Source organism: Pecten maximus, chromosome 3 (assembly GCF_902652985.1).
Source record: "Pecten maximus chromosome 3, xPecMax1.1, whole genome shotgun sequence".
Lineage (NCBI taxonomy): Eukaryota > Metazoa > Mollusca > Bivalvia > Pectinida > Pectinidae > Pecten > Pecten maximus.
The window spans coordinates 21,538,994-21,683,172 of NC_047017.1; the positions used below are offsets into that span (position 1 = coordinate 21,538,994).

The following is a 144,179-nucleotide window of genomic DNA, read 5'->3' on the forward strand; positions in this document are numbered from 1 at the left end:
ATTAATGATTTATTGTTTTTTTTGGCTGGATGCATGTTTGATGTTAATATATTTCAGTAATTTCCACAAAAGCATTAAATCATCGCTTTACAAACTTGTTAAACTAAACTAACGAACTTGTTAAAGGGCTAGGATCTATTGAGAGTTAGTACATCACATGACGAAATACTGACTAATTAACACCTTGATACAATTTGTACATTATCACGATATTTTTTTTAATACATCACACTTACATTTTTTAGGTTGCTATCATCACCGGCGTGTCAGCGTCACACATTTTCGTCGTCTGCATACAGCTCAACAGTAACAATGACGTCACAATAAGTGCCCACACGCTTCATAGTACCCATGTGTGCAGCCAAAGTCAGTATTTTGTGACGTGCTAGTGTCCGCTCTTTTTTACACAGTACATGTATCAGATTTGGCACGAGCCTGAACGAGAATCTATTGTGGCGTTAATGTTACTGGTTTGACATTATTTAGTTTAGTTTAGTTTAGTTTAGTTGGGGTTTCCTATACCAGATCTCATGATCCTCTACATCCGGAATCGAAAATGATTCCATAAAAATACAAATACATACTTTCATGTTTAACATAGTACAGTATATTAGCTCTGTAATTATAAATCATTTTCTGGTCAATCCAATGTTTATCCAGTCTGATTTCAATGTATTAACAGATTGTGTTGTTACCACATGTTCTGGAAGACTCTCCCATAATCTTACTTCTCGTAGAGAAAAGAAATGTGTCCTGATTTGAATATTTGTATGTTGTGCATGCACACTTTTTGAATGACCTCTGGTACCATGTCTTTCAGAATGATCCTGACACCCTTCCGCATTTTAAAAGAAATCTGAGGCCTTTCTGTCGTTCACATTGTATACATATATGACATCTCCTCTTGCGCGTCTACAGCTTAATGTAAGTAATTTTAGTCTTTTCAGCCGTCCCGAATAGGAAAGATCCCTGCACTCTGGTATCTGTTTAGTTGCCATCTTTTGAATCGCTTCCAACTTATCAATATGTTTAACCTATGTGGATACCAAACCGAATTCGCGTGCTCTAAATGAACTCTAACAAGAGTTTTATATAAATCCGGAAAAGCACGTTCATTCACCTATTGAAAGTTTCGTCGTATTACAGCGAACATGGAATGTGCCTTTTTAATCTGTGCGCTTATTGGGTCTTTCAGAAAGTCTGTAATTACTCCAAGATCTTTCTCATGCCACACATCTTCTCATTCTACATTATTTAAGTGATATGTTCGTTCTCCTAGCGTACGACCTGTGTGCATGAAATTTACACTTCCCCGGATGTAACCTCGATAATCATGTGTCATCCCACTCAGAGAGTCTTTTGACATCCGCTTGGAGAGTTCTTGCAGCTTCAAACTCACTCTGTACAATTTAGTAACATCAGCAAACTTGTGAGAGTATTGTTATACAGACAATACAAACAAGATGGGTCCAAAGAAGGCTTGAGGTACAATGAGCCTGAAGTTGGATCCGAGTTCCAAGTTCCGTTTCAGTTAAACGGAACTAGGAACTAAACGGAACTCGGAACTCCGAACTCGCAACCAACTTCAGGCTCCCTGAGGTACACCTAACATTTCTGCTGACCAATATGAATGCTCTCTTTTCAGACATACCATTTGTTCTCTGTTAGAAAACTTACCGTCCAGTTTAAAACCTCTTCACTGAACCCGTATGCCGATATTTTTCTATAGTCTTTTATGCGGAACGGTATCAAGGATTTCGAAAGTCCAAGTACACTGTATATACAATCAATTACTAGGCCTTCACCAAGAGCGTTGATCCATTCGTCCGGAACCTTAAGAAGCTGCAGAGTAGTTGACTTAACTGGTCCATTCCATATTGCCTTGGTAAAAACCGGTTATTTTGCTTGGTGTAGTTTAATATGTGTCACTGTAAGATTGTTTCTATGACCTTACAAGCTAGCTAAGGATGTCAAGCTAACAAGTCTACAGTTCACATTTATTTCCTCTCTTGTATAATATTATGGCGCTAAGTTAAGTCCTTTTCCAATCATTGGGCATTGCCCCGCATTTCAGAGAAATATTTTATATTAATGTTAGTAGTGTTGATATGGAGTCTGAAGTATTTCTATGGAAATGTGGATGTAACTCGTCAGTTTAACTATCAATGTTAAGTATGATGTACAGAACAAATAGTGCCTTCTTCTGAGTGCACTATGGTCTGTTGGCATTGTTTTAAGATGAAATAGCAGCCTTGTCTTCGGCTCGGATACTATGTAATTCCTCTACACCACCATCGGATCATGGCGCCCTCAGAAAGTAATAATGTATAATCATGATATATATTGAAGCCTATTATCTATTGATTTATTGGGACTTATGATCTATTGAGAGTTATGATCTATTGAGAGTTATGATCAATTGAGAGTTATGATCAATTGAGAGTTATGATCAATTGAGAGTTATGATATATTGAGAGTTATGATCTATTGGGAGTTATGATCTATTGAGAGTTATGATCAATTGGGAGTTATGATCAATTGGGAGTTATGATCAATTGAGAGTAATAATCTATTGGGAGTTATGATCTATTGGGAGTGATGATCTATTGAGAGTTATGATCTTTTGAGCGGTATAATCTATTGAGAGTTTTTGATCTTTTAGAGCTATGAAATAAATTGAGAATATTTAATCTTTTGAGAGCAATGATCATTTGAGAGTTCTTATATATTGAGATTTTTCATCATTTGAGAGTTATTATCTTTTGAGAGTTATGATCTTTTAAGAGTTATAAGCTATCGAGAGTTGTGAATTCAATCTACATATTTTATATTTTGGTTTAGACCTTTCGAGTCTTTGATCCATACATACCTACGAGGTCGTAAAACTGATGTAAAATAACACACAAGATGTGCCCTGGAGTATGTCAGTTACCGGCGACTACTTACAGAAATCGGGTCCTCAGGAATACTCCTATATTGATCGATATTTTGATCGGTTATCGATCTCATTTACATGATTACGTCTGCAGGGGTACTTAGTTTAGATCTGACAGTGCCGTCAGTAACGTTACACTGTACCACCCGAGGGAAGGGTATATATAGCAACATTAAATTAAAAATACTAAAGTATCTATGTTTGACTTTTTACTACTACTGTCTTAATGTTCCTTACACTCAATGCCGATACTTAATTAACATTTGTGGTGCTGGTTGTACGTCTAATGTTTAATTCATATTTGTTTTTAACATGAGCTGGTCTGAGTGATGCATTAAAACTTGTTAATAATTGTAAAATTGAAGACAACATTTCAATATTTTTTCTTTCATGATGATTAAAATAATGAATTTGTGTGGAACTATATTTTGTGTACTTGTGTACTTGAATACCTTTCCCGCCAAATTGGAACTATCTGTTACGCTGTTACATCGATCATTCAGCTGTTTCGTCACTACGTATAACGAACGTGGAATACTGTTTCTTATGATTTTTTTTTCAAAGATTACGTTGAAAAATAGTTTTGAAATGTAAATATAAGAAATAATTGTTATTTTTTGTTGTTCACTGGTGTATGAACGGCATTTTTTGACAGATATTTCAACATGACGCGCTGACGCGCGTCATTTAAAATATCTGTCAAAAAATTGAGAGTTATGATATATTGAGAATTATAATCTAATGAGGGTTATGATCTAATGAGAGTTACGATCTATTGATAGTTATGACCTATTGAGAGTTATGACCTATTGAGAGTTATGACCTATTGAGGTCTTTGATATATTGAGGGCTACGATATATTGAGGGTTATGATCTATTGAGAGTTATGGCATATAGAGGATTATGATCTATTGAGGATTATGATCTATTGCGGGTTGTGATCTATTGAGAATTATGATCTATTGAGGGCTATGACCTATTGAGAGTTATGACCTATAGAAGATTATGATCTATCAAGGGCTATGACCTAATTAGGGCTATGATCTATTGAGGGTTATGATCTAATATTTATATTTCCACTCAATTCAGACTCAATGAACCTACCACAGTTAACTCGAGTCATTTTTCAATGAACTATATCAAGTCCGGCGTAGGAATACATTTGTCGAGCTTGGACTATATTTTTTTAATTCCTTTTCAAAAGTGATCATATTTATTTGAAATAAATTCCTTTAAAACTAATATTTGTTTTAATTCGCTATTAAGTTTGTTCACGAAAAAAATCCTGAAAGTATTAACCATATGTAGACGAAGAGTGATGACGTACATTTCGGTAAGTTCTGTGGTAGACTTGCAAAAGTCCCTATTTGTCAAAGACAAAATATTGTACAAAAAATCAAAAAAATATAAATATAAGGATTGAATAAAGTTATGTTGAGGTGTATGGGAGTATAAAATACCCCCATATACCTCAACATAACATTATTCAATCCTTAATTGATGGTTATGATCTATTGAGGATTATGATCTATTGAGGATTATAATATATTGGGACTTCTGATCTATTGAGGGTTATGACCTAATTAGAACTATGATCTAATGAGAGTTATGAATTAATGAGGGCTATGATCTATTGAGAGTTATGATCTAATGAGAGATCTATTGAGGATTATAATATATTGGGACTTATGACCTAATGAGAGTTATGATCTAATGAGAGCTATGACTTAATGAGAGTTATGATCTAATGAGAGCTATGACCTAATGAGAGTTATGATCTATCGAGAGTTATTATCTTTTGAGAGTTGTGATCTTTTGAGAGTTATAAACTATCGAGAGTTGTGAATACAATCTACATATTTTATATTTTGCTTTGACCTTTCGAGTCTTTGATCCATACATACCTATGAGGTCGTAAAACTGATGTAAAATAACACACAAGATGTGCCCTGGAGTATGTCAGTTACCGGCGACTACTTACAGAAATCGGGTCCTCAAGAATACTCCTATATTGATCGATATTTTGATCGGTTATCGATCTCATTTACATGATTACGTCTGCAGGGGTACTTAGCTTAGATCTGACAGTGCCGTCAGTAACGTCACACAGAACCACCCGAGGGAGGGGTATATATGTCAACATTAAATTAAAAATACTAAAGTATCTATGTTTGACTTTTTACTACCACTGTGTTAATGTTCCTTACACTCAAGGCCGATACTTAATTAACATTTGTGATGTCGCTGCATGTCTGCTGGTGAATTAACATTTGTTTTTAACCTGAGCTGGCCTGAGAGATGGTAAATCAACGTTAACTTTAGGCTTAATCTAAATTTTAAAATGCCAGATAAGCACGAGAAGTTATAATAAAAATGTTAATTCATTAATATAAAAGTCATTAAAGGAGGCCGTTGTAGTAGATGTTGTGTACGTTGGCTGAGCGATGTTGTTTTGGTAGTAACTATCAGATGGTATAACTCGTGTGATTTGTCATTATTCATCACCAGTAAACGATTACTGTTGTATACCTATGTTTCTTCGTCAAACTCCAATTACCAACGAGGTGTAATCAATGTCCTAGTGTTTATATCACAGGGACCTGAGAATCTGTCACAGTCTCCTTCCCTGGTGTTTATATCACAGGGACCTGAGAATCTGTCACAGTCTCCTTCCCTGGTGTTTATATCACAGGGACCTGAGAATCTGTCACAGTCTCCTTCCCTGGTGTTTATATCACAGGGACCTGAGAATCTGTCACAGTCTCCTTCCCTAGTGTTTATATCACAGGGACCTGAGAATCTGTCACAGTCTCCTTCCCTAGTGTGTATATCACAGGGACCTGAGAATCTGTTACAGTCTACACGTATTTGGACCTTCTCAAGTGTGTATATCACAGGGACCTGAGAATTAGTTACAGTCTACACGTATTTGGACCTTCCCTAGTGTGTATATCACAGGGACCTGAGAATTAGTTACAGTCTACACGTATTTGGACCTCCCCTGGTGTATATCTCACAGGGACCTGAGAATCTGTTACAGTCTACACGTATTTGGACCTTTCCAAGTGTGTATATCACAGGGATCTGAGAATCTGTTACAGTCTACACGTATTTGGACTCCCCTAGTGTGTATCACAGGGACCTGAGAATCTGTTACAGTCTACACGTATTTGGACCTCCCCTAGTGTATATCTCACAGGGACCTGATAATTAGTTAGTCTACACGTATTTGGACTCCCCTAGTGTGTATCACAGGGACCTGAGAATCTGTTACAGTCTACACGTATTTGGACCTCCCCTAGTGTATATCTCACAGGGACCTGATAATTAGTTAGTCTACACGTATTTGGACCCTCCCTAGTGTGTATCACAGGGACCTGAGAATCTGTTACAGTCTACACGTATTTGGACCTTCCCCTAGTGTATATCTCACAGGGACCTGATAATTAGTTAGTCTACACGTATTTGGACCCTTCCCTAGTGTGTATATCACAGGGACATGAGAATCTGTTACAGTCTACAGGTATTTGGACCTTCCCTAGTGTAGATCACAGGGACATGAGAATCTGTTACAGTCTACACGTATTTGGACCTTCCCAAGTGTGTATATCACAGGGACATGAGAATCTGTTACAGTCTACACGTATTTGGACCTTCCCTAGTGTAGATCACAGGGACATGATAATCTGTTACAGTCTACAGGTATTTGGACCTTCCCAAGTGTGTATATCACAGGGACATGATAATCTGTTACAGTCTACTCGTATTTGGACCTTCCCTAGTGTATATCACAGGGACCTGGGCATTTGCTAGTCTACACGTATTTGGACCTTCCCAAGTGTGTATATCACAGGGACCTGGGCATTTGTTACAGTCTACACATATTTGGACCTACCCTAGTGTGTATATCACAGGGACATGAGAATCTGTTACAGTCTACACGTATTTGGACCTTCCCTAGTGTATATCACAGGGACCTGGGCATTTGTTACAGTCTACACGAATTTGGACCTTCCCTAGTGTGTATATCACAGGGACATGAGAATCTGTTACAGTCTACACGTATTTGGACCTTCCCTGGTGAATATCACAGGGACCTCAGAATTAGTTACAATCTACACGTATTCGGACCTTCCCTAGTGTGTATCACATTTTGAGACGATTTGGGGGGCTTGATTAAAATTCGGTAAGAAAGACAAGGAACAGTTTCTTATCATTTCTTTTCATAATTTTGGTTTGTTTTATGTCATTTTTGTATTAAATCGTTTCAGTTCACCATTTTCTGTCCTAAGGGAATTTTTGTGTTGATAGTCTGTTAAATAGTAATAATGATAATTTAGATTTTTGTTAGGGCGTCTATATGGGGTACTAACAGTTTCAAATCTCCGGAGCACGCATCTAAATATTCGGAACGTGCTCTCACCAATTCGCGGCAATGCCCCAAGTAAAGAGGGCGCTGTACACCAGAGCAGCCGAAGCGCGAACCAGCAAAGAGCGATTTCAACTTTTCAACTTTAAGCGAAAATAAAAGTTTGGATTGGGTTGGGGGTGGTGGTGGTGTTATAGTCAGTTTTAAAGTTCTGATACTTGGGATCGCTAATATCTTTCCTTACTCCTTCCCATTATAGATCTGGGATTAGTTAATATCTTTTCTTTCTCCTGTTATAGATTTGGTGCTAAAACAAGAACCAAAGCCATCCATTGTGATAAATTAATCCATGTCTATAGACCAAGGCTGATTCAGTTTACACAATGACCAACGACAAGGAAGATGTCTTAATATAATATTAACTGTTTTTGACTAATTTATCACTATTTAAATCTAAAGAAAACACTAATGCACTCTTTAAACAGGTATACATGTAGTTGTACAAGACATGACATATGATGGGAGCTCCCTAACGTCCATGTATCTATGTTACACGAGAATTCTGTGTATACGTTATAAATCAGATCGAGTTCCGCGGTAAACCAACACTACATGAAGGTCCAATGTCTTACCTTCCAATATAAAAATACGTCGCTTTAACGCCGTGATTGTCTATTTCACATATTGCCTCTATCTATGTAAATCACAGATATTGTCATTTTGGCCGGCACCCGGTCCGTCAAACGTCCAATTACCGTCAGGCGCGGGGCAGTGAACAGACACCCTCACAGCAATATCTATCAATCCGGGGATTCCTTTTACCGAATGCACGGGCTCCCAGGTAGGACTGCATCATTGAAATGCAAACACATCGTAATCTAATATTATGGAAATAAATTACAGACCATTAAAGACACAGAGAAGGCTATTGTGAAGTGTCTTTAAAACCCGATCACCATCGACAGAGGATAGTCCGTTCAAATTACAAGCAGTTACGGACGTGAATCTCAGTTTTCATCGAGCATGCGTAGAATACGTTACATGTAAGTAAATTGTATACTCATGTTTTTTTTAACAATTGAAAGTAATTCAATCTTCGTATTTCACATTTGATAAATGTCCTAGTTTAGGGTCGTGTCTGTGGTACATGCAAAGTACATTTTGATTCTCGGGTAGATCGACTTTAATTCCAAAGAATCGGGGGTAGTCTTCACTGTCATACAGCAAGCATGATGTAGAAAGTAACCTTCTGCTTTTGGACAATATAGCATCTTCCATGGGATAAATAGAGGTGACACAATGAGTGGTCGTTGTATAAATGGTATTTCTGTCACTCGGGTTGGTCATTTTCCAAAAGATACAAATTTCTAAAGTTACAAAAAACACGAGTAAAGCAATAAATTGATAAATTTTTTTAATATTTTTGAAAATATGACAAAATCAACTACTAACTACTTCTTGTGCGTTATCATTATCAGGACCTCGTGAAGCGGCCTTCAAACGTTAGCCAATCAAAACGCATTGAATCACGTGGTTAAAAAAATAGTCCCGGTCTAAGGTCACCGTGTAAACCAATCGAAAGACATTAAGAGTTTATTTCACATGTAGTATAAACTGAATGTTATTTAAGAGTTGTAATGATTATTTCATGCCTTCGGAGTTGTAGTAGAAAAGCTATGCTTTAATGGACAATGCGTCATCTAGTATAAACAAAAAGACGTCATCTTTGCGATAGTGTTTAGTCTTTAGTGCAGTGAAACAAAGGGGTCGCCTCCAATGCGGAGTTACATCATCTTTACGGAATCAGGTATGTGGCAATATGTCGTAAACTGCAAGACGGATATGTATAATCTAAAACGGAACAATATGTCCCATTAATGGACCAACAGGACGTCTGATTGGCGGAAATAATCATAAATTGGCCAATAGGAATTCTGCATTCTCGGCTATTGCCTTCGTCTACCAGCCAATTGTGCCAAGAAATCGTTTGTGTCCTAGGCTCGGTTATAGCCGGAACAAGGACGTTAAGTCACACAAATCAATCAATCAATCAATCAATCAATCAAATCCATCCATCAATTAGAGTAACTGTCTTAGTGCATGAGGCAATGAGTCTTCTTCACTGTTTAAGTGTCGTTAATGCGCTGGTCACGAGACCACTTTAAGATATCAACTTTATTTCGATATCCCGTCATACGTTGCCACTTGTATTGCCGAATTAAATAAAAAAAAACTCCTATCGGTAATAGGACATCCGTTAAAACGTAACACGACCCCGGAAGTAAGTGGCTATTTTTTACCACTGTCCGGAACATCCGGTTCAAATTTCTTCGTAAGTTTATTGGCGTAATAATTATGCATTACAAAGGTCCAGTCAAGACGAGGTCAAATGATTGCATATTCTAGAACATCAGTTCAGTGATATTGGATGTGATATAATACAGAAGACTTCACACACATACATGTACTGTAAAGATAATTTTCGTGTGGGTTTAATTTTTCGTTTATTCCGTGGGTACACTTGATCCACGAATTAAAATGTCCACGAATTACGAATTTTCATACGCCATGTCAGTATGTGAAAAGAGAATGAAATGAATTGGAATTTTTAATTTCTATCCAAATTACAAATTCTTCTCCCCGCGAAATAGTTTTGGAGAAAACCATGGAATTATAACCCCACGAAAATATATGATTTTACAGTAAAAGGTTACACAATTCGGTAATGTTTTCTTTACTTAACAATTGTAATAGTTTTTACATGGATGGATTGAGACGGTAATAGGGTGTAAAAATGAAATTATATTCTTAACACTTAAAGTGAAATAAAACTAATCTTCTACTTCCGTAGAGTATGTATGACGTATGCGATTAGAGACCGATTGTTTTCTATACATCCATGTTTTTATCGTGAAATAAAGAGGACAATCGAATTTTAAATATTGTCTTTTTAACTGAATTTACACAGAAATGTAAAACGTAAGGCGAATTATATAAGGCTGATATTTTATCACGACCCATGACTTCAACGTGGTGTATATGTTTGTTGATATAAACTTGTGGTGCCCGATAAATTATCATCCTTGGAAATCCAACGACTTTTTAAACATCGCAGGGCAGATCTGTATTCATCTCCGCATGTTCATTACATTTAATCATTTGGTATCGATATTAACAACGGGAGGGGAAATCTAATTTCAGTGGAAAATTGTTTTCTTATTTTCCAACTCACTTGTGATTTCTTACTGATGAATTGTAGCAGTATGGTGTATGAGAATGTGCGGTGAAGTCCGGGTTTATTGTGAGAACCGCCACAGGTATGCGGGACAACAGTCTGTGATAATGGCCGTGTTGTAAACAGAGAAAACACACCTAGTTAGTGGTAATTGTTACCTATTGTGTGTAGGCGACAGGTATGGAGTGTATCATCCTGGCTGATTTGTGTGCCAGGTATCGCACTGTTTACTTATCTCGCCTCCAGGAGGCGCTATAGATCATCCCCGCGGGACTGCATTCATGTGGTTACCAACCATCACATATGTACGCTTTTTATATCGAAATATACATAATATTTTCTTTTAAACATTTCGGAAGTAGTTGCCATTTCATTGAACCTATACATCAAACGACATTCGGTCACTGTCTTACAGTAGATATTACTAGTGTTTTAAGGGAGAGTAGGGTGAATCCTCGTCAGAACAAGAGACGTCTGGAAATGTATCCTCTCTAATCAGCCATACTAGATTATGAATAGGTGCTGTCACTTCAGTTCGGAGGGATACATTCACGTCTCTAACCAGCCGTGTTCCTCATTCGTCTACTTTCACTTTCACTCTTTGACATGTTTACACGTAACTGAAGACTGGGTTACTAACACGTTTGTATTACATAACAAGAGAGTAGTACACTACTTGGAAATATCGGTTTATAACCAGGGTTAATCCTGAGAGGTTAACATTCATTTACTATCAGGACACAAGGTAACGCTCACTTGTGTTTACACTCATAAAAGGTAAAACTAAATCAAACTTATGAACAAACGACTGATTTACACACAAACCCGTGTATAATAAGACCACGTGCCCCAGAAGTGTCTCCTGCGTCATCGACGACCTCCGTTATGTAAATCACAGGTCAAATTCATGTAATGTCACGTTCCAAAAAGAGAATCGGGGCGTTTCTCTACTTGTTAACTGCTTGCGCATACGCCGAATGAGTCAAAATGAACGAAGAATTGGTAGTTTGTAGGCTGTGTGGTGTGAAAAGCTAGTATTTGGGTTGTATTTAGTAGACACATTCAGCTTTTGTTTCGCAGTTTTAGTCGTGAGTTACATCGAGAAATAGATAAAAGGTATTCCCTGTTATACCGCACTTAAATGTTTTATATGTTTAAACATTCACTTTTGCCAGTAAATAACTGATAGAGTCAATAGTTACTATAAGCTGTCTTTAAGAGAGATATTCCAATCGACAAATTACAAAATTTCTGGTTTTCTGTAAATAAAATTATTATCAGCATCAAAATGTTTCCGTTTGGTAAGTTTGGACAAGCGAAATTAGTGAGAAATCGAAATTACTAGATGTTCATGTAACGTAGTGAGAATGGCCATCTAGATTTTAATTAGATTGCATTGTAATAACCCATGCAGTATGATATAAAACATATTAAACTGAATTGACAAAAGTTTTTTTTATTTGTTGTTGTTGTTGTTGTTGTTGCTGCTGCTGCTGTTGTTGTTGTTGTTGTTGTTATACACCATCTGATTTTAAATTACATTTTTTTTTCAACCGCATTTTTTTTCTCGTATATATAGCGTCCCTTTTTTTATCTGTAACTTGTGTTAATTTTATGACAGAACACCTCTGTAATGACGATATACCCGGAAGCTTAGTCAGCTTACAGATCATCGTCCGCCACTATCAGATTAGTTTATTCCAAAACATCTTCTTCTTCTTCTGAAGTAACGTCCACATTCCATGATGTCACTGTTTACACGACACGTGTTTTTATTCACATGATTTTATTATTAAACGTTAAATATTTTGGTGATTTAACTAGAAATGTGACACAAAGCTAACTATGCTTTATTCTTCCCCAGCGGGCTGCAATATATCACTACGTAGGTCTGTGCTCATTCATAAAAGTCTTCTCACGCTGTTGTGTCAGCTGTGTAGTACCATTACAATCAATATAAATCAAAACCTGAAGAAGTATTGGCGTCCAATTTTATTGCTTACAGCGTTACACTTCACATAGAAAAATAAAGAATCATTTATTCTCTCACAGCGATAAATAAACAACCGGAGCGGCTATTTGAAATACGAGTTTATATTTTTGTGAGATAAGTAGCACGGTGATTTTATGTTATTGAAGGTAATGTGCTTGCTAACAACTTTTTGAGAAAAAAATCTATAATTGTCGGCATTGAATGTCTTACACTACACAAAGAGCAATAATTATCACAACTGGAAATACATTTGATACATCATGTATATAATTTAAAAAAGAGGACAAATACAAAAGGGAGTTATATATACAGACGTGTGTTACATAAATCTAAGTCTACCTGATACTCTGTCGGGCCTCCATTCATGACGTCCATCTCAACAAGATGACAATGTAATAACTGGGTTTGTCGGGATACAATGTCTGTTTTATTAAAGGAAACGTTTTCACATACAGAAATGTTTTTAACTTTTGTTTGTTGTTTTCTTGCTTCCTTGCATGTTTGCTTCCTTGCTTGTTCCTTGCTTGCTTACTTGCTTGCTTGCTTTCTTGCATATGTGTCGCTCTCCTTGTACTTGTAGTAGCTGGTGACTACCACACTGAACAACGTACGAAATGCCCGTCGCATGTTATCCGATAGAAAGGTCACTGCCCCGAAGTTTTTTTTAATTGCTCCGTTGAATTGTAATTCTAAATTATCTCACAATAGTTTGAAACTTAAGAATCCGACATATCCCTGAAGACCAAAATCATGAAGCGCAATTTTGTTTATAATTCTAATATTCTATAGACAGAGAGTCAGTCTAGGTATCGGAGACAAGTGGGGTAAAGTCTCTCGCACAGAGACCATGAAGATAACCATATATTCTCTGATAAACACACAAAGTGCCACCCGCACAGATCGTACACGATTGATTTTAATGCAGAGTGAAAATGCCAGAATTTTGCCTTTTTCCATGTATGTAAAAACATTGCGGATGTTTCTGGCTAAGCGATAAGTTCGAGGCCCGGTCAGGACACGAGTCAAAAAGTTGTCTTCCTTCGTCATTTGTTTTGTTAAGCTATAAATCCCTAATATCACTTATCTACATGTCTCAAAAGCCCCAATATCACTTACATGCATGTATATAACGTTAAAGCCCAATACCACTTACATGTATATATATCTCCATATCACTTACATACATGTATATAAAACCATAATATCATTTATGTATTCATTTATATAAAGCGTCTTCATCTTTCATTTTTGAAGCAATTCTTATTGACACCTCAATAATCACGATATTATTTTAAAATAAATCTTTATCGCTAAACGCCATCTCCTGTGGTGTAAATATACTCGTCAGGCTCTTTTATCACATTTTATTTTTAGGAAGTATTTTAATACCCGAATGAAACATTTCTCTTTTTAAAAACCATATCTTTAGTCTAAGCTGTCAGATTAATCTTTCCAGGTAATTGACCTGTCGCAATGAAATGTGATCCACTATTGACAGAAAAGGGATTTAGGTCACCTATGAAATATGATTATTTATTGACAGGGGTAATGATATCGATCTGCCGATACCCCGTGTGAGATATTAATGTCACATAATTGGAAATCAAATATGATCGTATGTCATCTCTAATAATACTCATATGTCATTCTTCTCGACCAATCACAGCAAGGTACTGTGAACGTGTCGCTGTGACCTTGGTTGATCCGAGATTCGCGCCCAAACTGCCCGGGTAAGTATCCAGTAAACTGGCCGTATTCCTAAACATAGGACCGCAATGTCCCTATAACCGGAAACCTCATACACCGGTGTCCCAGTATCCGGATTTCCCCATTAGACAATGTCCTCACACCCGAAATGTCTCATAAGTCCTCTAACTTAAGGCAATCCTTTTTAACAAACTGGAGAAATGAAATATTTTTCCTCGAAATGAATCAATTATATAATCTATAAGACTAAATCTTGGTAAGAGAAGAATTTTACTAGAATTCCCTCCTAAATTAGCCAAATACCACGTGAGTATAGAATTTAAACTGATGTAAGTTTAGAGAAATAGGTGACCAATTTCATTATTCATCTAACTATGATTAACAACTTGTACTTGATAGCAGACGGAACTATATGTCTAGATATCATTATGAAAGACCAAGTAATTTTAATTCCATGCATTATGCAATTACGTAACTCATAGTGAACTGATTTCATTGGTTGAATTTATGATTGATAGACAGTTTAAATTCACAGTACTGATGTCCATCGTGTTCTTACCATGAATCATTGTGAACCTTTTGTTAGTATCATTTTATTTGCATTCATAGATAAACAGTTATCAACAAATTATACCCAGAATGCCTCGTATAACCGTGTCTCCACACTCGGAAGGCCTCGCATACAACATCTACACATTGGGCCATATTATATTGTATGTCGAAGTATCGTCATGTTGTACGATAATATTGTCATGTTTTATTATATCATTATACTTTTCTTTATTTTTACACTATATAAAAAGTAGACAATAGAAATGCTATTTGAACCGCATCCTCCAAAAATGGTATTAACCAGGTTAATAGTCAAAAGTGCTATTTACCCGGAATGAGCACATTTATATTTTCGCGTTTATTTATTTATTTTTATTTATTTGTTCATTCTGATTTAACAATGCATTTGTCATATCACGACTGGTTCGCACGTTGTTAGTATAATGTGACAGGGTGGGGTGTCCTGCTGGGTGTCTTCGGCAGTATGCTTCAGTGAGGTAGCACTATAAATCGGCAAAATAGCAAACCTATCACAAGGAGACTTAACACGAACATATACACTCACCACACACATTCATGTCGCACGCACGAGAGAACGTATATTTCGGCAGTGAAAATATAAATATTATTAGCTTGATTAATGTCTATATTTCACAGGCAAAAATGCAATTAGATGTTTTGTCACAGTATCTTAATACAATAATTCGTGAAACAATATTGTCATACAAAATCCTGACACTTTGATTATATGTATTACCTACACCATTTACTACCGGCTGAAGGGTTGATATTCTTTGGAAAATAAATTAAAGACAACTTTCTACCTGCCGACTGTAATCAATTTACGAATGGCGGATATTTTACTAATAGATAGTTTGGAAACGGATTTTAAAGATTGATCAAACGAGTCCGTCTTTAATGAGTATGGTAATGGACAGCGATAACTACTGGCCATTGTTGTTGTGTAGTTGGCCGGCTATTGTGACCCACCTTGTGGTGACCACGCTACTCTCTAATGTAATGAATATTAGACGATAACCCATCTTTAAATGACAAACTAATTTCTTAGGAGATGGATCATCTCAACCCAAACAAAACCCCGCTATAGTGTTGACGCCGGCCTTTTAGAGATTAAATCCTCAACTGAAATATCGACTGTCGATAACGCCAATATTTGTCAATCATTTCCCAAATGTAGACGAAGCCCTGCCCGTAATGAAGGAGAAGATAAACGAGAGATTAGCGAGGTGTATCTTGTCAGTGTCCCTTTGATTACCGATGTGTGGGCCCCCGTAGGACTCCAGTAGGCCGTCCCATCAACACGAGACCGATTTGTTCGGTCTGTTAACACCTGAACCTGTCACTAAATTAGAAGAAAAAACCTACATAAGTTAGTTTACAACTCATTTAAATTCAGTGTACAAAATTATAAAAAGCCAAACTCATCAAGTCAAACAGGCATGTTGATTTGTTTAGCCAAAAGGATACCAATTTACATATAAATGACTAAATCGAGGCCGAAAGTTACACTTTTACTCATCAATTCATCATCTCATTTTCATAAAAATAGTTTCATTTTAATAATTAATTTATGGATTTTTATGTGTGTGGCATTTTTATTTGCGAAAAGTTAATTTATTATGCAATAGTAATTCATATTTAAAATGTTTTGGAAAATGTCTTTATTTAGTTCCTTTTGCCGGCAGTCGCGGTTTTAAAGAATGTCGTTAGCAGAGAGGCGTGGTTCGGTGATAAAACTCATAACGACGATATCAAATCGTCTTTTGATTGGTTTATAATTGCAATTGCACAAGTAAAATGAAAGAAAAAGCAAAGATCGTGAATATACTAGCCCAGCAATACACGAGCTAAGTAAATTCCGATAGTAGAAATAGATGTAGTGACTGGGTCCGTCGCCTACATGATTCCGCTTATTATCAAGTCATATCGGTGATATTATCAGTACAGCAGTGCATGGTAGTACTATATCAATATCATTTGTTATACAAATCAAGCATGGTAGGAATAACATTGGGCTACGATAATTAGGCGTTATCGGAATAAACCTTATAAATATTGAACACTACAATCAAGAAAATTACGGGACGCTTTGGGGAACTATATTAACGTTGGACGGTACATTGAATATTACAGTATATATATATTTATCAACGTTAGGTGGTATATTGAATTATAGTATATACATCAATATTAGACGGTAGGGTGAATTCCAGTATATTTTAGCATTGAACTTTTACCAAATGGTAGTATACAGTCGATATGAATACAATTTGGGAGACAGATAAACGGACGATATGAGATATTTATCTGTCACCCAAATTGTATTCATATCGACTGTATACTACCATTTAGTAACAGGTCAATGATTGTTCATGTATTTGCATTCATAAAGATTTTTTTTAACTTTAGACGCCTTTAAATTTGCCGCTTATCATATCAAATACCGGAACAGCCGATTTCCAGAAGGAATGATATAGTCCTTTATGTCGTTATCAATAAGCAAACACATAGAATGGTTTTTGCACAAATGCCTTTATTTCATATTTAAATATGTTGGTAGATATCGTCAAATTGTTTACAATCGCATAATTTCTGATTGTTTAAAATCAAAGTCGTTTTTCTGCGCAATGATATACGGTTATCATTTAGAAGTGATGCGGCATTAGAACGGGTATCACTGGATACATGCGGATTACTCGGGAACACTTATATTTTTATCGACGTTATTTTCTGAAGAATATCAGCTCTTTATTTCTAAATGAAAGTCGTCTTGACAGAAGGTGAAAACGATTCCAAGGATATTTCTAACAGGTCACATCAGTGTCGATAACTTAGCAGACGACGTTCAACTCCTTAGGGGCTCAATTTTGTAAGGTAGGCCTTTGACATCAGTGAACATACACAACCGGATACGGATTTTTTACATGATTTTTTATATAAATACTGGTTTTTTAATGTTGTCGTGTCTTGCAATCCTGAAAATTCGGAAACGAGCCCCTCTGAGTGTGACAATTTGATAATTTTGTATTAATCGAGAATGCCGCTTATAGTAATTTTGTGTTGACTACATTTTCTTAATTATCAAATATTACTCTCATAACTTGTGAAGTTGTATTTTTGTGGTAATTTTTATGGTGAACTACAGAATATACTGAACTGTATACAAAATGTCGGACGTCTGGCAGACTGAACTGTATACAGAATGTCTGACGTCTGGTAGACTGAACTGTATACAGAATGTCTGACGCTCTGGTAGACTGAACTGTATACAGAATGTCTGACGTCTGGTAGACTGAACTGTATACAGAATGTCGGACGTCTGGTAGATTGAACTGTATACAGAATGTCTGACGCTCTGGTAGACTGAACTGTATACAGAATGTCGGACAGTCTGGTAGACTGAACTGTATACAGAATGTCGGACGTCTGGTAGACTGAACTGTATACAGAATGTCGGACGCTCTGGTAGACTGAACTGTATACAGAATGTCGGACGTCTGGTAGACTGAACTGTATACAGAATGTCGGACGCTCTGGTAGACTGAACTGTATACAGAATGTCGGACGCTCTGGTAGACTGAACTGTATACAGAATGTCGGACGCTCTGGTAGACTTGAACTGTATACAGAATGTCTGACGTCTGGTAGACTGAACTGTATACAGAATGTCGGACGTCTGGTAGACTGAACTGTATACAGAATGTCGGACGTCTGGTAGACTGAACTGTATACAGAATGTCGGACGCTCTGATAGACTGAACTGTATACAGAATGTCTGACGTCTGGTAGACTGAACTGCATACAGAATGTCGGACGCTCTGGTAGACTGAACTGTATACAGAATGTCGGACGCTCTGGTAGACCGAACTGTATACAGAATGTCGGACGCTCTGGTAGACTGAACTGTATACAGAATGTCTGACGTCTGGTAGACTGAACTGAATGTCGGACGTCTGGTAGACTGAACTGTATACAGAATGTCGGACGCTCTGGTAGACTGAACTGAATGTCGGACGTCTGGTAGACTGAACTGTATACAGAATGTCTGACGTCTGGTAGACTGAACTGAATGTCGGACGTCTGGTAGACTGAACTGTATACAGAATGTCTGACGTCTGGTAGACTGAACTGAATGTCGGACGTCTGGTAGACTGAACTGTATACAGAATGTCTGACGTCTGGTAGACTGAACTGAATGTCGGACGTCTGGTAGACTGAACTGTATACAGAATGTCGGACGCTCTGGTAGGCTGAACTGTATACAGAATGTCGGACGTCTGGAGGACTGAACTGTATACAGAATGTCTGACGTCTGGTAGACTGAACTGTATACAAAATGTCGGACGTCTGGTAGACTGAATTGTATACAGAATGACTGACGTCTGGTAGACTGAACTGTATACAGAATGTCGGACGTCTGGTAGACTGAACTGTATACAGAATGTCTGACGCTCGGATAGACTGAACTGTATACAGAAGGTCGGACGTCTGGTAGACTGAACTGTATACAGAATGTCGGACGTCTGGTAGACTGAACTGTATACAGAAGGTCGGACGTCTGGTAGACTGAACTGCATACAGAATGTCGGACGTCTGGTAGACTGAACTGTATACAGAATGTCGGACGTCTGGTAGACTGAACTGTATACAGAATGTCTGACGCTCGGATAGACTGAACTGTATACAGATTGTCTGACGTCTGGTAGACTGAACTGTATACGGAAGGTCGGACGTCTGGTAGACTGAACTGCATACAGAATGTCTTATGTCTGGTAGACTGAACTGTATACAGAATGTCGGACGTCTGGTAGACTGAACTGTATACAGAAGGTCGGACGTCTGGTAGACTGAACTGCATACAGAATGTCGGACGCTCTGGTAGACTGAACTGTATACAGAATGTCGGACGCTCTGGTAGACCGAACTGTATACAGAATGTCTGACGTCTGGTAGACTGAACTGAATGTCGGACGTCTGGTAGACTGAACTGTATACAGAATGTCGGACGCTCTGGTAGACTGAACTGTATACAGAATGTCGGGCGCTCTGGTAGACTGAACTGTATACAGAATGTCGGACGTCTGGTAGACTGAACTGTATACAGAATGTCTGACGCTCTGGTAGACTGAACTGTATACAGAATGTCGGACATCTGGTAGACTGAACTGTATACAGAATGTCGGACGTCTGGTAGACTGAACTGTATACAGAATGTCTGACGCTCTGGTAGACTGAACTGTATACAGAATGTCTGACGTCTGGTAGACTGAACTGTATACAGAATGTCGGACGTCTGGTAGACTGAACTGTATACAGAATGTCGGACGTCTGGTAGATTGAACTGTATACAGAATGTCGGACGTCTGGTAGACTGAACTGTATACAGAAGGTCGGACGTCTGGTAGACTGAACTGTATACAGAATGTCGGACGTCTGGTAGACTGAACTGTATACAGAATGTCGGACGTCTGATAGACTGAACTGTATACAGAATGTCTGACGTCTGGTAGACTGAACTGCATACAGAATGTCGGACGCTCTGGTAGACTGAACTGTATACAGAATGTCGGACGCTCTGGTAGACCGAACTGTATACAGAATGTCGGACGCTCTGGTAGACTGAACTGTATACAGAATGTCTGACGTCTGGTAGACTGAACTGAATGTCGGACGTTCTGGTAGACTGAACTGTATACAGAATGTCGGACGCTCTGGTAGACTGAACTGTATACAGAATGTCGGACGTCTGGAGGACTGAACTGTATACAGAATGTCTGACGTCTGGTAGACTGAACTGTATACAGAATGTCGGACGTCTGGTAGACTGAACTGTATACAGAATGACTGACGTCTGGTAGACTGAACTGTATACAGAATGTCGGACGTCTGGTAGACTGAACTGTATACAGAATGTCGGACGTCTGGTAGACTGAACTGTATACAGAATGTCTGACGCTCGGATAGACTGAACTGTATACAGAATGTCGGACGTCTGGTAGACTGAACTGTATACAGAATGTCGGACGTCTGGTAGACTGAACTGTATACAGAAGGTCGGACGTCTGGTAGACTGAACTGCATACAGAATGTCGGACGTCTGGTAGACTGAACTGTATACAGAATGTCGAACGTCTGGTAGACTGAACTGTATACAGAATGTCTGACGCTCGGATAGACTGAACTGTATACAGAATGTCTGACGTCTGGTAGACTGAACTGAATGTCGGACGTCTGGTAGACTGAACTGTATACAGAATGTCGGACGTCTGGTAGACTGAACTGTACACAGAATGTCGGACGCTCTGATAGACTGAACTGTATACAGAATGTCGGACGCTCTGGTAGACTGAACTGTATACAGAATGTCGGATGTCTGGTAGACTGAACTGTATACAGAATGTCGGACATCTGGTAGACTGAACTGTATACAGAATGTCGGATGTCTGGTAGACTGAACTGTATACAGAATGTCGGACGTCTGGTAGACTGAACTGTATACAGAATGTCTTATGTCTGGTAGACTGAACTGTATACAGAATGTCGGACGTCTGGTAGACTGAACTGTATACAGAAGGTCGGACGTCTGGTAGACTGAACTGCATACAGAATGTCGGACGCTCTGGTAGACTGAACTGTATACAGAGAATCGGACGCTCTGGTAGACCGAACTGTATACAGAATGTCTGACGTCTGGTAGACTGAACTGAATGTCGGACGTCTGGTAGACTGAACTGTATACAGAATGTCGGACGCTCTGGTAGACTGAACTGTATACAGAATGTCGGGCGCTCTGGTAGACTGAACTGTATACAGAATGTCGGACGTCTGGTAGACTGAACTGTATACAGAATGTCGGACGTCTGGTAGACAGAACGGTATACAGAAGGTCGGACGTCTGGTAGACTGAACTGCATACAGAATGTCGGACGCTCTGGTAGACTGAACTGTATACAGAATGTCGGACGTCTGGTAGACTGAACTGTATACAGAATGTCGGACGTCTGGTAGACAGAACGGTATACAGAATGTCGGACGCTCTGGTAGACCGAACTGTATACAGAATGTCGGACGCTCTGGTAGACTGAACTGTATACAGAATGTCGGACGTCTGGTAGACTTAACTGTATACAGAATGTCTGACGCTCGGATAGACTGAACTGTATACAGAAGGTCGGACGTCTGGTAGACTGAACTGTATACAGAATGTCGGACGTCTGGTAGACTGAACTGTATACAGAAGGTCGGACGTCTGGTAGACTGAACTGCATACAGAATGTCGGACGTCTGGTAGACTGAACTGTATACAGAATGTCGGACGTCTGGTAGACTGAACTGTATACAGAATGTCTGACGCTCGGATAGACTGAACTGTATACAGATTGTCTGACGTCTGGTAGACTGAACTGTATACGGAAGGTCGGACGTCTGGTAGACTGAACTGCATACAGAATGTCTTATGTCTGGTAGACTGAACTGTATACAGAATGTCGGACGTCTGGTAGACTGAACTGTATACAGAAGGTCTGACGTCTGGTAGACTGAACTGCATACAGAATGTCGGACGCTCTGGTAGACTGAACTGTATACAGAATGTCGGACGCTCTGGTAGACCGAACTGTATACAGAATGTCTGACGTCTGGTAGACTGAACTGAATGTCGGACGTCTGGTAGACTGAACTGTATACAGAATGTCGGACGCTCTGGTAGACTGAACTGTATACAGAATGTCGGGCGCTCTGGTAGACTGAACTGTATACAGAATGTCGGACGTCTGGTAGACTGAACTGTATACAGAATGTCTGACGCTCTGGTAGACTGAACTGTATACAGAATGTCGGACATCTGGTAGACTGAACTGTATACAGAATGTCTGACGCTCTGGTAGACTGAACTGTATACAGAATGTCTGACGTCTGGTAGACTGAACTGTATACAGAATGTCGGACGTCTGGTAGACTGAACTGTATACAGAATGTCGGACGTCTGGTAGATTGAACTGTATACAGAATGTCGGACGTCTGGTAGACTGAACTGTATACAGAAGGTCGGACGTCTGGTAGACTGAACTGTATACAGAATGTCGGACGTCTGGTAGACTGAACTGTATACAGAATGTCGGACGCTCTGATAGACTGAACTGTATACAGAATGTCTGACGTCTGGTAGACTGAACTGCATACAGAATGTCGGACGCTCTGGTAGACTGAACTGTATACAGAATGTCGGACGCTCTGGTAGACCGAACTGTATACAGAATGTCGGACGCTCTGGTAGACTGAACTGTATACAGAATGTCTGACGTCTGGTAGACTGAACTGAATGTCGGACGTCTGGTAGACTGAACTGTATACAGAATGTCGGACGCTCTGGTAGGCTGAACTGTATACAGAATGTCGGACGTCTGGAGGACTGAACTGTATACAGAATGTCTGACGTCTGGTAGACTGAACTGTATACAGAATGTCGGACGTCTGGTAGACTGAACTGTATACAGAATGACTGACGTCTGGTAGACTGAACTGTATACAGAATGTCGGACGTCTGGTAGACTGAACTGTATACAGAATGTCGGACGTCTGGTAGACTTAACTGTATACAGAATGTCTGACGCTCGGATAGACTGAACTGTATACAGAAGGTCGGACGTCTGGTAGACTGAACTGTATACAGAATGTCGGACGTCTGGTAGACTGAACTGTATACAGAAGGTCGGACGTCTGGTAGACTGAACTGCATACAGAATGTCGGACGTCTGGTAGACTGAACTGTATACAGAATGTCGAACGTCTGGTAGACTGAACTGTATACAGAATGTCTGACGCTCGGATAGACTGAACTGTATACAGAATGTCTGACGTCTGGTAGACTGAACTGTATACGGAAGGTCGGACGTCTGGTAGACTGAACTGCATACAGAATGTCGGACGTCTGGTAGACTGAACTGTACACAGAATGTCGGACGCTCTGATAGACTGAACTGTATACAGAATGTCGGACTCTCTGGTAGACTGAACTGTATACAGAATGTCGGATGTCTGGTAGACTGAACTGTATACAGAATGTCGGACATCTGGTAGACTGAACTGTATACAGAATGTCGGATGTCTGGTAGACTGAACTGTATACAGAATGTCGGACGTCTGGTAGACTGAACTGTATACAGAATGTCTTATGTCTGGTAGACTGAACTGTATACAGAATGTCGGACGTCTGGTAGACTGAACTGTATACAGAAGGTCGGACGTCTGGTAGACTGAACTGCATACAGAATGTCGGACGCTCTGGTAGACTGAACTGTATACAGAATGTCGGACGCTCTGGTAGACCGAACTGTATACAGAATGTCTGACGTCTGGTAGACTGAACTGAATGTCGGACGTCTGGTAGACTGAACTGTATACAGAATGTCGGACGCTCTGGTAGACTGAACTGTATACAGAATGTCGGGCGCTCTGGTAGACTGAACTGTATACAGAATGTCGGACGTCTGGTAGACTGAACTGTATACAGAATGTCGGACGTCTGGTAGACAGAACGGTATACAGAAGGTTTGGACGTCTGGTAGACTGAACTGCATACAGAATGTCGGACGCTCTGGTAGACTGAACTGTATACAGAATGTCGGACGTCTGGTAGACTGAACTGTATACAGAATGTCGGACGTCTGGTAGACAGAACGGTATACAGAATGTCGGACGCTCTGGTAGACCGAACTGTATACAGAATGTCGGACGCTCTGGTAGACTGAACTGTATACAGAATGTCTGACGTCTGGTAGACTGAACTGAATGTCGGACGCTCTGGTAGACTGAACTGTATACAGAATGTCGGACGTCTGGTAGACTGAACTGTATACAGAATGTCGGACGTCTGGTAGACTGAACTGTATACAGAATGTCGGACGTCTGGTAGACTGAACTGTACACAGAATGTCGGACGCTCTGATAGACTGAACTGTATACAGAATGTCGGACGCTCTGGTAGACTGAGCTGTATACAGAATGTCGGACGTCTGGTAGACTGAACTGTATACAGAATGTCGGACATCTGGTAGACTGAACTGTATACAGAATGTCGGACATCTGGTAGACTGAACTGTATACAGAATGTCGGACGTCTGGTAGACTGAACTGTATACAGAATGTCTTATGTCTGGTAGACTGAACTGTATACAGAATGTCGGACGCTCTGGTAGACTGAACTGTATACATAATGTCTGACGCTCTGGTAGACTGAACTGTATACAGAATGTCTGACTCTCTGGTAGACTGAACTGTATACAGAATATTGGACGCCTGGTAGACTGAACTGTATACAGAATGTCTGACGTCTGGTAGACTGAACTGTATTCAGAATGTCTGACTCTCTGGTAGACTGAACTGTATACAGAATATTGGATGCTGTTCTAAGCGATGCATTGAGGCTATATATATTTCACACGATAGACACATATCTATAAAGAATCATCTTTCCTGTGTCTATGTTGATGGTGCAATTCTTTTCACTCACACGTCCCATAATTTGCCGATATACAAAAGATTCGATCTGCATCTTTGGGTGAAAGTCGACACTTTTTTTGAGAATACAAAGTTATTCATTGAGCATTCGACACGTGCTGTGACTATTTTCATGTGCCCGTGTAATCTGTGTATTTATCCTGATCATCCTCACCAGCGGTGCATGAGACGTCTGTCATATTTCATTTTTGCTTTTGTTCCTATTGTTAAACATTCTGAACGAGACACACGATTACCGTAGGAAAGGATCAAGATACAACTTCAAAGTTCTAACCTTGATCTAAGATTGCAACAAAAGCCCAAAAATATGTCTCCGGATTCCTTTGATAAATGCAATCCCTAGCGTTTTTCCTATGTAAAGTGTGTTCAATTTCGTGGCAACAATATGTTGAAGAAACATTATTCCTAAGATGAATTCGTTTATTAAATAATTGAGATCAAAGATCATCACATTTAAACATGGCGGAATGTTGTCAAACAAAAGAAAGAGAGATTAGTATATCTAAGGCATTGACACGCTTGTACTGAATTTGTACTGTCCTACTAGTGACAAACATCTTGATGAAGTTCGTGGATCGGGAGAATACAAGCCGGGTGTGACGAGCTGACTTCATCTGTCCGACGTGACGCTCTACACTACTGACATTTTTGGGACGAGTTGACTTGACCTAACCGACCCACGGAGCTATATTACACCGTCGTGAACGATCGGGTAGCGATATACAGATACACTGTACTAGATTGTAGGAGAGATTATCTGTATAAGGATTAATTTAAATTTATATTTGTTACACTTGTCTTATCAGATCATCGGGAAGACTCCGATAGGACACCAATACAGCGTTATCAACATTAAAATCTCAAATATTATTCAATTCGCCAGTTTTGATTACCAAATATGACAAAGCGACGTTAATCCAAATGACATTTGCATGTGGAATATGTAAATTTTTACATTTCTCTGGGTCGTTTAAAACTCTTTGAGGTTTTCTTTAATAAATAACAACTCATAAACTTGCAAAACTTATCAATATTAAAGTTTTTCGGTGTTTGTAGTTACTGTACATTATATTATCATAGGCATGATCTTACTCTTCGAAGCGAGCAGGTTTAAATGATCGTCAATGTATGTAAAGATGTACCGAAAAGCCTAAGACGCTGAATTACAGACAATCTGGGTATATATCTGTGATCGGTCTACGGTTGATATGACGAGATATTATTTGGTGTAAAAAAATCTGTGAGAGTCGAGTTTCTATACATAGAAGCATGGAAATTCCTGATGGTTTGTTACCTCATCAAAAACATTCAGTTTAAACTACACGGACATGTCATCCGTCTCCAATATCACAAGGGCTATGTCGCAATATAACACACTAATGAATTATATGGTTAGCAATACGGAAATATCAACATAATTAATTCAATTAATTTTATAAAATTCCTCAAATGGCAAGTTCATAGGTCGCGATTTTCCAGAATATTTTTAGTCGTTGCATTTCCTCATCTAATGCTTTCTCTCTGTTCTAAATGATTCATCAACCACATGAGTCGCGACATTCTGTAGTAATGACACACGTATCCAGGCTAATGATGTGATTTAAATTACCATAGATTCAAGGTTTTTGGTATCACACCAATGTGTGTAACGAGAGGTCGCATATATATAATAACAATGATACATGGCGTACAGTTATACAATTTTACAATATTTTGTGCAATACATATTTTTGATAATTACTAAGAACATAAAACAATGGAGAGCACGGCTTGACACAAAGGTTAATTTAGAATCAATTTACTTTGATTTTCTAAAAAAAAATCTTCAAATCATGTTTATACTTTACATTAAATATATTGAACAACCGTTGCATTTTAACTCGACGCAGATAAGTAAAGTACTAAGTAGTATTTTGGAATATATTTCTTTCTCAAACATATTACCGATTCATATTCACATTTCAATATGTAATGAAATTCATCGCCAATATCCGATTTACACAAATTACAAATTTTCTCGTGACGAGAAATTCCTCCATGTAGCTATGTTTCTGATTCTATTAGTAGATTAATATTATACAAAGTTTTTTTATCTGCTTCTTTAAGCTCTAATAAATACTTTTCTATGCCAAATTTTGTCTTAAACAATATGTTTGTCCTCTTGAAGAATTATCAAAATTACGAAACCGTTTCTGCATAAATTGATCCTTCGATCTACTTTTGATCAGTCTCTTTAGTTCATCTTTTGAAAAAGAACATGTTGATTGATAAATCAAGACATTGATCAAGCCAGTTTGAGAAGAAATATCTTTAACGTATGACAGCCATGTAGATGACAAGGATTCAGTTTCCTATAAAGAATACATTAATCTATAAATAGTACTTGATAGTTTATTTGAGGTTATCAAGGTATGCTACAACGTAAATAATCTACATTTGATTTCAACGTCAAGAGGGTATCTTCCCTCTACACTATAAACCATAAAAATAGTTGAATTTTACTTAATTTAAGTATGCTTTTACAAAATTGCAAATTATTTTTGATATAATATTTGCATTTTCAAATTACCCATATTTCAGATGAAACACAATAAAACTGGCATGACAAGTGTTCCCAATATTTTCAATTGGTGATCAGCTAGATGTGATATTTTCCGAAGTTTCTTATAAATAGCAAAAACTGATTTATGTGCTTGCTCGGCAACTTTTTTCTTGCTTTGAAAAAAGCTATCATTTATGTTAAAGAATATACTTAGATTGGTATACACTTCAGGTATATCTAATTATGTATGACACATTTTCGTTTCGAAAAGATAGTAATTATTGTTTATATTTAGTGATAGTTTCCATGTATTACAATATTGTTCAAATTCTTTTGTTAATCGTTGTAAACCATCTGGTTTTTTTCTGATAACAACACTGTGACATCAGCGTATACAATGATAGAAAAAATAGATACATCCCGATATTGTCGATAATAGCATGTGTAAAGTTTTGAGACAGATATTTTTTTTCAACAAGATATGATTCTAAAGTGAAAACAGAAAAGGCGAAAAATGTTTATACTGATCTGACAATTGAATTAATCTGACTGTTCACATCCATTTTTAAAACATCCATTTTTAAAACATGGTTTTGTGTCTTCATATAACATAAAAATAACTTGTTTTCAGTGATATTGCTATTCAGTAGCTTTTCCGAGAGATCAACTCTCCCCGCTGTATCGAATACCTTCTAAAATCGATGAAAGCGCAATCATTTTTTTTCCTTTTGAAAAATACACGGAAATTAAAGAATACACTACATAGGTATTATCTATTGTGGAATACACTTTCCGGAACCCAGCTTGAGTACAGCTTATCAGGTTAAATTTATCCAAAATATTGTTCAGTCGATTATTTATGACTGAGGTAAACACCTTTCCGAGACAAGATACTAAGGTGATCGCTCTATAATTATCCGGATCTTTGGGATCACCTTTATTTTTATACACTTGTTTTATAATACCGGTTTTCGAAACATTTGGTATATTTGCTGTATTTGATATAAGATTCACCCCTTTTTGATAAATTGGTATGAAAATATCCATAGTACTCGTAAGGTATTCATTTAAAATTTGATTTACACGAAAAGCTTTGTTATTTTTTCAAGTTACTTGTAGTCAATATATGTATAAACTTAATTTCATCTGTTGTTATTTCCCCATTCCAAGATGTAACTACAGGTAGCATGTACAGGTAACACAAATCGAGACAAACACCTGTTTTACCTGTGACGCCTGATTAATGAACACCTAGGATGATATACATGTAAATTATAAACCTACCTGGACGAATTTCTATGATTATATTATACGAACGAAGAAGCGTCATATCACTGCCTATTCCATACAACTCGGTTAAACGGAATTTGAAATTACCAAAATATTTAACCTATATTCATAACTGTAAAGCATTTTATAACACATGCCAAGTCGTCCCAGTTTTATACACTGTTTTCTAGACTGTCTCGGGTAAATATCACACAAATACTTTATCGTCCCAGGTAGATGTGTATAGCCGTTTTACTTGCATATACCAGGTTTTCCATCTACATGCAACAAAGGTTAAATGATCCCCTTGCAAAACGAATTGACCAAGGAACAAATACCATGTCGTCCCAGGACCCAATACCATGTCGTCCCAGGACCCAATATCAGGTCGCCCCAGGTACATCTATCGAGTTGTCATGCCGTGCACGTGCGTAAGAATTCTACCTGCTGTCCTCGTTGCATGATTGGTAAGAGGCGACTAAATCTGAGATCGTCACCAAATATGAACTTTGATATGAGCGTTCGCCAATGTGAAGAATAATGCTCGTGACTCACTGACTCATGACCGTGTCATACCCAAGTAATCAAAACGACACTTGTTGATCAACACAGAAAATCAAGGGGACAATAAAGTTTGACTGGTCCAACCCTGATGTCAGTATAATGGAACAGGAGAGATGTCATTCCAAATGTGCCAGTGACATAGCATTTCAGTGAAATGACGCTTCTTAGAAGTCATTGAATTGGTTGGGTGGCACAGTGGTAACACACTTGCCTTTAACCTAGGCGACCGGGGTTCGATTCCCTGATCGGACGTGAAAATGTATTGATGTCACCTACCCGACCACGTGGGTTTTCCCCGGGTACTCCGCTTTACTCCCACAGTAAGACCCGTCACGCGCTTCCATCCGGGCCAACAAGAGTAATTAATGTAAGATAATATAACTTGTTTCGCAATTATTGTAAAATAAAAAAAGTTTAAATTTACATTGAGTTGGCTCTATTAAATAGGCACCGCCCTTTAATTATGTAATTTTCATGATTTTTGAAAGGATGTAAAACAAAACAAAACCAAACTAAACCATATCGAGTTGCAAAAGTATAATTAAACTTGATGGTTGAAACGTCTATATGGTAATTTTGTGGGAGGTACACGAACGTGCAGTATAGGTAGGTCTTCTGTGTAGGAGTATGGACAAGGCTAAATAACACCGAGGGAGACCCCGAAAACTTAATACTTTACATTTTTTTTATTTGTTCTATCATTTGAACACTTCCATGTATATTAGAGTAAATTTGATCTTATTTTTTATCAAACGAAGAATGGAGCGTGATATTGCAGATTTCAGATTTGACCTCGGTATGTACATTATTACGTCATAGGTTGAAACCAGGTACGTTTATCTAAATATCATGTATACGTACCAGGTGGAAACACGAGACTTGGAGAAATATTAAATCGTCAAATAATTAATTCGAGATTCGGGTAATGGGATAATAAACTTCCTTCATTTTAGATAAATACGAAACACGTGCCGGCAATACAATAAATAACGACCTCTGTCCAAACGAATAATTGAGAAAACAAGATACATACACGTATATTCTGGATGTCTGGCTAGGCGATTTGATGCCGTGTGAGTTCGAGGTCTGCTCAGGGCACGACTAAAAACCAAAAAGTCTTCCTTCGTCGTATGTGTTTCTATTTTATGTATATATTATCAAATACATTACATCATACACATTAACATGCATGCATATATTTTTTGAACAAAATGCTCACAATGTGAAGATTTTACTAATTTTACAACAATTAGGAAATACAGTTCTACCACTGCTGATAATTACTCTTGTTGGCCGAGATGGGAGCTTGCGGGGATCTTACTATGGAAGGAAACTGGAGTTCCCGGAGAAAACGTACGTGAAGAGGCAGGTGACCCCGTACCTTTTTCACGTCCTATCGGGGAATCGAACTCAAGTCGCCTAGGTGAAGGGCAAATGTGTTACCACTGCGCCACCTGACCACCCCGTACCTTCTTCACGTCCGATCGGGGAATCGAACTCAAGTCGCCTAGGTGAAGGGCAAATGTGTTACCACTGTGCAACCTGACCGCCTCACACATAAGTTAACAGTTAAACTTGAAGGCAAATACTCAACGCGAGATATCGGGATGTACCACAGGGACCTGAGAATTGGGGATAGTCTGTGTGTAGTTGGACCCTTCCTAGTATGTACCACAGGGACCTGAGAATTGGTTACAGTCTATGTGTATTTGGACCCTCCTTAGTGTGTACCACAGGGCCCTGAGAATTGGTTACAGTCTGTGTGTATTTGGACCCTCCCTAGTGTGTATCACAGGGACCTGAGAATTGGTGACAGTGTATGTGTATTTGGACCCTCCCTAGTGTGTACCACAGGGACATGATATTTGGTTACAGTCTATGTGTATTTGGACCTTCCCTAGTGTGTACCACAGGGACATGAGAATTGGTTACAGTCTGTGTGTATTAGGACCCTCCATAGAGTGAACCACATGGATATAGCCTATGTGTATTTGGACCCTCCCTAGAGTGAACCATAGGGACCTGAGAATTGGGGACAGTCTGTGTGTATTTGGACCCTCCCTAGTATGTACCACAGGGATATGAGAATTGGTTACAGCCTATGTGTATTTGGACCCTCCCTAGTGTGTATCACAGGGACCTGAGAATTGGTTACATTCTATGTGTATTTGGACCTTTCCCTAGTGTCTACCACAGGGACTTGAGAATTGGTTACATTCTATGTGTATTTGGACCTTCCCTAGTGTGTATCACAGAGACCTGAAAATTGGTTACAGTCTATGTGTATTTGGACCTTCCCTAGTGTCTACCACAGGGACTTGAGAATTGGTTACAGTATACATGTATTTGGACCTTCCCTAGTGTGTACCACAGTGACTTGAGAATTGGTTACAGTCTATGTGTATTTGGACCCTCCTCAGTGTATACAAAACCCCATTGTTCATTATAAGGCTTATAATAAATACCAGGGTATCATTTTTTTCCTAATTTTAATCTTAGACCCCCAGAACGCCTGAAAATGTGCTATACACACTAGGGAATGTCATAATATATGTAGGCTGTATCAATTTGTCATAATATATGTAGGCTGTATCAATTTGTCAAAATATATGTACACTGTATCAATTTATCTGGTCCCTGTGGTACTTACGCAGTAACCGACTTCCTTTTGTGGTACGAAATAGGAAGTTGTTCAGTTTATCCAGCCGAAAACATCAGGATTTGATAGAGTACATAGAGGTGACATGGACCTTAACGAAATAGTAAAATAAAACCGTATTCAGGAAGACGTCATCATCAAGTAGATTAATTTAGAACCGTTCAACCATTAAAATGATGAACTGAAATAAAACCCTTCGGAGAAAAGGCTATACCTGGTAGTGTCTGGGGCGTAAAACTATCGAGCAAAATTCTGATACAGTAAATATGCGCCCGCATATATAAAATGGATCAATGTTTCCCATATAACCACCCTTCAATGTGTCCACAGTCTTCATGTGTACGTCACAGCTATTAAATAGGTCCAAAGTATTTGTCTGTATCTCACCATCATTCAATCGGTCAAACGTCTTCGTCTGAACCTCAAAACCCTTCAATAGGTCCACAGTCTTCGTCTCAACCTCACAACCCTTCAATAGGTCCACTGTCTTTGTCTGAACATCACAACCCTTCAATAGGTCCATTGTCTTCGTCTGAACCTCACAACCCTTCAATAGGTCCACTGCCTTTGTCTGAACCTCACAACCCTTCAAAAGGCCCACAGTCTTCGTCTGAACCTCACAACCCTTCAATAGGTCCACAGTCTTCGTCTGAACCTAACAACCCTTCAATAGGTCCACTGTCTTCGTCTCAACCTCACAACCCTTTAATAGGTCGGTCCACAGTCTTCCTCTCAACCTCATAACCCTTCAATAGGTCCACAGTCTCTGTCTGAACCTCACAGCTCTTCAATAGGTCCACTGTCTTCGTCTGAACCTCACAACCCTTCAATAGGTCCACTGTCTTTGTCTGAACATCACAACCCTTCAATAGGTCCACTGTCTTCGTCTGAACCTCACAACCCTTCAATAGGTCCACTGCCTTTGTCTGAACCTCACAACCCTTCAAAAGGCCCACAGTCTTCGTCTGAACCTCACAACCCTTCAATAGGTCCACAGTCTTCGTCTGAACCTAACAACCCTTCAATAGGTCCACTGTCTTTGTCTGAACCTCACAACCCTTCAATAGGTCCAGTCTTCGTCTGAACCTCACAACCCTTCAATAGGTCGGTCCACAGTCTTCCTCTCAACCTCACAACCCTTCAATAGGTCCACTGTCTTTGTCTGAACCTCACAACCCTTCAATAGGTCCACTGTCTTCGTCTGAACCTCACAACCCTTCAATAGGTCGGTCCACAGTCTTCCTCTCAACCTCACAACCCTTCAATAGGTCCACAGTCTCTGTCTGAACCTCACAACCCTTCAATAGGTCCACTGTCTTCGTCTGAACCTCACAACCCTTCAATAGGTCAACTGTCTTTGTCTGAACCTCACAACCCTTCAATAGGTCCAGTCTTCGTTTGAACCTCACAACCTTCAATAGGTCCACAGTTTTTGTCTGAACCTCACAACCCTTCAATAGGTCCACTGTCTTCGTCTGAACCTCACAACCCTTCAATAGGTCCACTGTCTTTGTCTGAACCTCACAACCCTTCAATAGGTCCACAGTATTTGTCTGGACCTCACAACCCTTCAATAGGTCCAAAGTCTTCGTCTCAACCTCACAACCCTTCAATAGGTCCACTGTCTTTGTCTGAACCTCACAACCCTTCAATAGGTCCACTGTCTTTGTCTGAACCTCACAACCCTTCAATAGGTCGATTGTCTTTGTCTGAACTTCACAACCCTTCAATAGGTCGATTGTCTTTGTCTGAACCTCACAACCCTTCAATAGGTCCACAGTCTATTCGTTCAATCACCTTAACCCTACACAGTCTGCGTCTAAACATAACCACTCTTCGAAAAGTTTTTAATCGCCTTCTGGAGACCACCACAAGTTCATCAATTGAAAGTTCTGTATGATATTCATAACTGTCAGAATATCACGGTCAACCAAAGAAGTTTTTCTAAATAATGCAACGAAATTGCTTTGGAATTTGCAAAATAAAAATCTGGAAAGACCACAGATAAATAAAAATGCTGGATAGGTAATAGAAAAAATTAATTTCGTTTCTGGAAAAGAAAGTTGACTCGTAGTAAGTTTGTGGTATATCTGGAATGTTATCTTTAACTTATCGATGACCTCTTTTTAATGAGTGTTGATGATACGAGCATATTGTAAACCAAATATATCTTACTGAATAGCATGTCAACCACAACAATCAAACTCTCTACTAAAGTATCAAATTATTTAAAAACAAAATTACTGCCATGAATAATTCAGTTTTTATCTTCGTCTACACCTGACATGAATGTTAATGACTAAAATCTCGGTCTTTAGGGCAGTAGATCTATAATATAATGGTGACTACATACACTGTATAAAGTATAGAATCGTACATTGTATAATTATATACTCTGTAGTGTATACACGTGTAATTATATACTCTGTAGTGTATACACGTGTAATCACATACTCTGTAGTGTATACACGTGTAATCATATACTCTGCAGTGTATACACGTGTAATCACATACTCTGTAGTGTAGACACGTGTAATCATATACTCTGTAGTGTAGACACGTGTAATCATATACTCTGTAGTGTAGACACGTGTAATCACATACTCTGTAGTGTATACACGTGTAATTACATACTCTGTAGTGTATACACGTGTAATCATATACTCTGTAGTGTATACACGTGTAATCATATACTCTGTAGTGTATACACGTGTAATCATATACTCTGTAGTGTATACACGTGTAATCATATACTCTGTAGTGTATACACGTGTAATTATATACTCTGTAGTGTATACACGTGTAATCACATACTCTGTAGTGTATACACGTGTAATCACATACTCTGTAGTGTATACACGTGTAATCATATACTCTACAGTGTATACATGTGTAATCATATACTCTGTAGTGTAGACACGTGTAATCATATACTCTGTAGTGTAGACACGTGTAATCATATACTCTGTAGTGTAGACACGTGTAATCACATACTCTGTAGTGTATACACGTGTAATCATATACTCTACAGTGTATACACGTGTAATCATATACTCTGTAGTGTATGCACGTGTTATATTATACTCTGTAGTGTAGCCACGTGTAATTATATACTCTGTAGTGTATACACGTGTAATAACATACTCTGTAGTGTATACACGTGTAATAACATACTCTGTAGTGTATACACGTGTAATCACATACTCTGTAGTGTATACACGTGTAATCACATACTCTGTAGTGTATACACGGGTAATCATATACTCTGTACTGTATACACGTGTAATCATATACTCCGTAGTATATACACGTGTTATAATATACTCTGTAGTGTATACACGTGTAACCACATACTCTGTACTGTAAACACATGTAACCATATACTCCGTAGTGTATACACGTGTTATAATATACTCTGTAGTGTATACACGTGTAATCATATACTCTGTAATGTATACACGTGTAATCATATACTCTGTAGTGTATACACGTGTAATCATATACTCTGTAGTGTATACACGTGTAATCACATACTCTGTAGTGTATACACGTGTTATCAATACTCCGTAGTGTATACACGTGTAATCATATTTTTGACAAAAAAGAGCATAGTGGCGAATACAACAAAACAAAAACTAAATCACAAGTAGACATTTCAAATGCTTCATTACCGTTGATACATTTTACGTTTTCACGAAATAGATTTCTCTTTCTTAATTCTATTGAAATCAGAGGACATCGATTCCTAACATCGTGGTCAATCCTAGGTAACAGAATACTGTCACAGATATACCTATTATGCAAATAAGATGTCCGATATTGTAAGACTGACCAGTGGATGAACCTGATTAACTTATTGGCTATCCTTGACCAGGACACGCCCCCTTCCCTGCCATACGGGTTCAGCAGGGTCTGGTACCTGTAAATCAGGGTAGTTGACATTTAAAGTGTCCCAAAATCAAATGCTTTGTATCAAAACACCTAGTTACAGAAGACGTTTACAAGGTGAAACTTGATAACATTCATTAAAACGATGAAAATGTCAGCGTGTTAAACATGTGGTATTGAATTGATGTGACGTTCTACATCCCCTAATCAGCTGGTACGTCTTACTGGTGTGATTCAATAAAGTATCCGGTCAAATTAGATCTACGTCTACAACAGAACGAAGACTCTTAAAGGTCAAAACTTTCATCGAAAGGCAACAAACATGAGAACTCTGGGTTCAAATGTTCCAAAGATCAAATGACGAGTCGTGCGTATTGACATCAAACCAAAACACATTTTCTGTTTGTTCTTTACGCAAGGTGGACACAGTTGTTTGACAGTGCACTATCATACAGCTGGAATGTCAGGAGTGGTGTTGCATCTACATCAATAAACATTCTCAATCACAGACACTCTTGCAAGTATGTAATACACTCCTTATCTTAAAAACATGTAACGGAATCAGATCATAGATGGCGTTATCAATACCTCCGTCATTACAGACGAAAGCCAAGAGTTGATAAAAATCAGAGATGACACGATATGGCCACATAATAGAACTGTGTATCTCCTAGATAAAAAAAAAAGAACATGAAAAAGTCCCATCTAATGATAAACACTTTCTTCAGGTTGTAATTGAAATTCGATAGGATATTTTTTACACTACAGCTATAGAAAGTCGTATACTCCGGGTGGCCGTGTAAGTAATGTCTTATGTCACAAACAGGGTGTTTGGTGTGTTAAATATCCACGCGTCGTTTGGTTTGAAAATATGACCAAATGATATGACCCAATGAAATGTGAAGACAAACAGAAATATGAAAGAAATATGTCTGATGGGAAACTGATGTCGTTTATTTGCATTGCCATGTGATATTTTATCCTCCAGTTCAAACGACAATCGTGTTACCTGTTCTGTCGGCAAAACTTACACAATTTAGTGTTAAATACTTTTAAACGCTTTGAATATGTTTTATTTTGTTCAGCGTTGAAACTGAATTGCTTCGTATAGGATTCCATTTAGATGTATCCAGTTCTCAGTCGGAGTGAACTTTGTAGTAAAAATCGTCCCAACAAAGTTAGACATGTAGGTATATGATATCAATTAAACAACTTTAAGAAGACCATTCACTTTGAAATGACATCGATATGTTTGCCATTCCTCATACTTCCCCACAGAACAGATTATGGCGTTTTTTACTTTTTCTATAAAGGATGTTCATCGTTTTCTTTGTCCCTCAGATTGATGACCTTGACCTTCAAAGTTCTCGTCAAGTAATCTTTGATAGTATAGCATTCTGGCTCCTGACTCCAAGAGCACATGCCATTTAGGTCTTTACTGTAATGAATCTCAGCCACACTTTTCAGTTCCAGGGACGAAGCACCTTGTCCTTCTCACAATCTAGTTAAAACCGCGACCTGCTTTACGAAACATTTAATAAGATTGGCGTTCTCTTAAAACTCATAATCTCCCACGCGTTCCCTTTATCAAGTCATCTTGTTCTCTGTGCCTCAAGGATGCATATTGATAGAATGTTGTCAAAATCATGATATTGCTGGGTCAAAGTTTATGTCCATTTGTCCATCCGTGTCATTGTAATTGGTCATAGAGTTACCAGATCAACAGTCAAAAGGATAGAAGATTGGTTGTAAAGTGATGGAAATCATCAAACCTCCATAAACCTATTATTGGTGTCCAGTATTATGTAAAACCCTGACCTGTACCAACATCTACTTAACGGCCACAATCATTCACGACATATACCATTTCTTCTCAGCTATCACAGCTCAAAAGTTTCACTATGAGTCACTATTCGAATAACTTCCAGTGTAGTGGTGTTAACTTAAATGTTTATTTTGGTACCATCTTTTCGTCTGGAATTACTTCCGATGTAATGTGCTGATCTCGTACATTGACTGTGCTTTGAAAATATATGAGCGCAGCCTAACGGAGAGGAATGGTACTAAGGCAGGTAATCCAATCTACTTTCGACGGGACTTCCGGTGTGTGTTACGAGTTGCGAGTTACAAAGTGCAAAGTTGCGAGTTGCAAAGTTGCGAGTTGCAAAGTGCGAGTTGCGAGTTGCAAAATGCGAGTTGCGAGACGCAAAATGCGAGTTTCGAGTTACAAAATGCGAGTTGCTAGTTACAAAATGCGAGTTGCGAGTTGCAAAATGCGAGTTTCGAGTTACAAAATGCGAGTTGCGAGTTGCAAAATGCGAGTTTCGAGTTACAAAATGCGAGTTACGAGTTACAAAATGCGTCGTCCATAGTACGCTGACAACGGGTGAACCAATCGTCCCAGTACTAAGATGGAGTACCAACTAGCATATTTAAATACTCTGGTATGTCCCGGTCAGGGGACATGCAGAACTCAAAGCCTTCCTCGCAGGGGCGAACGCTCAACTAAAGGTCAAAAGTGAGGCAATGCCAAGGGGAAAATTAGGAAGAAGAAAGTTGTTACATTAAGAAGAAAAAAGATAAGATCCCAAATTGTGTCGCCTCTTACACTCCTGCGATGGCCTATCTGCAGGGTAGGAAGAAACGATGCAATAGATGGTCTCTGATCATGCGTACATTCCCGGCATTTGAACTTAATGCTCAACGGGTCACACCGCTAAAGGTCACCAACGCTTAAAATGACATTCGTCTTAAAAGTATCACACAATATAGTACGTATTGCCAATAAGTACAATTTTTCTCTCCTCTATGTATTTAGGCAGGACGTCAACTAATGGAACTTTTCCTACCTTATGGCTGTGACATAGAAACTTCAACCCTCAAAGTAATATCTTTAAGGTCTGATGTTGAAAAACAAGAGCTGAAATATCTCTTTCAAAACGTCTACACCCACAAGCTAGCTTATTATCTCCGATGTGTAGATGAATGCCATGCGGATACCAGCCCTCCGGCACAGGGACATGGAAATTTGTGGTGATATGTGTGCTTTTGGACCTTTCCTTTTTAGGGGACTTTATTACGCTTTGGTAAAAAAAAAATAACACCCTTCTCTGTTGTCTTGACTTTAGGTAACAACAGAAAATACTCTTATACAAAGTGTACATTAAAAGATAGGTCAAAATTCTCAAATCTCTGAGCCTCACGGTTAATCCAGTATATCGGGACTCTCGGGCCGATAAAGATACGATATAAAAATACCTGTGTTACATTAACAACTTGTTTTTTAGCATATCATGTTAACTCTCCTAAAATGGGGCCGTGGTGGCCGGTAGGTTAAGGTGTACCGACACTTTAACACTAGCCCTCCACCACTGGGTTGCGAGTTCGAAACCTACGTGGGGCAGTTGCCAGGTACTGACCGTTGGCCGGTGGTTTTTCTCCGGGTACTCCGTCTTTCCTCCACCTCCAAAACCTGGCACGTCCTAAATGACCCTGGCTGTTAATATGACGTTAAACAAAAACAAACCAAACCAAACTATCCTGAATGGATCCTAGACGTCAAATACCCCTTTAATACAAGGTTATCGTAGAGGAAGCTGACTAGGGTCTGGGGAGGGATTAGTCCATGTGTCAGAGGGCGCTGCTAATCTACCAATATCGTGCTGGGAATACTTCTTTTGTTCTTTTATTTTGTCCTACTTCAACACAAAAACTGACAGAAAATTATCGCACTGTTGAAACTTTAAATACATGACATCACTAATGAGGTTTTAATAGGCACCCGTCGACACGAAACGCGCCTCGGGGCCACTGTTCAGGCAGAATCTTAAAAAGTACACACGACTTGTATCCAATTTTTAAGACTTTCGTGTAAAATTAAAATAATATTAATGGTAAGACAGATCTTTATTACATAACAAGATGTATGACCCCAAAAAAGTCATACACTGCTCTAAAAATCAGTTTAACAGGGGTAAATGGAGTTTGATATACTGACCCCTTGGATAGTGAAGATAGAAGAAACTGTGATATTATAGCTATTCGTGCAAGTCGGTGGTAAACGGGCACGGGTACATTTATGTGTATCGAGATGAGCGGGTGGTAGACGTCCCAGAGAAAGTCACAGGAAAGAAGACGGATGTATCGGATCAAGTTATGGTGTTTCTCAAATTCTCAAGGCAGAGAAGAGGCTTCATATTGGTCAGTTACACCTTATAAAACTAGACAATGGAATGTTTCCTGGGCAGAAAGGCTATTTCTAGCTCTGAATGATCAGTTTGTCGATTGTTTAATTAGTATATTTATTTATTTATTTGCTGATACAAGGCATTTTTCTTGTTGATGATTGCCTTTTCTTTAGAAATGTATCAAAGCTTTTTTTAAAAAACTATAACTCAAACAAATATTAAGTGTGTAGAAAGGGAGGCAATCCAAATATGACGCCGGACAAAAACTCCAAAAAAACAACAACAAATAAACCTCACACCGAAGGGGAACAACTCTTACTAAATTCACATTTAATGGTGTTACGCAAGAATGTGTCTTGACCCTGCTGGTAGACTGTAAGCCAGCGAGGTTTACCGTTATCCTGCATGCCACGTTTAATTCCTTATGAATAGTGGCCTTTTCCATACATCCATATTTCATGCTGTTTTCCCTTCTTTATGATTTTATTATATTACTAAACTATGACTCAAGATGTTATCATGTACAAATTCTGAATGAGTTCTTGTTGGTAATAGTATCTAGCAGCACACACAATACTCTAATATGTGTCAAAACACTTCTATTATAACACACTACATAATATTATACTGCACCAAAGATACAATCTCTACATCTCGGCAAATTCCGTAAAGTCTCGGATTCCTGACGGAATTGGCCGAGACGATGCGATTCCACCAGATTGATTGTCAGATTGACAATTATCGTCCTATATCTGTGCTTTCGACATTATCAAAATGTCTTGAGAAACATGTTCATATTTGTTTTTATGACTTTTTAACAAAGCACAATCTTTTAGTTGAAAATCAGTCCGGTTTTAGACCAAGTCATTCATGCCAATCAGCCTTGTCTAACATTACAAATACATGGTATGAGGCAATAGATAAAGGCTGTCTTACTGGTGTTTTATTTCTTGATTTCCGTAAGGCTTTCGACCTGGTAAACCATAATATTTTATTACAAAAACTTGATTCTTATGGCTGCTCTGACAAAGCCTTGTCCTTTTTAAAATCTTTCCTTTGTGATCGCTTTCAAACTGTTAGTTTTAAAAACACTTTGAGTGATTGTCAACAGTTAACTGTTGGTGTGCCACAGGGATCAATCCTTGGCCCTCTTGTTTATCTTGTATGTTAATGACTTACCTCTTTTAAACAAAACACGTACCTCCCATATGTATGCTGATGATACAACAGTTGAATATTCCAATAAATCTATTGATGTCATCAATGATAACTTAAATGCTGATCATACTCAACTTATTTCCGAATGGTGCAAATCAAATCAAATGTGTATAAATACTGACAAGACCAAATAAATGTTGATTGATACGCACCAGCGTGAGTGTAGACAGAATCAGTGTCTGACTGTTATTATTAATGATTCTGTGATTGAAAATGTAACAACTGAAAAACTTCTTGGTGTTACAGTAGATCATTGTTTATCTTGGAATAGCCAAATAGAAAATGTGTATAAAAAACTGTCTTTTTACATTTTTCAAATGAAACGTTTAAGTCCATTCCTTAGTGAGACTTCTTGTGTGACATTTTTTAACTGTTTTGTGAATGCCCATTTTAATTATTGTGTAAACATCTGGGGAAATACTTCTCAAAATAACACTGGCAGGCTAGATAAACTACTAAAAAGGGCTGCAAGGATAATCTTAAAACGTAATTTTAATACTCCATCACGTGATATGTTTAAAAAGTTGAACTGGCTGCCATTCTCCAAACGCGTTTTGTGTACCCAGTCAGTTCTGATGTATAAAGTTTTACATGGCTTGGCTCCTAATTATTTGAATAATTTTAAATTTGCCTCTGCTGTTCAGTCAAGGTCTACTAGAGCATCGTCAAATAATTTATTTTACATTCCTGCTTGTAAAACAAAAATGTTTAAGAGATCTTTTACTTACCAGGGTCCATCTACATGGAACATTTTACCAGAACATGTCAGGAATTCTACGTCACTATTATCATTTAAACAAAATGCCAAAAGATTTTTTATTGACTCATTTTAAATTATACCAGTAATAGCTACTTTATCAAGACTCTTTCTGGCTATTACTTATATTGCTCATCTGTGATATTAAATGTTTTTTATGTCTATTTTGTAATATACTGTACATATTATGCTTTGTGAACTTGACCAAAAGGGAGACGAGTCTTTGACTCATTTTGTTATCAAGTTTTTAAATAAAGACTTTATTATTATTATTATATTACAAGCTAACCGATAATAAGTATTTATATATTAAAGTATTTAAAATGTTGCCGCTATCCATCCATGTAAAGAATATATAAAAGGAGTATTATGTGACCAGTAACATTGGATTCTAATACTTTTTCATGTAGGGAAAGCATGGTCTTTCATTGATATGTGCAGTATTTTTCTATCTATAGTTACATTATCTTTAACACTTGTCTTTCAAATCTTAAGCTACATGTAGTATTCCAAGCAACTCGTTTTCATTTGACAGAAAGTGACATTGACCTTTGACATCCGAGTATGAAAGAGTACTTAAGCCATTGTGCAGCAACCAAATAAGAGGCCATATCACCTCCTTCTCTGGACCTCTTTTTGATATTGAGAAAAAAAGGGTTTAAACATTTAAACATTTTTGACGGCTGTGACCTTGAATTTTGTATCACTTTCATCAGCATACTACAGGCCCAATACCAGGTATATTGGCCTCAAGGTTATTCAGTTGAAGATTTTCAAGGTTTTTTTGCACGTCTGGCTCCAGTGGTCTTTAATGAAGGTAGAGGTCATTCATTAAACAAACCTATAGTAGCATTCAAGATTTGGGACCATCACTACAGAATGCATGTGCATTTGAATTGTTGAATTGTCCTTTTGTGTCTCGCCCTTTCTCCTTGGGAGCCAGCATAGTGCCTCAAGATTCTTAAACAACAATCAGACCAGCCAAATGATGCCCAAGACCAAGTTTGAAAAGATCCTCAAGTTATATTTAGCCATACAGAAGAAAAACAATTATATATATATGTTACAGAGACATGCAAAATATTTTGCAAAACAAAAAGCAAATTTTGAAAATCAACCAATTCTCAAAAGCCACTAAATATGACAATTTTTTAACCAAAAGGAAACTGAAAGAAATGAGAAGAAACTTTTGAAGATATTTAATAGAAGGAAGTGTAAAGACTCATGTGAGAGACTATAACCTTAGAGATATTATCAAAAGAAAGGAAACTAATTTTAAGTATACACATAAGCAAGTGTTAACCTTGTTATATAGGAGATGTATATCTGATTTATATGAATATGTCCTCTGCCCCCAACATGGCAACAATGGAAAGTAAAACAACCATATCAATAAAATGTTAAAATCTTACCTACATGGAAACTAAAATGGATTTGTAAAGTATCACTTTTTGTAACTTCCAGATTTCTTGAACTGGATGAATTGGAGAAATGAAGTCAAGTTGACTCAATACAATAACCTATTCCATTTTTCATCCACTTTCAAATATCAGATGTATACGAGGTGTAGAACAATTGGAAACAAATATGAATGGCAATCTGCTAGAATAAGATCTATAGGAAAGAAAAAAAAGGGGCACAACTCTTCAAGTTAGTAAAAATCCAACCCTTAATTAATTTAGAATATGATCATCTGTCATTTGAGAATGTGTTCCTAAACCAAAGTCAACAACTGTATGAGAGATTGTCAGTGTCTAACTTCCGGTGGTGGGGCAAGAGGAAACTCTGAGTACTCATTAATTAGGATCATCAAAGGTCTTTGACCTGTTAGAAGGTGAGGTTGCCAGATCTATTGATTAATAAAATCTGACATCCTGTGTATTGAAATAAGACCAAAAGTAATGCAGTATATGTCAACAAGTATTTTTGGATTGATACACCAAATATGTTAATACGAATGTTTAAAAAATATTTCTTATTACTGCAAACACATACATGTATATTCTACAATTATTTCAATTACAGATTTGGGAAATGAAGGAAATATTTCTATGTTCGAGTGGATTAAAGAAATATATAACACAGTATTCTAATAAAGTAATGTAATAATTGTGAAAATGTCACAGAAACATGTCAACAAACAATATGATGTGGAGCGCAAAGGATTTTGAAAGCTAAATTCTTACTGTAGTCAAGGTGTCAAGAATCATATTCTTTTATATATCTACATGACTTAAAAAATCTCTGCAAGGATTTATAAAACAAAAACAAAACAAAACCCTGCAAAAAAATAACCAAAAAAAAAAAAAACTATACACAGATGAACATAATTTAAAAAGATAGACAATCGAAGCTGGTAATTGTGTAAAATGAACTTAATTCTATATCTTCATAACGTGTTTACACGGGCCTTCAGAACTGAACGAGAAAAACCTGTTGATTCGTGGGTTCTGTACATGTGTGTGCATTCATAACACGAGGCTTGTCTGTCAGGCAGCCATATTTAATACACAAAGCATCATGGGAAGCGGGTAATACAAATTACAGAATCGGTTGTATTAATTTACAAATCCGACAATGCGGAACGCATATATCATTAACATCCCTTCTTCTCCAATAATTTTGAAAGTATTTCAAAATAGTACTTTTCCTAGACCTGACTACCAAACATTTTTAACTCTCTATAAAATTGAACTGAGATTTTCATACAGATCTTATGAGCATTACTTTTGTAGGAGTCTGAACACAATTGCTCAAAATCACATATTACTTTGAAGCAAACAAAATAAATTGCAACAGTCTCTAACATGAACTTTAACCAATAACTGAATGATTCACCATGAACTGTTTAACTTGACAGTCCTACTATGATCACAACTAAAATATTTGAACAGTCTCTTAAAGAATTGAATACAGTCACAGTCTGTAACTGAAACACAGTATCTAATAACGCGAAATTAAGTAACATAGTCCTTTAAGTACACTGGCGGTTTGGAATCACGCTTAGGTCGGGTACTTCCTGTTGGTAACGGTTCCATCACCGTCATAGCTGTGCCACTTGTGGTAGGTTTCTTGGCTTCACTTTTACTAGAGATTTGATCATGAGACGACATGAATTTAGTAGGCTCCACAGAGTCTTTCTGCGACACGTTTTGAGAGACAGTATCTGGTACGCGATTTGGAGACACTTCGCGAGGACGTGGTAGTATGGATGTCGGCCTCATGTGGACGCGGTTCCTACGATATACACCACCATCTGGACCACAAACAGTGTAAGATTTCGAGGCAGTCCTTTCTTTCACTGTCCCGAGTTTCCATCGCTCTCCCTCTAGATGCTGGAAGTAAACGGTTTGTCCATTTTTGAGTGCGCGTAATGGATGCGACTTCCTGTCAAATGTCCTTTTCACAGATTGTCGACGCGCTTCGCGTTTCCTGTTAATTTCAGCATTTGGCACTGAAGTTGAGGTATCCTGACATAGACTGGGAATGAATGTTCGAGTTGTCCTTCCAAACATTACCTGCGCTGGACTGACACCAGTATCTTGTCTGGGTGTGTTACGTTGTTCCAATATTGCTTCATATGGGTCCTTCCCTTCAACAAGAGTTTTCAATAACAGGTTCTTCATGACCTTGACGGCGGACTCGGCTTTACCATTGGCTTGTTGATGCATTGGAGACGACATCACATGATTAATTCCCCAATGACTGACAAAATGTTTAAATTCACTGCTTGAGAACTGAGGTCCTCCATCTGACACAATCATCTTTGGGACGCCATAGCGAGCACAATGTTTCTTTACGAATGATATGACACGTGCACTTGTTGTCGTAGTAAGCAAGTCACACTCAATGAAATGCGAGTAGTAATCTACGGCTATAAGGTAGTCTTTCCCTTGTACTTGACACAAATCGAGTCCTATCTTGTCCCAGGGTTTTGCTCCTTCAGTGTGCTGTGTAAGCGGTTCTGGCGCATTTCGCGGTTTCATCTCCTGACAAATTTCACAGGCATCAGCAAGTTGCTTGATGTCGGCTGACATACCGGGCCAGAATATCGTTGACCGGGCTCTCCTGAGCATACTATGGTAGCCAAGATGTGCACTGTGTAAACGCGATTTCATGTCTGCTCGGAGACTTTGAGGAATTACTATAGATTCTCCCCTCATTATAATTCCATCAACAACTGACAGGCTTTCACGCAAATCAAAATATGCGGCGGCACCAGGGGGCAAATCCTGTCTTCTTGTAGGCCAACCTTCAATGACAAGAGTCATTAATGCTTGCAGGATTGAATCATTTGCTGTGGCTTCTCTAACTTCAGAAATCCTAGCATCTGGGATGTCACCAAACACATTCACTGTCAGAATGCGAACACGTTCATCACGGTTTCCATCCGTCGAGTCGAGGTAAGCTCTACTCAAAGTGTCGGCGATCAACAGGTTGACTCCTTTCACAAACTCAAACTCCACATCATATCTATGGAATCTCATGTAGACGCTTTGGCGCCATACTCAGAGGTTTTTTCAGAATGGCGGCCAAAGGTTTGTGATCGTTCTGCACCGTGACGTTTCTCCCATATGTATATTGGTCAAAACGCTCAAGACCATAGAGCACTGACAAAGCTTCTTTTTCTATTTGAGCCCATTTTCTCTCTGACACCGTAAGAGCTCTGGACGCGTATTCTACGGGTCTCCCTTCCTGTAGAAGTACGGCTCCGATACCATCCTTGCTGCTGTCGAATTGTAAGACAACCTCCTTATCAGGGTCAAAATATGCAAGACATGGTGTAGTGGTCAGCTTTTGCTTAAGTAATCTGAACGCCTTCTCACAATCAACAGACCAGTTCCAAGGCGTTCCTTTTCGGGTAAGAGCTCGGATTGGTTCCAAAGTTTCTGCCAAATCCGGTAAGAAACGGGACATGTATTGTGCCATGCCACACAAACGTTTTACACCTGCGACGTCAGTGGGTGAGGGCATGTCATGAATGGCCTTGACCTTTGCATCATCGACCTTGACACCATCCTTCGAGATACGGTGACCATGAAATACAATTTCGTTGAGACCAGTTTCTTGCTTCTCTTCATTCAGTGTGATATGTTTTTCTTCACATCGCTTCAGGACGTTTTCTAGCTTCTGCTGATTATCACGTTGGGCGGAGACGAGGTCAGGACCACAACCTGGTACAATGATGTCATCCACGACACTGAAAACACCATCAATGTCACTCAGGGCTTCATCTAATTTTCTCTGAAATATCTCACTGGAGACCTTCAGACCAAATGGCAGTCTGGTCCACCGGTATCGACCAAATGGCGTAATCATTGTTGTGAGCAAGCTTGACTGTTTGTCCAACCGCACATGCCAATAAGCTTCTTTGATGTCAAGTTTGCTGAATATTTTGGCATCCTTCAATTTTGGCAATATGTCATCTAGTACAGGTAGTCGATAATGTTCACGCATTAACGCGGTATTGAGTGGTTGGGGATCTATACACAGTCTCAACTTTCCATTAGATTTGTGTACAACAGCCATCTGGCTGACCCACTGTGTTGGTTCGGTCACAGGAACGAGTACTCCAGTATCCTGCAGTCGATCAAGCTCCTCTTTTACCGAAGCCTGAATAGCTAGGGGCACCTTCCTGCACGGTAAGACTTTGGCTGGAATGCTCCCATCAGTACGTAGGGTTGCTTCACCTAAATCACCAAGCTTATGTGGAGTTTTCATGACTTGTGAAATGAAACGGTCATCATTAATGGTTACAAAACCAAGTTCCTGAATAGTCTTCAGACCTAATAGGTTGGTGAGTCCGTTAGGTACAACAATGAAAGTCACTCTGGATTCAACGCTAGTAAGGGGGTTTGTGACCTTGAGGGTACACTGCCCAAGAGGTTCCAAGTTAGTCTTGTTCCACATATTTAACTTCACTTTTGTGGGCGTTACTTGGGGCTTCCTCACATGTTTTTGACAAATAGTATTAACATCAGCAGCACTGTCAAGCTGAAATTTCACAGAATTGTCATTTACAGTCAAAGACGCATGTATTCGTTGTTTGCCGGAATCAACTGCCATGAGCCATGCTCCATCTTCATCATCAAGACTTGTGTCCTCATTTGCGAGTGACACTGCGTGTACCTTCTTACATTTTGCTTTGAAATGGTTTCGTCCTTTACAAAAATCACAGGTAGCACCCCATGCTGGGCATTTCTCCTTTTGTCGAGCATGCTGATAACCACAAAAAGTACATTCAGGTCCTTTACTAGAACTGGTATTGGTACGCGACGGTCTCGAGGGTTTCTGTTGACTTTGAGGTTTCACGAACGGTTTCCTCCCCTTCGAGTTTGGTTTCTGGTTATAGTTACTAGCGACTTTGTTCACTCTCGATGTGGGGTTAGTGTCTCGAAGTTCTCTTACTTGCATATTTGATTGTTCAAATGCCCTACAAACCTTGACAGCTTTCTCAAGGGTGAGTTTATCTTCCCTCAACAAGAGTTCCTGTAACTTTCCTGTTACTGTGAACACTATTTTATCGCGCATCATTCTCTCTTTTTCCTGGAAGTTACATGCAGACACTCTGGTTTTCATTTCAGTCAGGAATTTATCAAAAGGTTCTTGATAGGGTAGGTTCCAAAACCTATGTGATTCTAATACCTCGTTGTCGCGGGGATTGCAATATTTCTCAAGAGCTTGCAATACTTTATTGGGGTCGTCCTTGTCCCCTTCCTCTTCCCACGTGATCTGGTCATAGATCTCTAAAACATGTGATCCCGCGCAATTCAATATGATTGCTGTTTGAATTCGCTGGTTACGTTCACCTGCACCCGATGCAGCTAAATATATCTCAACTTCACGCTTCCAGCGTTTGAAATTCTCTGATACATTTCCTGAAGTTATATCGAGCTGTGGGGGCAGACGTAACGAGGTACTGTATACGTTATTGACTTGGGTTGGGGCCATAGCCGGAGCAGGGGCGCGACTCGGAGAGTCCATGACGAACGTTATCACCTAACAGGGCGACAAAATACAGTAAATCGGAGTCAATCAGTAGCGGAATACCACCTAGATTTTAACAAATCATCGTCCACGACGCTGCCACCATGTTGATTCGTGGGTTCTGTACATGTGTGTGCATTCATAACACGAGGCTTGTCTGTCAGGCAGCCATATTTAATACACAAAGCATCATGGGAAGCGGGTAATACAAATTACAGAATCGGTTGTATTAATTTACAAATCCGACAATGCGGAACGCATATATCATTAACAAAACCCAATTCCATTCTTTTTAAATTTGTTGTTGACATTTCTCTGATCTTCAATAACCAAAGTTTTTTTTTTTTTAATTTCACATTTTCATGACTTCAGCTAATATGCCAAATACAGTAAAAACTTTGTCTCTACTAACCCGACTGACTCTAAAAAAAATTCTTGCATGCTTTTTTTATCAATCCTGGTCAGTAATACAAGGTACAGTTTGTATGTGTAAAGCAATTACACTTAATATTTGGTGAAATATTCTGTTTTTATATGATCAAATGAAAGAGATTAAATTGATAAATATCTTCTTCATCTAAATGACAACCAAGGGAAAGATATAGGTTGCCAGTGCTGGAACAATCTTGATTTTTAAAAAAATGTTTTCCACATTACCGGTAATATATACCACATGGAGACAAACATGAACATACCGCAGACTCCTGAAACATGTATTAAGTGCACAAGTGACCAGGGCCCAGCTGTTCAAAAGGTGATTAAGCTAATCACAATTTAACAACAATCTTAAAATTGTGATAAAAAAATTTCTGGTACAACTAACATCACAAAATTTTGCGAAACTATAACACACCTCAGTTTCTTCCTATTTGCCTATTTTAAGGAACATACACACGGAGGTTCTGAAGTAAAGGCGAAATAAAATTTTCACTGATCAGGTGATTAAGCTAATCAACTTTTGAACAACTGGGCCCAGGTAGCTCAGTGGTGAAGTGTAAGTCTAGAGTTTGCAGGGTCTCGTGTTCGAACCCCTGTCTGGCTACTATCTTTCTCCTGTTACATATTTAGCGAGCTTGCAAATCCTTTGGGAGGATGCTAAAGCAACGGGATATCCGAATCTGTTATCTTTGTCGGTGAAGATTTGATAAAAGGAGGGAGGAATGTTGCGGAACTGGACTGGGTGGAGCCACAAACGTTCCAGAAGCAGAGACGTGTATATCATATACACGTCTCTGCCAGAAGGTAGAAAATTGAAGTAATACAGATAAATCTGTCGTTTCTACAAAGGAATACGTAGTAACGTGACCCTGTGGTCAGATCGAGAGTCAGCTGATCATGAGGGTAGTCAGATCAGATCTGCAGATCTAGACCAGTCAATTGTAAACAAAGATGCACTGTACATGAGAAGTACAAATATTCTTAATAGAAAAATTCAGCGGATACGTAATTAGATGACTGTGGTTGAGAAGATGAATTATTTATATGATCATATCTGTAAACTGTAAAACGAAAGTAGGTCTAGCCAAACTACTACATTGTAGGTGAAGCAAATACTGCTATTTTCGCAATAACTGTTCATTTTACTTGATACGATAGCAATAAACAAAATCAGCGTTACCTTCCGTTGTATTTTAGCACATTGGTGTCTCAAAAAATGAGAAAATAAGCCGGTATAACGTTCAATGATCTTCTGTTTTTATTATCGCCATGCATGTTTTCCGGGTCACGTTCTAATAGCATGTGGGCTTCCGGTTACGTCATCAAATTCATTTCCCGCGAATTTATTGGGAAATCTAAATTACACTTACAATGAAATGAAGTGAAAGAAATAAAAAATGTCTCAATAAAAATATTGTGATCAGTATTTAGTGCAACATGAAATTTTCACTGTAAAAAATTGCTACGATTTGCTTACCTAAAGCATTAGAAATTAAAATCAAATTATTTTAAAATCCATATTTCGTTTCCATTAAAATCTTAAAATTTTTATCACAAGACCGTTTAGAAGCTTTGCAGTACTGACTCTTTCAAACGCACAGATGCTTTGATTTGAGCAAAGATGGCGACCTGAAGCTGTGAGGCGGTTTGGATTTGAATTAAAATGCGTATATTTCGGCAAGTAAACATCGTACAATGTCCCCGTATGGTCAGATCATCTAATTTTGTCATTATGTATTCCGAACAGTTGTTGTTTAGTCGCTACGGTCATTAACATAAAAATTCGGATTATTATATAAATACTTATTTAATTATAGGGAGTGTATGTTATTCCAATACGTGTACAACATAAAATACAAGTAAAACTCAACGTTTGTTTCATTGTTTTAATCTAAGATTTTTAAAGTGCTGCACCAGTTACAATTACAACGTATTACCATGTAAGAACATGTGAAATAAACTGACATTGTAATCATCACAGCTGATCAACGTTGTGACAAACAGCGACTTATTAACATAAGACAAACAACAGCAGATTACCACTTTAACACCAATAGGTAAAACTGAACACCAACGGATTAAAATTGTCTTTTTAAAAAATATGTTTATAATCAACACAAACACCGGAGGGTCAATATTTACCTTAATACTGGCTGATAACATAAAAAAGCAGTCTACCTATGTCGACAAGACCAGACAAACCACATAAGCTTACACTGTACATGTTCTTCATCTGACAAAACTCCAAATTCAGCTTTCGTTGGTGTTCCTTATCTGTTCTGCCCCTTTCTATCTTTATTCTCTTCTTCGTTAAATTACAAAATAATCTAAAATAATCTGTTGCGTGACAAATTTTGTATATATCCCCTTGTAACGGAAAGGACGTAAGTAAGTTGTACAACTTTTGTCCATCTATTTGCTTTTATCTGCAATAAAATTGATTTAAACTAAACATTAAAACAATTTCATTGGTTTTCAAAATAAATGAAATAACTTTTGTAAAACATCAGATTAAAAAGTTTCTTCACGTACAACTAATAGGATAACTAAAACAATGCAAATAAAAGAAAATTATCCGTACCGAACTTTAACGTCTACTCACACACATTACATACTAAAGTTTATTAGTTCTCACGTACTCGTTACCCTGTATTATATAGCCAGCTACATGTTAGTACAAGTATTTAACTAGCCCGAGTTTCCTCTGGCCCTGACATCATTTCTGGCCATGGCGTCAGGGCCAGAGGAAACTCGGGTAAGTATTTAACAAGGTTACCCTACATACGATATTGCTAGATTCAGATTCAGATTCAGATTATTTTATTTCCTTGTGTTACAAGACGCATTGGAGAGTAGACATATACATATACAATAATACAATAGTATAGAATAGTGATGGACAATCATATCATTATATCAATCAAGAATATATATATCTTGATATAGAAGAACACATTACATGGTATATCATTAAAAAATAGCACAATGCATTACATTTACTTAAATTCATATTAAATGATAATCACAGTGTTTATGCACTGATATTTAAACATTCATTACGTTGACCACAAAATTTTCAGGATTTTTTAAAAGAAAATCTTCATACAAATCCTCGATATAAGCCCCAGGATAAAATCTATATGAACGCTGACATATTTATTAAGTATAGATAATATTCATATACATTTATCATAAATGCATAATAAAGTAATATAGTATACAATATGTTTCATTGATAATACAAGCATGATATACTAGTACTATAGAAACGGTAAATAGTGCCAATCCTTACTTTAATTACATACATATACGATTTTACATATTAGCTTTATAAGGACCACTGATTTGTAAACAGGAAGTGCACTGATATATACCTTTTATCCTGTAATTATACAATCTCAACCATTCGACATGTCTTTTAAACTGATATAAAATTTAAATGAAAGTACAGCTCTGAAATGTTTGTATCAACCTATATTGAGGCAAAATTATGTATAATTATTTCGGCGCTTAAAACACAAAGATACATATTTGCCTAACTTATTTAATTCTCCAATATTCCGGGTATTTAATAGAAGGATCAACTTAAAAACACTGGGACGTCTGTAATAATATGACTTAATGTACTTTTGCCTTAAATCAGTATAACAGTTGCACCTTAGAAGAAAATGAAATTCATCCTCAATATCATTAGAATTACATACTTCACATATCCTATGATCTCTAGGACGGTTTCTATACCGTCCTTGTTCAATATTTAAATTGTGTGAACTAAGTCTAATACGTGCTATATTCTTTTGGTAAGAACTACTAATAGGTTTAGTTAAATAAAATTGTAGTGTAAAATTATCGATAAGATGTCGGTATAGAAAACCCTTTGGAATTGCTTGTATGTTTGATAAAAGTTCTAGACGATAAACGTCGTAAAATCTATTTTCAATAATTTTATAAGCTTTCCTATCATTGCATGTTATATTGTTCCAAAGATAAGATAATCCTAATTTATCTAATTCTGCTCTTATGTTTAAAATCCAACTGTCATTTGATCCTATCCTTTCCTCATAGCAATTTCTTAATATACAATTATATGAATGTTGACAATGGTAATCTTCCGAGTTCACAATATACTAAATTATTACATGTACTTTTTTTCACACCAAGTACTTTTTTACAAAAATTAATATGTATCTTTTCAATATCTAAGGCTTTGTGGAAACCCCATACCTCGGCACTGTAACTAAGTATGCTATTTACATATGTGTCAAACACAGAACATTGGGTATTAATGTTAAAATCATGATTTTTGAACTTATTATATATAGCGTAATATGCTTTATTGCCCTGTTCAGCCACAGGCTTTTGGTTAACATAAAATTTACCATTATAATTGAAAAGCATCCCTAGATAATTGAATTGGTCTACAATTTGTAGTTCAGTTTCATTGTAAAACCACTTTTCGTTATTTTTAATATTCCCGCCGTTTCTAAAGACCATTATTTTCGTCTTGTCTGTGTTCAAAATAAGACTATATTTATTGTTATAAGATTTGAGAGCATCTATGACCTGTTGCAAATTCTCTGGAGAGTCAGCAAATAACACCGTATCATCAGCATACATAAGAAGAAAAATACTGATTAAGTTAAGTTCAATTGATGGACAACATTCACTAATAAAATGCATTTCACAGTCATTTACAAATAATGAGTACAAAATCGGGGAGAGGATTTCTCCTTGGAAGAGACCGATTGTGTTGGAGAAGAAATCAGAGTAATAACCGTTATGTTTCACACAAGATTTAACTGAATTATATAATGATTGAATGACTCGTAACATTTTCCCCCTCACACCCTGTCTTATTAGTTTACTCCATAATTGAGACCTTTCAATAAGATCAAATGCTTTCTTGTAATCGACAAAGCAGCAGTATAACATTCCGCCCTTTTTATTTAAATACTTGTTAATAAGTGTTTGGGGTACAAATATTACCATTATATTATCTTTATACTACCATATACCATGATCGATTGAACTTCTTTGTATACATTTATTGAAATGGATGCGTTACCCGACACACATGGACTTGACACAAATGATTCCCAGTTTACTGTCCATTCGGACGCTTTACAGGATCAGGATAGAATTGGACCGTGATGATTACGAATTTGTTTTGATTGTAAATGGGCATATTTAAAGCATTATTAATTAATTATGAATAAATCCAAAATCAGGCATCATTCTGGAGCGGGAATAAGGAAGTTTTACCCGTTTTTTGTTGTTGAAAATTTCAGTTATATTTTCTGAATCTTAATGTCACTTTAATTCACAGCCATGATAATCTCTCATGCATGTTATTCCTGACTCAGAACTATTCCTGCAAATTAAGCCTATGGTGACCCCTCCCCCGCTTGTGCGCTATAAGTTTTTCATAACTGATACGTGTAGAATGATGTTAATCTGCTCAAATGCATGGACAAAACAGATTAACCAAACTTGAGTAGAAATTGAAATATAAGAATATATTTGTACTAGTGTCGTGTCATTTCACACGGTACTTGTTGTCTATTCCATGGACATCCGGTGATGTTTCTAGAATCTAGTATTGTCATATATTTATATCTCTCCCTTCTTCAGCTTGGTAAACTCTGACTGCGTTGAAATAATGTAAAGCAGTAAAAACAACAGGCTCAGCGGATTAATAAGCGCAGGAATCGGTAACATAATCATGACGTCGTCTCTTTGTGACGTTACCGGAACGTCAACTAGACGGTGCCATTTTCAAAGGACTGATCTACGACATTTTAGCGTTTTCTCCTGTTATCCGATGACCTCTGCACAAAAATCTAATGTCGAGTGAGTGTTTTGTCGAAAGCTAAACTGAAGATTGCAGAAATAAGTGGATGTTTAACTTCTCCACGAGGTAAGCTTACAACAAATGGCTGAAGAGTACAGTTCCTATAGAACAATCGACCACGTCACTACTAACTCTGTGTCAATACCCGCTGTGATTGAAAACCATGGTTAGTGCGAGACGGAAATTGTGGATTGTGAATATATTAATGATTTGAAAACGTAAAATATATCAAACAGAAATGTTGAGTTTTTTTTATAATTTTGTTACAATACTTGTGTCTTTACGCGGATTTACTGGAACTAGATTATCATAGCAACCACGACTGTCGTAGTTACCAATGTCGTGGATTCACTGGAACTAGGCTACCATAGCAACCACGACTGTCGTAGTTACCAATGTCGTGGATTCACTGGAACTAGATTATCATAGCAACCACGACTTTCGTAGTTACCAATGTCGTGGATTCACTGGAACTAGGCTACCATAGCAACCACGACTGTCGTAGTTACCAATGTCGTGGATTCACTGGAACTAGGCTACCATAGCAACCACGACTGTCGTAGTTACCAATGTCGTGGATTCACTGGAACTAGGCTACCATAGCAACCACGACTGTCGTAGTTACCAATGTCGTGGACTCACTGGAACTAGGCTACCATAGCAACCACGACTGTCGTAGTTACCAATGTCGTGGATTCACTGGAACTAGGCTACCATAGCAACCACGACTGTCGTAGTTACCAATGTCGTGGACTCATTGGAACTAGGCTACCATAGCAACCACGACTGTCGTAGTTACCAATGTCGTGGATTCACTGGAACTAGGCTACCATAACAACCACGACTGTCGTAGTTACCAATGTCGTGGACTCACTGGAACTAGGCTACCATAACAACCACGACTGTCGTAGTTACCAACGTCGCAATACATCACGACTTTTATTTTCATCGTGCGGTACTAGTATTTCAACGATTTGATTGATGTAAATACTGTATATGCATTGAACGATGTTTTTAATGCGCTTACGGTGGTATGAACGCAATGGGATACATATATATTCTAACACCGTCCAATCCCTATATACCTGTCACAGCGGGTAAGCGAACCAAGGTCTGTGCTCTCGTTTACTGAGCACCTGTATAATCATTAGATATCTGCAGTAGAATGGTTTTAACCTAATAAAGCAAAGCTCGGATATGAACCCGATTTATGTCAAACTGTATTACACCCCAATCCTATATTACATAAATCACTCAGGGCGATAATCGCCGCCTTCATTTTAGCCCTTCGGTTGACCTCGTAGAGGCAAGAACTGTAAGAGGGCGGTCACTGGTTCGATTCCCTGTGTGATGTGATGTGTATATGAACTGTACCACGACATTTTACCACGACAGTACTTTGTATCCCGGCAGTACTCAGTAATTCGACCGTACCCTCGAAGTTTATCGTTTTGACCACCATACTGCAGGAACTAACTCCGCTTTTCTATTTCATTCCAACCGGAAGTAGATATCTTTGGTGAGCATATGGTAAATGCACGCCACTGACTTCGATTGATGCCATTCCGGCTTCTTTGGGAAGTGAGTTTTCATATTCATTGCCATTTCGTTGTTGACTTCCGTCAACACCTGAAGGAGGTCTGTCCGGAAATCGTAACTTTGGAACCGGTGCACCAAATTATACATACAATATGGCAGCCATCCTCCAGTGTGATCATCGGAAAAGGTCACCCGCCCTGAAAAATAATAGTAACGAAATATATAGATTATATGCATCATACCGCAAAATGATTTCTCTAGATAACCCAATCTACGTAAAATGTCCTACTTTCAATAGTGAGGTCCGAAGGAATAAACAAAGAAAAATATGTAGAAAACTGAAATAAAGTTTAGGCCTATTTTAATACAGCTGGACACTTTTTATGATCTGCTTACTGGATTAACAAGTAAAACCTCAAATAAACAAATCATAATAATAAACAATATATTATATTTATACATAAAAATAAATAAATGAATATAAACCATGATCAATCTGAAATAGCTTTGTGTCGATTGCATTTCATCGTGTAGAAATTCGCAAACTTTTGACTTAAATATTTCAACAAATCTGCATTTCAATGCACGGATATAATCTCACTTTGCTTGAAAAAATAACAGGCACAACATGTACCAACAGTATTAGCTATATCTATCTGTATATCGTAACAACGAAACTCTCCCAATCCTCTTGTAATCTTGTTATCGGTGTTAGTCGTTCCATGGGAAGTAACTCCCGGTCAATGGGAAGTAACTCCCGGTCAATGGGAAGTATCTCCCGGTCAATGGGAAGTAACTCCCGGTCAATGGGAAGTAACTCCCGGTCAATGGGAAGTATCTCCCGGTCAATGGGAAGTATCTCCCGGTCAATGGGAAGTAACTCCCGGTCAATGGAAAGTAACTCCCGGTCAATGGGAAGTATCTCCCGGTCAATGGGAAGTATCTCCCGGTCAGTGGGAAGTAACTCCCTGTCAATGGGAAGTAACTCCCGGTCAATGGGAAGTAACTCCCGGTCAATGGGAAATAACTCCCTGTCAATGGGAAATAACTCCCGGTCAATGGGAAGTAACTCCCGGTCAATGGGAAGTAACTCCCGGTCAATGGGAAGTAACTCCCGGTCAATGGTAAGTAACTCCCGTTCAATGGTAAGTAACTCCCGGTCAATGGTAAGTAACTCCCGGTCAATGGGAAGTAACTCCCGGTCAATGGGAAGTATCTCCCGGTCAAACTTTACAACACTCTCTTGTCAATTTTCTAATGATGAATGGTGATATGGATTAGCGTTATATATAGATACACGAGGCCGAGAAGCCGAAAGCTGAATGGGGTCACGTGATTGCGATAGACGAGTCCGTGCAGCGTGGTGATGTACGCATTCTTGTAAGACCTAAACCACCGAACTGTAATTTTATTGTTTTGCATTGATTTAGGTTTTTACAAAACATCGTGGTCCTTTTACAATATCTATATATATATATACTTGGATACCAATAATATATTACTACTTACCTGGATCAACGTGGCCCGGCCCTAAACGAAAGTACGTTGATTGCTACGTACCTCGAGCCGAAGAGAACATCGTCTTTGCCTTTATACAAAACGCTTGCTTATCCTAGACTTTACACAAACACCTATCGCTACTTACCTGGATCCCAAAAGAACGGCATCCTGTCTCCCACACAAATCAATCGCTACTTACCTGGATCCCAAGAGAACGGCATCCTGGCTCTCACACAAATCAATCGCTACTTACCTGGATCCCAAGAGAACGGCATCCTGGCTCTCACACAAATCAATCGCTACTTACCTGGATCCCAAGAGAACGGCATCCTGGCTCTCACACAAATCAATCGCTACTTACCTGGATCCCAAGAGAACGTCATCCAGACTCTCACACAAATCAATCGCTACTTACCTGAATCCCAAGAGAACGTCATCCTGGCTCTCACACAAATCAATCGCTACTTACCTGAATCCCAAGAGAACGGCATCCTGACCCTTATACAAAATCAATCGCTTCTTACCTGGAGCGGAAGAGAACATAACAAGACAATGGCTGTAGCAGGGAATGGAACAAAAGTCAGCATCCTCCATCTCCCGCTTCGGTTGAAGTTCTAAGATTCTCTCCCTTCTTTTCTGTTCCTGGTCCTTCTGTACCTTCTCCCGGTATCGACACCACGCCTCTCGGTTTCGCCTTTGTTCCTCCTCGTTTGCGTACGTTTGGTCCTCCTCGCCGTCTATAAAAGGTATATACCCTGGTCCATACATCCTGGCGGGGTTGTCATCACTCCTGCCCTTCGCGTCAGCTGTCGTGGTAGTTTTAGAATCATCTCCGTCCGTCACTCCATGATCCTTTCCTGTGATTTGAAGGTCTACTCCCTGTCCAACCATCTCCTGCGTTGTTAACTGATTTCCGTGATGCCCTTCTTCCTTTTCCAAACCATCCCCGTGTGTGTTCGCGCAGTCGTGAGTACCGTTCCGTCCCTGATGCTGTGACACATGACGACTCTCTTCCCTCAGACCAGCCAGGGGAGGCTGAGAATTATATGTTATGATGTCGACATCGACCCCTGGATCCACCAGTTCGGCGTCGTCAACATCCATTCGTCCCCGACACGCCTGGAATGTACACGAACAATTAGACCGTGTTGCCAACGACGCAATAAACAATCACAACACTGCACCCAGGACAAACATGTACAAAATCACATTTTCGAAACCCAGGGGTCATGTTTTCGTTATACCCAGAATTCGCACGTGACCGTTATATTCTCCAGCATGATAATAATATGTAGCGTCCCGTATACGTCTACAGTGACCAAGGACATCCCATCCCGTGACTCGATACGCCATGTTCTGTTTTCACGTGTATTTGTTTTAGGGGTTTAACGTCTTCGCAATAGCTCGGGTCATATGGGTTATCTAAAGAGGAAAGCAAGATGGACGGATCAGTGAGGAAATAGTGCTGAAATGGAGGCAGAAAATCTATTGTGTTCACCTTTTCTTCGCCTGATGATGAATGTTGACATGTTTGTATAGGAAGCTGAGCATTTAAATTGTTTTCTAGGAATGTACATAATGTGTAATAGACTTTTGAATTTGATAAGTTTATACCAGTTAAGTATTTACTTGTATTAAGATGAGGGTAGGAACATTTATTTATTTGTATTAAGATGAGGCCAGGAACATGTATTTACTTGTATTAAGATGAGGATGGGAACGTTTATTTACTTGTATTAAGATGAGGGTGGGAACATTTATTTACTTGTATTAAGATGAGGGTAGGAACGTTTATTTACTTGTATTAAGATGAGGCCAGGGACATTTATTTACTTGTATTAAGATGAGGGTAGGAACGTTTATTTACTTGTATTAAGATGAGGCCAGGGACATTTATTTACTTGTATTAAGATGAGGGTAGGAATATTTATTTACTTGTATTAAGATGGGGATAGGAATATTTATTTACTTGTATTAAGATGAGGCCAGGAACATTTATTTACTTGTATTAAGATGAGGCCAGGAACATTTATTTACTTGTATTAAGATGAGGCCAGGAACATTTATTTACTTGTATTAAGATGAGGGTGGGAACGTTTATTTACTTGTATTAAGATAAGGGCCAGGAACATTTATTTACTTGTATTAAGATGAGGCCAGGGACATTTATTTACTTGTATTAAGATGAGGGTAGGAATATTTATTTACTTGTATTAAGATGAGGCCAGGGACATTTATTCGCTTGTATTAAGATGAGGGTAGGAATATTTATTTACTTGTATTAAGATGAGGCCAGGAACATTTATTTAATTGTATTAAGATGAGGGTGGGAACGTTTATTTACTTGTATAAAGAAAAGTTTCGGCTTCCCTCTCATGGCAGCGCATTCGTTGTCGTTGAATGTACTTATGATGTCGTCAGTCGGTATCGAGCCGTCGAATGTGTGAAGCACGTGTTGTCGAAGATTTTTGGAGTCCTGAACTGGACATTCACTGCCGTGAGTACTGATTAGGCATGCGAAACAGTCGCTGTCCTCCTCAAGCTTTGATTGAATTTCTAAATAAAAATATTACGTGTTACAAAATTTTGAAGAAAATCATTTTAGTGGTATTTTGTTCGATAACTGTTAACGCTAAATAGAGCATATAGAGGGATACTTAGAACCATGGCACTTACCTGATATAAGGCCCAAAATTTGTCACATTTCCGTATAAAATTGAACTACTATCATTTGTGATACATACCTATCAAAGAGTCCTTAAGATCTTGGGTAGTCTTGTTTTCCAGCACTTTGATTTGAAAACTGAGAACTTCGAATAATGATGTCAGGTAACCAATATCTTTTTCGGCATGAGGTAGATTCTTTTTAGCATTACGAAACTCTGTATTTACAATGAGTACGGCAACCCCACGCTGGGAATGGTTAAAATCATATCTATCATCGGGCTGGTCATCGCCATGCTTCGGACATTCATCAACAGGTGGCACTTCTGGCTTTTTCTTTGGTTTCGGTTCATTTCCATGTGTTTTCCTATAAAAGAAATATTTCGTTTATTACATATTAACAAACCTATCATTTTTGTACAGTTAATATGTATTGAGGCCGAATGATGATTGTGGCATTACTATATATAAAATGACGTTTATGCTGAAATGAACGTAATTCAGTTAAATTCCACAGTGACTTACCGCTTTACTAGCTTCTTCTCCTTATTAAGATTGCCTCTGAACCCATCTACTGAAGACTCTGATATAGACGAGAAAACAGTTAATAATCATCTCAGTTTATGGATATGTACTTTTTAAGTGTGTCATCTTATTCGCAATAAAATGGGTTCATCGGGTTATCACAATCTTTCCACAGAAACTTTTTTTTAAAAAATCACAAATCCCGTCATATTTTACTGTCCTCATTTTAAATTCCAAAGAGCTGTGTGACGATCGCATGTCTTATATACATGTATCTATATATATAGGACCATTTAAGGACGTGCCTAGAATTGGAGGTGGAGGAAATCCGGAGTACCCGGCGACACCTTAAGCACTCGGCCACCGCGGCCCCGACATTGATCATATGTAGAACACCTAGCCCTGTTTATGTATTGTTTATATGATATTCTACCGCGTTTGCTATGCAACGCCATTTTTGATTGGTTTAGAACCGTGTATTATTTGCCAGTAAAACACTCTCGTGGCAATAATACACGCTCGTGAGTCACGGCTGTTACAATTCCCCCTCTAAAATCGTGCATTTGTATGAACGTCGGAGACCCCATATTTTACAACGGAGAACTTTGCCAGATTGTTAATTTCTATCAACCCAGAACAGACTTTGCTAAACAATATGTTGTAAGCTCTATTTCCACAGGCAACCTTTGGAGAGCATTTCTACATGAATTGCTGGCCGACATCCCGAAATTTCTCGTTACATGCCGTCAACTGGCTTAGGATTGACGTCAGCTTTTGAATATTCATTAGCACGCACGCCTTATCGTTTCTTGTGAATTGTAACAGCCATGTAGCGACCCGGTGATTCTTTGTCGTTTTTCTATTAGGAAGATGTAGATCTCAGAACTAAACAGTACATGGTAGAATAGAAATAATCAACATTGACTCGTGTATAGTTGCAGGATATACAACTCGGACTCGGATATTTTGAAATCTTAATTAATAACTCAGGCCTGCGGCCTTCGTTATTAATTTTATTGCAAAATATCCTCGTACTCGTTGTATATCCTGCAACAATACACGAATCATCGTTAATTATTTCTTAAGTTTTTCCATATTTAGTTGGCAAAAGTTGCATTTTAGTCTTTATTAGGATTTATTATGGTAAGTTATGGACTCTATAACCATATAAAAAAAAAATACAAATATCAAATTAAATTACTTCGGTGAAATGTGGATTATTATTATAATTTATAGGCTATTTACATTGTATAATTAGTAAATATTTGAATGAATTTCCATGAATAGGTACACTAGGTCAGTGAGTTTCGCTGGGTGTAAAAATGTACGGTAGCTTTGAGGCGCCATATTTGAACTATTCTGCGTAGTCTTGTAGTGTTGAAATGGGCTAACACGTGTTTGCAATACTGTTTTATTTGAATAGTACTTAGTAATATGTGTGTATATATTAACAGGTGCTATATGTAATGTTGCTACTACATTATTAACGAATATAAGTTATTAGTATGAATGGTAAGTGAGGAATTTTCAAATGTTTTGTCGTATGCATTTTGAAGCATTCCATGATTGAGTAACATTGACCCTCGTAACAATCAAGGCCCTGCAAAAGTCCACGGCTTCCGCAACAGGACCGGCAACAGGACCGGTTATGGACCAAGTTCAGCCACATGAAGTTTGTCGGTAACCACGGGCAGGTCATGGTATCCAAAGGCCTAGCGGTCAGCGCTACTATATATATATACTGTATAATATACTGCAGACATTCTAGTTGGATGATCTCTGGTTAAGTATAGTTAGAAATCTTTACTGGTAACATTATGTATACTTAATCTGCGAGTTGGTATATAGTGAGGAGGACTTTGTGTCAGACATCCTACACGGCACGCGCGCGGGATATAGCGAGGGAGATGTTCGTGAGGAGAACTTATACTTTGAGCAGTGAAGTACCCTGCTGAACTGCGGAACTTTATGTGCTTGTTAGAGGTTGTGAGAGTGAACGTGATTGTGCTTTTGTGTATTAGTGTTATTGTTTCAGTCTCAAATCTCCTATGTTACAAGCTGAATTTTTAAAAAAAAATGGAATTTCTTAATATACAGAACAGAATACATAACAGTAACAAGTGTCGTGTACCCCTGATGATTATACAATGTGTCGTTTACCCCTGACGATTATACAATGTGTCGTGTACCCCTGATGATTATACAATGCGTCGTGTACCCCTGACGATTATACAATGTGTCGTGTACCCTTGACGATTATACAATGTGTCGTGTACCCTTGACGATTATACAATCATGAATGTGTCGTGTACCCCTGACGACTACACAATGTGTCGTGTACCCCTGACAATGATACAGTGTGTCGTGTACCCCTGACAATAATACAGTGTGCCGTGTACCCCTGACGACTATACAGTGTGCCGTGTACCCCTGACGACTATACAGTATGTCGTGTACCGCTGACAATGATACAATGTGTCGTGTACCCCTGACAATAATAGATACAGTGTGTCGTGTACCCCTGACAATGATACAGTGTGTCGTGTACCCCTGACGACTATACAGTGTGTCGTGTACCCCTGACGACTATACAATGTGTCGTGTACCCCTGACAATGATACAGTGTGTCGTGTACCCCTGACAATGATACAGTGTGCCGTGTACCCCTGACGACTATACAGTGTGTCGTGTACCCCTGACGACTATACAGTATGTCGTGTACCGCTGACAATGATACAATGTGTCGTGTACCCCTGACAATAATAGATACAGTGTGTCGTGTACCCCTGACAATGATACAGTGTGCCGTGTACCCCTGACGACTATACAGTGTGTCGTGTACCCCTGACGACTATACAATATGTCGTGTACCCCTGACAATGATACAGTGTGTCGTGTACCCCTGACAATGATACAGTGTGCCGTGTACCCTTTACGACTATACAGTGTGCCGTGTACCCCTGACGACTATACAATGTGTCGTGTACCCCTGACAATAATAGATACAGTTTGTCGTGTACCCCTGACAATGATACAGTTTGTCGTGTACCCCTGACAATGATACAGTGTGCCGTGTACCCCTGACGACTATACAGTGTGTCGTGTACCCCTCACAATGATACAATGTGTCGTGTACCTATGACAATGATACAGTGTGTCGTGTACCCTTTACGACTATACAATGTGTCTTGTACCCCTGACAATGATACAATGTGTCGTGTACCCCTGACAATAATACAATGTGTCGTGTACCCCTGACAATAATAGATACAGTGTGTCGTGTACCCCTGACAATGATACAGTGTGCCGTGTACCCCTGACGACTATACAGTGTGTCGTGTACCCCTGACGACTATACAATGTGTCGTGTACCCCTGACAATGATACAGTGTGTCGTGTACCCCTGACAATGATACAGTGTGCCGTGTACCCCTGACGACTATACAGTGTGTCGTGTACCCCTGACGACTATACAGTATGTCGTGTACCGCTGACAATGATACAATGTGTCGTGTACCCCTGACAATGATACAGTGTGTCGTGTACCCCTGACAATGATACAGTGTGCCGTGTACCCCTGACGACTATACAGTGTGTCGTGTACCCCTGACGACTATACAATGTGTCGTGTACCCCTGACAATGATACAGTGTGTCGTGTACCCCTGACAATGATACAGTGTGCCGTGTACCCTTTACGACTATACAGTGTGCCGTGTACCCCTGACGACTATACAATGTGTCGTGTACCCCTGACAATAATAGATACAGTTTGTCGTGTACCCCTGACAATGATACAGTGTGTCGTGTACCCCTGACAATGATACAGTGTGCCGTGTACCCCTGACGACTATACAGTGTGTCGTGTACCCCTCACAATGATACAATGTGTCGTGTACCTATGACAATGATACAGTGTGTCGTGTACCCTTTACGACTATACAATGTGTCTTGTACCCCTGACAATGATACAATGTGTCGTGTACCCCTGACAATAATACAATGTGTCGTGTACCCCTGACAATAATAGATACAGTGTGTCGTGTACCCCTGACAATGATACAGTGTGCCGTGTACCCCTGACGACTATACAGTGTGTCGTGTACCCCTGACAATGATACAGTGTGTCGTGTACCCCTGACAATGATACAGTGTGCCGTGTACCCCTGACGACTATACAATGTGTCGTGTACCCCTGACAATGATACAGTGTGTCGTGTACCCCTGACAATGATACAGTGTGTCGTGTACCCCTGACAATAATACAGTGTGCCGTGTACCCCTGACGACTATACAGTGTGCCGTGTACCCCTGACGACTATACAGTATGTCGTGTACCGCTGACAATGATACAATGTGTCGTGTACCCCTGACAATAATAGATACAGTGTGTCGTGTACCCCTGACAATGATACAGTGTGCCGTGTACCCCTGACGACTATACAGTGTGTCGTGTACCCCTGACGACTATACAATATGTCGTGTACCCTTGACAATGATACAGTGTGTCGTGTACCCCTGACAATGATACAGTGTGCCGTGTACCCCTGACGACTATACAGTGTGTCGTGTACCCCTGACGACTATACAATATGTCGTGTACCCCTGATAATGATACAGTGTGTCGTGTACCCCTGACAATGATACAGTGTGCCGTGTACCCCTGACGACTATACAATGTGTCGTGTACCCCTGACAATAATAGATACAGTTTGTCGTGTACCCCTGACAATGATACAGTTTGTCGTGTACCCCTGACAATGATACAGTGTGCCGTGTACCCCTGACGACTATACAGTGTGTCGTGTACCCCTCACAATGATACAATGTGTCGTGTACCTATGACAATGATACAGTGTGTCGTGTACCCTTTACGACTATACAATGTGTCTTGTACCCCTGACAATGATACAATGTGTCGTGTACCCCTGACAATGATACAATGTGTCGTGTACCCCTGACAATAATAGATACAGTGTGTCGTGTACCCCTGACAATGATACAGTGTGCCGTGTACCCCTGACGACTATACAGTGTGTCGTGTACCCCTGACAATGATACAGTGTGTCGTGTACCCCTGACAATGATACAGTGTGCCGTGTACCCCTGACGACTATACAATGTGTCGTGTACCCCTGACAATGATACAGTGTGTCGTGTACCCCTGACAATAATACAGTGTGCCGTGTACCCCTGACGACTATACAGTGTGCCGTGTACCCCTGACGACTATACAGTATGTCGTGTACCGCTGACAATGATACAATGTGTCGTGTACCCCTGACAATAATAGATACAGTGTGTCGTGTACCCCTGACAATAATACAGTGTGCCGTGTACCCCTGACGACTATACAGTGTGTCGTGTACCCCTGACGACTATACAATATGTCGTGTACCCCTGACAATGATACAGTGTGTCGTGTACCCCTGACAATGATACAGTGTGCCGTGTACCCCTGACGACTATACAGTGTGTCGTGTACCCCTGACGACTATACAATATGTCGTGTACCCCTGACAATGATACAATGTGTCGTGTACCCCTGACAATGATATAGTGTGTCGTGTACCCCTGACAATGATATAGTTTGTCGTGTACCCCTGACAATGATATAGTGTGTCGTGTACCCCTGACAATGATACAATGTGTCGTGTACCCCTGACGACTATACAGTGTGTCGTGTACCCCTGACGACTATACAGTGTGTCGTGTACCCCTGACAATGATACAGTGTGTCGTGTACCCCTGACAATGATACAGTGTGTCGTGTACCCCTGACAATGATACAATGTGTCGTGTACCCCTGACAATGATACAATGTGTCGTGTACCCCTGACAATGATACAGTGTGTCGTGTACCCCTGACAATGATACAGTGTGTCGTGTACCCCTGACAATGATACAATGTGTCGTGTACCCCTGACAATGATACAGTGTGTCGTGTACCCCTGACAATGATACAGTGTGTCGTGTACCCCTGACGACTATACAATGTGTCCGTGTACCTATGACGGGTATCCTTACCGGCTATACGGGATATAATGTTTGACATATTTTTAGATATGCTTTTATTTACTTCGTGTATTTTTTTCAAAGCAGATACAGATGATAATATGTTAGTCTTCAGGATATGTAAGAAATTAGTATACTGACCCTAAACATTTATATAGAACAACTTACCTATCCATATAATACACACATAAGCACTTTGTTTTTCGCAAGGCGATAATCGCATAACATTTGCAGGATCTCTGTTTCCCCCCAAATATCATTTGTTGATGTACGGAGCATGTAAAGCCATCCTACCCAATCCTAACATTTACAAGCACATGAATGTTTACGTTTTAAATATTGCTTAAGTCTGAGATTTCTTGTTGGGGCTGATCGGTGTTTCGTTTAGTTTAAACATATCTTATTGACATAATGTTGACATACACTGTACCAACTTAGAAATAACTTCTCCCGTATTCATACATAATGATATGTAAATAATGGTCACGTGATGGCATATACAAATATTCTAAAGTATGGTAAGGAAAAGAAAAAAAAATTGGCTCATCAGAGCAAAAATATTACTTATTAGAGAGAGAGAGAGAGAGAGAGAGAGAGAGAGAGAGAGAGAGAGAGAGAGAGAGAGAGAGAGAGAGAGAGAGAGAGAGAGAGGGGGGCATTGGGATGGCAAGAATTTAATGCATTATGTTCATTTTTAAGTATTCTAATATTTGAAATTATAAAAACGGTTAAAACGGGGGAGGGATGTAGTTGAACTCTTCAGTAGTTCCGCTCTCCAGCCGACAAATAGGTTCCATTAAATAGTCAAATCACAGGCGTCTTAATCTGGTTAGTATTTTTACAAAAGATATTCGCCCCTATACTACTATATCAATAAGGTATAAGACTTGAAATGTGAGGATGAGCTTCGATTAATTTTTAATATAAGTAAATCCGGCTAAAATATCAAATGCACACAAATTTCAGTTACGTACATTGGTTTTGAATCCTTAAATATCAACGTATGTTATTAATTTGTCGTGTGACAATGAATTAAAAATGGTAAATGAACGAATAGTGGTCATGATAGCCGACGATGCATCGACAGTAAAACGGAAGTAAGATACATTAGTATTTTTTCTACAAATACTAATCCGATGCAGACGCCTATGACCAGATAATTTAATGTTGCCCGGATGTAGTTAAACCGATGTCATTTATATACTGGTCGATTTCTGATATGAGTTTGACCAACATTAATGAAATGTTCTACAATAAATGATAATATACAACTAACAATTCTTAACATATCGTTCTTTACTGTAGTTTGTGTTATTTTTTGTTAGATGGCGTGACAGTCGGTTATCAACAGGTCAGTATTTATCTTCCGACATACTGTAGTCTATTCTTTCTTTACTCACCTGGAATGTCCGGCGCCAGCACACCCGCCCCTACAGCTGCCCCCTCCGTCACTGGCCCGGGGGTGGGGACGTTTGTACTAGAGGGGGGAGATGCATCCGTCGAGAGAGGCAGCTCACCCTCGGCCATACCTTCCATGTTTGATTATGATTATTTCGTCAGGACAGAGACCTATATACTAAAGTTCTCTGGTCAGGAGTTATAATTATCACATCATCGAATGGAAATGATTTTTGTCGGCTTGACCTCACGTGGACACGAGTCATATCTAAATACAGTATTAGCGATTATAATGAGCGATAGTCTAATCTCTGTAGTGGGATACAGGTAGGGAAATCCCAACATATGACTATTTTGTTGAAAGTTTGACCTCTGTTGCAGTTATCTCCCTTTTACACGTGTATCTCGGTGATTAACATTTGATTACTATTTAAAGGATGGTTTGTATTGATTGTGAATTGTTCCGGATTAAACATTGATTGACAAGAAAGATAACTTATCATGTGAATGATTCCGTGTATAAAGATAATAATTGATTTAGAACAAAATATGTGTCACACGAGTATTTTATCTTCTTGTCATTGCTATTATGCAAGCAACAAACAATGTTTCACAGCATAGTTCGATCAAAATGACCTGTTGTGTTGAACTTTGATTAGCATATTGATTACAAACGAGTCTATAGTCATATAGGGGAAATAAGTCCTTTGTATATATACATTATATATGTTAGTTGTTTATAATGTAACAAACCTTATTATCATCAGCTGCATCATTTGTATTTATACTGGTCTAGATTTAGCAACAAATCATGTGAGCATTTGATTACATAGTTACTTAAATATATGTAAATCATGCATCAGAAATAAATAAATGATACAATCCCTGTGTTGTCAATATAAAATTTAACAAAAACGAATGGTCCATAACAGCATCCTGCTGGACAGTATTCCGAATCGATATGATTTGTATTGTCCCGACGAATCAATGAAAGGTTAGCACACCTTACAAAAATGGAACTGCCCACTTTGAATATTCCACGAAAAGGTCAGCGCGACAGGTCATTCTAGTTCGACTATAACACCATGTTTATTGGTACAATAAGACACAAACAGAGACAGTAACCTAAAATGAAAAGAACAATACCTGACAATATATGGACACGTGTAAACGATGCCCTTGATAAAACTAATTTTAAGATACGAAAAGCATAAGATATTTACTTAGGTACATTTTATAGTGCTATCTCACTGGAGTATACTACCAAAGACACCCAATGGGACATCAAGCTCGGCAATAGTGTACTGCCAACGGGCGAACTAATCGTCCTACTCCCATTATGTGGAATACCAAGCAAAAGTAGCAACTAATATATTTATAGAATATCATAAATACTGTACATATTGCCAGTTAGAACTTTTGTCTGTTAGGTAGTCAGCCCTAGAGAAAGTCACAAGAAAGGTGGCGGATGTATTAGATCAAGCTATGATGTTTCTCGAATTATCAAGGCAGAGAAGAGGCTTCATATTGGTCATTTATACCCTTATACAACTAGACAATAAGGCTATCTCCAGCTCTTATTTATCAACATTAAAATTCAGTTAACATCAGTTTTGTCGATATATCTATCTATCATTAATGCTATCATTTAATTTGCTGTTGATAATAATATAACGTGTTTAAGATAATACATGGTACACATGTAATGTCACTACGGACATGTTTGAGGAGAAATCAACTATATGGACTGTGGCCACGTATGAAATCTGTACCGGTCCTGATCGATGATACAGCTTTTTGTTGTTTTTTTTGTTTTGTTTTGTTTTTCTCTTTTTATTGATATTCGCTTTTACTTTTGAAATCTCTTACCTACTTCATTCGATGGAAAACACACACACACTGAAGGGGAACAACTCTGACTAAATTATGTGTCTTGGCCCTGCTGGTAGACTATAAGTCCCCGATGTTTACCGTTACCCTGCATATCACGTTTTATTCCTTATGAATAGTGGCCATTTCCGTACATCCGTATTTCATGTTGTTGTTTTTATCTATGCTTAAACATACTTTTATATATTTATTTTTATATCACTTGATTAAATATCAAGGTGTTAATACCTCCTTTGCCTTTATATAACCCTGAATGATTTCTGGTCGCTTATAGTACCTAGCAGCAAACACACTATTCTGATTTATCAAAAACTTCTGTTATAGCATATACTACACCAAACATACAATCGCTAAATCCGGGCCGATTACTTAAAGTCTCTCATTCCTGACGGAATTGGCCGAGACGATGCGATTCCACCCGATATGTGTCAAAATACTTCTATTATAGCACACTACATAATATTATACTGCACCTAAGATACAACCTCTATATCTCGGCAAATTCCGTAAAGTCTCGGATTCCGTACGGAATTGGCCGAGACGATGCGATTCCACTCGATTGATCGTCAGATTGGGATTGATGTTATTCAGATAAAGGTTGTACAACATAAAACGCAAGGAAAAATCAACGTTTGTTTCATTGTTTTAATGTAAGAATTTTAAAGTGCTGCATCAGTTGCAATTACATCAAGAAAATAAATCTCCATTGTCAACATATTACTACGTAAAAGGTGAAATAAACTGACATTGTTATCATCACAGAGTGATTAACATTGAGACCAAACACCGACAGATTAACATTGAGACAAACACCGACAGATTAGCATTGAGACAAACAACAGATTACCGCTGAGACAAATATCAACAAGTAAAACTGAATTGAACACCAACGGAAAAAAAACATTCTTTTAATAAATGGTTAAAATTAACATCATCATCGACTGATTAACATCGAGACAAACACCGGCGGACCAGCATTTACATTTATACCGACTGATATCTTCAAAACATCTGCATTGGTATTAAAAATAAATTAAATCACTTTTGTAAAATATTATTAATAAAAAATGTCTAAACGTACAACAAAATAAAAAAGAATAATAAAATAAATGGGAATACATCTGTAACAAGAAAAATCATCCGTACTTAACTTTAACGTCTACTCACACACATTACATAATAAAGTTTATTAGTTCTCACGTACTCGTTACCCTGTATTATATAGCCAGCTACATATTAGTACAAGTATTAAACAAGGTTACCCTAGGCATTATAAAGCTGCCGTATTCCATGAGACCAGTCGTTGTTATTATAATACATATACAAACTGTTTAGGGGGTAATTAAGGAGAGATCTATCTCGGTCACCGGTAAAAAAAAAAAACTTACTTTGAAACCGTCAATTGCCACAATTGAAACAAGAACAAAAACTCCATTAATATTCATTACAAAATAGTTATTACCTAAACAGAAACGTTTTAATCGTAAAACGTTGATTTAACAAAAAGGCAAAAAATTAATTAGCGAAAGTTGTTAAAATGTCGGATGAGTAGCTCATACATAATTATGGTGTGTATGAAGTGTATAGGATGAATATATAGCAAAATTTGAGAAAATGAGATTATCGACCACGGGAAATAAATTAGGATGAGAAAATGAGATTATCGACCACGGGAAGTAAGTCAGGTTGAGAAAATGAAATTTTCGACCATTTCAGAGTTAACAATAATTACTCTACTTATTGAATGGACTGATCGACTGAGCTTGCTTGATTACTTTCTGATGTAAACAAGAAATTGACTACAGCTAAACACTTTCGACGATAAAATTGCACTCACATAGTTCCTGCCACCACCCCCGCGAAAAAAAAACTGGAGACAATATCTCACTCTAAAAAGGAAGTGCGAGTATCAATCATCTACGTAGTGTTGCTATGCCGCGTCATATCCAACGATGACGTCATCAAATTAGTTCCATCCATGAGAATACATTTGTACAAATATGGCTACTAGTGTCGTGTAATTTCACACAGTACTTGTTGTTGTCCATGTAGTGAACATCTGGGGATGTTACGAGTATACTGACCAATTCCTTGTTTACTTCGTTTAAAGCCAGTTGTACTTTACTCACGATTCAAGGTTACCACGAGTTTAAACTTGGCTGATGTGTCTGCATCCCAATTCCTATTGTACACGAGACGCGTGCACTAAATTATCAAGGGAGATACATCTATATTGTAATTGCCGCCTTCGTTGTAGCTTTGCGTTATCGTGATTTTTTCTTTCGGGTGACTTCGTTGATGTACGATCTGTAAGTCCTCAGTGGTTCGACCCCAGGTGTGGTGTGTGTACATCAACTGTACCACGACTGTACCTCGACAGTACTTTGTATCCCGGCAGAATTCAGTACCACGACACTGCACCACGAAAGCGTTCCAAGACGGTAGTTTGTATCCCTGCATTACTCGTTTTGAACACCAATAATAAAATTCATACTGCCGTAACTAAAGCCGCTTTCTTGCTCCATTTTAACCGGAAGTAGATATCTTTGGTGAGCATGTGGTAAATACACGCTGCTGACTTCGATTGATGCCATTCCGGCTTGCTAGGCATGTTAGTTTGCAGATATATTGCCATTTCGTTGTTGACTTCTGTCAACACCTGTAGGAGGTCTGTCCGGAAGTCGTACCTGTGGAACCAGTGCACCACATTATACATACAATATGGCAGCCATCCTCCAGTGTGATCATCGCCCCAAGCCAACCGCTCTTTAAAAATAAAAAGTAACGAAATGTATAGATTATATGCATCATACAGCAAAATGATATTGTACTACATAAACAAATCCGCATTTAAATGTCCTACTTTCAGTAAGGAGGTTCGTGGAAATAGACAGAGAAAACGTATGTAGAAAACTGAAATAAAGTTTAGGCCTTATTTATTATTGCTGGACATTTCTAAATATAGATTAACATGTAAAGCTTTAAGCAAACAAATGATAATGATAATAAACAAAAGCATATACATGAAAATACATAAATGAATATAAACCGTGATCAATCTAAAATGATAAAATAAATCAATGCACGTATATCAGCTAACTTTTCATGAAAAATAACAAGCACAACATGTATCATAATGTATTAGCTATATCTGTATAACGTAACAACGAAACTCTCCCAATCTCATTAATTTATGTAATCGATGACAATCGTTCATAGGGAAGTTACTCCCGGTAAAACTTTACAAGACAATCATGTCAATGTTCTAATGATAAACGGTGGAATTTACGATTTATCAGTACAACAGCCCGTACTATAATAAATGGCTAATTATTAGATGTTAATGGGTAAATAATACAACACGGATAAAGCCGTAGGGAGTCACGTGATTGCAATAATCGTGTCAGCGTGCTGATGTACGAAATCTTGTAGGACCTAAACCACCGAGCTCTAATGTTATTGTTTTGCACTGTTTTGGATATTTACAAAACATCGTGGTCATTTTATAATATATATATATATACAATGTATTTACTTGGATACCAATAATAGATTGTTACTTACCTGGATCAACGTGGCCCAGCCCTAAACGAAAGTACGTTGATTACTACGTACCTGGAGCCGAAGAGAACGTCGTTCTTGCCTTTATACAAAACGCTCGCTCTTTATCTCGATCCCAAGATAGCGTACGTTATCCTAGTCCCTACACAAACAGCTATCGCTACTGACCTGAATCTCAAGAGAACGGCATCCTGGCTCTCGTACAAATCAATCAGTACTTACCTGAAACCCAAGAAAACGGCATCATGACCCTTATACAAAATCAATCGCTACTTACCAGGAGCCGAAGAGAACATAACAAGACAATGGCTGTAGCATGGGATGGAGCAAAAGTCGGCATCCTCCATCTCCCGCTTCAGTTGAAGTTCTAAGAATCTCTCCCTTCTTTTCTGTTCCTGGTCCTTCTGTACCTTCTCCTGGTATCGACACCACGCCTCTCGGTGTCGCCTTTGTTCCTCCTCGTTTGCGTACGTTTGGTCCTCCTCGCCGTCTATAAAAGGTATATACCCTGGTCCATACATCCTGGCGGGGTTGTCATCACTCCTGCCCTTCGCGTCAGCTTTCGTGGTAGTTTTAGAATCATCTCCGTCCGTCACTCCATGATCCTTTCCTGTGATTTGAAGGTCTACTTCCTGTCCAACCATCTCCTGCGTTGTTAACTGATTTCCGTGATGCCCTTCTTCCTTTTCCAAACCATCCCCGTGTGTGTTCGCGCAGTCGTGAGTACCGTTCTGTCCCTGATGCTGTGACACATGACGACTCTCTTCCCTCAGACCAGCCAGGGGAGGCTGAGAATTATATGTTATGATGTCGACATCGACCCCTGGATCCACCAGTTCGGTGTCGTCAACATCCATTCGTCCCCGACACGCCTGGAATGTACACGAACAATTAGACGTTTTACCCATGACGCAATAAACAATCACAACGCTGCATCCGGGACAAACATGTACAAAATCACATTTTCAAAACCCAGGGGTCATGTTTTCGTTATACCCAGAAGCCCCACGTGACCGCGAGCCTTAGATTCTCCAGCATGATAATAATATGTAGCGTCCCGTATACGTCTACAGTGACCAAGGACATCCCATCCCGTGACTCGACACGCCATGTTTTGTTTTCACGTGTATTTGTTTTAGGGGTTTAACGTCTTCGCAATAGCTCGGGTCATATGGGTTATCTAAAGAGGAAAAGCAAACCGTAGAAAGACCGATCAGTGAGGAAAGAGTGTTGAAATGGAGGCAGAAAATCTATTTTATTCACTTTGTTCATTTTGCTTCTTTCTACTGATGATGAATGTTGACATGTTTGTATAGGAAGCTAAGCATTACATTGTTTTCTGACCATAAGGCAGGTACATAATGGGTAATATGGCAAAGCCACAATATAAAATAAGTGAAAAGATTTGCAGTCTATGTGAGCATAACTGACACCCAAAACGTGACATCAATCCATGCCGCGCAATGAATATATTCACTCACCGGAACTACTTGTAACTAACGTAAACAATCGTGTCTCTATGAAAAAAAAGCCTAGGACTACGTCGTTTTTTATGTTAATTAAAAAGTATCAAAGGAATTTTTATACAATATTGTTTCACAAATAATAAAAAGAATTGAACAGACTGTGTTTTATTTCGTATTATTTCAATGCACTCTTTTGTTTGCCAATCTGCACGAGACGAATGAATTTTGAAAAAATAGGCTGTTCTATTTGTCGAACCCCATTGACGAAGTCGCTGAATATTGGCATTTTTTATGCTAACTCAACTTTAATTTTCAAAAAAATATTTTTTATATATATATATATATATCGAGAATGTAAATATAAGATCGATATCGACCATAGACACCATAACAGACAGTTTAATCCTTAAATAAGCTTTGAATTTGATCAGTTTATACCAGTTAAGTATTTACTTGTATTAAGATGAGGGTGGGAACATTTATTTACTTGTATAAAGAAAAGTTTCGGTTTCCCTCTCATGGCAGCGCATCCGTTGTCGTTGAATGTGCTAATGATGTCGTCGGTAGGTATGGAGCCGTCGAATGTGTGAAGCACGTGTTGATGAAGATTTTTGGAGCCCTGGACTGGAAATTCTCCGCCGTGAGTACTTATCAAGCATGCGAAACAGTCGCTGTCCTTCTCAAGTTGTGACCGGATATCTAAAAAGAAATAGTACGTGTTACAAAATATACTTTTCGTTTAACTATTAATGCTTAACAGATCATATAGGCGGATACTTAGAACATGGCACTTACAGATATAAGGCCCGAAAATTTGTCACATTTCCGTATAAAATTGGGGGGGGGGGGGGGGGGGGGGGGGGGGTCATTTGTGGTACCTACCTATCAAGGAGTCCATAAGATCTCGGGTAGTCTTGTTTTTCAGCACTTTGATTTGAAAATCAAGAACTTCGAATAATGCTGTAAGGTAATCTATATCTTTTTCGGCACGAGGACGATTATCTTTAACATTGCAGAACTCTGTATTTACAATGAGTACGGCAACCCCACGCCGGAAGTGGTTAAAATCATAAGCTATCATCGGGTAGGCTTAATGGACTTCTCCAATCTAAAACATCCGGGGATTCAGGGTGAGCAACATTCGCTTGAATGTCAATGTCACTTTCACTTCCGGTGCTATCATCGTAGAGCAGCCTCGACAGGTCATCATCGCCATCATCATTTGGACATTCCTCCACAAGTGGTACCTCTGGCTTTTTCTTTGGTTTTGGTTTATTTCTATGTTTTATCCTATAAACAAATATTTCGTTTATTACATATCAATATTTACATTTTGGTGGCAAAGCCACGATATAAACTAAGTAAGAAGATTAGCAGTCCATGTGAGCATAATTGACACCCAAAACGTGACATCAATCCATGCCGCGCATGAATATATTCACCCAACGGAACTCCTTGTAACTAACGTAAACAATAATGGCTTTATGTTAATTAAAAAGTATCAAAAAGAAATTATATACAATATTCTTAAAAAATAATCAAAAAGAATTGAACAGACTGGGTTTTTTTCCCTATTATTTCAATGCACTTTTTTGTTTGCCAATCTGCACGTGACAAATGAATTTTGAATAAACAGACTGTTCCATTTGTCGAACCCCATTGACGAAGTCGCTGAATATTGGCATTTTTATGCTAACTCAATTTTAATTTTCAAAAATAACAAAAAAAATATGTCGAGAATGTAAATATAAGCATTGAACTGTCTTTTTTTTCTAGCACAATATGACACGTTTGCTTGCAAAGCTCTGGCATCTATACCGACCATAGACGCCAAAAAAACACAGTTTAATCCTTAAATAAACTTGTCATTTTTGTAGAGTCAGACATAGTTTATATATAATGAAGCCGAATGAATGTACTTACATAAAATATATACCGGTAGGTATACATGTTACAGACATTGTGGCATTACTATACATAAAATGACATTTATGCTAAAATGAACGTCATTCAGTTGAATTCCACAGTGACTTACCGCCTTACTAGCTTATTCACCTTTTCCGTCAGATTGGCTGTAAACCCATCCACTGAAGACTCTGACACAGACAAGAAAAATAACGGTTAAATAATTCATCTCGGTTTACGGACATCCTAGCCATAGACAAGAAAAATAACGGTTAATATTTCATCTCGGTTTGCGGACATCCTAGCCATGGAATTTCTTATCAATTAGTTTTTATATACAATTAAATAATTAAAACCTGTACTTGATTTTAAGTGCGTCAATCTTTGTAATAGATATTTGTAGAGAGGGCTTTTATAAGTTGTTAAAAACTTGTGCCCAATGCAATTGCGTCTAAACAATAAAATACGTTCAAAAAGGGTACAGATTGTTACGATAAAATTGTACCATGGTTCAGTAAAAAGGATAAATATCAAACATCAGCTGAAAACAATTCACTTAGTCAACCCAAAATGACTGACTCATTGATCAACATCATTGGTGAAAAACGTGGCTTTAAATTCTGTTCTCTGTTGTACTAATAATAATGCTACACGAACATGTCATTGTTTGTCGTAGTTTGTGATAACCGGTTGTTTTAACTTCTTTATCTGAATGCATGAACAGGTCGGTAATGTTATCTTCCGAGATATGCTATCCATATACCAGGAATGTGTTCTATATATAAATGTAAGTCGTCACAGGTTAGGTAATCTGTATATGACGGAAACTCAATACTTTCATGTAAAAATGAAAAACACAGGTTTAAAATGTACAGGGAAGCTTGTTTAATCTCTAAATCATATTTATTTAGACGGGAGATACATTAGTTCTCGAGAAGACTATGTGTATATTGAAAGTTACCGGCATGTTGATTTAGACTGTACAGTATATAGGACTTATTTTTGTATAATAGTGGTTCATGTGGCTACCCTCTATACCCAATCATAGTCACATGCTTCCAAACAGACGCGCGTGACACAGCCATGCAGAGATTAGCTCGATAGGAGATTCAGATATTTTATTTAGACAGAAATATAATAGGGTGTTGAGAGTTTTATCAGTGTTGAATAACAAGTGTACTCAGAGGTGATAATATGCGCTTGGTTTGCTTATTAAAAATTGTTTTAAATGAGCATATTCAGGCGTTATAACTTAACCATGTGTGGCTTTATTGTCGACTATGTGGATACGATATTGATTTATCCTGCCGTAAAATACATATTTGTATTGTCAACGATCACTAAGACATTATAATAATATTCTAATCCTCCAGTGCGTGCAAATATCTAAAATGTAACAGACTACAACAATATAGACCAGAAACAAATATAGAGTTTCATGAATAAAATCAGGTGTGTAGGTTTCGGGAAAAAGAGTATATATGTATAATGATAGTGTGTATCTATATACAAGCTGTTACAATACCAATGTACATAAAAATATTGTCACCCGACAGCCATGTATAATTAATGTACTGACTAGGGAAAATTACAACATACACATATACCCGGCGAAACGTAATCATTGCTTTACTCACCTGGAATGTCAGGTGTCCGCACACCCCGTCCCGCCCCTACAGACGTCTCCTCCGTCACTGGCCCGGGGGTGAGGACGTTTGTGCTGGAGGCGGGAGATGTATCCGTCAGGGGAGGGAGTTCGTCCTGGGTTAACTCCGCCATGTTTAATTATGATTATTTCGTCAGGAGTTATAACACAACATCGAACGGAAATAATTTGTTCGTTGGCTTGACCTCACGGGGACACTAGTCTTATCCAAATACAGTATTAGCGATAACAATGACCTATAGCAATGGTCTCACAGTTGTATTACAAACTAATACACGTGTATAGACGATCCGAGTATATAGATACCGGGAAACAGATCGGAAATTCCAAACATATGTATGACGATGGTGAACTCGGAAACCCACCCGGTCCACGTGCACACTGCCAATTGATTTTTGGAAATTTTCTATTTAGACCAGTGTGCGGTGGTCCGTAAATGTTCAATCAAGCTGCTAAGTAGGCTAAACACACATACCTACCAGTTCTGAAGTGTATTAATACTTGTCACGTGATCCGTCTTTTGTGTTGTCCGAACGCTTTGGACGGTCGACTTTTTCAAATGACAAAACTACGCTTAAATTAGAACCGATTACGTTTTTTAAAAATAGTTGTCTCTGATAATAGCACCGTTTTAAATGTGACGTTTTCTCAAAAGCGTTTGGGCTGATAATTGGAGGAGGTGAGCTCGTTATACAGACTGGTTTCCGCCTACATGTTTGGTAGGGTGTAAGATATGAAAAATACCATAGTATCTCCCGTCCATCGTGGTTAACTAATTGTCATTATTTCAATATGAAAACATGATGATCATTCCATAACGGCTTTAAAATATTGCATACTACATGTATAAGTTCAGAAGGTGTTAACACAACATTGAACTAGAGACAGGGAAACAGAAAATTCTAGAATAAAAGACGAATACGTCTTAAGGTCGAAGTAGAGCGATGTATTCCCATTTATACGGAGACGTATGTTGATCTGTGTTAGTATACCATCCTAAATCCCTTGTTATTGTCAGATGTCTTCGATTAATTACTCTTACACGGGAAAAACTTCGTGTAAGAGGCACCTTATGTGGCTTGTATTAATATGGGCCTTCTAACGGGGACACGAAAGTGACCAAAATAAAATCGCTACACCCATCCCTACCTTTAGGAGTTGAAATTTCTCTCTACTTCCTAGCTATTTTTCTCTCTCTACTTGGGTCTCTTTTGACAACTAATTGCGTTTAGAGTTCAGTGATGAACGTTCACATAAGCTAAGACAGTCATGAATTCTGTCCAAACACAGAAAAGCCGAAGTCTTAATATTGGTACGTGTTGCTATCTGATCTGTTTTAAACCTGAATGTTAGCGGTACGGACGGGTCAGTCCGATGTTGGTCTCATGTGCCCGGTCATGCTACTGTGCCGAGGTGTGTCATTTCAGTGGGATGGCACTATAAATTAAAGCGTCCATCCGTGGCCCAATCATCCACGAACACCGTCCTCATATGACCTTGGTTGTTCTGAGGACGAGCATACCCCCCAAGAAACCGTCCGTGAATTACCATATCTGTCGATAGGGCGTTAAACAATGAAAAACCAAACAAGAGACCCAGAGGGATCTTGGCGACCACCATTGAAAGTTCTTAATTTACCTTTTGACAAATATAACGTATTGACAAAAAAATAATATTACAGTTCTTCAGTCTCAATAAATGAAATTTGTTTAAGTTCCATCGAGAAATTTCAAAGAAATATTGATAACAAGGATTATTTACTGCCGGACAACGGACCACGCCCAAAGGCGATTTGAGATCAACATCTGATGATGTTTGGGTAAAAACACCAATTTTTTTTTACCTTCTGGATACTTTAATGATATAATTACTTCAATGTAATATAATTGTAATTAGATTTAGTATTACTTCGATATGTCTTAATGTGGTGTTCCATTAATTGGGAAGTTAATTATTGTACAATGTCATACTAAAATAATCCACACTCTATATGCCATTACACCTTGGTAAACCGACTAATCAGGAAGTTATGTATTGTACAATGTCATACTAAAAAAAACACTCCACTAATATAGGTGTTATTGTTTACTGTCAAAAGTTACGATTCTCGAGTTACACCTACTTAGTTTGGAGTAATTACATAATATACTAATTATACCCGACTTGTCTGGCCTACTAACCCCCACGTGACTGTTATCTCGAGCCTGTCAGCTGACTAAAGGTAAATACTTCGCCCACGTACAACCGCAGAGTGGTGCTTTCAACAATGACGTGACTACATGAATGTTGGCGTTTTAAAACAAACTGTACCAAACCTTTCAAACTATTTCATGCAAACGACATGTTTTCCCCTGAAAGACATGAACAAAAGCCGCGTGATATTAACTTCATATATTTTTTTTTTTTTTTTTTTTGCATTCCGACAAATGGTGAATGGTGAGAAGTATGGAATTACATGTACTTTGTATTGTTAAAAATAAAACGAATATTTGTATCAATTAATACTCAGAATTTAACAGGCATGTTTTCTCTGAAGTGACCCACAAAGCTTGCATGATCAGATCCGATTTTCAATTTCTTATATGCCTTCATGATGTATAATGAACGGGTTTTTTTTGTTACATCGGATTACCACAGGTAAAATCTACACATATATGCTGGAAACACATGTAATTAAATGCATGTTATTGTCCAAACTTTTGATTTCTCATTTATGTAAGTATCTGATTATTTTAAAAGTCTACCCAAACAAATTATGATGCTGTAAAATTCCCACGAATGGTCTGGTTCCGACTACGGCCTACATAAATGTTCGAAAAACCCAGTTACCATGATCACCACTGACATTCACTAGAAGAAATTATTGACTTTGGCTCTACCTGTTCAGGAAACGCTCAGTACAGACTCTGCAACAAGCAATCGTAGAATGGAATAACCTAAGTATAGAACCCGTCCATGCATCAGGTATCGATATCTTAAATCTTCCCTGACATTTTTTAAAAACATATCCCCACTCCTCCGCTCCTCAAAACTACTATGTATACTCGGCCGTTAGGTCCTTCCAGTTACTCAGGTTACAGAATGGCGTCGATGGACATTGTTACACCACATCAGCCTTTCAAATGTTGTCAATATGTTGGCCTCTGCATGAAGTCGAAACTATTCACATGTCATTTATTTGCCAGCACCAGTACTCCTGTTTACCAGGTATCTTACCTCCCGTCATTATTTAATGTCTAGGTCCCTACTCCTGTTTACCAGGTATCTTACCTCCAGTCATTATTTAATGTCTAGGTCCCTACTCCTGTTTACCAGGTATCTTACCTCCCGTCATTATTTAATGTCTAGGTCCCTACTCCTGTTTACCAGGTATCTTACCTCCCGTCATTATTTAATGGTTGGACTTTGTTATCAGATCCTTGTCCAGGTCCCTACTCCTGTTTACCAGGTATCTTACCTTCCGTCATTATTTAATTATTGGACTTTGTTACCAGATCCTTGTCCAGGTCCCTACTCCTGTTTACCAGGTATCTTACCTCCCGTCATTATTTAATGATTGGACTTTGTTATCAGATCCTTGTCCAGGTCCCTACTCCTGTTTACCAGGTATCTTACCTCCCGTCATTATTTAATGATTGGACTTTGTTATCGGATCCTTGTCCAGGTCCCTACTCCTGTTTACCAGGTATCTTTCCTTCCGTCATTATTTAATGATTGGACTTTGTTATCGGATCCTTGTCCAGGTCCCTACTCCTGTTTACCAGGTATCTTACCTTCCGTCATTATTTAATGATTGGACTTTGTTATCGGATCCTTGTCCAGGTCCCTACTCCTGTTTACCAGATATCTTACCTCCTGTCATTATTTAATGATTGGACTTTGTTATCGGATCCTTGTCCAGGTCCCTACTCCTGTTTACTATAGACATTAATAATTTTAGCATTAAATCTATATGAGCGAGACCTAAGTATATATTTATTTGTTATTTGTATGTTTATTATTTATTAACTAATGATTTACGTGTAACTTTTATAATAAGTAAACGTACTGGAACTGCTATGAAATAGAAAGCAGTGGCGAAGTTTTCTTAACATGTAATATCATTAATCTAATCTAATACAATTGTGCTACAACTACAACTGTCTAAAAATGTATATCAATATGACTATTTAGATCGAAATATTTTATTTTTTTGATATTTTCCAAAAATTACAGTGTATTCAAACTTGCTACGTCCATCCATTCTGTTATAACACGCTCACTGAATATACCCTATACACCAGTATTAAATACACAGGCATAACCACTTGATTCATCAACCTGATATTTTCATGTGATTTTAGGTTCCGTCTTTAAGCCCTGGTGACGGTAAATACCGTAATGTCGTCAATTCTAAAATATCGGTTCAAGGTCTTTAAAGCGCGTGTGTGTCTTTATAGAGCGATTCGATGTGTCTCTCTTTACTAACATGGAAAGCGTGTTCCCATCTCCGGGTCGACTGAACATGTCTGTGTAACCTCAGAAGGACGAACAATCCAAATCAGTAATCTTATAATGTAAATCAATCACGGAATATTTTGGTATCGTAAGTTACCATTTTACCGGTTTCTAATGAGTTTTAACCTTAACGTAGCCCTTTTCCTTCGTTGGAAACAGCTCCTTGCGAACTATCGATTTTTGGGTCTCTACAACTATCATGTCCGAGGTACATAAAGCATATACTCTGTAAGTCAGACACCATTGTTGAACTACACTGCCGTGACTTGCACATCATCGACCAGAGGTACATCTACTAGGGCGTACTTGGGTTTAAAATAAATATCCTTGGTAAGCATATGGTAGATACAAGCGGTTGACTTGGTCTGATGCAGAACCTTGTCGCTGGGTGTGTGTGTCTCCAAACTCTCTGTCATAGCCTCATTTACTTCCGTTAGGGCCTCTAGAAGGTCGATCCGGAAGTGACGTTGTGCCATTTTACGGAGGACGTTATGCATAGAGTACGGAAGCCATCCTCCCTTGTAGTCATTGGAAAATGCGTAACGTCCTGTAAAGAAAAATGGAAACTCATCTAAAAAGAAAAATCTTCTTAAATGATGAATTGCAAGTGACATTGTAGATCTTAAATTAAGCGAATCATTTTGATAACAAACTCCGAAACAGCGGCTATGCTTCCGATGATCGGACTACGCTGTTTCGACAAAAGTTGAAATCTGTTTAAACCGTGTGCTCCTTTATCGAGTTCGATGAATCTCAAGTGAGTTCTCAAGATGGTGGCCGTCAAATATATAAAACCGATTATTTTTCTCTTTTTTTTTGGACAACTGAACCGCACCAACGGATGTAAATCCAACACCTGAATAATTTCGTCAAACGTTGACATACATACTCGTTAAAAAAATCATAGCAGGTAAGCGTCACCGTCTCATGACATGATATGCATGACAAATGAATAATCACAGTTCCGACATCTTGTAACCAAGTGGTACGTTTGAAAAACGATCAACGAGAACCGGTTGGGTCCTACTGGTACAGCGCGTTCTATAAAAAAAAGTACGATATATTAGTACCAGTACAACTTGTACGAACCTGATAAATGAACGCAAGGTATTTATTTTATCCTGTTCCTGAAAGTTCAACGGTTCAATGCTCACTAATGGTGGAGGCAGACATTGCTATTTCATTTCGTTTTGAATTATTTTTTGTATTTATTGCGTTAAATTACTTCCGACAAATCGTAAAAAAAAATTCAGTATAGATGGCGTGTTCTCGATCAATTCCGGAATCACATTTCATTTTTTACCTGAAGCTGAGGAGAACATGACAAGACAGTGTGGGTAGCACGGTATTGTACAAACGTCCACGTCATCAGGGTTGCGCGGCCGGGGCGGGTGATATAACGAACGTGAACTGTCTGCTGTTGAAAGGTCAGGGTCATCGCTGTCGTCTGTTTCGTCGGCGAATGGAATTTCATCAAAGTTGACCTTCCCTTGAACAGACTGCGAGAGGTCTTGTGTTAAGGAGTTCGGATCGCCTTGGCCGGTTTTATCTGTCACTGTACTCCCTGTCCCCTCACACCATACAGGATTGTCTCTGACGTCACGTTGGCGACTCGATGGCTGACGTACGGCCTCCATTGTAAAGACCCCACGGTCTACAGAGTCGGCATCCGCTGAGCCGTGAACGGACCGACATGCCTGAAAACACCAAAATTGCGAAGATAACCATTAAGTCCTAATCAAGAGTGAGTTATTTAAAATATCCATTGATGTTTAAACAAACATGTAAATCACTACTCTTTGTACAATCTTACAGAAGCATCTTTATCAATTGTTTGTATAGAAGATGTCAAACTATGTAATTTGATAAGCTGTTTGTTAATTTTGGCAGAATATACGAAAAATGTATAATTCCAACGAACACGTGCAGCTCGTGTGGATCAAATGTGTTGCGCAAACAACCATTCCATTACTCTCACTAGTGTTTCTAAGATACAATAGGGCAATGATTTTGTTTTGACCTTAAAATGCAAATGGCTGTGAATTATACCACACAAATACAGAACATCAGGAGGTATTGCAATTATCAAAAATTCTCTTATTAGACACTATAAAGAACTCTTAACATAGCAAGAAATAGTTCAACAGCTAGGTTTGAGGTAAAAAAAAAATGCAGATTTCTGAAAAAGCCTTGAAACTCACTTTGGAGCATTTTGATAATCGAAATGCCACACTATAGCCGTATTAATGTACAAAATGTTATACTATTCACAGTCGCAATTTGCATTTTAAGTTTCAATAATCAAAGTCAATGTGTCCACTTTTATTGAGACATAACTGGTCAAACAAATACACTATATCATCCTATAGGTACTAGCTTGCATGGTTATTGTATGAGATCCACATACGCTGTACAGCTTCTCCTGAAACATGCATTTCATCGCACATTTTACCAAAATTGCCAAACAGTTCAGAAAAATTACATGACAAAAGCAAGACCCGAAATTATACATAATGTATTAAGAATTGACTAAATTATTTCTATCAAAGTTGGTCCGAGTAGCGAAATTAGTCTTGTATAGTTTGTAACTGTTCTTCTGTTCAGATGATCCTCAAGTCTTAGATAAGTATCTTTAGACAAATTTCACCACGAACCGAGCAAATCAAATCCGTTACCAACTTTGCATAGTTACCACTCTATGGCATTGAATCTATATGACCTTACCAACTGTAGGTGGGCTGTTGCCAGCTCATAACTGTCAACTGGCGTATGAATATATCAGTAACACATCCGCTGGCCTCAACAAAGTAAAGAATGGAAAATAAACCTTCTGTCGTAGACAATTCATAGAATTTACTATTAAAGTGTAGCATGTAATATTCCCCTGTTTATATGCATTCAATATTAATATTACATTGAGTATTCTTGCGTATTTTATTGTTCGTCGCACTATTTTTTTCAGCGAAAGAACGTGTAGGCGGTTGACAGGACTCGTGGATCACAAAGGCTGGTAATTTGAATTTCGATAATTAAAAGAGAAATGGGATTTAATATCACGGGTGATAATAAAAGCACTGAACTGCTTTTGGTTGGTATTCATGGACTTATGAATGCCATCTGGACAAAGGCAAATATAACCTTAAGCGCTAACATTGAATGCTTAATTGTCATGTCTATTTAACATCAGTACAAACTCACCATAGAAAAAAAATACAAATTCCCATCTACATTTTACAAAATACCAACTCTTCATCACTGAATACGAACTCGCCTTACAGAATAGATTTATGACAAGTATTAAAAATCACCTGTATGAAGAAGAGTTTGGGTTCCCCCTCAGACATCGACATTGGTTCTCTGTAAAAGGTCTGATGATACTATCGGTAGGTATCCAACGGTCGTAGGTGAAGGTCATGTGTTGTCGCTTCTGTTTATCGTCGGATAGCCTCGTTTCCATACCGTGTGAGCTGATCAGGCAGAGGAAGCAGTCACAGTCCGGGGTCAAGGACAAGCGTATTTCTGTGTGAAAATAATTATAACTAGTTTAAGTATGCAAACTATTCAATGCAAATCATGACATCATACCCCTTCTAATTTTCTTGTCTCACATAAAAGGTAATAATATGTATAATGATTTTATGAGGATTGCACAAAACAGAGACAAGATGTTCAATTGAGACTTATAGGATTCCTCCTATGATACCAAGGGCCAAAAGTGTTGATACCTATGAAGCGAGTAGAACATGGAGGAAGCAGATGACGCTTAGCAGTGAGGAACGCATGGTCATACCTTTTTCCTTATTTTGCTTTTTTTTTATCGATATATGTCGGAATCATTTTGGCGAGGTTTTTTTCAAACAGCCTTTTTGTTTTAATGGTAAACAAACCGTTCTAATGAGTGTCGATCCAAATATTTTAAGAGTGAAATCGCTTGTTTAGACGATAAGATATGTCTGAAGATGACATTAGCACACAACTATGTAAAATACCAACACGGTCTATATGTACACACAAAAGTGGTTACCTACCTTGAAGTCTTCTATGCAAATCCTCTGTAGAATGATCTATCAGTTTTATTATTGCAAAGTTCAACGATTTCAATAACTTCTCGAACAGTTTAATATCATGCTTGGCATATATTCGATCTGGAGACATTTTCTTGTTCAGAAATGTCACGTTGATAATCAGGACAGCCACACCACGTGACCTGTGGTTAAAGTTATACGCATGATCTGGTGTAGTGGACAGAATCCGTGTATTCCGTGGTTTCCTGGGGACATTTCCAAAGAAGGTGTCACCGGGTGCTCCATCTGGTCTGGATGTACTGTCGACGGGAAACCTGGGATTTTCTTCGGAAATCATCGGACCTCTGAACAATATTATCACTTATTAGTCTCGCTTCTATAAATTCACTATAATTTTTTTTATTCTTTTGACAATATAACACCCACAATAAACCCATACCTTGTGTGTTCTGTCTGTTGATGTGGCTGTGTAAATTTGGCATTTCTTTTTTATTCGGTGGTCTGTGAGGTTTTGGAATTGACCCTCACCTGGATGGCTATGTTCTATGTCTAAAACAGTCGTTCAGTCGACACTTCTATAGATAAGGTCGATTTTTCTAGCCATCGCCCATTTTATTTCTACTATTCTCCTCCCTAATAAATGTTACGACCTCTTGATATGTTAATAGGACAACACAGCTGTTGGATCGAAGTCTTTTACACCTAAAGGTAAATTTCAAATATTGTTGTTGTTGTTGTTGTTGTTATTGTTGTTGTTGTTGCTGCTGCTGCTGCTGCTGCTGCTGCTGCTGCTGTTGTTGTTGTTGTTGCTGCTGCTGCTGTTGCTGCTGTCAACTTTATGTTATTTTCCCTTTTATTTTATTCCATTCATTGAGGGAAATTAGTAAGTAAAAAGATGAATCGTGATATTCCTGTGCTTATGTCATTCTTCAAAATATGTCGTCGATCTGAACACTAGCAAAGAACTGCGGAAAGCCGGGTCGGTTTTTTTTTTCTTGTACTATGTAGGTATGACAGCAATCTTTTTCATAAGAAGAACAAATTCCAACTGTTGATAATCTCCCGCGATATGACAGAAAAAGGACCCCACCACCGATAACCTTATCGGATACCAGACCCCACCACCGATAACTTTATCTGATAACGGACCCCACCACCGATAACTTTATCGGATAACGGACCCCACCACCGATAACTTTATCTGATAACGGACCCCACCACCGATAACTTTATCTGATACCAGACCCCACCACCGATAACTTTATCTGATACCAGACCCCACCACCGATAACTTTATCTGATAACGGACCCCACCACCGATAACTTTATCTGATACCAGACCCCACCACCGATAACTTTATCTTATAACGGATTCCACCACCGATAACATTATCTGATAACGGACCCCACCACCGATAACCTTATCTGATAACGGACCCCACCACCGATAACTTTATCTGATACCAGACCCCACCACCGATAACTTTATCTGATACCAGACCCCACCACCGATAACTTAATCTGATACCAGACCCCACCACCGATAACTTTATCTGATACCAGACCCCACCATCGATAACTTTATCTGATAACGGACCCCACCACCGATAACTTTATCTGATAACGGACCCCACCACCGATAACATTATCTGATAACGGACCCCACCACCGATAACTTTATCTGATACCAGACCCCACCACCGATAACTTTATCTGATAACGGACCCCACCACCGATAACTTTATCTGATAACGGACCCTACCACCGATAACTTTATCTGATAACGGAACCCACCACCGATAACTTTATCTGATAACGGACCCCACCACCGATAACTTTATCGGATAACGGACCCCACCACCGATAACTTTATCTGATACCAGACCCCACCACCGATAACTTTATCGGATACCAGACTTTCAGGACACGGAGACCTGCTATTAAAATAGACACGAGAAATTGACCTGTTTTTAACATGAATTTAAATGCGTTGGCATTTCACATGTCAGTGCACATATTTTCATTGAGCAAAAAGAATGAGATATGTTGAAATAAACTACAGTCAAACTTCAATGGAATATTGTTTCAGAAATGTATACCATTTCCTATATATTACCGGCGATCTACAGTAGTTGACTGGGGTGCTGTATAAAACACTAAAGTGCGTATATACAGCATTAGAACAGAGAGATTAAGAATAGTAACATACCGCTTTGACATCTTTTTCAGGCTGAAGTCGAATAACTTCGAGCCGCCATCATGATGCGAATCTGAAAGTAAAATTTTGGTACGTTTAATTATGACGACTGTTTGGAAGTAACCAAGGAAAGAAGTTTATAAGAGGACGGTAAAATTTGCAAAACTTCATCACATGTTATCATTGTGATTTGGAGTCAATATCACGTCGTCAAATCTGTCCTAGAGCCGATATCACAAGGTCAAATGTGTACTAAACAGTCAACATCACAACGTCATGTGTATACTAAAGAATCAACATCACAACGTCACGTGTATATTAGAGAGTTAACATCACAACGTCATGTGTGCACTAGAGTCAACATCACAACGTCACATGTTTGCTAGAGAATTAACATCACGTCACACGTGTACTAGAGTCAACATCACAACGTCACGTGTGTACTAGAGTCAACATCACAACGTCACGTGTGTACTAGAATCAACATCACAACGCCATGTGTGTACTAGAAAGTCAACATCACGTCACGTGTGGACTAGAAAGTCAACATCACAACGTCACGTGTGTATAAGAGAGTCAACATCACAACGTCACGTGTGTATTAGAGTAAACATCACAACGTCACGTGTGTATTAGAGTAAACATCACAACGTCACGTGTGTATTAGAGTGTCATTATCACAACGTCAAATGTGTACTAGAGAGTCAACATCACAACGTCACGTGTGTTCTAGAGTCAACATCATAACGTCACGTGTGTATTAGAGTCAACATCACAACGTCACGTGTGTATTAGAGTAAACATCACAACGTCACGTGTGTTCTAGTCAACATCATAACGTCACGTGTGTATTAGAGTCAACATCACAACGTCACTTGTGTTCTAGAGTCAACATCATAACGTCACGTGTTAATCAGAGAACCAACATCATATCGTCATGTGTGTACTAAAAGTCATTATCACAAGGTCAAATGTGTACAAAAGTCAACATCATCACAACGTCAAATGTGTACAAGAGTCAACATCATCACAATGTCAAATGTTACCTGGAGTCTACGTCACAACGTCAAATGTGTACTAGAGTCAACATCACAACGTCACGTATGTACTAGAGTCAACATCACAACGTCACGTGTATACTAAAGAATCAACATCACAACGTCACGTGTGTACTAAAGAATCAACATCACAACGTCACGTGTGTACTAAAGAATCAACATCATAACGTCACATGTGTACTAGAGTCAACATCGTCAAATGTTTACTAGTGAGTCGGAATCACAACATCACATGTGTACTAGAGTTAACATCATAACGTCACGTGAGTACCAGAATCAACATCACAACGTCACGAGTTAACTAGAGCCATCATCACAACGTCGGGTGTGTACTAGGGCCAACATCACAACGTCACGTGTGTACTAGAATCAACATCACAACGTCATGTGTGTACTAGAGAATTAACATCACATCACGTGTGTACTAGAGAGTCAACACCACGTCACAATTACAGTGACAATGTATGTAAATGTCACCAGACATTCTGTTTCTCATCTGTGTAATTAATGTATAGACGAGAAAAACTACAACACACACAATAAAGTCATACCCGATGTCACATTGCTTTACTTACCTGGAATGTCAGTCATCGTTCCAAACGCCCCCACAGACGTCTCATCCGTTACTGGCCCGGAGATAATGACGCTTGTTTTTGGGGTGGAAGATGTATCCGTCAATGGAGAGGGTTTACTTTCGGTAATATCCTCCATGTTAAATTGTTAAATTACGATTATTAGATATATCACAACTTCGAGTAGAAATCGTCCCGGTCAAAAAAAATCCATCTAATTTTGGATTTTTCAAAATACCAACACTTGGTCGATGATCCGTAAAGTAAGTAATGTGATATGCTTGTTTTTTGTATGTCTGAACGGCTTAGAGGGTCGGCTTTGTTGAATAAGAATCGTTTTTGATAATTACACCGGTTTGAATGTGTATTGTTCTCAAAAGTTGCCAGGACTGCTAATTGGAGGTAGGTTGCTCAATAGTCACCGGTTTCAGTACACACGACTGGTATGCGTTAGCATAAAGCTTGGTTTACCAATTCACAATCAATTTAAAATAATGTATACTAAACCTACAGAGAATATCCAACGAAAAAAGGAGAAGCGTCTTTTGTTCCGGGTCAAAGGTTAAAGGTTAAAGCTGACCAATGTAAAATAAATAAATAAAAAACAATTTCTATTGAGATTAAAATGTACATTTGTACACACAATACAAGGTTTCAGTATTCATATATCGTACCCGAGATAGTCCTTATGATAACAGTATGGATATCGTATCTAAGGACATTATAGGTTATGATCTGCTTGGAGACGAATACGCGAATCAGATCATTTATCAACACAGGCGCGCTTGGATAAAAAATGTGAATTTTGATATTTTTTTTTTTTTTATGGCAGTGGTATGTGTACTAAGGAAAGTATTCACATTTTCTATGCAAGCGCCTGTATTCATCAAGGCCTATGAGTAGTCAAACCAGTTAAAATCGCCAGAAAGTGAACAGCGACTCATTACATGAATGTCACAGCAGATAAGTTGTATCATTGCGAGTTTTTCGGAATTGTTTTCAAAATATACACCAAAAACAAGCGCCATTGCACTGGTGCAACTCCAGCAAGTGTTCCCTAACATTGAGTCTGTTGGACGGGACATAAAACGGTATTCCAGTGTGGAACCGTCCACCTTTCGCGGAAAAAAATCACTCTGTGGTTATTCAGACAAGAACAGGTGCGATAGCGTCGGCCCGGAGGTTTGGAATAGGCCACCTTTAGAAAATATATATTAGGAGAGTTTAGATGGACATCAAAATAAAATGTAACCACGCAAATATCAAAGGAAACCGTGTGACAGGGTTATTTTGAGACAGGGGTATCCTTGTAGTAGTTGGTGACTACCTCCCTTAGCAACATACGTGAACACACTCGTTGACCACGAGAACATAGACCGGCCGGTACGTTGCCGATAGAATTGCTTGTCGCTGGCACACTTCCAGCGACCATCACGTTTCCAACACTGCTCATTAACGGACGACCTGGCACCTCCATGCCGCATCGAACGAGTCCTAGATTTACAGTGTTACCACATACTTACCTTAAGCTAGTAAGTGTTACCTCCCTTTCCAAGGAAAACCCAATACACTTAGTAGTATGTATTAGAGAACATCAGCGTCTCGACCTAAAACATAGGCTTAGATATTGTTTGTTGGTTTGTTGGGTGGTTTTGTCGCCCCGTGAACAGCCAGGGTTATTTCGAGGCGGGGTATCCTTGTAGTAGTTGGTGACTACGTACTCCGGCTTTCCTCAACCTCCAAAACCTGGCACGTCCTTATAAATGACCCTGGCTGTTAATAGGACGTTAAACAAAAACAAACAAACCAAATCCCTTAACAACATACGTGGACACACTCGTTGGCCACGAGAACATAGACAGGCCAGTTCTTTGATTCCCGAGAAACACAAACTGACTAGGAAAACAAATCTGGGGTACCAGAAGTGCGAAACGAAAGCAAAACGAAATGAAAAAAACTCAAACGAAACGAAATCAAATGGAAAAAAAAAATTGTACTTAGTCCTAAGTTCCCCATTCTCATCGGTGTAAAAACAACATACAGGAAAGAATAGATCTAAAATCACGTGACAGAGGTGATTGTAAGCAATTCCTTTTGTGGTAGGAAAGCCCGGTGTGTATTCGACCGTGAAACGTGAGAGTTTCTGGAAAATTGCTGTACTTGAAAGGCGCGATACGTTTGAAAACGCCGGCTTAACGTGCTGTTCCCGTATTGCTGGTCTTGGGTGTGGACAGATTAGAGAACGACTCCATTTCTGTAACTTTGATGAACTGTGAATACTTCTGGATATGTTTTTGACAATATTTAAGTACAGGATTAGTTAAGTGGATTTTCTATCATCGAAAAAGGAATATTTTTATTATTTTTCTGTTTCTTTTTTTTAACTTTATTTCAGCTTTGCTCGGAGATTTTCGTAAGATTAACTTGTTCTTTTCATGTAAACCCAAGGTCAGACATGCATTAAATAACGTAGCTTAACGTGCTTAAAATAACGCTTATAGCTTATAAAGCCTCATACTCCCAAAGAAATACATATAAACATTTTGACCTCTAAACTGTTTTCAAACTTCATATAAACCTAACAAATTATCGCGAATAAAAAAAACTGAGGGGACACGTGTACTTGTGAAAGTACATCGGAAAATCCCAAAATTAATAACTGGGTCCGACGGACCAAGTTTCTGTGCGAATTTGTTCCACAATGCAACGGTTGGCTTATCAGTCAACACAAAATGGTGGAACGCCGACAGCTTGGTCGTGCCAAAATGCAGACAGATTCCGCCAAAAAGAAACTTAAAAGGAACTGGAATCGGCAAAACCCCATATTTTTCTTAGAAAAGGAATTGGGTTTATACGGACATAATAGAACACTGATTTGGGACTAAATGAGAGTTTTGGGGTAAATAAGTATCCCATTTCCATATATGTAAGGTACAGTAGGTGATATGTCACGCTCGATTTTATTGTGTTTGCGCCAAAATCTTAGCGACCTCAATAGTGTCGGAGAATTCCACGTTTTCATATAGTAGGGCCAGAGGAAACTCGGGCTAGACTGATATAGTTTGATGATGTCAAGGAATCGGTTACATAATAAACTGATTATACCCGACTTGTCTGGCCTCCCTAACCCCACGTGACTAGAATAGAGGAGAACAAATGTCACATGTAATCTCGAGACTCCCAGCTGACTAAAGGTAAACACTTCGTCCACGTACAACCGCAGAGTGGTGTTTTTAATAATGACATGACCACAGGAATGTTTGTGTAAATCAAAATAAAACATACCAAACTTTTCTATGCAACGGTGCATTTTCTCCTGAAAGTACCGAACATGTAGTTATAGCTCGCGTGACCCAAAACCACTTGAGCTGTATGTCATAGAATTGATTGTACCTTCTGACTGTTGAAATACTTTAAATAATCTGGGTATAGATACAACTGATTTGTGAAAATAAAAGGAACTAAAAAGTTAAAAGACACATTATTTTTATTACATTGTAATTTGTGTTCAGAACAAATATTTAACCCTATATACCAGATCGTTTTCGAAGAGGACTCTGCGGTTAAAGTGATCACACCCAGTTTTTCACTCGCCATCCTTATGTGCTATATCTATAATGAAAACCCACTTACTCGAAACTCGGATTACTTGATTGCCTCACAGGGTCCAAATACATGTAGACTGTAACAAATTCTCAAGTCCCTGTGATACACACTAGGGGAGGTCCAAATACATGTAGACTGTAACAAATTCTCAAGTCCCTGCGGAATGCCCCTCATTTTACGAACAGCTCATTTTGACTTTGACTTAATCAAACGCTTATTTCCGGAATACTTGTATTCCTCGGACCTTAATTTAGGCTCGACCGTCCACTTCCTTTGTATGACGGTGTTACAAATGTTGGACTCCAAATTCCTGTTGATCAGGATGTTAGGCTCAACATGCCATCAACAGTGAAAGATCCAGGGCGCGGGATCGTTAAAATCCCCCTAAATTTACGTTTTGCCCCCACTTGCAGAATATAAGTGGGGGCCAATTCACGCAAAAACACTAGTGTGACCCGCATATGTATCAACATAACGCGGGTACAAGATGTGTTTAATAATATTTTAAAACATGTTTCTATCAATCAAACGAAATTATAGTAAGTACAATACCGTTTTGGTGTCGTCTTTACAACAAACATGATTTAGGCGGAAGTCGTAATTAGAGTTACTCCCCTTGAGTCGCAAGAACGCTTAAAAATATGACGAAAATCCAAGCGCTTATGTGACCTTTAACAACCCAAACATGGCAAAAGCCACCTCCACACATAAAAAAATATAACGTTTCTTTAGAATCATCATGATCATGATGTAGAGAGTAGGCCTGATAAAAACACCGAACATTATAAAGACACAGCAGCGGACACAAGAAAAGATACGAATAAGGAACATTCTGCAAAACAAAAAAACCAACGAAAACATGATTTCCATGTAGATCTAGTTTGATGTTCATTATACATTAACATCAATTTTTGTTTGATCATTTTCCGAATGAAAAAAATCTGTTAGCATATGATATTCAGTCTTTCTTTTAAAAGTTCTGCATATAAAGAAACTGTTATTGCCAAGTTTTATTGTACCAAATAAATTGTTTTCAGCAGCTATGAATAGCAATTATTTAAAGGAAATGATGCAATAAGTCATTCTTAAAATGTAATAGTACTTTAAAAACAGATCCAATTTTATAGTCATGATCAAGAGCCCCCCATCTTTTTCAATTTGATGGGGGCATACCCTCAGTTACACAATTTTCTGTATCCATCACTGCATCAAGAGTTGTCCACCTATTTTTTTTCCCGTGACAATGGCAGTTATTGATGTAAAATCTACTTTAAGTTAGCTTTCGATATGGCTGAACAGTGAATACCAGGGGCGGATACAGGATTTCCAGTTGGGGGGGGGGGGGGGGGGGGGGGGGGGGCGTGCCAAATTACATGGGGTCCGGTGTAGTCCGAATTTTCTGACAATCTTACTACGTAGCAAGGCAACTTGAAAGGCGATATTAACATCAGAGCCCTTCGGATTACGTCCAGGGGTACTCCTCCGGGGAAAATTTTAGCAGGTAATTTTTTATTTTTAGAGTTGTCTTTTTCTGCGTTTGATTAGCGAGTAATATCATTAATGCAATGAACTCTCCCAGTTCAGGTCGGACGTCCAAGTTAACTGTTCCTTGTGAGAGCGGCTAGGCTTGTAGCGCTGGGCATATCAACATGACTTTTTTTCTTGCTAATGCGGATTTTTGATCATTTTGTTTGTGAACAAATAATGTTTATCTCTGTTTGGGGAAATAGGGTATAATAAGGTGAATAAAATAAAATAAAAACAAAACAAAAAAATATGCAGGATACGGAAAGCGTTGCCCTGGTTCCGGATGGACAAAATAATACATTAATTAGTGCTTCAGTAGAAGGAACACATTGAAGTTTCCAACCAATTCTAAGCCTGGCGTAGTATCCCACTTCATTGGATGCAGTTCTTTACGTTCGGATTGGTGTCATTATATGAAAAACTGTCGGAAATAGTTTAAAGCATATTGTTTATACACTATGTTTAATTACACTGCCGAGACTTGTACTCTATCGACCACAGGTACTGGGGCGTACTTGGGTGTGAAATAAATATCCTTTGTAAGCATATGGTAGATACAAGCGGCGGACTTGACTTGATGCAGAACCTTGTCGCTGGGTGAGTTTGTCTCCAAGCTTTTCGCCATAGTCTCATTCACTTCCGTTAGAGCTTGTAGAAGGTCGATCCGGAAGTGACGTTGTGCCATCTTATAGAGAACTTTATACATACAGTACGGCAACCATCCTCCCTTGAAGTCATTGGACCATGCGAAACGTTCTGTAACGAAAAAAACACAAATTACAGTATACATTAAACAATGCATATATGAGTTTGAGCTTGAGCTTGACAATGAGACCAGTTGGTCTTGAAACATTGCAACCATACTTGTATGCATCGTTACATCTACTGTATAGTTAACCGGCATTCGATATTATTTTCTCTCATCCCTACAGGTATCATACTGGTCTGTCCAGGTAAATACACCCATGCTTGCTGTGTGTGTATTACCTCGCTTCCGGTGTAGGATAGCCACGCGCGCGCAATGATACAAAAGTAGGTCGCCGAACCGAAAGTAGATCTATCTATAGATTTGTAAACACATCGTCTGCTCCATGTTATGTAATCAGAAAATAATTTTTTTTATTTATGATATAAATTATGTAAAAAAAAACACGTTCTTTTATTGTTTTTTATTAATAAAACATGGAACTATATTTTCACGCGAAAGGACACACTACTAGCTTGGCCGACATCAAGTGATTTGGCTTCGCTTGCAATGACAGGGCTGCTGAAACAACGTTAGACTGTGGAAATGAATGGTTTCCTTCGTTTTTAGAACATCAAACGCCGTTTGCATATATGGGGTATGGTAAATCGATTGGCGCTGTTCTTTTTTTATTATATGCAGTAGAAAAAAGTTTGTATTGAGAAAAAATGGCGTCTATCTGAGAAAGCTATCGACAGATAGTGCCTATTTTTGCATATTTTAGGTTGGGGAATGAGAGAAAAATACTCAATCATATGTGGTTCATGTAGGATAGTGATATTTCACCCTCTGGGTCACAAAATGTGGTAAAACCCTCGGCGGAGCCTCGGGTTTTACCACATTTTGTGACCCCTCGGGTGGAATAGATTTTAGATCCTATTTGAATATCAAATTCACACCGTAACGTACACATTGGATTAGATTTCTTATATTTGAAGGTTTTAAAATGGACTAAAAGCGACCGTGATAGCCGACGAAGCATCGACTGAAGTAGGCTATATCTTTTAGAGCGGTTTTGCAACGGGCAATCTAATTGGTCGACAGCTCTTTAAACAATCTGATTGGTTGACAGCTCTGTAAAAAAATACTACATATGATTGTCGACCAATCAGACTATCCGTTTCGAAACGGCTCTAAGATAGTGAGTATACATCTGTTCCACAGTCGATGCATCGTCCGGCCTTCAAGTTTTACACCTTGTTGATATAGTAGGAGAAGAGGCTGACATACTTCGACGTTACACGAAATGCACGGACTATGTCCAGTACACCAGATCATGGATATGAAGTATGCCACATGTCACGTGGCCTGGCTGTTCAGATTGTTACCTTGACCTTTCTGAACTAATGACTTTTATACTTTACCTGGGGCAGATGAGAACATGACGAGACAGTGCGGATAGCAGGGGATTGTACAAAAGTCCACGTCATCAGACTGGCGCGGGCGAGGAGGGTAATATGAGGGGGGGGGGGGGGGGGGGGGGGGGGGGGGGGCTGGGAGATTTTAGATCCTATTTGAATATCAAATTCACACCGTAACGTACACATTGGATTAGATTTCTTATATTTGAAGGTTTTAAAATGGACTAAAAGCGACCGTGATAGCCGACGAAGCATCGACTGAAGTAGGCTATATCTTTTAGAGCGGTTTTGCAACGGGCAATCTAATTGGTCGACAGCTCTTTAAACAATCTGATTGGTTGACAGCTCTGTAAAAAAATACTACATATGATTGTCGACCAATCAGACTATCCGTTTCGAAACGGCTCTAAGATAGTGAGTATACATCTGTTCCACAGTCGATGCATCGTCCGGCCTTCAAGTTTTACACCTTGTTGATATAGTAGGAGAAGAGGCTGACATACTTCGACGTTACACGAAATGCACGGACTATGTCCAGTACACCAGATCATGGATATGAAGTATGCCACATGTCACGTGGCCTGGCTGTTCAGATTGTTACCTTGACCTTTCTGAACTAATGACTTTTATACTTTACCTGGGGCAGATGAGAACATGACGAGACAGTGCGGATAGCAGGGGATTGTACAAAAGTCCACGTCATCAGACTGGCGCGGGCGAGGAGGGTAATATGACGCACGTGAATTATCAGCTGTAGAAAAGTCAGGGTCATCGCTGTCGTCGGTTTCGTCAGCGAAAGGAATTTCATCCAAATTGACTTTCTCTCGAACAGACTGAGAGAGGTCTTGTGATGAGGAGTTCAGATCGTCCTGGTCGGTCTTCAAGTTATCTATCGCAGTGTTCCCTGTCCCCTCCAATCGCACAGGATTATCTCTGACGTCACCATGATGACCAGGCGGCTGACATACGGCCTCCGTAGTAATGACCCCCCTGTCTATCGAGTCGGCGTCCGCTGACCGGTGAACGGTCCGGCATGCCTGTAAAAACCAAACAGTTAATCTTGGATTTAGCCCTAATTCAGTCCAATGCTTTCGTTATTGAACAATTCCTCATCACGAATCGAGCCAATGAAAAACTGTCTCTAAATTCCAATGAATGTTATTCCACAAGAGAATATGGAAGGGTCAAAATATTTGGAGGCCAGAACCACATTGGTTTCTTTTGTTGAAACTGCATGTTCAATGCACAACAATACCAAATCGTCATAAAACCCATTACAAATGAAACAGTATACAACAACATACAACTTGAAGTATTAATTGCTCTCGTCCAGTTCACCTCTATGACAACTTTAAAAATCACCTGTATGAAGAAGAGTTTGGGTTTCCCACTCAGACATCGACATTGGTTCTCTGTAAAAGGTCTGATGATACTATCGGTAGGTATCCAACGGTCGTAGGTGAAGGTCGTGTGTTGTCGCTTCCGTTTATCGTCGGATATCCTCGTTTCCAGACCGTGTGAGCTGATCAGGCACAGGAAGCAGTCACAGTCCGAGGTCAAAGACGAACGTATTTCTGTGTAAAAAAAAACCCCAATTAAAGCACGTTTATGCCCGCAAATTATCCAATTCAATAACTTAAAATCCTGAGATTTATGACATTCTGATGATTGTATAAAAGGCACACAGGATAAGTTAGAAATAGCAGGACCAAAATGAATTCAACTTCAACATAAAGATGTTGGATCTTTCAAGGATGCTAAGGGCCTAAAATGTTGATACCTAGGAAGCGACAGATTAATATGGCGAAGCATTCCGCGCTTTCGAATGCGGAACGCCTGGTCTAATCCAAGTTAGTCATACTTAGTCATACTTTATCAGTACATGAAGGAATCATCGTTTTTTTCTGATGACACCTCTGTTTTTCTTGAGATGTAAATTTACAACCCCGGGAAATAAGTCATTTGAATTTGTACTATACAAGCATTTCAAACTGTGACTTTGCTTGCTCAAATTTAAGTAAGATATTGACGATGATAAGGTGATCAAAAGTGTCTGAAGCGGTCATCAGACAAAACGGCGTCAAATACCAAAACGACGCACAACGATATCTTACCTTCAAGTCGTCTACGTAAATCCGCTGTAGAATGATCAATCAGTTTTATAATGGTAAAGTTCAACGCTTTTAATATTTTCTCGAACACTTCAATGTCATGCTTGGCATATATTCTATCTGGAGACATTATCTTGTCACGAAAGGTCACGTTCACGATCAGAACAGCCACACCACGTGACCTATAGCTAAAGTCATACACGTGTTCAGGTGTAGTGGACGTGGACTGTGAACTGTGTTGGTCGTCGAAGACCTTTCCAAAGAAGGCATCACCAGATGATCCCTGGGGATTTGATGTACTGTCGTTGGGAGACCGGGCATTTTCTCGAGGTATCGTCGGACTTGATGCTGGGGACTCACTCAAGCTAGCCACACTGTTGTAACAAAAAGGTTTTATTTTTATCGAAAACTCGATTCGTGACAAGGATGCAAAAATAGAAGATAGAGGTTTGTTTGTTTGCTGGGTTTATCGTACCGTGAATAGTCGGGGTCGTTTTGAGGTGGAATATCATTGTAGTAATTTATGACTTCCTCACTGAGCAACATAGGGAGGCCTGTCGCATGCAATCCAGAGCAGTCAGGGTAAAGTGTCTTCCCCAAGAAAACAACCACTACAACATAAATTGGTCCGTTTCTCAGCTTCCCGAGAAGCACACACTGATACTGGTAGGGAGAGTCAAACCACACCTCCCAGATCTTCACCTAAGGTAACGTGGCCGGCATACTAACCGACTCAACTATCGCGGCTCCGACCATTGCATCCTTAGCACTCCTAACCTAATGCACTCTCTGTTTTCTGTACAGTATCATTTGATAGGATCATCATTCTTACGACAACGGTGACTAGCAAGACAGTTTTACTATCGACCTATTTTTTCTTTAGATATGAAATCTGGAGGTACGTTATCACCTGATTTTGGTGTATTTGTCGGTTATTTTCCTCGCCATTTTTATTACAACGGTTGATGGCACTACACTACGATACACTTATCACCTGTGGGTCAACTCGGTGAAAATTCCTCGTTTCAATGATGTCACTCTATAATTAGATTCCTAACAACATACCCCTTTCAGAATTAGAACTCTTCAGTTTAAAGGAGAAAATATTAAAAAGTAACAATATGGCTGCGCCCGTGAAGGCGACCAGATTCTGTACTGGGCAAGAAGTCCTACGTGTGTTTAGTTATTTAGACGGATATAACCAGCACTTGAATGCTTCTGGGATGTTAGGTACAGCTCATGTGTGACGCACATGTAATTTGTGCGTTAAATAGCCTAACCAGGGTATCGGAATTAAACAACGATTTGGCGTTGTTCACACAGGCTGAACTTCCTGATAACTGACTTTTCCATCACCTACATGTAGGCCTGTTTTAATGGCTCGGAAGACATCTCTGTCAGACAAAATGGTATCAATAAGATACTATTTCTGAAACACTTTTTTGATGTCACTCGCCGCCTCTGTTGTTGATATGCAGCTTCTATAAAGCGTATGTTACCTAGAATCTGACTGGCTGACATCCCGCAAGGAAAATGTAACGGAGCCAATCAAATCGTCTCTATTGAAACGAAAATGTTTCACCAAATTGACCCATGGATAAGTGTAGCGTAGTATAGTGCAATCAAACGTGGGTATCCAACGATGTGCTATCGTGGACTTAAAGTTTCTATGATTCGAAACGGCCCTGCATGGGTAACGACTTCCTGTTTACGAAGTTCATCTAAATAAATAATAACAGGAGGCGATAGTAGACCTCCTATTGATGTCATCAATGTCTGCTTGTGAATTGTACCGGAACTTTAAATATATGTTATGAATAAACCTCAGTAATATTCGATATTGTTGCCATTGAAAAGCTTGTTATCTCATAGAATGTTGTTCTCCTTTCAAAACCCCCTATTACGCACTAGTTCTTCATTTCTAATTCAAAATTACAACCAATTTAGGTTTAATTTATGGAGGTGTAAACTGTTTGTTAACACAAATTATGGTGGTTAGCTTTTCTCCGTGACAACGGTTATTTTCCCTCTTCTGAAGTAAAGTCATTATGTATTCCTCAAATTAAAAGATCACTTCGTCTCCTTGACAATATAACAAAAATGTAGTTTGACATGTTTAAGTCCATTTATAATTCTCCTCGACAATATATATTTGATAGACTAGTCTCGCTGGTTTTTCAGCCAACACATTCTGAGCCATATTAAATGTTCGTTGTTTCGTTTTTTAAACCCCTACACAGTTATCGTTTCATATCTTGACACTTTCTACACACCCAATAATTCTCTATACCTGGTGTATCCTCAGTTTGTATGGATGTGTATGATAATGTCGACCAACACGCTCGTTCTTCTATCTTTCAGTATAAATATGTATTACATAAGAGAGAGCGTTATCGGTTAGTTTGGCCTGGCTGTCTGTCAACATGATTTTACATTTGTATTGATCACAAACTTCTTGAGCTGTTGGTAATTTACCAGTAAGATAGTTTACAAGTCGTATTTACTTTCTCCGTGGGTTTTCTTATTCGGTTTTGTGTGGATATACAATTGGGACTCAATCACCTGAGTGGCCGTGTTTTTTGTTCAAAATAGTCGATATTTTTACTGATAATGTTCATTCTTTAAACCATAGCTTATTTTCTTCATATTTTCTTTTCTTTCTTAATAAATGTCACAACATCAGTTATCTAGAAGTGTTAAGAGCAACACAGTTGCTGTCCTATGGAGTGAATCTTGAGAATCATGAGAGTAAATTTCAAATGATTGATACATGTATTTACTGCCGGTGTTACTTTCCTGTCGATTTACAGATAAATTTAGAGATTGTCTGTATGGTTGGACCAGGCAACGAACCATAGCTTGTACTGAAGTAACTACCAGCTTGTGTTTATTTATTTATTTATTTTCTCCATTTCTCACAAATGCTTTTAAATCAATATTACATCCCTTTTCTTTTATTTTCACTTTAATTTTACTCCATTCCTGGCCTGAAATTTTTTTCTAAATAATGTAACCATTGACTGAATCTTTTTATATAAACAAAACTTTAAAACGGCTGATAATCCTCCACGATATTACAGTAAACGGACCCCACCACCGATAACCTTACCTGATAACAGACCCCACCACCGATAACCTTACCTGATAACAGACCCCACCACCGATAACCTTACCTGATAACAGACCCCACCACCGATAACCTTACCTGATAACAGACCCCACCACCGATAACCTTACCTGATAACAGACCCCACCACCGATAACCTTACCTGATAACGGACCCCACCACCGATAACCTTACCTGATAACGGACCCAACCACCGATAACCTTATCTGATAACGGACCCCACCACCGATAACCTTACCTGATAACAGACCCCACCAACGATAACTTTATCTGATAACGGACCCCACCACCGATAACCTTACCTGATAACAGACCCCACCACCGATAACCTTACCTGATAACAGACCCCACCACCGTTAACCTTACCTGATAACAGACCCCACCACCGATAACCTTACCTGATAACAGACCCCACCACCGATAACCTTACCTGATAACAGACCCCACCACCGATAACCTTACCTGATAACAGACTCCACCACCGATAACCTTATCTGATAACAGATCCCACCACCGATAACCTTATCTGATAACGGACTCCACCACCGATAACCTTACCTGATAACAGACCCCACCACCGATAACTTTACCTGATAACGGACCCCACCACCGATGACTTTACCTGATACCAGACCCCACCACTGATAACCTTACCTGATAACAGACCCCACCACCGATAACCTTACCTGATAACAGACCCCACCACCGATAACCTTACCTGATAACAGACCCCACCACCGATAACCTTACCTGATAACAGACCCCACCACCGATAACCTTACCTGATAACAGACCCCACCACCGATAACTTTATCGGATAACGGACCCCACCACCGATAACTTTATCTGATAACGGACCCCACCACCGATAACTTTATCTGATAACGGACCCCACCACCGATAACTTTATCTGATAACAGACCCTACCACCGATAACGTTATCTGATAACGGACCCCACCACCAATAACTTTATCTGATAACGGACCCCACCACCGATAACATTATCTGATAACAGACTTTCAGGACACGAGGCCTGATTTTCAAACATATTTAAAAGAAAACTTTCATTTTAAAGCGGCTCCAGTGAAAGAATGCAATATTGAAACAAGAGATCCCAGAGGGATCTTGGCGCCCACCATTGAATGATCTACATAGGTTCCATGTCAGATTGATCTTTTCTCTACTTTTCCCTTCATTTTACTCTAATCTGAGCAAATTGAGACATCACTCCAGTACTTTTCAAACAAGGGAATCCTAGCTATATAAGAAATTTGAGATTTAACGATAATGGCTGTTTGTTTGTCAGGTTGTTTTCAGGACAGACTGGTCCAAAAATGCAATACAAGGGACCAAGGAGAACCTACTTATGAAATTTGAGAAAGATCCCTTCAGCACTTTCTCAGAAATAGCGATAACAAACTTAAACTGTCAAAATCCAAGATGGCTGCCTGTCGGCCATGTTGTTTTCCGATTGGTCTCAAAACGCAATATACATAACTAGGCACCAAGGGAAACTTATATATGCAATTTGAGAAAGATCCCTTAAATACTTTCTCAGAAATAGTGATAACAAACTTCAATTGTCAAAATCCAAGATGGCTGCCTGTCGGCCATGCTGTTTTCAGATCGGTCTCAAAACGCAATATGCATAACTAGGCACCAAAGGAAACCTACATATGAAATTTGAGAAAGATCCATTCAGTACTTTCTCAGAAATAGTGATAACAAACTTCAATTGTCAAAATCCAAGATGGCTGCCTGTCGGCCATGTTGTTTTCAGATTGGTCTCAAATCGCAATATGCATAACTAGGCACCAAGGGGAGCCTACATATGAAATTTGAGAAAGATCTCTTCAGTACTTTCTCAGAAATAGCGATAACAAACTTCAATTGTCAAAATCCAAGATGGCTGCCTGTCGGCCATGTTGTTATCCGATTGGTCTCAAAATGCAATATGCATAACTAGGCACCAAGGGGAACCTACATATGAAATTTGAGAAAGATCCCTCCAGTACTTTCTCAGAAATAGCGATAACAATCTTCAACAGTCAAAATCCAAGATGGCTGCCTGTCGGCCATGTTGTTTTCCGATTGGTCTCAAAGCGCAATATGCATAACTAGGCACCAAGGGGAACCTACATATGAAATTTGAGAAAGATCCCTTCAGTTCTTTCTCAGAAATAGCGATAACAAACTTCAATTGTCAAAATCCAAGATGGCTGCCTGTCAGCCATGTTGTTTTCAGATTGGTCTCAAATCGCAATATGCATAACTAGGCACCAAGGGGAACCTTCATATGAAATTTGAGAAAGATCCCTTCAGTACTTTCTCAGAAATAGCGATAACAAACTTCAACTGTCAAAATCCAAGATGGCTGCCTGTCGGCCATGTTGTTATCCGATTGGTCTCAAAATGCAATATGCATAACTAGGCACCAAGGGGAACCTTCATATGAAATTTGAGAAATATCCCTCCAGTACTTTCTCAGAAATAGCGATAACAATCTTCAACAGTCAAAATCCAAGATGGCTGCCTGTCGGCCATGTTGTTTTCCGATTGGTCTCAAAACGCAATATGCATAACAAGGGACCAAGGGGAACCTACATATGAAATTTGAGAAAGATCCCTTCAGTTCTTTCTCAGAAATAGCGATAACAAACTTCAATTGTCAAAATCCAAGATGGCTGCCTGTCAGCCATGTTGTTTTCAGATTGGTCTCAAATCGCAATATGCATAACTAGGCACCAAAGGAAACCTACATATGAAATTTGAGAAAGATCCATTCAGTACTTTCTCAGAAATAGTGATAACAAACTTCAATTGTCAAAATCCAAGATGGCTGCCTGTCGGCCATGTTGTTTTCAGATTGGTCTCAAAACGCAATATGCATAACTAGGGACCAAGGGGAACCTACATATGAAATTTGAGAAAGATCCCTTCAGTACTTTCTGAGAAATAGTGATAACAAGAATTGTTAACGGACGGAGGGACGGAGGGACGGACGGACGGACGGACCACGGACCACGGACGCAGGGCGATTTGAATAGCCCACCATCTGATGATGGTGGGCTAAAAAATATATATCATTTGATTGATCAAATATATATCTTATGCTAAACCACCTATCTTTATTTATTCTATTTTCTTAATGAGAGACATTCAGTGAAATGACCTGTTGTTATTTACACAGATTTGTATATACCACCAACATCAACATTTGTTGACTTTGCCGTTATTTAAATTTTAATGCAGACATGCAGTAATGGGAACTTACCGCTTCGACAACTTTTTCACACTCGAAAAGAATTGTTTGAAGCCGCCGTCGTGATGTGAGACTGAAAACAAAAATTTAGTAAATTTATCATGACAGTTCTAAATGTAACGAGCAGTGGCTTACTATGAAAAAAACGATCACCAGAAGTAAAATTATATTTCTTTATAATCAGGTCACGTGTGTCTAGGCAGTGACGTCACATCGTCACGTGTGTACTAATGAGTCGACATCACATAAAGTTACGTGTGTAGTGGAGTGTCGACATTATAATTAATTTTTCTTTGTTTTCATGGTAAATACTCAAATGTGATTGGTCGAAAAATTCTTTTCATTCTTCTATGAAAGAAATTCCGAGAATGGCGCGAAAAATGTGACGTCACAATACGACAATTGACGTTGCGTATTGATTTGAGAAAAAGAATCCCAAATAAAACCCGTAAAATTGTACATAAAACATGTTTTGAATTAGAAAAAGACAATTAACTGAAATTAATTATAAGCATTGAGGTTGATTTTCATAATTTTCATCGGGGTATCAAATGATTTTTTTTTTTTTTGCAAACTTTGTAAGAATCCGCTACGCGGATTCATACAGTTTGCAAAAAAAATTCTTTTCATATCCCGATGAAAACTTAAAAAAAAACAACCTCAATGCTTAAATAACGTTACGTGTGTAGTGGAGTGTCGACATTACAACGTTACATGTGTAGTGTAGTGTCGACATTACAACGTTACGTGTGTGGTGTAGTGTCGACATTACAACATTGCGTGTGTAGTGGAGTGTCGACATTACAACGTCACGTGTGTAGTGAAGTGTCGACATTACAACGTCACGTGTGTAGTGGAGTGTCGACATTACAACGTCACGTGTGTAGTGGAGTGTCTACATTACAACGTTACGTGTGTAGTGGAGTGTCGATATTACAACGTCACGTGTGCAGTGGAGTGTCGACATTACAACGTCACGTGTGTAGTGAAGTGTCGACATTAGAACGTTACTTGTGTAGTGGAGTGTCGACATTACAACGCTACTTGTGTAGTGGAGTGTCGACATTACAACATTGCGTGTGTAGTGTAGTGTCTACATTACAACGTTACGTGTGTAGTGGAGTGTCGACATTATAACGTCACGTGTGTAGTGGAGTGTCTACATTACAACGTTACGTGTGTAGTGGAGTGTCAACATTACAACGTCACGTGTGTAGTGTAGTGTCAACATTACAAAGTTACTTGTGTAGTGGAGTGTCGACATTACAACGTCACGTGTGTAGTGGAGTGTCGACATTACAACGTTACGTGTGTAGTGGAGTGCCGACATTACAACGTTACGTGTGTAGTGGAGTGTCAACATTACAACGTCACGTGTGTAGTGGAATGTCCACATTATAACGTTACGTGTGTAGTGTCAACATTACAACGTCACGTGTGTAGTGTAGTGTCGACATTACAAAGTTACGTGTGTAGTGGAGTGTCAACATTACAACGTCACGTGTGTGGTGTAGTGTCAACATTACAACGTTACTTGTGTAGTGGAGTGTCGATATTACAACGTCACGTGTGTAGTGGAGTGTCGACATTACAACGTCACGTGTGTAGTGTAGTGTCAACATTACAACGTTACTTGTGTAGTGGAGTGTCGACATCACAACGTCACGTGTGTAGTGGAGTGTCGACATTACAACGTTACGTGTGTAGTGGAGTGTCGACATGACAACGTCACGTGTGTAGTGGAGTTTCGACATTATAACGTTACGTGTGTAGTGGAGTGTCGAAATTACAGCGTCACGTGTGTAGTGGAGTGTCGACATTATAACGTTACGTGTGTAGTGGAGTGTCTACATTATAACGTTAAGTGTGTAGTGGAGTGTCGACATTACAACGTCACGTGTGTAGTGGAGTGTCGACATTATAACGTTACGTGTAGTGGAGTGTCGACATTACAACGTTACGTGTGTAGTGGAGTGTCTACATTATAACGTTAAGTGTGTAGTGGAGTGTCGACATTACAACGTGACGTGTGTAGTGGAATGTCGACATTATAACGTTACGTGTAGTGGAGTGTCGACATTATAACGTTACGTGTAGTGGAGTGTCGACATTAGGTTATGTGTGTAGTGGAGTGTCTACATTACAACGTTATGTGTGTAGTGGAGTGTCAACATTACAACGTTACGTGTGTAGTGGAGTGTCGATATTATAACGTTACGTGTGTAGTGGAGTGTCAACATTATAACGTTACGTGTTTAGTGGAGTGTCAACTACAACGTTACGTGTGTAGCGGAGTGTCAACATTACGTTACGTGTGTAGTGGAGTGTCAACATAACGTCACGTGTGTAGTGGAGTGTCTACATTACAACGTTACGTGTGTAGTGGAGTGTCGATATTACAACGTCACGTGTGTAGTGGAGTGTCGACATTACAACGTCACGTGTGTAGTGAAGTGTCGACATTAGAACGTTACTTGTGTAGTGGAGTGTCGACATTACAACGCTACTTGTGTAGTGGAGTGTCGACATTACAACATTGCGTGTGTAGTGTAGTGTCTACATTACAACGTTACGTGTGTAGTGGAGTGTCGACATTATAACGTCACGTGTGTAGTGGAGTGTCGACATTACAACGTTACGTGTGTAGTGGAGTGTCAACATGACAACGTCACGTGTGTAGTGTAGTGTCAACATTACAACGTTACGTGTAGTGGAGTGTCGACATTACAACGTCACGTGTGTAGTGGAGTGTCGACATTACAACGTCACGTGTGTAGTGGAATGTCCATATTATAACGTTACGTGTGTAGTGTCAACATTACAACGTCACGTGTGTAGTGTAGTGTCGACATTACAAAGTTACGTGTGTAGTGGAGTGTCTACATTATAACGTCACGTGTGTAGTGGAGTGTCGACATTACAACGTCACGTGTGTAGTGGAGTGTCGACATTACAACGTTACGTGTGTAGTGGAGTGTCGACATGACAACGCCACGTGTGTAGTGGAGTGTCGACATTATAACGTTACGTGTGTAGTGGAGTGTCGAAATTACAACGTCACGTGTGTAGTGGAGTGTCGACATTATAACGTTACGTGTGTAGTGGAGTGTCTACATTATAACGTTAAGGTGTAGTGGAGTGTCGACATTACAACGTCACGTGTGTAGTGGAGTGTCGACATTATAACGTTACGTGTAGTGGAGTGTCGACATTACAACGTTACGTGTGTAGTGGAGTGTCTACATTATAACGTTAAGTGTGTAGTGGAGTGTCGACATTACAACGTCACGTGTGTAGTGGAGTGTCGACATTATAACGTTACGTGTAGTGGAGTGTCGACATTATAACGTTACGTGTAGTGGAGTGTCGACATTAGGTTATGTGTGTAGTGGAGTGGCTACATTACAACGTTACATGTGTTGTGGAGTGTCAACATTACGTTACGTGTGTAGTGGAGTGTCGTCATTACAATGTTACGTGTGTAATGGATTGTCAACATTACAACGTCACGTGTGTACGAGAGTCATCATCACAACGTCACGTGTGTACTAGAGAGTCAACATCACAACGTCACGTGTGTACTAGAGAGTCAAAAAGTGTAGTGGAGTGTCGACATTACAACGTTACGTGTGTAGTGGAGTGTCGACATGACAACGTCACGTGTGTAGTGGAGTGTCGACATTATAACGTTACGTGTGTAGTGGAGTGTCGAAATTACAACGTCACGTGTGTAGTGGAGTGTCGACATTATAACGTTACGTGTGTAGTGGAGTGTCTACATTATAACGTTACGTGTAGTGGAGTGTCGACATTAGGTTATGTGTGTAGTGGAGTGTCTACATTACAACGTTACATGTGTTGTGGAGTGTCAACATTACGTTACGTGTGTAGTGGAGTGTCGACATTATAACGTTACGTGTAGTGGAGTGTCGACATTATAACGTTACGTGTAGTGGAGTGTCGACATTAGGTTATGTGTGTAGTGGAGTGTCTACATTACAACGTTACATGTGTTGTGGAGTGTCAACATTACGTTACGTGTGTAGTGGAGTGTCGTCATTACAATGTTACGTGTGTAATGGATTGTCAACATTACAACGTCACGTGTGTACGAGAGTCATCATCACAACGTCACGTGTGTACTAGAGAGTCAACATCACAACGTCACGTGTGTACTAGAGAGTCAAAATCACAATGTCACGTGTGTACTAGAAAGTCAACATCACAACGTCACGTGTGTATCAGACATATCACGAGTTTACCACAGATTGGCATCACAACACCACGTGTGTTTTGGTGTACCGGAGAGTCAGTCACAAAATTACGTGTATACAACGCTACGAGTGTCGACGATTGGAAATCACATGTGATTCTCCAACGACACTTGTATACCAGACAGCCATCCCTGTGATTGAACTACCATGTAGGGTAACTACCATGTAGGGTACACGCTCAATGTTATACCCGTGTATGATATACCCTGAGAGTGCCTTACCGTCCGCAGTCTCACTTCCGGGTATGTCCCCATCGCTGTCTCCACTCGAGTCCTGATCGGCCATACTGTCCTGAGATCTCTCCTGACGATGGAGTCTGCTGGCTAGTAGGTCACGTAAATAACCTTGCACACATGTAGTAACATCTTCAGCAATGGTGGGGTGTGTGTTGTGTAGCGTCACACTTCAGTTAGTGCCAGTTATAAATAGGCTGGTCTTAAATAGCACTCCAGATTTTTTTTATTTACGCTATACAATTTGTATATGATATCGCCCACTCATAGAAAATACAGCGGGAAGTACCACATACAACATGTATATGAGACATGGGTTCTCAATTCCGGGTACGAGAGAGAAAATGAATAGGATGAAAGGAATGCGGGTCTTATTATCGATTTCTCAGTATGTACCTGACGTCAGCTTGTATTACCGACTATACGTGTACTTTTATCACCTATTAGTACTTAAATCACTGATAACACTTTTATCACTGATAACACTTTTATCATCGATAATACTTCAATCACTGTAAATTACCAATTATACTTTAATCACACAAGCGGATCCAGAGTGGGGGTCCTTTTTTCGGATGAGAAATTTTTATATAGCCTTAAAAAACGCCTTTGCCTAACAACAAAGTTGGTCACCTATTATACTTTAATCACTGTTAGTCACCTATTATACTTTAATCACTAATTATACTTTAATCACTGTAAGTCACCTATTATACTTTAATCACTAATTATACTTTAATCACTGTCAGTCACCTATTATACTTTAATCACTAATTATACTTTAATCACTGTCAGTCACCTATTATACTTTAATCACTAATTATACTTTAATCACTGTCAGTCACCTATTATACTTTAATCACTAATTATACTTTAATCACTGTTAGTCACCTATTATACTTTAATCACTGTTAGTCACCTATTATACTTTAATCACTGTTAGTCACCTATTATACTTTAATCACTAATTATACTTTAATCACTGTCAGTCACCTATTATACTTTAATCACTAATTATACTTTAATCACGGTTAGTCACCTATTATACTTTAATCACTAGTTATACTTTAATCACGGTTAGTCACCTATTATACTTTAATCACTAATTATACTTTAATCACTGTCAGTCACCTATTATACTTTAATCACTAATTATACTTTAATCACTGTCAGTCACCTATTATACTTTAATCACTAATTATACTTTAATCACTGTTAGTCACCTATTACACTTTAATCACTAATTATACTTTAATCACTGTTAGTCACTTATTATACTTTAATCACTGTTAGTCACCTATTATACTTTAATCACTGTAAGTCACCTATTATACTTTAATCACTAATTATACTTTAATCACTGTTAGTCACCTATTACACTTTAATCACTAATTATACTTTAATCACTGTTTGTCACCTATTACACTTTAATCACTAATTATACTTTAATCACTGTTAGTCACTAATTATACTTTAATCACTAATTATACTTTAATCACTGTTAGTCACTTATTATACTTTAATCACTAATTATACTTTAATCACTGTAAGTCACCTATTATACTTTAATCACTAATTATACTTTAATCACTGTAAGTCACCTATTATACTTTAATCACTAAATATACTTTAATCACTGTAAGTCACCTATTATACTTTAATCACTAATTATACTTTAATCACTGTAAGTCACCTATTATACTTTAATCACTAATTATACTTTAATCACTGTAAGTCACCTATTATACTTTAATCACTAATTATACTTTAATCACTGTTAGTCACCTATTATACTTTAATCACTGTTAGTCACTTATTATACTTTAATCACTAATTATACTTTAATCACTGTTAGTCACCTATTACACTTTAATCACTAATTATACTTTAATCACTGTTAGTCACCTATTATACTTTAATCACTGTTAGTCACTTATTATACTTTAATCACTAATTATACTTTAATCACTGTTAGTCACCTATTATACTTTAATCACTAATTATACTTTAATCACTGTTAGTCACCTATTATACTTTAATCACTAATTATACTTTAATCACTGTCAGTCACCTATTATACTTTAATCACTAATTATACTTTAATCACTGTTAGTCACCTATTATACTTTAATCACTGTTAGTCACCTATTATACTTTAATCACTGTTAGTCACCTATTATACTTTAATCACTAATTATACTTTAATCACTGTTAGTCACCTATTATACTTTAATCACTGTTAGTCACTTATTATACTTTAATCACTAATTATACTTTAATCACTGTCAGTCACCTATTATACTTTAATCACTAATTATACTTTAATCACTGTCAGTCACTTATTATACTTTAATCACTAATTATACTTTAATCACTGTCAGTCACCTATTATACTTTAATCACTAATTATACTTTAATCACTGTCAGTCACCTATTATACTTTAATCACTAATTATACTTTAATCACTGTCAGTCACCTATTATACTTTAATCACTAATTATACTTTAATCACTGAAACACTTTAATCATTAATTATACTTATTATACATATGCTTTTTTCACCGATTATACTTTAATCACCAACTATATCTTAATTACTTATTATACTTTCATCACTGATATTAAACCTTTAATTATCTCTCAGAAAATATTTTAGCATTCCACCTTAGAATTGGACAAAACTTGTGGGTTTTTTAAGCGATATAGTCTTGGTTTCACTAATTACGATAAACATTTTTATGCAGCGTTTTTTAAATGATTCTATCTGAATAAACGACGGGATTGTATATGTTGAAATACATGCACATGTATTTTAAAAAAGAACCTAACATGCAAAAAATAAAAAAATACTCGTTCTGACTGTCGTAATATCGAATTACTAAGAAAACATTGTTAGAATGCTCGAGTTCAAAGTCTGTAGAACACATTTAATATCTGACACAGACACTTGTCCGTACGTGACTTTATTTCCGTCCTCGTACAAAGTTCAAGATATAATAATACTTTAACACTCCTCCAGACAACGATCTTCTTTAATGTAATATTGTACAAATACTACAACTTAGAAACAAATTTATTCCATATCATTATTGACTTTTTTTTAATAAAATGAAGGGGATGTTTCTTATTTTGTATAAGCGTGTAATTGGTCAACGTTTGTTGATTTCTAGAAAAAAAACAATTAGTAAGTAATTCATCAACATTGTTTACCTTTATTACAAGAGCCTAATTTATATCCTATTATACCTCTGAATCGATCTCGTATTGAATTCCTATAACATATAGTGTACACGTATTATCTGTAAAATCTGAAGTATTGTGTGTTTCGGTATCGAACAGGTGGAAGGTCGGTCGGAACGTCTTTACTGTGGCAGTCTAGACGTAGGGATGAAGGGGTCAAAGGGAAGTAACTCGCATGTATGAATTGCTGCTTAGGTTTGTCAGCAATGGAGACTCCTTGAAAACAACACACACACTTTTAATTTTGTAATGTAATTATGATAGAGCAAGAATAGGATCTGCCTCCCACCAACATAAATAAATAGATAAATAATTTATACAATATATTTAATTGTTCTCAATACTTCTATAAAAGATTGCTTGCATGAAATAAAGTTTCGCAGTTAAAGTCAAATGTAATTATTCAATCTGAACAATTACTCATTTAAAGGGCCTGTTTCCAGTAATGTTAATTCTCCATAGGAGCCTGCCCTCGTATAATTTCTTATCTAGCTCAACTACAGTTTTTGTCCTTTTCCGAAGAATAATTTTACACCTTTCCGACACCCAGATTTCATAATGTCAGTGAAAATGTATTTTTTATAAAGTTGTCATTTTGAGCATCAAAGACATAAGGTCGTAAATAAAAGAAGGTTATCTCGAAATTGTAATTCGCAACATAGTATAAATTTCTTTTGATAAATATTTCCAAAACATCGTGTTTATTCATAAAACATAAAACAAAAATTCTCTCGGATGAAAATGCACTTGCAGAGACACAATTATGAAGAAAAATGCCATAAAATTGCAATTTTCTCCCGTTATATAGTTTTGGATGCAAATTTCCATCACAAAATCGGATAGAGCTTTACTTGTTTCATATGTGTACCAAAAATCAGCTAATTCCATGTGGTGGAACGTTCTCATATCGTCGCCTGAATGTGGTTGTAAATTGAAAGAAAAGGGGAAATGAGTAACAACCTCGTCTGAAACCCTATTATATAGCTTATTATATACAAAATTTTATATTGAATATCAGAGTGGATATTTTCATGACAGTTTTATGATATCTAACGACTAAATAAACAGTATCGATATAAAGATTTACACTGAGGACACCCTGATACATGAATACTGTTCTATCTCAAGTTGTCCTCTTTTGAATTTTCTAATCGTGTGGCCTTGTACATTTATCCGTATCTTCTTGTCTTTGTCTATACGTTTACGGAATCATTGACTCAACGCGAGCTATTCTTGTCTCACTTTCCTTGTTTTATTGTCCCATCTCCAAAGCGTTGTGGCTCTGTCAGGGTTGGGACCCTGACTTGTCTCCCTTTCTTTGTGCCTGCCGACCACGCCACATCGAATAGATAGATTATCCATATGAAATACTTTATTTTGTTCTAAGTAATCAATCAATTCTGCGCTTCTTGGAGGTATTGAATGTGATTTATTATATTGTCTTGTTATTTTGTGTAATTAGTTGTTCGTTATTTATCACACATTTTCGCATAATTGTACCAAACTACTAAGTATTAGCTGTTTACAGCAATCATCGGTGGCTTGCTATTTTGTTACTTTATCGACGCTTCATAAACCAATCGTTATTGTTTCAAGATGGAGGGTAAATGTGTTGGAGAAGGCTGTCAACTATACTTCAAGAAACGTAGTGGCAATAAGAACAGAAGTGCACGCAATGTAAATAGTCCACAATATAAATGGCTCCTATATACGCTGGTGCAACAAGGATTGATGTCAGCAAAGGAACAAGCACTTATTTGCCAGAAGTGCTACATGAAGTATCTTCGGAACAAAAATCAGCCTGAACCTGAACCCGAGCAGAACCAGGAAATAGAGGAAGAAGACGACTCCCCGTCCCATATCCTGCCGTTGCTGACCCTTCATGATCTTTTGAATGGATCATCTTCACACAAAAAATGCTGTCTCTGTCTTGTTACCTTTGCAATAAATGGAAAAATCATCAGTCTTACCAAAACGTGCAAGACATCACCTGATCTATTCACACAAACTGTGGTGTCCCACCTCATCCCGCGTCTGCTCCATTCACCTTATTGGTAACGACTTAGATCCGTCTACAGAGGTTGTCCTTGATGGTAGAGGTTTCTTGGAATCTCAGTTACCATCAAAATCGTCCGAAATCATTAATGACCTCCTAGAGGTGTCGCACGTCCTTTCACAGAACCAGTCTGCGTCTGCAATAAGCTTTTCTTCTCTTGATGACTCGGCATGCATGGCCTGGACAGGTTGGTCCAAAGATCAGTTCCTCGAAATCCACTCGCACTGTTCCCCATATCTTTCATCTGGTATATATACCAAGACTACACACGATGCTCTATTACTGTTCTGGGTAAAACTGAAAACCGACATTTCCTGGAGTCAGTGTTCTTCTCTTTTTGGAATTTCCAAGTCAAGTGTGTCCAAAACTTTCCACTCCATAGTGCAGGCATTAGACACATCGATAGTCCCATAATTTCTAGGTCCGGATCACTTGACAAGAGAAAAGTTGCTCGGGCACAATACTGTCTTCAGAAGCATTTTTTTGGAGATAAAGCCACTGCCATGTTAGATGGCACCTATATTTATATCCAGAAAAGTTCCAACCACAAGCTCCAGAGAATGTCCTACTGTGGCCAGAAGAAGAGAAACTATCTCAAATTCATGAGCATCGCCTTACAAGATGGCTACATTCTGGACATAGTAGGACCATTCACTGGCAGCGAAAATGATGCTACAATTACAAAAAAAAAGTCATGGACAAGCTAGTTACTTAGCTACAACCAGATGACAATGTTGTCGTTGACCGAGGTTTTAGAGATGTCCTACCAGTTCTCGAAGCCTCTGGCCTCAATGCTAGCATGCCGTCATACCTGAAACCCGGTCAAAGTCAACATTCTGACGTCCAAGCAAATCTTGACAGAACTATCACTAAATCGAGGTGGATTGTGGAATCCTATCATGGTCGTCTGAAACACTGGACGTTCTTCCGAACGCAATTGGTGTCTAACAGCTTTATCAGTGTCATCGAGGCTTTGCTTCGAACCGACACAGCCTGTCTGAATGGTATTAGAGGACCGATCTACCAGAGATCTCCAGAGAGAGATGCCAAAGATAGGCTAATGGCTGAACGTATGAAGGACCGTTTGACAACACCGAATGGTTTAGCTCAGAGAGTCAAGCACGAATGGTTTAGCTCAGAGAGTCAAGACAGATCCGGATCTATCTAGACGGGCAAGGTCCGAGTTTGTCAAGATGGATGCATCTTCCGTACTTTTTCCCCCGTCTCGATCTCGATTACTTGAGAACCATTACGTGTGGAACGTATCAGATATCTCTGGCTCCTGGTTACATCGCCGAATATTTAAGTGATGATGGAGACTATGAGGTGTGGCTTTACCAGCACTTCTCCGATGTCAAATACATTCTCGACACAAAAGCCAAACGAAATATAACGTTTGGATATGGTTCACCGTTTCACCCGATGATGAGGCCCCAATAAAGGACTACTACTGCCAGTGCCCAGTTGGAGAGAGAACGATGGGAATGTGTGCTCACATCTCCAGTATCTTGTACTACCTTGGGTATTACAGGGCGCTGGAAAACCCTCGACCATTACAACCACAGGTGAAGAAATTCCGACAAAACTTGAAATAGTTTTCCATGCGGCAACGGAGTGCATATGTCGAAAGTATGTTTGGGGCTCGATATGAAAGATCCCCGTTACCATGTGACTAACCAAACTTATAAATATAGGTATTATACAATCGCCCGTAGCTATGAACACTCCCGTAAATGCGAAAACCAACCAAAATCATAAGGAACACGTTTTGTTTGTTGTTCTGTCTATTTTTCAACCAATGTCTTCAACCACGGGGACTTGTGAAGTAGCCATCTTGGAATTTTTTTATGAAAAAGTGTTTCTCTCACTTTTTCTCATATCTGTGTACATATTCTCAACATACCGAGCAAATACTCTCGTGTTTTTATTAATTATCTAAAGAAAGTCGAAAATCGGCAATTCAACCATAGGCTAATTCAACCCAAGATTTGAAAATGTTCCACCACTTACATGTTGATGATTTTTCCTCTTATCAATAACATATTACGTACTGTTTAATAGGATAAAAATTGGTTTGCATCCAACGCCCATAAAAGGGTGTATTCTCTAAAAAAAAAACACAGTTTTTGTGTCTAAAATGTTATCATCGAAAATGGCATTTTTGAGAGTTTCTTCCAAAAACAGTCAAATGGCGCGATGGAAACATGATTTTTTTGTCACAATCATGCCATGAATGTATTCATTACGGTGACCATCATTTGATTAGATTTTCATTAATATTTTACATAACATGCACATTTATCAACACTTAGACAGCTTCTGAAAGGTACAACTTTGAGGAGCCATAAAAAACAAACCAAGTGACCTGAATCTTTATACTTTATAGATTTGTGACCACAACGGCATGGGCAATGCATGGGCAATATTAAGGAAATTTGAATCAGAGAAGGGGCCATTTTGGAAACAGGCCCTTTCAAGTTTTGATTTCTGAGCAGTACACCTCTTGGTAACGAAGTTGATGAGTCCAAATCCGATGGTCCCGCTCTGGACGTAAACATGCATTTCGTGGCAATGAGGGCTCAGTACTAGTTATTGCAAGGCTGTTAGACACCAAATTAATTACCAGTCGCCAATAGATGTCAGAGATCACAGTCGCACTAGCCGAGGCGTAGTGATATCTGCAAGGCGGTGCGTAACTGACATCCAGTGTAGATGTATTCCAAATATACACGTATACATGTGTATTGCCGAGCAGAACTTTGAATTACGATCATTTCTTTGTCAAATATCCAAATATGCAAATTCGGCCAGCCTATTTCTCAGACAAACTGGTCAGTATTGAGGACAACTAGACACATTGCAAGGACCATTCCTATTACCTCCCACTATGGTATTGTAGTGGCGTTGTTAGTCGTAAAAATGTGTGTGTGTGTGTGTGTGTGTGTGTGTGTGTGTGTGCTCTATCATAATTACATTATCATTATGCCATCTCCGCAAAATTAGCCAACAATTATCATTTCAACATCCCATGATAATTTATGTAGTACAAAATAAGTTATTTACGCAAATCAGGATATATTATTATTTTGTAGGTTGTTTTTTTTTTTTTTGCGAGGGGTCGGAGGGGCCGCCCTGATAGGAATATAGCACATTTGCAATAATTCAGGATCAGGCGTGGATCCAGGATTTTTCGAAAGTGGGGTCAAGTAATTAAGTGATAATGCTCGCGCCGTAGGGATTTGATTCATATTTGGTCTGAAGCATCCTTGGGTGAAGGGGAACCAATTTTGTATAAACAGTGGGTCTGTGATCTTAAAGATAGGTCAAGATCAATATATGAGTAAACTTAATAGCACTCTGTCCTAGGTACCACCTGGGAATATATCAGCCCTCTGGGTGTTCAGGTCAAGGTCATCTATATGAGCAAACTATCATGTACTCTTCCCCAGGTAGCTCCTGCCCAGATATTAGTACCCAATTGCTTATAGTTTTCTACAAGATAAAAGTCCACGGACAGACGGATGTTGAACGACCACTAGTGCACCAAACCATATAAGCTCACTGGCAGTTCACCTTATGTGAGATAGAAATTAATGATTGAAGATACATGTTATCACACAGGATTACATGTAGGACACAATGGTTTCTGACAACAAACAACACTTCAGTCCATACCTCCAGGTAGTAAGAATTTTAATACATTAACTGTCAATGCAAAAAGATTCAGATATTTATTAAAATTTCTATAGCTGCTCTTTGAAAAGAATAATCAGTATCTTTCAACATTTCCTGGTTTTAAAGCAAAGACAGGTCTTGCTTTCATTCACAGTACTGTGTTCGCCAATAAATTACATAATTTCTGTTTCAACTGTCAGACAATGAACAGAAAGTATAATACAACTTTGTATAAAAACACAATATTGCTAAACATATTTTATAGCAAGGTTTACTCCACAAGTCAGCGACCCCAGTCATAGGATCGCTATCCTGGGCTTATCTGTTATTTCACTGGAGAATGTGTCCAATTCTGATAGAGCTAGCATTACAATGTCTGCTCCCATGTAAATGGATTTGTTGTAACACTAAATTTAGCACTTTTGGCACCAGCATGGAGCACTACATTATGTACAATGCTTATAAATTATTTTCACCTGAACAATAATATTAACTGTTGAGAAAATGTTTTGACACTATTTATTGCGCTAACTATAGTGCAAAAATAGGATATCAGTAACATTGGTATATAGACAGTCTTCCAATTGTACTTCACATATATGTAACAGCCTAATATTTAACATATCTCAAAACTGTACAATATCCAATTTATTTGGAACTCAAAGTTCTATAAAACGATTCTAAACCTTTCACTCCAGACATCGTAATGCCCTTTCATTTTGATATATTCACACATACACACACCTGTAGTTAAATGTTCATTAGAACTATAAGTTATCTATCAGATTCACAATTTAAAAAAAATCAAAACCATTAAGACTGCAGTACCTTACTCTACTTCAATCTGAATTCAGTTCCGCTGCATTAAAGGTTGATGAAATATACTGGTATTCAAATGCAAGTGTGATAGAACACAAAACTTGGTAATCTGATATCAAACTGAACGAACGAAATATTATATGTACCTTACATGCAGCATAAACTTACAGTTCAGTAGATCAAACCTAGCTTCATCATTGTAACAAATATCAGATGTAGCACTTACAGTTAAACCCATATGAACAATTCAAATGTCTTCACCTGTACAGACAGATGGACGGACACACTGCAGAACCAATTTCTATATCCCATGGAATTTAAGTTGAACACGTTTAAAGACAATTTTAAAGTCACCGAAAACCAGTAAATATCAGAAACAACTGAGTCAGCAATATTACAGACTACTAAACAACACCTGTGTTTAATTCTTTAACGAATTGACATCCTACTGAAATAACAGAGCTGTAAAGTTCAGAAATAATTTTTCTGACATGGGAGTCCTTAGCCAGTTTGATATCCATATGAAGATGTGTTTAACTAATAGTTATAGAGAGGTGGCAACTGATAGATACATTATCTTAAAACAGCAAATGGAGAAGGGAACCTCTGAACCTGGTATGGCGAAATTGCACTTTCGGAAAATTTATTACACCAGACTTTTAAAAATAAATTCCAGATTTGGAATTTAAATTCACCAATCCGATATTTCTATTAGAGAATACATGAAAAGTATTTCCATAAGTCATTTTGACTAAATTTTCACTAAAATTCACAACTGTATTGCAATTTGTGAGAGGCCAAATTACCATTTCGATTGTCTTAAGTGTCATTTTCCCCCTATGGATACGTTTTGAAAACTTAATAACAGTACACTACAGTGTATGCTGCCTAAATCCCAATACACTTGCTGTAAACATACAAATTTTAGGGGTTATTTTAATTGTTATTTTGTGGTAAAAGAATTTCACTCAATAATGATTTCAGTTTCTGTACATTAATTTTTCTGTACATCAATTTCTGACAAATATCAATGTGTGCATCAATTGATCATCCATCACATTGCACCTAATACGTTTAAATCCACTTCAAATTTTAGTGTGCCAAAATAAGGTGTGCTTTATACTCATTACCTGTAATATTCCTCTGTCTTTGTGCCACTGATCATAAATATTTTTCTGGACCATATGTACTTGTATTTAGTTATTGTTAACACTCTTGTAAATGTGAACAGTTGCCAGGTTCTTGACAAAAGTACATACACCAAGTTTGGTACATATGGTATGGCATTCTCTATCTTAATTTCACCTTGAAAATAGAATATCTCAGAAAATTTTATTTGACTGAATTGTATTTTCTAAAATCTACTGTTGCTTACCTACAACCTTTTACATCATTTCATAATTTATAAACCAATATTGTTTAATTTCCAAACACAGAAATGGAAAGTTTCCTTGTTATTTACTTCCTGATATTAAGTAATTTATAATTATGAAATTGTTTCCAGTAGAAAAGAGGGATTCCTCTTTCTAATAGAGGTCCATCTGTAAATTATGTGCAAGACACTAACTCTATTATTTTGTGCTAGTAGTCTGCCGTATCTAGAAATGGTGGAATGGTCAATATTGCTTGTGCTATACACTTCCCACAAGTCAAAAAGGTTGGCCCAAAATATTAAAAGATTCTTACAATAACCATGATGCTTAATGATTCCCTACAACTCTGGCTGTTTTCCAAGTGATTCTGTGGTTTTTGTGGTCGTGTTCACTGGTCAAGCTGGAGTTGCTCCCCTTCCTCCATGGTGGTCTGTAAGAGTTGTCCGTCCATAGCCAGCAGTGCCTGTACAGTCTCTAATGGGATGGGCTCTCCGTCCCCACCCTGTAGTTGTACTGTGCTCCCATCTTGGTTCTGGATAATAATGATACCTTCAGGGGTCTGATAAATATTGGAGGCAGTGATGATGTGATCTGATGGCACCTGTATCCCCTCCACTCCTTCTTCCTCTAGAATCTGATCCTGTACTAGTTGCACCATTTCCCCTTCCTCAAATTCTCTTGTAGCTTCCACAATTGTATCACTTGTGTCCATAATATTTTCAAGACTTCCAACCTCATTTTTACATAATATTGTGTTGGTATCTAGGGACTTTTGTACCTCCTCTTGTGGAGAGTTTCCTTGTTCCTCCTCTTCCACCACCACAGAAATATCTGCATCTTTCTCCCCGTTGGTTGCTGGTGGAAGGGAGGACAACTGTATGGGCGACTCCTCGATCACTAGACCATCTACCACTGAAAGTGGTACGGTCGCCAGGGGTTCAGTCAATGAGGTAACAATGTTTTCATGGCTGTTAACTGTAGGTCTGTCAATAGAGCTAGTTCCCAACAAGTTTTCTACAACCGGATTTGCAGGAGATTGATTTGGTATTGACTGAATCACTATTGTGTTAGCTGGCGTGGACTGAACTAGATTAGAAGCCATATTCACACTCACAGCCACTGGTTGTGATGTAGATGCCTTTTGAGCATTTGCTAGCGAGGCAAGGTTTGGTGGTAATAAACTAATGCCACCCACAACATTTGGTTTAATGCCTGGTTTAGATTCCACTGTCTGTATCACTACTGGTGTACTACTGGATTGTTTACCGACCCCCGGTGTCATACTGTTCGTACCTGAAGATGTGAGCACCGTGTTAACGTGACTAGGTGCCGCCGACACCGTCACAAACCGTGGCTGTGTTGAGGACACTGGTGTGACTGATTGCATGATACTGTCTATCTTACCAAACTTTTGATTGTCAAGCATTGTTGTAGTTGAAGAGGAAGACAATTTACCGTTACTTGCCTCCATGACAACAGGTCGTCCTGTTGCTAATACATAGTTATTGCCACCCGAGTTACTCAACGTGGTTCTTGTCAGCTGCTTCCCAGCAGCCATCTTGGAGAGCAACTGTCTCTGGGTAACATACTCCACACGTTTCACACGAGGTTTGATGGTAGTGTCCACATGTGGGGGATCAATAGGTATTTGTCTATAGTGGAATGTTGATAAATCACTGGCAGGAATCTCTTTCACCTCGTATGTGTCTAATTCCAAATCTAGCACTCCTGCCATGCGTTTGTTCTCCACCTGTAACCAAAAAAGAAAATACCAATTTGTTTATTATTGAACTGCTAAAATGACTATTACACGGCCATTTGTGAACTATTGAACACCTGTGACACTTCAGAATTTGGTCACATGCGAACTATTAAACAACTATGACATAAATTGTCATTCAGATGTCAACACTCCAGTGTGTTTTATTTATTATGTAAGAAAACAAGTATATCATGGGTGTCTGTGCAGTAGTCCAGAATATTCTACCCTCAGTACTGGTAATCAACCCTTGTTCTATTGTGTTCTATCGCATGAACAACAGTCGATTACCAGTATCGAGGGTCAAATATTCCGTTCTTTTGCACAGACAACCGTGATATACTTATATACTATTATTAAAGGGTTGAAAAATACTCAAATAGTTGCTGAGCCATTACATCACAGTATGGCAGTAGAAAGGTGAAAATGGAGGAGTGATCTCCTATAATGGGCCCTAAACACAATCAGATACAATATGACTAGAACATGCAACTATGTACTAAAACAAGAGGCCCAAAGGGTCTGTATAGCTCACCTGGAGATTGCAGTGATAATGGAAAAAGTTTACATTAGAATACTTAAATCAAAATATGGACTATATACGAACATAATCCTTTCATTCTTACATAAGAAGAATTTCTAAGAACTTGCTACATTTCCCCTATATGAAATGCCTCCGAGACCCCTGGTTGGACAGACCCATAGTTAAAGGATGCTTCAAACCAAACTTTGTCAAAATCTATGATGTCCTTTATGACAAGTACCGATTCAAAGGACATGCTTCTACTTCCCCTATTGCTTATTAGGGTCTTGTCTGTCCTCCCAGAGGGGGGCAGTCACAGTTTATGTGAAATTTGTTTCACTTACCCCCTTAATGTTGCTTCTATAGAAATCTGGACAAAATCCATTTAGTTGTTCGTGACTAGCAGCAATTTAAAGGAATTACCTCTATTTCCCCTATTGGACCCAGCCCCTCTTGCACTAGGGCAGGGCTCCGATAAACCACTCATCCACTCGTCTTGCCCGGGTCAAAACAGGCAAGTGCCGAGTGAACTGTTGGGCGAGACTCGTCCTAGTGCCGAGCAAAAGTTTAGACCACACAGTCTGTGTCGAATTGTTACTAATCCAAAGACATTTTTTAAAAAAGATTTTAATATCATATGTCGATAAGATGAACCATACACATACCTTAGGCTAACGTGACATGTGTTCACTAGTACGGGCTGGGTCGTTCAAACGCTTGTAATTTACTAAAGCATGCGTCTGATAATAAAGCATCAAAGAGATGCTGTTAACAAACCAGTGCGCATGCGGGCGTTTCTTCACAACTTCCTTTACAACAACGAGCGAGCGGCTTGTTGATTTCTTTTTCAAAACAATCACGTTAACGAACGTTAACTGACGGTAATGAGGAAGTCCGACAAACTAGAGATCGAAATGACACAAGTGTTTGGTTTAGTTTGGTTTGATTCATTTAACAGATGGACTGCCTCCTGTGCGTGCGATATGCATGATTGTGTGTGGCGAGTGCATATGTGTTTTTTGAGGTTGCAGCGTATTCCTGTTTAGTTTCTTTACGACTCAAGTGAGAGTGAAAGGTGAAGGGTAATTCCATAAAGAATGGATGACGAAATACGACATTTAAGATATCATGAACTGTACCCCTATAATATAAGAGGCTGCTGGTCGGCCCTTTTTCTATCGGAAATGATTTTGCCGACTGCGCTGTGTACATGTAAAACCTATAACATTGTTGGAGTATCACGAACTGTTAATATTGTACAGAGTGCCCCAATCTTGCAGATACTTAGTTGACACTTTTTATAGGTACTGGTTCTATGAGATTAAAAACTTACAAAAGATAATTTTGTGATGTTTTCTTTCTTCTATAACTAAATATATTATTAAGACATGATAAGATGTATGCACTCACACAAGGACATACAATATAAAAGTCTTAACTTAAAACAAGATGAAATCACAAGTTAGCTATTTGGTGCCAAGTGGATTTCAAATAGTGCCGAGTGCTTGTACTATTGTTACTAGGCACAGTGCCTAGTTGTTCTAAAAATTCTATCTGAGCCCTGTAGGGGGGACCAGAGTCAACATTGATGCAAAATTTGTTCCACTTCCTATAAGGAGGCTTTCAAATAAACTGGGTCAAAATATGTCCAGTCTTTCATGACTAGCTAGCAATTCAAAGGGCTTATATTTGTAAGTAGACTTGTCCCTCCTCCACCGGTGGGACCAGAGTCATTATGCAAAATTTGACATTTCCCCCAAAGACAGCAACATACACCTGTTCGAGCAGCAATGACTTAATCCTTTCATTCTTAAAGGTCTTACCTCTATTTCATTTAAAAGAAAAGTTGAAAGAAGAGGAACAACCAGACACTGCGCCATGGCATAAGCTCACCAATCTGTTGGACCAGATGAGCTAAAAACCTGATCACAATCGAAGTGCTCGGATGTATATACGTTTCTAATCGAATGTATTTTATACACTATATTACCTTAATTTTTTCTATTTCTCTTAAATCTTTTTAGATTGGTTCTATCCTCAATCATGTTCCATACAATTCCCTATACCAGTGTTAAAGCCTAAGCTACAATTTCTTAAACACCTACAGGTATAATTTGCAGTCTCTTAGAAAAGCATTTCCATTTACCTTTAATTTTTTTACATTACTGAGGTTATTTTCGGTGTTTGCTAGAGGCTTCAGATACATTTTGCAAAATTTCTGAACTTGTTTGGAAAGTGCCTCGAATTCATGGTAGATGTCGTCAACATGGGGGAGAGATGGCTTGCCCTTCTCTACTTTCATGAGGAGGAACTCCCACAGAGTGATGACCTGGGCAAGGCGAGGTAGTACCACTTCCATCAGTTCCTCATCTTCACATTGCCGGATCAGCTGTAACACAACAATGAAATCAACTCGGACACAACAACAGTAGCGTATACATACGTAAGGAAAATAGGTTTCTTGTTTCTCTTCTTAATTAAATACAACTTTCTTTTTTTCTTAATATTATAGTTTCAATATTTTCAATTTTCATATTTGTCTGCTTACTACAGTGGAACTTCGTTAACTCGAACTTGACAGGACCACGAGAAAACTTAAGAGTTATCCAAGTGTTCGAATTAAGCGAGCTGTCATTTTTGGTGAAAAGTTTGGTCAATATTTGTCAACATTATATCATCATTATAACTCTGCTCTGCCACTCATCAGTTTAGTGTAAAGACTGGTCAATACATGTATATGTTTATGTTATATTTCGTTCTGTTACTCGTAGTTTGGTGTAGTTTTGCCGATATACAGTCATGATAAAGTTTCTTTCACTTAGTCACTTAAATAACGATCTGATGTACTTGTCATGTTTGCAAAAGGAATAACGATAAAATCGGAATTCAACACTGGGACAGAATAACAATTTATTAATGTCATATCAAATAACTTTAAATTTAACACAGATTATATGGAAAACTAAACAGAACCATTACCTTATATTGGACATATAAAATACTGTTTGATAGTCCTACTTATGTTTTACAGATAACCATGCCATTTCCATGTGTATTAGCACAGGAAGTTGGGCTGCGCAAGTGCGTATAAAATGTTACTGTTGCTGTGTTGGCGTGTTATCTGATTTACTAGACAGCGCTGACGGTTACAGTCGTACTCTGAACACCTCGGCAATAATTACACTATTGTTTCAGCTGTTTAAAGATTTAATAGGTACCAGTGACTGTTTCATTTCTACGCCTGTAAAAACATCAGCCGAGTACCGGTGTGTCAGAGATTAGTTCTGCTTGAGCGATCTTTGTTGGACACAAAAATGATACTTCGAGTTATTCGATCATTTCAAGTAGGATTTTTATTGTTGGGATCAAATTTTCACTTCGTATTATCAAAGTTTTCTGATTTAGATTTTTCCGGGTTTTCTGAGTTTTCTTTACTAAAACGAGTTTTCCGAGTTTGAGTTAACGAAGTTCCACTGTAATTGGATTTGATAGTTTGTTATATATGAAGCAATCTATTCAGCAAATCATTCTAATAATGTTTGGTTTACTCCTTACAAAGAACCTGTGTTAATACACACCTAATAATACAACCTAATAATACAGAGCATTTATATCAGATAACCATAGTGATTTAATCATGCTAATAATGTTTGGTTTACTCCTTACAATGGAACCTGTGTTAATACACACCTAATAATACAACCAAATAATACAGAGCATTTATATCGGATAACCATAGTGATTTAATCATGCTAATAATGTTTGGTTTACTCCTTACAATGGAACCTGTGTTAATACACACCTAATAATACAACCTAATAATACAGAGCATTTATATCAGATAACCATAGTGATTTAATCATGCTAAACAATCAAATGTATTCAATATCATTGAGGAACCTGTTACACAATCGTCATGAAAAACTGGAATCATATACCTATAATGGAACCTATGTAGTAATTACATGACAAAGTATTGCATAGTATGTAAAATGACCTCAAGAGCAGGTCACTTTTCTATATAATATGAAAGCATTGCAGCATTTGCATATCTAGTGTCACTGTAAATGTTGATAGTGCCACAATACTTCTCTTCTAGAAGTCCGAGTAAATACAAGTTACAGCACGGCTGAAATAATACATACATCTCGAAGTTTGTTTTTCCGTTTCAGTGGATTTTCAAAGTTGCGCCCCCGATACCCTCCTCTGTGGTGGAACATTTTGTTGGGCGTCCCCGCTGAAGGAATTCCAGAGATAGAGTCTTGAGTATTGCTGTCCTCCGATAAGTTACCCGTACTGTTGCTAAGACCATTGTGGGAAGACCTAACAAATGCTAAAACAGAAGCCAGTAATATTTTATTTAACAAGGATGGATAGTATTGCAACAGCAATACAAAGTCCCCTGCCTGAACCAGGAGTGCAACTATTTATTTCCCATTTTTTAAACTATGTGTTATACTGATCACGTATACCAAGTTTCGTTAAAATCGGAGTAGTACTTTAGGATTGTCCGGACACGCCTCAACCAATGAGAAGTCGGCGGCCATTTTGAAAATTGTTTTTTCGGAAAAAAAAGTAGGATGCACAACTACATGTTATACTGATCATGAATACTAAGTTTCTTTAAAATCGGTGTCGTACTTTAGGAGGAGTTGTCCGGACAAGCCTCAACCAATGAGAAGTCAGCAGCCATTTTGAAAAATAAATTTTTGAAAAAAAAAAAATGTGGGACGCACAACTACATGTTATACTGATCATGTATACCAAGTTTCGTTAAAATCGGAGTAGTACTTTAGGAGGAGTTGTCCGGACAAGCCTCAACCAATGAGAAGCCGGCAGCCATTTTGAAAAATGAATTTTTGAAAAACAAAATGTGGGATGCACAACTACATTGTTATACTGATCATGTATACCAAGTTTCATTAAAATCGGAGTAGTCCTTTAGAAGGAGTTGTCCGGACAAGTCTCAACCAATGAGAAGTCGGCAGCCATTTTGAAAAATGAATTTTTGAAAAACAAAATGTGGGATGCACAACTACATGTTATACTGATCATGTATACCAAGTTTCATTAAAATCGGAGTATTGGACAGACGGACGGAGGGTAAACCTATAGTCCCCCCGTTTTTCAAACGGCAGGGGACTAATAACAGATCTAAACCTTGTGAAAGTAAATCATGAACTTTCCTCTACTGAAATTTTGAATCTGAAATATTAGTGTAAATAAAAGATGCTGCCTTGTGTCATTGTATTTCATGAGAATTCAAAAATAAACTTATAGTCATGATCAGTGACTTTCCTTTTAAATTTCTCGGTATATATGTCAGCAATTACCCGCAAGATGAGGACAAACCAGTAGGATTTGCATCAACGCTTTCAAAGGTGAAACTGAGAAATTATATGATTCAAATTAAATAATGAGGATCAAGATTATCAAAAGTGGATGTCAAGAACAAAACATGGCAATAGCACTTCTTTCAGACATTTCTGTTTTACTAAGAGTAAAATCCATGTATATTAACTATGAATATTTTAATTCTAACCACCTGATAACATCCCTTGACAATCCAGAATGGAAAATGATGTATGGGAATCAAAACAGAGTTTCCATGTCAATTTCTGAAGTATTCTTTTGATGATACAGACAATATGTTCACTCCAGAATTGTAACTACTAGTTTTACATGTAGACCGACACTAAATCCTACCAAGGATCATTACAACACTCACGGTGTATTGTTTCCTCTGGAAGGTCATCGACAGAGCCATGTTCTGGGTTGAGCCGGTAGTGACGGCCAAGTCCACCACGTCCGATGTATGACTTGTGGCAGGTCTCGCACTTCCAGTTTTTAGGACGAGGATGTCCCACACCTGACAGATAACAAATACATAGAGTGGACATACATATCGATAGTCATAATATATAAATAGTGGACATACATATCGATAGTCATAATATATAAATTAGTGGACATATATCGATAGTAGTGGACTATCGATTGTCATTGCAAAGACCACAAGGAAGAGTGGAATATAAAATACATATATCAGTTAGCACATTTATACAATGGCTTGAGAGTACTAGTGGAATAACACAGTCAGCGTACACAGGCAATATTCCTTTACGTGAATTTCAGGTATTTTTTTCATGTGAAATTCACATGAATTTTTTCGTGTGAATTTCACATGAATTTCATGTGAATATTTTTTTCACATGAATTTCATGTGAATATTTTTTTCACATGAAATTCACCTGAAATTTTTCACGCGAAATTCACCTGGAACAAATTCACGTGAAATTCATGTATGTGAAATTCACATGAAATTCATGTGAATTTCACTTTTTTGCCCTTTTCACATGAAATTCATGTGTTAAGGAATATTGCCTGTGTATTGGGATATAAATGCAAAGTAAAACCTTTTCCTTGCATAACAGAGGAGTATAAAATGTATTATGGGGAATAAAATGAATGATTAATACTATATTCCAATTGGGATTAGATTAACAACCTTGCAAATCATTTGAAGGTGGACTGTCATGGGGAACACAAAGAAATGATGTGCAGAAATTATAATGGTAAACATATATAAATGAATGGAAAAAAATTCAGGTACACTGTATTTCAATATGTCAAGCACAAGCAGAGCCAAAGTTAGAGATAACAGGTGTCAAAATGTTAGAGCCAATAAATCACTAACAGAGGAGAAAGAATAGCAAGTATATATATTTGTGACCATGGTAAACTACATAATGGAAGGACCATTTTCAGTGACAAATATTGGAAGGCACTAGGGGCAGGGTGATCGTGTAAAGGAGAAATTTTCATTTAAACAGAGTTATTCCATATTTTAGAATATAAATTCAAAGCATATTTTCATTTTTGTTTTATTTACTTATTATTTTGCTGTTTTTTTTTGTGTGTTTTTTTTAAAGAAAAATGACCAGTTTAAATTGAAAAATATTCAGGAGTAAACAACAAATTCTGAGTCTTGTAATAGAGATTATGCGAACAGTGGGAGGTCCAAATTCAAGACCAATAAGTTACAAAAAATTCAATATCAACTTAAACATGACAATAGATAAATATTAACACATCCGATATTGAATTTTGTGAGAAAATTGAAACATAACAATGATGGAACATCGTCCATGTTTAAGGATATTAGGTATACATAAGTACATCTATATATATGTATGGAATTGTAGAGCTATGCAATGTACATTTCTATGTCCCAAGCTACAATTGATTACATAAATCGCTATTCCTATATATAAGTCTGCTACGCTGTGTTGTACAAAATTATTTATTGGATAATGGAATTACCAGGCCCAAAAATAAAACGGGAACCTATCTATTTTCTACACTAAACCAGTTATTGATCAACTTTACATGCAACTGCGAAAACAAAATGCATTCAGCTTGTTTTAGTTATAAATATGATACTGCTTTTAAATTGCATTTGAGAATTATAAGAATGAATTCCTTAATTTATCATGAAAATTATTGGTACATGCAGATCTTTTATTCATATTCTGAGTTGTTAAGGGGCATCTAAACAGCAAATACAGTCAAAACATTGATATTTTGCAGGCCTATAAATCCCTATTATGGTGCAATGTCACAGAAGTAACATGATGAACTTTTAGTATGTATCATGGCAAACCGTGGGACTTGCTGTTGACATGTAATTTGTTAAGCTGTTTGTAAATTTCAACAAAACGTAAGAAAAATGCATGTTTCAGGGGGACATAATTAACTCATTTGTATCCCATATATTACACAAACTTGCCATGTCGTTTTGCTCACAAGTGTCTAAAGCACAAAATAGGAGCATTGGTTTGACCAGCTTTGACGTTATTATATGTATAAACGCTGTTTTTATTTTGACCTTGAATTGCAAATGGCGGTCGTGAATGATATCACACAAATACGGCATATAAGGAGGTATTTAAAACATCAAAAATGCTCTTATTAGACAATATAAAGTATTCTTGAAGTGGCAAGAAGACTACTTTTATGAAAAAATGTTCAACCGTTGAGTTTGGGGTAAAATATGCCTATTTCTGAAAAAGGCTGCAAACTCACCAATTTAACAAATTGACTTTAAAATGTTCTTCTTACAAACAAGGAGTGGTAAGCGTCACACATACCACTTGGGACAAGCTTGAGTGGTCTTATAATGTAGTTATATATCACAAGTGAGAACTAGCTATAGATATAAGGTGTAATGGTATATATTATCATATTATCACATAACAGATTTAGTATTACCACCATGACGTAAAAGGGTTCCAGACAAAGAGCCATGAAAAAAATAATTCTAATAATTTATATACTGTCACATATTACAATATTTGTCTATTGGTCCCTTGTTTGAAACAATGAAAATACCATAAATTAGTAAATAAATGATATGCTATTTATAGATGAAGCTATAACGTAAATTCTCCAAAATCTCAAAACGGTGTGCTGGATATCTGTTCATGGGTAAATAATGAATGACTGAATATATACACAAGGCATGGTCAATATTAAATCTGCATGTACCACATATAAGCCTGGAGTGATATAACAATGCAATAACAATGACATACATCATCACTTGCATATGTATAGCAAATTACCAAGAGTTGATGTTGATTGGTATAAACAGCATACAAATTTATAATTATATACCTCCAGATCTAGAGTGTACATGTATATATAATATGGTAAAACCAAAACAGACTTTATATATTACCAACCATGTAGGGCAATTCACATACACTATATAATATACAGGGTATGACATATTTTGGCATACTGCCATGGCATGAAGATTTTGAAAATAAAAATTAAACCACTTTTAATATTTTCAGAAAATCCATCCAGGCTGTACAGCTAGCTATATAGAGGGACACCATTTTATTTGGGATTTTTTTTATTAAATATCCTGCACAATCACTAATGGAGGAAAAGCATAAACATTTGTCATCAAATTTGAGAAAACATGCTCTGTAGCATCGTTTGTAGAAATACACATTTGATCAATGGTAACCAGATTCCCAAAATGCTTATTCTATTGAGCGCTTTTGCCCTTGGACAAGTTAATGTTTCATTCGACACATGCATGCATTAACATTTTCAGACAAGCAAATTTTCTATCCACACACACTGGAATGAAAACTTTGCTACATTGAATATTTTGGTTGAAATATGAAATAATTTCAATTTGGAATCAAAAAGCCTGGACAGGGTTTGAAGTAGTAGTGTTCCGATTAATCGAGTTCGTCGAGTATCACTTGTTTGAGACGTTTGATCAATTAATCGAGTAAGAAATCTGTAATCGAGTTTCGTCGGAAGTGCCCTACATCAGGTTTTATGAAAATATATTAGCCGGATTTCAGATAAAAATACGTAAATTCAACTTGACAATGTCTAAAACACAGTCGCTTGCGGGAAATGGTTATGCTTGTATCATACAAAATCAAGCGTCGCATTAACCGGTAGTGCTGTAATACTAGGGGGAATGCAAACGTACCGATGACTAAGATTTCGTTTGTGAGAACATAAGCAACTAACTATGGAAGCAACGTTAACGTCTACGATCTTTCTCCCCGGTAAACGCACAGGGTCTATTTTATGGAAACATTTTGGTTTTTAATGAAAACAAGAAGCAGAAGGTCCGTTAAGTACTGATACTTTAAATATGACGAAAACTATTTGTAAAATGTGCAGAAAGTCGTATTCTTTCAATGGTAAGTCACAGTTCTACTTTTGTTTTCAAAGTATATTAGACTTTCGATAACGGATGGATTAAAGCATTTTACAGCCCGTGCAAAAAATTCCAATTAGCTAAATACTCCAATGAACAATCCTTTTGTTGTTTTTTTTTTCTGTGTTGAATAAAATTATTTAAAAAAAACAATTTTGGTTCATGTTTATCTGTGTAATAAACAAACAAACACACAGGAAGATAGTATACATGTAGGTATAAAGATAGTATATACATGTAGGTATAACAGTTTAATTAGTTACTGAAATTGTTGTTGAAAGCATAAATTTCACAAAATATTGGGATATGAATACAAAAAAATACATTTGGAAATTAATCGATTTTAATCGATCATCGATTGGTTACACACAAGTGATGATCGATCACAAAAATTCAACCGATTCCCAACACTAGTTTCAAGTTACTTTTAACATACATAAGCGCATCGAGGTACTCTTATAAAATAAGATAAGAGGTCACTGGTTGGCTTATTATCAAACACACATGTGCTGAACGCAACCTCTTATTTTCCAAGCACCATTTCTTTGATGCATCTTCTGCCCTCAAATCAGTGGACAAATTTGATAAAAAATCTCAATTTGTGGCTTAAACCTTGATGACAAAATAAATGTGTACTGCCAGTTTATGCATAATTGTTCCATTTATATGCTGCAATCACCATAAGATAGCATTTATTTATCAAACACGATGATTGTGGTCAATACAATACACATATTAGCACTTTATATGAATTGGTTCAATTTATTTATTTGTTTAACATCCTATTAACAGCCAGGGTCATTTAAGGACGTGCCTGGTTTTCGAGGTGGTGGAAAGCCGAAGTACCTGGAGAAAAAATACTCAGGCAACTGCCCCATGTGGGTTTCGAACTGGCAACCTAGAGGTGGAGGCCTAGGGCTAGTGATAAAGTGTCGGGAGCTAGGGCTAGTGATAGTGTCAGGACACCTTAACCACTCTGCCTTTATATGAAACAAATGCTAGTAACAATAAGGAAAAGCAGTTCCATGTGGACATTTGCATTCTGTTTTTGTATATACAAACCTTTTTTCACATTTGAAGAGGATTTTTTTTTTTTTTGCTAAAAACTGTCATCAATTGGTTTTGGGGACTAATTCCTTTAAACCTTTGATGATTCTCATTTATGCAAAATTTAAAAAAAAAAGCTAAATGTTATTGAAATCTGAACTTTGAAAATATGACACCCAGCTTCTGGTAAACTACCATTGGGAAGTAGAGGTTAATACAAGGCACCATCATAAATTTCTTGCCTTGTCAACCTCCAAAATTGTTGGAGTACTGTAAATGTAGTAGGGACATGTTCAGTATCCTATTTGGAGTGTACGTATACAAGGAGATTTTTCATCTCAAGCCTTCAATTTTTATTTCAATATGTTTTAAAAAGAAAATTGACCAGCCTACCATCAGTAGGTATACCATAGTTCAACAATGGTATGCATATGCAAATTAAATGGAAGTCAGGTTTATATGTACACCCATCGGCATGAAATGTTAACCTGTTCCAATTAAATGTGGCAAAAGCAACACAGCTAATAATTACAGAAAAAGATGTATTTCAACCCCAGACCAATCTGTAATTGATCGGAATATACCTGTTTCCATGCCCATTGATTCAGAGCCCTCCCTCTCTTCTCGTTCATCTTCACTGTATTTAAAGTCTGAGTAACCACCATCAGAATCATCATAGTCCTCATCCCAGTCTAAAACATGAATATGTTTATAGTCTTTTACCATATGTTTAGGCGGTTTTGAAATTCTACCCGATCTAGTACGCGGGCGATGTTTTTTTCTAAGTTCTTTTTCCTCTTTCGATAAATCAGGTCCATCCTGTTTATCGGGATCTTCTTCTAATTTCCGTTTTTTGTAGGGTCTGCGACTACTTTGACTTAGCAACACAGTCTGTTGTCCCTGTGATTGGAGAGTGATTGGAGCACCGCTGTTAGCAGACTTATGGAGCTCTGACGGGTAGATAACTCTATACACTATTCGTGTATTCGTCTGAGGGTTGTAGAGAATACTGGAGCCCTCCTGTGTTGTACTTTTAGCTACCTGTTGCTCTTGCACAACTTGCATTATCTGTTGAAGCTGTTCTGTGGTGAGGTGTTGTACAGGTGTATACTGATTACCTTGCTGGATGATACGAATGGGATTTTGACTAGATCCGAGAGGTGCCCCACTCGCTTGATTGACAGGTACAAGTCTTACAGAAACACCTGAACTTGTGGTGACAGTGTCCCCTAGCTCACAGTCATCCTCTCCCTCCTCTATTGTACTTATGCTGGTGTGCAGGGGCCCATCTTCTGACAAACTATCCGACGGTTCCAATGCCGCCCCTGATGTGGTTGCATACATTACATTTTCATTATCAGTAACCACAGAATACGTCACATTATCAAACGTCACTTCGGTCGGGACACCGGGTGTTTCTGATGTGTCGAACGTCCCATCTGCAACAGTGTCGGCCAAGTTTACAGCAACAGTTTCGTCACCTTGTGTTAAACTGGTGGTCACTAAATTGTCTGATGCTTCATCTAATGCTTGCTGTAATATATCTTCATCTGTAACATCATTTTCTGAATTTCGTATACCGTCAGCTGATACAATAGGCGTATCTTGGCCCAATACATGTGCACTAGTCATTTCCAAAACACCATTCACAGCGTCCGCCATGTTTGTTGTGCTTATGTTATTTTGCCTATTAAAATTTCCGCGAAATTTATCAAAGCGGAACTTCAGATATCCAAAACTCACTCTTTCGCCAAAAACATTGTTTTTAAAAATTCATGTCAAATACACATGTTGAAAATGATATCGTGAGTTTGATAAAAGCTGGAACAATATCCCACTGGCGCGAATCATTCTGTGCATTCTTCCTGCGTAAAATCTGACAGTAGGTGTCGCTGTTGTCGACAGTGTAGGCCAACTAATGAACGGGTAGGCCACGGAGAACAGATCAAGTCTTGGCCTCGTGTGCAATGCGCCACTGCTTATAAGACTGAGAATCAGGTCGCGATCAATTCATTCACATGAATGTTAAGTTGCTGTATAAAACTCCCACATGTATGTATCATAAGAATATATAGTATATTGCAGCTAGTGTTATTTTAATTTTTATCACAGATTGATTAAAAAGAGTTCGTCTGTCTTCGGTCACAAAAAAATGATAAAGTTTCAACGCCCATGCATTCGAAAATCTTAGCGTAACTCTTACTAATTTTATAGCAAATTTGTGTTGACACATCCGTTTATTTAATAATAAAACATTAAATATATTCAATTTAAAAAGAATTAATTACAAGATACGAATGTTATCCAGCCTTACAAATGGTGGGGCTGGGGACCAAAATAAATAATAATAAATAAAGTAAAGCGCAAAAACAACAAAAGTTTGCTAAATAGATTAGTAATCATAAGGGCATTTTAGATCGTTACTCTGATTCAAACACCGGAAACTTGTCCGCAGATTATTACTTTAAAAAAAACTGAGACGACCAATATAACTGTACCTTCCCTTTTCAACGTAGCCCGAGTTTCCTCTAGCCCTGACACCATATCCGGGCCTACACCAGACATGGTGTCAGGGCCAGAGGAAACTCAGGCTATTTTCCACGATGGTAACCTCATAATCATCCCGGTCTGTTTCTATCTCTACTTCTAAAACCTAATGATCGACGCATCAGAGGTAGACGCTACTAAAATCGGCATACAATTTCAACCGCACGACATAGTACTTACTGCCTAAATCTGTATCTATTAATAAATAACGAATGTGTAAAATAATGGAGACTGTATAGGTTATCCATTGTCTGTAATATTCAGATCTTCTTTGGATACCGGTATCTTTCCAAAACAGCTAGTGGTTATTAGCATTGGTTATGTCATCATTTAAAAAGGGTGATAATCACGTTTCTACTAACTATGGACAATAGCACTTCTTAGTACTATCGGAAATGTTTTTGAACGTTTAGTTGTAACAGATCAAAATAAGCATTTACAGCGTACTTGAAAATTCACAAAAAGACATAATTACCAATCTGGGTTTCAACCTGAACATCATACTTTATGTAAAAATTTTGAAGAAAAAAAATAAATATGTAGATAAAAAAAAAAATTGTTTTGTTTTTGTAATATAGCGTTCGACCGTGTGTCGCAAAATGGACTGAAGTGTACAGATTGGTTAAATACTTGGCAATATACTTGGCAATTGAAACTTAACAACGACCTACAGTACTTAAAGAGGCTTGCCCGCAGAGATCAGAAAAATTGGCTAATAGAAAAAGATTTTTTACACATGACAGATTGTTGGAATTGTTGAGTTTTTCATTTTATTTTCCTTATAAAACGCTGAAAAGTGATATTAAAACCTCATTTTTAAATATTATTTATTTAATCGCAACCTGCAATAAGTCTAATTTGATTGACACATCAAAGAAACAAGCACGTGCACAGTGCCGCACAGTGATAACTTCAAAGGCAGCGGCGATTTACAAAGAAGATTTGCCGTTATATTCCATACATTTCCCTCTCAGGTTGAGTTTTAATCGTCTTTTAAATACATATTCTGTAATTGTTTTCAAGAAATAAAGTCGGAAAGCCTCCAATTTTGTCACATAGAAACGTGTACTGAAGTTTATTTAGTGATCGGAGATGTGCCGTTTACCGGTCCGTCTGCGGGTAAGCCTCTTTAAAGTTCAAAATTGTGTAGAAAAATGGCTGGTAAAATACTATCCATTGAAAACAGAAGCTTTACTTATTTCAAGCACTGTGCATGACTATGCCATCGATATAATATTCAACAATGTATTCAGTGTAGAATGTCCAGGTTAATATAAACACAAATGAGTTACTTTAGAGGCTGATTGTAAACTGAGTACCCACACAGACAACATATGCAAAAATGTATCAATTAAAAAGATAAACTTTAATTAAAACCTATGTCATTCATTCTTCAATTATTGGAATATTGGGGGGGCTAGAAACTGCTAGAATAATTACCGATTTACTATCTTGGCATCTTTTGCTAGAAGTAATTCACTATACACTGAAAGCGGGTTAGAACCACTTACTCGTCGTCGTTCTGGATGGGGTGATGGTGGTTGGGGTGGGGGGATACAACTTTTCTATAAAATCACCAACAAACTCAGCCATTGATATTCTTTGTTACCTCCCCTAATCTCAGAAAACACACAAGTTATAATATCAGTCCGTGATGATATCAGCTATAGAAAATCGAATCCCCGAAAGATTGCAAAATTTGCTATAATCATTTCATTCTTCGAAATTTGGCCCCCAGACCCCTCGCCAAAAAAAATTCGTCTCGCGCCTACGGCGCTCGCAGTACCACTAACTTACTGGACCTCCCTGCCCCCGACCCCCCCCCCCCCCCCCCCCTTTCAAATTGCTAGATCCGCGCCTGCACCGAACCAATTTATAATAGTATTCTCTAACTTCTATCCAACATAGATATTAGGTATTAGGCAGTGTTTCGAACCAAGTATATAATCATACATTTATAGTCGTACGCAAGTCCAGGCTAAATTACTCTATTGGAAACCGAAGTTTTAACATCCTGCATGCCAGATTAAGGAATAAATGTAGCACTTTAAATATAATGACCTGTTCCTATATCAGATTTAATAGATGACCGCCACTGTCAATGTTGACATCCTATTGAGGATGCCAACCATTGTTTGAAGTAGTTATGTAAACAAGATGATCTAATACCATTTAACCTGCAGCTATTACTACATGGAGGTAATGACTTATTTATAGACTATAATGCTACAATATATCTATTTACTCAGCAATACATTAAAATACACTCAAACAGATTTTGACATATGTAATTATATTAGCCCGAATCACATTATATATATATATTTTGTGCGTACACTTTCTTGTTAGAGTTCTCCCGCTTTGACCTGTAGTGGCTTTACTCGACCGTCCACACATCGAGATACCATTAGGGATATAAAGTATGGTTGCTTGGTAAACAATTAATCTACACCTTTCATTCTACCTTACAGTATATTGATTCTTTGATTTAGACTATGAACTGCATGTATATGTATTATGCCGTAATCATTTCTCTCTTCTTTTATATATATATATATATTTTTTAAATATTTCTATGTGTTGACAAACAAAACTAGAAATATTAATCCTTCATCCGGATTAATAGGTACCGATAGTGGTTAAGGTGTCCTGACACTTTATCACTAGTCCTCCATCTCTGGATCGCGAGTTCGAAACCCACGTGGGGCAGTTGCCTGATACTGACCGTAGGCCGTTGGTTTTTCTCCGAGTATTCCGGCTTTCCTCCACCTCCAAAACCCAGCACGTCCTTCAAATGACCTTGGCTGTTACAAAATAATCCTAAACCTTGATGGCAATCGAATTAACATCCATCCGGATAAATGGACACGTACTGTCAGGAAAAGTATCTGGATTAAGGAACATATTAAGGATTAATAGGAAAGACAATGTTTTTATAATCCTTTAGATTAAGGAATGTATAATTTACAGTGATCCGTCAGATTAATAAATATGAAGAAATGGTTAAAATCCTCTCTCTGATTAACAAACAGAAATTGCATCAATTGAGTTATAAGATATGGATGGTCGGATGGTGCAGGGATTGTGCACAAGCATTTTATTTAGGCAGTCGGGCGTCCATTCCCCAATGAAAAGGGGAAAGGTACGGACGTTACCTGTCCGACTACGTTGGTTTTCTCGGGATACTCGATCAAGTCTCCTCCCACAGTAAAAGTTCTTGTGCTCTTATTTATTTATTAATCTATCTTTTAAGTCAGCAGGTTATTCCATATTAACGTTCACACATATTTAATAATGGTCATCCGGATTAACGGACATTTGTATTTTTCTACAACTCGCAACTAATGGACACATATTTATTGCTGTAGCAATCCGGATTAAAGAACATAATTTCAAAGTAATCCGGATTACCAAGATGGTCGGGTGGCGCAGTGGTAGCGCACTCGCATCTCACCTAGCGACTGAGGTTCCCCGATCGGACGTGATAATGTATGGCGTCACCTACCCGACCCACAGGCGCTTGCATAGGAAATATGAATTTAAAAAAATGATATGGCAGTGGTAATGTGTACTGTGGAAAGTACTTCAGTTTTACACAGTACACATACCACTGATATATTTTTTTTAGTTCCCATTTCCTATGCAAGCGCTTGTGGCCCGACCACGAGGGGTTTTCTCCGAGTACCACAGGTTCCTCCCTCAGCGAGACCCTCGAGGGCTAATAAGGTTGATAATGTCTAGTTTTATAGTAATCCAGATTAACAAGTAGATTGGCATCCGGATTAAAGGACCCAATCTTTGGAGTATAGCCATCCTCCGGCTATAATCTTACTCCTATGATGACCAGAGGATTATCGGAGAACTATAACTTTGTGGATTTACAAACAGATATGGCTGTCTTCATACTTTGTTTTAAATTTTAATAAAGATGTGAACGCAATTGCCGTTGAACCCCCGGGACTGAGCAGTTGGTTAGGGGGCCTGTTGTCGTTTATTTAAAACATATATCTTGACTGACCTGTAAATGTTAATACAGGCTTTGTAAGTCTTTGTCAAGGCTCGTCTGAAAACAATATAAAATCATCAGGTCCATTTTTATTTTATAAACAAACAACACCGGTCCAACTGGTCTAACCATTTGGACCGCAAAAACGAAAACGGCTCAGGTGAAGATCCGACGCTCCCTACCCGTATCGGTTGGGGTTTGTTGGTAAGCAGAAATTGTGCCCTTGGGCAAAGACACGGCGACATACCTCCCGTATGTTGTTCAATGAGGTAGTCACCAACTACTACATTGAGACCCCGCTTAAACATGACAAGGCCCCAACTGTTGAGGGGTCGATAAACCCGGCAAGTTGTTGAACACTAGTAGTATTGCACATGGTGGTATGAAAAGTTATGGAAAGATGGTATACGATTTTTTTTTTTTTTGACAGATTATGAAATCGTTGTGCGTATTCGTCTTTTTTGAGACGGGTCCAGTGTAATGGTCAATTCTCGTCGACAAGAATACAAACATGATATTCTACAAGTTCATAACTATTATGTTATTATACCGATCTGAAGCGTGGTTAAAACCCGAATATCTACAGGAATTCCGTAACACCGGTCGTGTCGACATTGGTAGTACGCGTCCTATAGACAAACCTGTTCAGTATTTTCCTGGAATCAAGCTTGCGACTCTTCACATTCACAGCTGCAATAAATTATAGATATTCTTGTGACACCTTTCTCTGGTGACTAAATAGTAGACAATGTTCTTAGACATTTATTATGATGTCCAGCATCCACCTCTAACGCATCTCGACAGCGCAGTATTTTTCGTGTCCCGAGATTTGAAAGTAAAATGTACCCCTCCTAAACGGGACATGCACACAATTCCAACCGGCTGTCCATCGCTTGAGAATTAATACAAAATCTCCGTGGAGTCGGAGACAGTGTAAGTTTTCTTTACAATTCATTTATAGCGGT

General features: G+C 38.3%; 7 protein-coding genes across 8 annotated transcripts; all 7 read right to left on the bottom strand.

The window, feature by feature from the left end:
• Nucleotides 1-45,371: 45,371 nt before the first annotated feature.
• On the bottom strand, nucleotides 45,372-46,685 carry LOC117322651 (uncharacterized protein K02A2.6-like). The gene has a single exon (XM_033877586.1). It carries the CDS (start codon nucleotides 46,683-46,685, stop codon nucleotides 45,372-45,374), a length of 1,314 nt encoding a protein of 437 aa, XP_033733477.1.
• Nucleotides 46,686-46,887: 202 nt separating this feature from the next.
• On the bottom strand, nucleotides 46,888-49,398 carry LOC117322652 (uncharacterized protein K02A2.6-like). Its single transcript, XM_033877588.1, has one exon. It carries the CDS (start codon nucleotides 49,396-49,398, stop codon nucleotides 46,888-46,890), a length of 2,511 nt encoding a protein of 836 aa, XP_033733479.1.
• A 7,061-nt stretch (nucleotides 49,399-56,459) lies between these two features.
• On the bottom strand, nucleotides 56,460-61,806 carry LOC117322653. The gene is made up of 5 exons (XM_033877589.1): nucleotides 61,796-61,806; nucleotides 61,474-61,760; nucleotides 61,074-61,285; nucleotides 59,254-59,848; nucleotides 56,460-57,426 (listed from the first exon to the last, which is right to left on the bottom strand). The coding sequence occupies exons 1-5, from the start codon at nucleotides 61,804-61,806 to the stop codon at nucleotides 57,182-57,184; spliced, it is 1,350 nt and encodes a 449-aa protein (XP_033733480.1). The 3' UTR covers nucleotides 56,460-57,181.
• Nucleotides 61,807-71,851: 10,045 nt separating this feature from the next.
• LOC117323554 lies at nucleotides 71,852-80,078 on the bottom strand. The gene is made up of 6 exons (XM_033878839.1): nucleotides 79,790-80,078; nucleotides 78,283-78,343; nucleotides 77,130-77,537; nucleotides 76,735-76,946; nucleotides 75,059-75,653; nucleotides 71,852-73,986 (listed from the first exon to the last, which is right to left on the bottom strand). The coding sequence occupies exons 3-6, from the start codon at nucleotides 77,326-77,328 to the stop codon at nucleotides 73,709-73,711; spliced, it is 1,284 nt and encodes a 427-aa protein (XP_033734730.1). The 5' UTR covers nucleotides 77,329-77,537; nucleotides 78,283-78,343; nucleotides 79,790-80,078; the 3' UTR covers nucleotides 71,852-73,708.
• A 3,959-nt stretch (nucleotides 80,079-84,037) lies between these two features.
• LOC117322837 lies at nucleotides 84,038-86,007 on the bottom strand. Its single transcript, XM_033877778.1, has 2 exons — nucleotides 85,619-86,007; nucleotides 84,038-84,862 (listed from the first exon to the last, which is right to left on the bottom strand). Exons 1-2 carry the CDS (start codon nucleotides 85,950-85,952, stop codon nucleotides 84,567-84,569), a joined length of 630 nt encoding a protein of 209 aa, XP_033733669.1. The 5' UTR covers nucleotides 85,953-86,007; the 3' UTR covers nucleotides 84,038-84,566.
• An 11,137-nt stretch (nucleotides 86,008-97,144) lies between these two features.
• Nucleotides 97,145-112,677, bottom strand: LOC117323556. Of its 2 annotated transcripts, XM_033878840.1 has the most exons (6): nucleotides 112,403-112,677; nucleotides 107,920-107,980; nucleotides 101,521-101,891; nucleotides 100,769-100,980; nucleotides 100,044-100,443; nucleotides 97,145-98,056 (listed from the first exon to the last, which is right to left on the bottom strand). In XM_033878840.1, exons 1-6 carry the CDS (start codon nucleotides 112,464-112,466, stop codon nucleotides 97,767-97,769), a joined length of 1,398 nt encoding a protein of 465 aa, XP_033734731.1. In that variant the 5' UTR covers nucleotides 112,467-112,677; the 3' UTR covers nucleotides 97,145-97,766. The 2 variants fall into 2 exon arrangements, with proteins under 2 accessions (XP_033734731.1, XP_033734732.1); XM_033878841.1 differs by lacking the exons at nucleotides 107,920-107,980; nucleotides 112,403-112,677 and adding an exon at nucleotides 101,993-102,198.
• Nucleotides 112,678-121,387: 8,710 nt separating this feature from the next.
• Nucleotides 121,388-138,556, bottom strand: LOC117323557. Its single transcript, XM_033878842.1, has 5 exons — nucleotides 137,246-138,556; nucleotides 131,589-131,729; nucleotides 130,006-130,193; nucleotides 128,007-128,249; nucleotides 121,388-125,328 (listed from the first exon to the last, which is right to left on the bottom strand). Exons 1-5 carry the CDS (start codon nucleotides 138,321-138,323, stop codon nucleotides 123,967-123,969), a joined length of 3,012 nt encoding a protein of 1,003 aa, XP_033734733.1. The 5' UTR covers nucleotides 138,324-138,556; the 3' UTR covers nucleotides 121,388-123,966.
• Between the last annotated feature and the right edge of the window lie 5,623 nt (nucleotides 138,557-144,179).

Coding starts and splice junctions, on each gene's coding strand:
- LOC117322652 (XM_033877588.1), bottom strand. CDS start 49,398: ATGGACTCTCCGAGTCGCGCCCCTGCTCCGGCTATGGCCCCAACCCAA.
- LOC117323556 (XM_033878840.1), bottom strand. CDS start 112,466: ATGGCCGATCAGGACTCGAGTGGAGACAGCGATGGGGACATACCCGGA. Junction 107,981..112,402: donor CGGAAGTGAGACTGCGGACG/GTAAGGCACTCT, acceptor TTTTGTTTTCAG/TCTCACATCACGACGGCGGC. Junction 100,444..100,768: donor CCAAACTCTTCTTCATACAG/GTGATTTTTAAA, acceptor TGGTTTTTACAG/GCATGCCGGACCGTTCACCG.
- LOC117322837 (XM_033877778.1), bottom strand. CDS start 85,952: ATGGAGGCCGTACGTCAGCCATCGAGTCGCCAACGTGACGTCAGAGAC. Junction 84,863..85,618: donor CATGTTCTCCTCAGCTTCAG/GTAAAAAATGAA, acceptor TTTTCTTTACAG/GACGTTACGCATTTTCCAAT.
- LOC117323557 (XM_033878842.1), bottom strand. CDS start 138,323: ATGGCGGACGCTGTGAATGGTGTTTTGGAAATGACTAGTGCACATGTA. Junction 131,730..137,245: donor ATCAATGGGCATGGAAACAG/GTATATTCCGAT, acceptor GTTATCTGTCAG/GTGTGGGACATCCTCGTCCT. Junction 130,194..131,588: donor TCCAGAGGAAACAATACACC/GTGAGTGTTGTA, acceptor CTTCTGTTTTAG/CATTTGTTAGGTCTTCCCAC.
- LOC117322653 (XM_033877589.1), bottom strand. Junction 61,286..61,473: donor TCTTAAGGACTCTTTGATAG/GTATGTATCACA, acceptor ATTTTTATTTAG/AAATTCAATCAAAGCTTGAG. Junction 59,849..61,073: donor CGAAACTTTTCTTTATACAA/GTAAATAAACGT, acceptor TGTACATTCCAG/GCGTGTCGGGGACGAATGGA.
- LOC117322651 (XM_033877586.1), bottom strand. CDS start 46,685: ATGACTCTTGTCATTGAAGGTTGGCCTACAAGAAGACAGGATTTGCCC.
- LOC117323554 (XM_033878839.1), bottom strand. CDS start 77,328: ATGATAGCTTATGATTTTAACCACTTCCGGCGTGGGGTTGCCGTACTC. Junction 76,947..77,129: donor TCTTATGGACTCCTTGATAG/GTAGGTACCACA, acceptor ATTTCTTTTTAG/ATATCCGGTCACAACTTGAG. Junction 73,987..75,058: donor TATGTTCTCTTCGGCTCCTG/GTAAGTAGCGAT, acceptor TTATTTTTAAAG/AGCGGTTGGCTTGGGGCGAT.